The sequence below is a fragment of the Hemiscyllium ocellatum genome, chromosome 28 (assembly GCF_020745735.1).
Source record: "Hemiscyllium ocellatum isolate sHemOce1 chromosome 28, sHemOce1.pat.X.cur, whole genome shotgun sequence".
NCBI lineage: Eukaryota > Metazoa > Chordata > Chondrichthyes > Orectolobiformes > Hemiscylliidae > Hemiscyllium > Hemiscyllium ocellatum.
Window position 1 is genome coordinate 12038693 of NC_083428.1, and position 137950 is coordinate 12176642.

At 40.9% G+C, this 137950-nt stretch overlaps 3 protein-coding genes, 2 non-coding genes and 1 pseudogene across 8 annotated transcripts; 3 read left to right on the forward strand and 3 right to left on the reverse strand.

Annotated features, from left to right (window-relative positions):
* Nucleotides 1-583: 583 nt before the first annotated feature.
* Nucleotides 584-63847, forward strand: LOC132829114 (PWWP domain-containing DNA repair factor 3A-like). Of its 4 annotated transcripts, none has more exons than XM_060846433.1 (14): nucleotides 584-732; nucleotides 19902-20003; nucleotides 27362-27441; nucleotides 28316-28386; nucleotides 31260-32474; nucleotides 40999-41136; nucleotides 46155-46225; nucleotides 46529-46614; nucleotides 47573-47633; nucleotides 49105-49180; nucleotides 50254-50304; nucleotides 54460-54908; nucleotides 58354-58442; nucleotides 60034-63847. In XM_060846433.1, exons 2-14 carry the CDS (start codon nucleotides 19944-19946, stop codon nucleotides 60116-60118), a joined length of 2532 nt encoding a protein of 843 aa, XP_060702416.1. In that variant the 5' UTR covers nucleotides 584-732; nucleotides 19902-19943; the 3' UTR covers nucleotides 60119-63847. The 4 variants fall into 4 exon arrangements, with proteins under 4 accessions (XP_060702416.1, XP_060702419.1, XP_060702420.1 ...); XM_060846436.1 differs by having other exon boundaries at nucleotides 41023-41136; XM_060846437.1 differs by having other exon boundaries at nucleotides 41026-41136.
* Nucleotides 63848-71543: 7696 nt separating this feature from the next.
* Nucleotides 71544-71616, reverse strand: trnaf-gaa (transfer RNA phenylalanine (anticodon GAA)). The gene has a single exon. It is a non-coding gene; the product is annotated as a tRNA-Phe (tRNA).
* Nucleotides 71617-71828: 212 nt separating this feature from the next.
* Nucleotides 71829-71902, forward strand: trnan-guu (transfer RNA asparagine (anticodon GUU)). Its single transcript has one exon. It is a non-coding gene; the product is annotated as a tRNA-Asn (tRNA).
* A 135-nt stretch (nucleotides 71903-72037) lies between these two features.
* On the forward strand, nucleotides 72038-87396 carry ndufs7 (NADH:ubiquinone oxidoreductase core subunit S7). Its single transcript, XM_060846556.1, has 8 exons — nucleotides 72038-72100; nucleotides 75030-75066; nucleotides 77416-77484; nucleotides 78883-79000; nucleotides 79344-79523; nucleotides 83014-83060; nucleotides 83149-83237; nucleotides 87171-87396. The coding sequence occupies exons 1-8, from the start codon at nucleotides 72085-72087 to the stop codon at nucleotides 87266-87268; spliced, it is 654 nt and encodes a 217-aa protein (XP_060702539.1). The 5' UTR covers nucleotides 72038-72084; the 3' UTR covers nucleotides 87269-87396.
* Nucleotides 87397-87884: 488 nt separating this feature from the next.
* On the reverse strand, nucleotides 87885-98891 carry gamt (guanidinoacetate N-methyltransferase). The gene is made up of 6 exons (XM_060846555.1): nucleotides 98603-98891; nucleotides 95164-95309; nucleotides 93550-93613; nucleotides 92807-92874; nucleotides 89053-89163; nucleotides 87885-88664 (listed from the first exon to the last, which is right to left on the reverse strand). Exons 1-6 carry the CDS (start codon nucleotides 98781-98783, stop codon nucleotides 88524-88526), a joined length of 711 nt encoding a protein of 236 aa, XP_060702538.1. The 5' UTR covers nucleotides 98784-98891; the 3' UTR covers nucleotides 87885-88523.
* A 6980-nt stretch (nucleotides 98892-105871) lies between these two features.
* LOC132829206 (guanidinoacetate N-methyltransferase-like) lies at nucleotides 105872-132843 on the reverse strand (annotated as a pseudogene).
* Between the last annotated feature and the right edge of the window lie 5107 nt (nucleotides 132844-137950).

Consider the following 137950-nt stretch of genomic DNA (forward strand, 5'->3'; position numbering starts at 1 on the left):
TGTTAGTAATCTAAGTAATCTAATCTAATCTCTCTCCCTGCGATCTGATGTGCTCCTGACCTACCTGGGAGCAGCACCGTTCTTCCCCCACTCGATCTGAGCAACGCCACAGTCTGTCATCCAAAAATCCCACTGTGTTTTAATTTACTATTTTGAGAAGCAGCATGTGCGTATCGATCCTTGTCACCAAAGAGAAAAGGATCAAAATGGATTGCCAATGGCTCTATCGAAAGCAGAGCTGCAGTCACATGGCACACCGAGGGCCGTTGGCGACTGTTATGTGACGTAATTTAAAACGGGAGGCGGTGGGCGGGGCCAGGCACCCCCAGCTGACCCTTGATCCCGGAAGTGACTCGCACCTCTTCCCTGTCCATTTTCTGCAATCGGAACTTGGTCGTTGCTCCGACGACGACGACGGCGGGGAAACGAAAAGAGAGTTGGTGCAAAAACGCGAGAAAGTACAAGGAGGTGGACTGGGTGGGGAAAGGCAACGGCTCGGAAAGTTGGGCTTTGTTCACGATTTCGTTTGGGGGGGGGTGGGAAGGAGAAATGATTTTGTGCGCGCGCGCCTGTGGGAGGGGGTGGAGAGGGTAAAGAACAAACAAATGGTCGGCTGCCTGTGGTGTTGGGGTGAGCTGCCGAGCTTCTGAAGGGAAGGCGGAGGGGGACGTGACTTTACATTCCTCTCCACACCGTTAGATTCACCCTCCTTCAGTGATCCAGAACAAGTGGGTAAGCTTTTTCCTCATTTTATTGTTGATTGTACGGATATACAATACTGCATATGTGTGTGTGGGGGGGTTTTAAACTATCTCCACCGGAGGTGATTGCTGGTAGCTTTTCACAAAGTCGTTGCCAAGTCACGGGAGTGGGGTCTATTGAGCTACGTTTTCTTTTATTTTCGAGAAAGAACGAAGGATCCGTTTGGATATGTTAGAAGACCTTTAAAGTCTCTTCCACGAGGTTTTGAGAGAACTCCAGTAACTGATTAGGAATGAGCTGATTAGAAGCACCATTGGGTGTTGTAAACTTCTGTTTAGTAGTTGCCGGAAGTTTTTTAAATCAGTTGCTTTTGATTGCTGTTTATTCAGTCCTATTATATGCGTGGGCATGTTTTCCGTAGCAAATGCAAAACCATAGTAATTTCACAACAATTTATCGCTCAAATGAATTAACCTCTAAGCTTGGATTGAATATGCCTGAAATTGTGGAAACTTGCTGATACAAAGGAAGCTGAGCATTTCAGTTGGAAATGTATTATTATTTTAAACAGACTATCAATTTAATAATAAACAGTAATCTGACGGATACCTTAGAAAGTGAAATTTATTAGATATTGCAATTCTGAAAACAAAGCAGGTCCTGGGGCCTCAGCAACAGTCGTAACAGCCGATGCAGATTTGAATCAGTTCTAGGGCTGCTACACAGCTGCTGAAAACCATCGTGCATCCTAGGGATTCTAATGTAGCAACTAAAGGATGTGGATGTTGATCCTTCTGATCAGTCTGACCACATGTTTATTTCAAGACTTGTTGGTCATAAAAGCAGTCTAGTGAGAATATACTTTAAGTTCATATATGTTATTTCATTTGTTATTAGTGAGTTGATCTGCAGATTGAAACTGAAGAATGAACCAAATTAGAGTCGTAGAGATGTACAACATGGAAACAGACCCTTCGGTCCAACCCGTCCATGCTGACCAGATATCCCAACCCAATCTAGTCCCACCTGCCAGCATTGGAGGTGTAGTGGATTGCAAAGAGGGTTACCTCAGATTACAACAGGATCTTGACCAGATGGGCCAGTGGGCTGAGAAGTGGCAGATGGTGTTTAATTCTGATAAATGCAATTGTGGTGCATAAATCTGAATTTAATATTCAGAGTTTACGGATGATAGAATATAATGAATTTTAGAACAAGTTATGAAAAATACAAAGGTAAACGATTTGAGCAGATGATCACAGACATCAAGGGAAGGGTAGCATGAGTGTTTGAGAGAATTTGATAGGGAGAGAGGGCAGGATTGCAGAGGAACAACTGGGACGAAATAGAGTAATGGTGTTATTTGTAGATGAATCTAGAAAATATTGAGGGACAGCCCTGCACTGCATGGAGAAATTTGAAAGCAAGAGAACAGATTCCTGGAATATATCCAACTTAGGTAGCAGAGCTGAAAGCCTTAACAAAAGCACTGGAGCTACCCAAGAACCAGCGGGCCAGCAAATGTGCAAGTAGCAGATAGTCCTTTGACACCGTACATGACTACCTGATAGAATGGGCCCAGCAAGGATGTGTCACTTCATCTGGAGAGCACATACAACATAAGGAACGGATGAGGGTTCTTGACAAAGTAGCAAATAAGCTGCACTAATTAAAATTTAAGGCTCTCCGTCTATGGATGCACACGATGGCCCAGCGGTTAGCACTGCTGCCTCACAGCCCCAGCAACCCACCTTGGGCAACTGTCACTATGGAGTTTTCACCTTCTCCCCATGTCTGCGTGGGTTTCCTCCAGCTGCTCCAGTTTCCTCCCACAGTCCAAAGATGTGCAGGTCAGGCAAATTGACCGTGCTAAATTGCCAGTAGTGTTAGGTGTGTTAGTCAGGGCTAAATATAGGGTATGGGAATGGGTCTGGGTAGGTTATTCTTCAGAGGGTTGGTGTGGACTTGTTGGGCCGAAGGGCCTATTCCATACCGTAGGGAATCTAATCTAATCTAATCTACCTTCAACTGAACTTTTCCCTGAGGCCTTTTACCTGTCCATGAGAACTGTCTTCATTCCTTCATTTCTCTACCCCTCTTACCCATTTCAGCTGTGGTGTGGTCTCTTCAACCTTGGCCATTTATTGGTCTACAAACAAAGGGGTGCTATTATCTAACGTACTGACCTCTACTTTGCGGAAGTTGAGTGCCAGCTTTGGAAACCACCACTATCTCCCCCGTACCATGACCGCATTGCAAAACATCAGGCTATTGTGTCCAAAGCAGTCACTGGTCTCATTTCATGGCTTTGTCCGAGGGCAGTCACGTCTCTCAAGCTTGATTGAATTTATTTTAGGAAAGCAAAAAGATTGAGGGCAGAATGTTAAATGTTGATTACGTAAACTTTTTAAAAAGCCTTTGACAACATTCCACATGGGGAAGGGGAGGTGGGGTGGGGTTCTCAGATGAGCAGAATTTACTTTCAGGGTGTTGCAAACTTGTGGAATTCTCTCCCGAGAGAACAATCAAAATGAAGTCCTTGAATACTTTATAAAGATTATTTGAATAAGTTCTTGATCAACAGGGGAATCAAGGTTGCAGTGGGTATATTGACAAGGAGAGCGAGGTTGTAATCCTGTTAGCCATGATCAAATGGAAAGAAGGACTGAATAGCCTTCTGTTTCCAGTTCGTGAAAGGTGACCCAACACCCCTGTTTTAATTACAATTAGAAATGGATAATAAATGTTACCAGTGATGCCCACATTCTTGCCAAATTAGCAAAAAAATGCAAAAAACAGACACTTTGGGTGGCAATCCATGTGCTATTTATTGGTCCACCTGAGTAGTCCATTGCCAGCTTTCTGCCTCACTATCAACTGCAAAATCTTGAGTTTGGCAATTAATAAATACTTAATGAGGCTTTTACACTTTGATCTTAATTATACATTTATGTTCTGATCTGCAGTGGATCTAGTCCTGCATCTTATGGAACCCCACTTAACACAGTCTTCTATTCCCAAAATAACACCAATCAACTGCTTCCTGCCACAGGGTGTTGGAACCAACTTGCCACTTTTCCTTGGATTTTATGGAATTTTTCTTTTCTGATGAGCCTTCCATAGACTTTGCAGCTTATGAATTTTAGTTAAGCTTGAGGCGCCTTCATTAGCCACCTTTTGATTTGTCTTTTAAACCGGCAATTACTTTAAGTTGGACCTTCCTTTGGTTTGATGCTAAATATGTCTTTTTGGTTAATTAATATCAGACTATCTTCCAATAATTTACCTCCCCCCATCTCTGGGTTTGCCTGCCTAGCCAGGAGCCACTTCATCTATACCTTCTTGACAATCATACAACTTTATGGTCCACGCCAACCAGTGAATATTGGAAAATAATTATCAGAACCTCCTGCAATTTCCTCCCATGTTTTCACGGATACATTTCTTTCTGTCCTGATGATTTTGTTTACTTTCAAGGATGCTAACCCTGTGAAAATTTTCCTTCCTTACTATCTTTATCAGGAAACCTAGTAGTCAGTGAGCGCAGGTTACAGTATTGGCAGTGATGCTTTGGATGAGTCCAAGTTAAGGCGACAGGAAAATGGGTGACTGGCATGGAGACTATTAGAATACTCCTGTCTAGAGGTAACAAATGTTAATAAGTGTTTCAGCCACTGGTAAATGGAAATTGACAACATGAGAGGGATGTAAATAAGCAGTCTTTACAATGGAAATAATTAGGTTGGTAGGTCAGCTCAGTTTCAGTTCGGACATTTAGGTGGTGAGTTGTCTGGTTCAGCCTGAGAGTAGGTTAGGAGAGCTAATGGAGTCGGTGGCTATAGGAGTCTTTTGATAAAGACCATAGACAGTGGAAGAAATTGTAGTCCAACTTGGACTGAATGTCAATTCACAGAAGCAGTAGTGAATCTGAGTGAAATGGTAGAGAGATACAGCTTTGTAATGGTGACTGACAGGTGAGTATTATCTTCTTTTGACACCATTGGAAACTAAAATTAATATTTTAGTTAACCTGCCTCGATATGTTATGACAGGTGCGACTTGAACCTGGACCTAATAGAGCTGAAAATATGTTGCTGGAAAAGCGCAGCAGGTCAGGCAGCATCCAAGGAACAGGAAATTCGACGTTTCGGGCATAAGCCCTTCATCAGGAATGTTCCTGTTCCTTGGATGCTGCCTGGCCTGCTGCGCTTTTCCCGCAACACATTTTCAGCTCTGATCTCCAGCATCTGCAGACCTCACTTTCTCCTGGACCTATTAGTTCAGGGTTAGGGACCCTTGTACTTGACTACCAGGGCCTGTTTGGAAGTAGTGAACAGTGGCAGAATGGAAATGATCAGTAAATGATTGAATGTCCTGTCTTGACATCCAAGATTCAAAGGCAATAGGTAGATGCAGTTGTGGGGTGGTGGTGGGTCAAAGTGGAGGTGGAGCAAATAGGTGGGAAGGAAGATAGATAGATGGCACTGCCATCTTGAACTATCCCACCTGTCCATCTTCCTTCCCACCTTCTGATTCAACCTATCACCATCACTCACCCCCCCCCCCCCCCCCCCCACCTGCATCAACCTATCACCTTCTAAACCGCCTTCTCCCCACTGCCACCCACCCTCCTATTTATCTCTCGGCCCCATTTGATGAAGGGCTTCTGCCCAAAATGTTGACTTTCCTCCTCCTTGGATGCTGCCTGACCTGCTGCGCTTCTCCAGCGCTGCATTTTTCAACTCTGACCTCCAGCATCTGCATTCCTCATTTTCTCATAGTTTGAAGACAGGCTGAAAGAAGAATGTGCGGTCAGTGAGGGTTTAAGGATTGTGAGACCGGTTAGTAAGGTTTGATCTCACGGAACACGGAGAACTAGCTATGTGGATACAGAACTGGCTCAAAGGTAGAAGACAGAAGGTGGTGGTGGAGGGTTGTTTTTCAGACTGGAGGCCTGTTACCAGTGGAGTGCCACAAGGATCGGTGCTGGGTCCTCTACTTTTTGTCATTTATATAAGTGATTTGGATGTGAACATAAGAGGTATACTAAGTAGGTTTGCAGATGACACCAAAATTGGAGGTGTAGCGGACAGCGAAGAAGGTTACCTTGGATTACAACAGGATCTTGATCAGATTGGCTAATGGGCCGAGAAGTGGCAGATGGAGTTTAATTCAGATAAGTGCGAGGTGCTGCATTTTGGGAAAGTAAATCTTAGCAGGACTTATACACTTAATAGTCAGGTCCTAGAGAGTGTTGCTGAACAAAGACACCTTGGAGTGCAGGTTCATAGCTCCTTGAAAGTGGAATCGCAGGTAGATGGGATAGTGAAGAAGACGTTTGGTATGCTTTCCTTTATTGGTCAGAGTATTGAGTACAGGAGTTGGGAGGTCAAGTTGCAGCTGCACAGGACATTGGTTAGACCACTGTTGGAATATTGCGTGCAATCCTGGTCTCCTTCCTATTTGGAGGATGTTCTGAAACGTGAAAGGGTTCAGAAAAGTTTTTTACTGGGATATTGTCAGCGTTGGAGGATTTGAGCTATAGGGAGAGGTTGAACTGGCTGGGGCTGTTTTCCCTGGTGGGTTGGTGGCTGAGGGGTGACCTTAGAGGTTTACAAAATCATGAGGGGCATGGATAGGATAAATAGACAAAGTCTTTTCACTGGGGTCGGGGAGTCCAGAACTAGAGGGCATAGGTTTAGGGTGAGAGGGGAAAGATGTAAAAGGAACCTAAGGGGCAACTTTTTCATGCAGAGGGTGGTACATGGATGGAATGAGCTGCCAGAGGAGTGGTGGAGGCTGGTACAAATGTAACACTTAAGAGGCATCTGGATGAGTATATGAATAGGAAGGGTTTGGAGGGATGTGGGCTGGGTGCTGGCAGGTGGGACTAGATTGTGTTGGGATATCTGGTCGGCATGGATGGGTTCAACCGAAGGGTCTGTTTCCATGCTGTACATCTCTATGACTCTGACTGTAAGTGTAAATAGATTACCTTATTGGTTTTATATTTTAAAATTGATTTCACTTTAAAAGTTACTTTTATTTATCAATCTAAGGACGCTCTTGTGGTGTAATCATGGTGAATCTGTTTATGGACTGGGAGATCTAGCTTCAAGTCCCACCTGCTCGAGCAGGTGGGTAATAACACCTCTGAATAGGTTGATTATAAAAGTTGGTTAAATAAAAAAAGTAAACATTTAACGAAGAAGTATTTAAATTTTAATTATGATTTTTTTTCCTGATGAGAATTCTCCTTCAGAAACTAACTACTAACTAAACTGGGCGGCACGGTGGCACAGTGGTGGGCGGCACGGTGGCACAGTGGTGGGCGGCACGGTGGCACAGTATGGGCGGCACGGTGGCACAGTGGTTAGCACTGCTGCCTCACAGCGCCTGAGACCCGGGTTCAATTCCCGACTCAGGCGACTGGCTGTGTGGAGTTTGCACGTTCTCCCCGTGTCAGCGTGGGTTTTCTCCGGGTGCTCCGGTTTCCTCCCACAGTCCAAAGATGTGCGGGTCAGGTGAATTGGCCATGCTAAATTGCCCATAGTGTTAGGTAAGGGGTAAATGTAGGGGTACGGGTGGGTTTCGCTTCGGCGGGTCGGTGTGGACTTGTTGGGCCGAAGGGCCTGTTTCTACACTGTAAAAAAATCTAAATCTAATCTACAAATTTTATGCTGGATTTAATAGGAAAATATGGTTGTAATTTTCAAGAATGTTGCGAAACTTTGATTGAATTAGATTAGATTACTTAGTGTGGAAACAGGCCCTTCGGCCCAACAAGTCCACACCGACCCACCGAAGCGCTACCCACATACCCCTACATGTACCCCTTAACACTACGGGCAATTTAGCGTGGCCAATTCACCTGACCCGCACACCTTTGGACTGTGGGAGGAAACCAGAGCACCTGGAGGAAACTCAACGCAGACACGGGGAGAACGTGCAAATTCCACACAGTCTGTCGCCTGAGGTGGGAATTGAACCCGGATCTCTGGCGCTGTGAGGCAGCAGTGCTAACCACCGTGCCACCGTGCCGCCCACAAACTGACAATTGTGTGATTGTCAGTTATGTTCACATGAAGATGGTTGATTGGATGATGGAAATGTATCAGGACCCCATGGAACAACATCCCAAAACGAATCCGTACCTTATGGAGTTTAGGCATTTCCACAAAACTCCATTCAGTTTTTTCAAATTTGACAATGGTCAGTGCAGCATGTCCTTGAGACACCATGGGAAAAGGAGATGGTGAATTATATTGGGTTGTTTACTGAGTAGTCGGATGTTCATTTGGCAGAATGCCTCAGTACCAGAATTTTAATGAAACATCGAGATGTAGCTAGATAGGAAGTGTCAAGTCATTTTTCCACAACTGGTGTCACAGTACCATCACCTTGGAGAAAGTGAGGACTACAGATGCTGGAGACCAGAGCTGGAAAATGTGTGGCTGGAAAAGCGCAGCAGGTCAGGCAGCATCCAAGGAGCAGGAGAATCAACGTTTCGGGCATAAGCCCTTCTTCAGGAATGAGGAACGTATGCCAAGCAGCCTAAGATAAAAGGTAGGGAGGATAGACTTGGAGGAGGGGCATTGGGAATGCGATAAGTGGAAGGAGGTTTGGCGCACCGATCTTTAATCTCTTCATAGCCAACTGCTGCCACGACATTAACCGCCTCAACCTGTCCACCCCTCTTACCCACTCCAACCTCTCACCCTCACAAGGTGCAGCCCTCCGCTTCAACCCCAACTTCACTATCAAACCGGCAGACAAGGGAGGCGCGGTGGCAGTTTGGCGCACCGATCTTTACACCGCTGAGACTAAACACCAGCTCGCGGATACCTCCTCCTACTGCCCCCTTGACCATGACCCCACCTCCCACCACCAAACCATCATCTCCCAGACCATCCATAACCTCATCACCTCAGGGGATCTCCCATCCACCGCCTCCAACCTCATAGTCCCACAACCCTGCACTGCCCGTTTCTACCTCCTGTCCAAAATAAACAAACCTGACTGTCTTGGCCGACCCATTGTCTTAGCCTGCTCCTGCCCCACCGAACCCATCTCTGCATACTTTGACACGGTCCTGTCCCCCTTAGTCCAAGAACTCTCCACCTACGTTCGGGACACCATTCACGCCTTCCACCTCCTCCATGATTTTTGCTTCCCCGACCCCCAACGCCTTATCTTCACCATGGACATCCAGTCCCTATATGCCTCCATCCCACATCACGAAGGCCTCCAAGCCCTCCGATTCTTCCTTTCCCGCCGAACCAACCAGTACCCTTCCACTGACACCCTCCTTCGACTGACTGAACTAGTCCTCCCTCTAAACAACTTCTCTTTCCAATCCTCCCACTTCCTCCAAACCAGAGGAGTAGCCATGGGCACCCGCATGTGCCCCAGCTATGTCTGCCTCTTCGTCGGGTATGTGGAACAGTCCATCTTCCGCAGCTACACTGGCACCACCCCCCACCTTTTCCTCCGCTACATCGATGACTGAATCGGTGCTACCTTGTGCTCCTGCGAGGAGGTTGAACAGTTCATCTACTTTACTAGCACCTTCCATCCTGACCTCAAGTTTACCTGGACCATCTTAGACTCCTCTCTCCCCTTCCTAGACCTCTCCATTTCTATCTCAGGCGACCGAATCAACACAGACATTACTGTAAACCGACTGACTCCCACAGCTACCTAGATTACACCTCCTCCCACCCTGCCCCCGTAAAAACGCCATCCCATATTCCCAATTCCTTCGCCTCCACATCTGCTCCCAGGAGGACCAAATCCAATACCGAACAACCCCAGATGGCCTCCTCCTTCAAAGACCGCAATTGCCCCTCAGACGTGGTTGACGATGCTCTCCACTGCATCTCCTCCACTTCCTGCTCCTCCACCCTTGAACGCTGCCCCTCCAAACGCCACCAGGACTGAACCCGACTGGTCCTCACCTACCACCCCACCAACCTCCACATACATCATATCGTCCTTCGTCATTTCCGCCACCTCCAAACAGATCCCACCACCAAGGATATATTTCCCTCCCCTATCATTCCCTCCGCGACTCCCTCGTCAGGTCCACGCCCCCCACCAACCCAACCTCCACTCCCAGCACCTTCCCCTGCAACCGCAAGAAATGCAAAACTTGCACCCACACTCCTCACTTCCCTCCAAGGTCCCAAGGGATCCTTCCATATCCTTCACAAATTCACCTGCACCTCCACACACATCATTTACTGCATCTGCTGCACCCGATGTGGCCTCCTCTACATTGGGGAGACAGGCCGCCTATTTGCGGAACGTTTCAGAGAACACCTCTGGGATACCCGCATCAGCCAACCCAACCGCCCCGTGGCTGAACACTTTAACTCCCCCTCCCACGCTGCCAAGAACATGCAGGTCCTTGGCCTCCTCCATCGCCAGACCATGGCACATGATGCCTGGAGGAAGAGCGCCTCATCTTCTGCCTAGGAACCCTCCAATCACAAGGGATGAATGCACATTTCTCCAGCTTCCTCATTTCCCCTCCCCCCACCTTTTCTCAGTCCCAAACCTTGGACTCAGCACCTCCTTCTTGACCTGCAATCTTCTTCCCAACCTCTCCGCCCCCACCCCTTTCCGGCCTATCACCCTCAGGCTAACCTCCTTCCACCTATCGCATTCCCAACATCTCTCCTCCCTACCTTTTATCTTAGGCTGCTTGGCACACCTTCCTCATTCCTGAAGAAGGGCTTATGCCCTAAACATCGATTCTCCTGCCCCTTGGATGCTGCCTGACTTGCTGCGATTTTCCAGCAACACATTTTTCAGTACCCTCACCTTGTACTAAAGATGCTACTGTGGGGAATAGGTTGTCATTTCAGTTCCCAGTCTTTGCAATTGCAAGAATGCGTGGAATGAGATAGTGGCTTTTGTCGAGGTTCACTTTGAGCAGTTATCATGACCTTGTGCAATACAAACTGTTCTCGGAGATGTATACCAAAACCAGTGTCAATTGTTGCTGTCGACTCTGTGAAGGATATTGTAGTGCATGAAGCTGTCAAGGACCAAAAGTTGCAGTTTGGCACATTCCAAACCCAAGGTCATTGTGCTGTTGGGAAGAGGCACAGAAGCTGGTGCAGTCTAAATGGGCAAAGAGCACACTTTAGGGCCCTCTGACTGTAATACTACACTGGGCAGGAACCATTAAAAATATCCCTTGGGATGTATGTCTCATGAAATATTTAATGTAAATGTAGATCCAGTTTACATGTGAAAGGAACCATAAAGCCCCATAATATTATGTTTAACCTAATTGATCATTTTGTACTGAAGTAATTTGATTTTTATTTCAAAGTCCTTTTACAAATTTTCTGGAAGTTTGTTTTTGTTAAGTAGGAAAGGATTACATCCAAGTGACTTCCTGATTTTTATTATATTATAAAAGTTCAGCATGCTGAAGCTGTATTTTTTTTAAAAGCTTGTATCTTTAAAAATTGTATTCTGATAGTGGTCTTGCAGACCCGGGTTTCTCATGTGTTAAGGTCAACCCTGTGCTTTTCCAAAGTGTAGAAAAATTCTACTTATCAACCATAACAGCCTGTGGAAAAACTCATTTCAATTTTTACAAAAATGCATACACTCCCACTGAGAACAATAATAGTACACTTATGTGATATAATGCCACTGCAGGGAATTTGATTGAATTAAATATGGAAAGCATAAAGCATTCACAGGATGCAGGCATAGCTGGCAAAGTGGATTTCTTGTCCATCCAAAATGCCTTTGAGAAAAGGTTAGTAATTTGCCTTATTAAATGCTCCAATCCTTGTCGAGTATACTCTGATGCTGTTAGGGAATGAGTTCTTGGATTTCGACTCTGTGATAATGAAGCAATAGCAATATATTTCCAAGTCAAGACGTGATATGATAAAGGGAAATTTGGAAGGGCTGGTATTCCCATGCAATTGTTTGACTTTTCAGTCCAGATAGATGAGATCAGTATTTAGAAAGTACTGTTGAAAAAGTGTTGCTACACAAGTGTAGTGTATATCTTGCACCACCTGTGAAAGGAATGACAACTTTAAAACCATGAATGGGTGCCTATCGAAAATGTGTCTTGAATGATAAATTTCATGACTTAGAGTCATAGCGATGTGCAGCATGGAAACAGACCCTTCAGTCCAACTCGTGAATACCGAACAGATATTCCAACCCAAGCTAGTCCCACCTATCAGCACCTGACCCATATCCCTCCAAACCCTTCCTATTCATATGTCTAGTGGTGCTGGAAAAGCACAGCAGGTTAGGCAACATCCGAGGAGCAGGAAAATCAACATTTTGGGCAAAAGCCCTTCATCAGGAATGAAGGCAGCGAGCCTCTGAGGTGGAGACATAAATGGGAGGGGGGTGGGGCTGGGGACAAGGTAGCAAAGATTACAACAGGTGGATGGGGGTGGGAATGAAAGTGATAGGTCAGAGAGGAGGATGGAGCGGATAGGTGGGAAGGAAGATTGGCAGGTAGGACAGGTCATGAGAATGGTGCTGAGCTGGAAGGATGGAACTGGGGTAAAGTGGAGGGAGGGGAAATGAGAAAAATTTCAAGAAGTCCATGTTGTCCTGGGGGTGAAGTTTTCCGTGGCAGAAGATGAGGCGTTCTTCCTGCAGACATTTGGTGGTGAGGAAGTGGCGGTGGAGGCAGTCCAGGACCTGCATGTCCTTGGCAGAGTGGGAGTTGAAATGTTGGGCCACAGGGCGGGTGGGTTGATGTTCTGTGGAAATGCCTCATCTCCATAGGGTACTGATTCCTTTTGGACTCAATCCTGGACTCCCCCACCCCAGGGAAAAGACTTTGTCTATTTATCCTATCCTGCCCTAAAAGGTCACCTCTCAGCCTCCGATGATCCAGAGAAAACAGCCCCTTCAGCTTCTCCCTACAGCTCAAATCCTCCAACCTGGCAACATCCTTGTAAAACATTTCTGAACAGTTTCAAGTTTCACCACAGCCTTCCGGTAGGAAGGAGACCAGAGTTGCGCGCAATATTCCAACATTGGCCAAACCAATGTCCTGTACAGCGCAACGTGACCTCCCAACTCCTGTACTCAATATTTTGACCGATAAAGGAAAGCATACCAAATGCCGCCTTCACTATCCTACCTACCTGTGACTCCACTTTCAAGGAGCTATGAACCTGCACTCCAAGGTCTCTTTGTTCAGCAACACTCCCTAGGATCTTATACACTAAATGTATAAGACCAGCTAAGATTTGCCTTCCCAAAATGCAGCATTTCACATTTTATCTGAATTAAATTCCATCTGCCACTTCTCAGCCCATTGGCTCATCTGATCAAGATCCTGTTGTAATTCTTCGCTGTCGACTACATCTCCAATTTTGGTGTCATCAGCAAACCTACTTACTTATACCTCTTTCGCTCACATCCAAATCATTTATATAAATGACGAAAAGTAGTGGACATAGCACCGAACCTAGTAGCATTCCACTAGTCACAGGCCTCCAGTCTGAAAAACAACCCTCCACCACTACCACCCTCTTCTATCATTGAGCCAGTTCTGTATTGAAATGGCAAGTTGTCCCTGTATTCCATGAGATCTAACCTTGCTCACCAGTCTCCTGTTGGAAATCTTGTCAAACGCCTTACTGAAGTCTATATAGATCACATCTACTGCTCTGCCCTCATCAATCCTCTTTGTTACATCTTCAAAAAACTCAATGGGTTTGTGAGACACGATTTCCCATGCACAAAGCCATGTTGACTATCCCTAATCATTGGGTAAAAAATGAGGTCTGCAGATGCTGGAGATCACAGTTGAAAATGTGTTGCTGGTTAAAGCACAGCAGGTTAGGCAGCATCCAAGGAATAGGAAATTTGACGTTTCGGGCATAAGCCCTTATCCCTAATCATTCCTTGCCTTTCCAAATAAATGTACTACTTGTCCCTCAGGATTCCCTCCAACAACTTGCCCACCACTGACGTCAGGCTCATTGGCCTGTAGTTCCCTGGTTTGTTCTTACCACCTTTCTTGAGCAGTGGCACCATATTGGCCAACCTTCAGTCTTCCGGCACCTCACCTGTAACTATGGATGATACAAATATCTCAGGAAGGGGCCCAGCAATCACTTCCCTAGCTTCCCACAGAGTTCTAGGGTACACCTGATCAGGTCCTGGGGATTTATGCACTTTTGTGCATTTCAAGAAATCCAGCACTTCCTCCTCTGTAATATGGACATTTTTCAAGATGTGTCACAATCTATTTCTCTACATCCTGTATCTTCTGCAGTAAATACTGATTGAACTAACTTGTTTATTACCTCCCTATCTGTGGTTCCATGCAAAGGCCAACTTGCTGATCCTTGAGGGGCCCTATTCTCTCATTAGTTACCCTTTTGTCCTTAATGTATTTGTAAAAACCCTTTGGATTCTCCATAACTCTATTTGCCCAAGACTTGTTTTAGAATTGCACTTGTGCAGGCAAGTAGAATATTTTCCATTTCTTTTCTGGGATTTTTCAGGGCTGTTGGCCTCTCATGTAGCCAGTTATCTCCGCTGTATCTGGATGAACTTAAATTGGCTGAAAACTACATATGTGATGGGTCTCCAAGCTATGGCACAGGTGGAATCATGGAATGATTGCAGCACAGGAGGCGGCTATTCAGTCAGTTATTGTGCTGACTCATCATAACAGCAACTCAACAAATCCGTCTTCCCCACACTTCCTACAGTATGCCATTTTCTATCTTCTTCTAATTAACCAATTCCTTTTGAAATCCATGCTTGACTCTATATCGACCATGGTCTAAAATTTCAGATTTGTTTATGAATAGATCAGATTACCTTTTTTTCATTTGTCTAAGACTGTTCTTGACTGAATATGGCATGAATTTGATCTGATTCGCTGGATGTGGGATCATCGGACTCCGCCTATCACACATTGGTTCTGCTGTTTGTACCTTTCAAATGCTGTGTGCAGATTCCCCCAAATGGCACCCAGTTCTTAGGTATTCCTGCTGTTCCTGGCATGCTCTATAGTATCAAGTATGTGGTACTGGAAAAGCACAGCTGGTCAGGCAGCATTCAAGGAGCAGGAGAATCAACGTTTCGGGCATAAACACTTCATCAGGAATTCCTAATGAAGGACTTATGCCCGCAACATCAATTCTCCTGCTCCTCGATGCTGCCTGACCTGCTGTGCTTTTCCAGCACTGCACTCACTACTCTGATCTCCAGTATCTACAGTCCTCACTTTCTCCTATGCTCTGTAGTATGCATTGAATGTGTTTTTTGCCTCATATGGAGGTGGTAGAACAAGGGTTTTCTTTAAGTGAGTGATTGAGATTGTGCAAATGATAATGCTCAGGCGAGCAGTGTCTGCAGAGAAAGAAATAAAATTGATAGTCTCTTTAGATCTGATGAAGGAGTATTGATTAGAAAAGTCAATCATGTTTCCATTCCTTGTGCTGCCAAGCCTGAGTATTTCCAATATTTTCTGTCCAACATTTGCAATAGTTTGTTTTTGTTTTAGCTTGCATATGGTGATTGCTGTGTCTGTTGATAATACTGCAAGAATCCAGTATAACACATTAACATCCCTGTTTCCACCAGGGCAGAATCTTGAATACTCTTCACAATTGGAAAAGTAATACTGATTTTCTAATTCCTGAACATTTTAGGCTAGTCGAAAGAGTGAGCTATTGGTATGAAGCACATTTTGAATTTGTATGGTTTTGGTAGTTTAAAATTTCATAGCTGATAATTTTACTGTTTTGTGGAGGAAATAAGCAGGTGTTTTGGGCAGGATATAGATTCATTCTACAGCAGCTACAACCTCCAGGTAATTCATACGACCGTGAAATAAATGGCTGTGCTCAAGAAAGTCTAAATTAGGTATTGTGCAGAGCTGTGTAGAAACTGCTTCCATGAAAGGTGCAGGTGTATACATTTGTTTTTGTAAGATTTTGTTGTTGATTTTTCAAATGTGATTTCTCACTTTTGAAGCCCCTGCCACAACACCACCACAACCACTAAACTGGACTTGCAGCTGTGTTAGTTTGATTATTCAGCAAATCAGCAAATGTAAATTTTCTTCCGTTTGAGGTTTCTGTTGAGATTTTTTTCTTTTATGCTTTGCTTTTTTTTCCACAGTGCTTGGAGCTTGAGATGCATACTCATTCAAGCTCAGCACTAGTTTGCTTGTCTGAATCTAGCAGGTAGTCCAACTGAACCTGAACTAATCCCAAAATGATTTCAACATGTACACATCCATCAAAGGCATTTATGGTCAATTTCATTGTCTGATTGAGTGGAATAGAGTCTGGATAACCTGACCGATCTGCCCCTTATTTACTTACACGCAATCAATCAGATGAAATTCTGTTTAATCAGTGCATGGTACTTTATTAATGAGAACTAATTGACTAGACACTTAGTCAACTCAGAGTCCAACATTTTAGACCCACTTTTTTTCTAAAGAGCCAAAATTTCTAAAGAGCATTTTCAGAATGGACTTGTAACTTCTCTGAATATGTGATCTTTTCATATTTCAATAATTTTGGGCTATATAATTGAACATAAGGCCTCTGTGTGCAACCAGCCATTAATCACTCTTGTAGAATTCTACAATAGTTCCTGCTACAACTGTTACTGAAAGATGTACATGCTAGTGGTGGGATCCCTGTGTTCCTTAATGAGATCCTGGATGATAAACATTGATACAATATTTTAGCAGAAATCTATCATCATGTGAGTTTAAAAAAAAACTTTTATTCCCGCAAACCATAAGTTATTTTAATTAGAGTCAAAATGCTGATAATGTAAACTGACAGCAAAAAATGCTAGTTAAGTAATCAAGTTAGTCAATATTTGGAAAAAGTTATTTCAGATTCTGTTTCTGATTCATACACTTCAGTCCAAAATCAATTTCTTCCACTTTGCAGAATTGGAGGATGCCGTCTGGTTAATCTTCCATTATTATGAAGAATTTTGATTAAGTAGATAGGAGGAAACTGTTACAGGATTAGTGACCAAAAGGCACAGGTTTAAGATATCTGTCAAATCCAATTTGCTCTCTGAATTTCTTTGTTACTTTATTCATTTGAAATTGACTATTTGACAGAGAGGAATGGTGAAACCGCTTTAGGAGAATTCTGATATCCTGAAGGAAAAGGCACCTTCCATGCTCTGTGATGCACATCCTTTAGCCTATGGCAGACAACACAAACCATTTGGAACAAAATTACCATTTTAAAAGTGATGCTGTCCTGTTGATGAAATCAATTCACATTCTGCACTCTTGTTCACTGTATTTCGTACAAGTTGCAGTCTTCCCCATGCCAACCCAACCCTAGGATGTTTCAATTCAATAAAATATAATAATGTATCTTAAAATAGTTCCATCAAGGATTCCTGTTTTGAATTCCTTCTTGCAGTGCTCATTGCCCTTGAAGAATGTCTCACTGTTCAAAGAAAACTTTCATCTCTCAATATTGCCATCCTCACTAAATATGGTGAAATTTCCAGCCTTAGCATTGACCTCATTGCTGTTAAGGTATTTACTTTGTTTTCTGGAACAAACTGTATTCATCAGTTTTGTCTGCAAATCTTTGGCGTAAGTATGGCAAAATTGTTACACAAAGATTTCTAATCTATATTCAGCAGTTTGTCTTATCATCCATTGCTATACATAGTTTCAAATGAGTCATTGCAATTTTTAATGTCAGGCTAAAGAATATCTTGAAATACAGTGGCTGGCTCATGATTGGTTTCGAGTGCTTTGATTTCTTGGAGAGTTCATGAACTTTTTCATTATGCTTTATTTTACATAAATTGATTTGAATTCAGTGAAAATTTAAAGATTCCTTTCACTTGTATTCATGAGCACATTGTTGCTACTGTTGAAGTTAACAGATTTGTTATTCTAATTGATTTTTTTTTAATTGTATTTAACGAGCTTTATTCTGTTTGCTTTGAATTTTAGTTTTGCATGACATTTTTAAGCAACCTGTTCAGAGATGTTATTATGTAATTCTGGCGTTAATGGCACTTGATCCAGGTTGTTTGATTTAGTTGTAGGGGGCACTATCACTGCCACAAGAGCCCTTTTAAACCAAAATTTGAATAGAGGAGCATGTTGACAAGTGAAGTTTTGTTTTCATTCCTTCTGCCTGGCTGAAGTAAAACTCTTCCTTTGGAAGTGATAGCCATTCTATAAAGAGTTTTTTAAAACCATTGTATAAAGATTATTTTCTACTAAATTTCACTGTTTACAAATTGGGATTGCTCTGAATATTTTTCATGCACCGAAATCTGTAGTAAAAGCCTGTGTTTCCAATGCTGCAAGTAGTCACAACAGTGAATCGTGCAGTCTTCATGTGTGACAGAGCCTTCTACACATTTTCTGGCAGGACCTCCCAAAATGTAAAATATGGCCAGTGATGGCCACCGTAGAGCTCCGACTGTTCCCTGTTTCTTTTCTGGGCAAGTGCTTCATATATATTACCCACTGATTTGATTTGATTTATTATTGTCACATATACTTTACAAACAGATCGTACTATACAAGTGCATCAGAGTTCCGGAACGGACATTGCGATACAATGTTACAGCTGCTGAGAAGGTGCAGGGAGAGCTCAGAATTAACATTAAAGAGGTTCATTCAAAAGTCTGATAACAGCGGAGAAGAAGCCGTTCTTGAATTTGTTCATATGTGTATACAATCTTTTGCTTGATGGAAGAGAATGAAAGAGCGTATAACCGGGTGGGAGGGGTCTTTGATTATGTTGGTTGTTTTCCCTAGGCAGTGGGAAGTATAGATGAAGTCAATAGATGGAAGGTTGGTTTGCATGATGGACTGGTAAGATAAGATGCTTTCTATGGTGCATCTACAAACATTTGTTGGGGTCATGATAGACATGTCAAATTTCCTTAGCTTTTTGAAGAAGTAAAGGTGTTGCTATGCTTTCTTGACCATAGCGTCAATGTGGGTGGACCCAGTTGGTGATCATTACTCCCAGGAACATGATGCTTTCAACCATCTCCACCTCAGCACCATTTGATACAGACAGCGGTGTGCCCTCCAGTCTGCTTCCTGAAGTCAGTGACCGGCTCCTTTGTTTTGCTGATGTTGATAGGGAGATTGTTGACTTTAGGTGTAACTGTCATGTAACTTGTGCTGTGTATTTTGTCTTGGACACGTGGTTTTTAAAAAAGTTTTTGAAGAAGATTAAACCTCAAGTAGTTGGAGCAATAGAAAACTATTACAAATTGAGTAAGGGTAGAGTGTCCTGGACCCATTAAGGCTCGAGCATTTCAGACCTCAAGTTATTGAGTGGTGGATGCAATTTTTTGGAAAGTGCTTTTCCTTCTGTTGAAGTAGCCAATTCCAAATGTGATATCAATAATAGGGATATTTAAATTAATTTTCAAAATTCCATTTTGTTTGATTATCCTTCCCAAACCCGATTTTCTTCCGTCCTGAAAACCAGATCTAAGCTGCTCCCCCTTTGGCAGCTAACCTGGGCAGCCACTCTCCCTGGCCAGTATTGTTCGCATCTTTCAAAGAAGGTTCATTGGATAGCGCTTTGGGACAGATGCTTTCGCAATTCCCAGCCTTACTGGCCCCTCTCTGGGGAACTAAAATGAACAAGACCCTTTTTTACTTCCAAGTGGATTAGCAGTAGTATTTTCAGTTATTAATTGCACTCCTTGGGTTTACAAAATTGAGGGGCATGGATAGAGTAAATATGCGAAGTCTTTTCCCTAGGGTCGGGAAGTCCAGAAATAGAGGGCATAGGTTTAGGGTGAGATGGGAAAGATGTAAAAGAGATTGAAGGGGCAACATTTTCACACACGGTGGCATGTGTGTGGAATGAGCTGCCAGAGGAAGTGGTGAAGGCTGGTACAATTGCAACATCTAAGAGGCATTTGGATGGGTATATGAATAGAAAGGGTTTGGAGGGATATGGGCCGTGTGCTGGCAGGTGGGACTAGATTGGGTTGGGATATCTGGTCAGCATGGACCAGTTGGACCGAAGGGTCTGTTTCCATGCTGTACATCTCTGTGACTCTATGCCAGTATATACAAATTACAATAATTCTTTGTTATTTATTTGTGCAGCATCAATTTTATTAGATGGCTGTGAACCAACATTTCAAATGCAGAGAAGCATCAAATTGAGTTTTTTCTTTCCCCTGCACAGTATATCAATTTGGAACAAACTGGATATGCTGACTCGAAAGCAATGAGTGATTTGGATCAATTCGTCTTTTGCAAATGGCAAGGTCGGCTGTGGCCTGCAAAAGTAAGTTTACTTTTTTATTTGTATTTTTCTTCCATAATTTTCAATGTTTTGTGAGCTGATGTAATCAGGTTACTAATCTACTTCAATCTATACTTGTGTTCCTTTTCATAGGAAATGTTGATTTCATCTAAGACATATTCTTTCACTCTGTCACTAGCCAAGTTTAAATTAAACTCATTTTGTAAATCAATTTTACCAATTTATACCAACCTATCTTGGCTAATGTTCTCAGCAATCTGTACTTGTACTGAATTGGTTTGGTGCTAACCACCAAATTCCAGTCATTTATTTTGCTAGGCTGTTCAATTCTCTAATGGAAGTCGTCTTCCTCCTTTCATGCAATGTGACCTCACTAATAAGACCAGTATTTATTGCCTATCCCTAATTGCCCTTCAAACGTTTGTGCAAGCCACTATGCTGAACCTATGAAGTCTCTCGTTCACTATGTAAAAACGTTCACTATGCTGTTGTGGAGTGAGTTATTAGACTCTGACCAAACAGCATTGAAGGGATGGTAATATATTTCCAAATATGAATATTGTGCGGAGTAGATGAGAATTTGCAGGTGGTGGTTTTCCCATGCATCTGCTGTCTTTGTCCTTCAAGATGCTAATGGGAGTTTGTAAAACTGGTGGATGGAGTGCCAATCAAGCTGGCTGCTTTCTCCTAAGTGGTGTTGAGTTTTTTGTGATGTTGGCCTACAGTGATCAGGCAAGTGAACGGTATTCCATCGCACATCTGGTTTGTGTTTTGTAGATGGTCGACAGGCTCTGGGGAATTGAGGCGAGTTATTCAGCCAGAATTCCTAAACTTTGACCTGCTTTTATAGCCATAGGATTTATATGGATGGTCGAGCTAAGTTTCTGTTTAGTGGTAACATCCAGAATGTTGTTAGTAATGCTTAGACTATTGACGTCAAGAGGAGATCGTCTCTTTGAAGATGATCTTTACCTGATACTTGCATTGTACAAATATTGCAGCCTAAGCCTGAATGTTGTCCAGGTCTTGCTGCATATGGGTGTGGACTGCTTCAGTATCTGATGAATCACAATATTCTGAACCAGCCCTGCTTCTGACCTTTTATAATAGAAGGAAGATTGCTGATGAAGTAGCTAAATTTGGTTGTCTAAAATACTACCCTGAAAAACTGTTTCCAGCTTCAAGTCCCACCTTCTCCAGAGATGTCATAACATGACTGGACAGGTTTAGTGAAAAATATGTACCCTGAGGCTCCTGCAGTGATGTCGGGGACTAAGATGTTGACCTCCATCTACCACGACCATCTTCCTTTTATGATAGGAATGACTCCAACCAGTGGAGAGTTTTTCCCGAATCCCATCAACTCCTGTTTAGTTAGAGCTCTTTGAGCCACACTCTATCAAATGCTACCTTGATGTCAAGTGCAATCATGCTTAACTCGCCTCTGGATTCACCTCTGTTTAAATACACTTCAATAAATTTAGCATCAATATTAAAGCACCTTGTTTAGATGATTTGAATTGGGTGTCATGGTAGTAATTTCCACAATCTGTAATTACAGCAATTAGAAGGAAAGACTTTGTAGAAATGCAATTTTGAGATTTTAGGGCAAAGCAGCATATATAAAGGAAATTTCATGGCTCAAAGATGTGATGCAATGTGAGTCTTTTCCTTTTGACAACACTTACAATATTTCATGCAACTGCTATTACTTAAACTGTGACTGTGTGCTGTGTCAATGCACTGTATTAACATCTGTTCTTTCAGTCCTCTGATTTATACTTCTGCATAGTTTCTTTCACCTTTTATAGTGTATCTACTACCCATTTGCTTTTTAGCTTAAATAGAATCACGTTGAGATTTTTGTCTTTGGTATACCCCTTTAGTATGCACCTCCCTTGTGTTTTGCTATAAATCAAGTGAAACTATTCTTGGGTATTATTCTTCTAAGGGTATGTTTCATTGAATAAAATGAAATTAAAATTTAATATAATTAGTAAATATTTTTACTGTATGGTTTCCATTTTATTCACAATCTGTCACAGTATTTTGTTCTCAGTGCTCAATTTTGAGCATTTGCTTTACTGAATTCTTATTAGGAAGTCTAGTCCTGGCTGTAAGCTGTGCTGATAAAGGATGCGTGTTGTGCTCTTTTGCAATGAGTATTAGGCTTGGCTGCAGTTGAAAAGCTTACTACTTCATGATGTAAACTTTAATGTGGAGTACATCAATTTAGGTAAAGGAGCCCCTGCTCAAGGCCTCAGCAAATGTTCAGGAGATCAAGCAATGAGTTAAAGGAAGAAAGTAAATATTAATAGAACTTGAATCTAATTTGATGCAGAGTACAGCATTAGAGGCCAGGAACAAGATCCATAAAAAATTTGGAGGATTTGTCGTGAAGAATCCCATAGAAAGAAGAGAAATAAGATCAGGAAGTACTGTAAAAGAGAGAGTGTCAGATTGAAATGGAACTGGTTTCAATGGGACAGCTTTTTGGGAGAAAATAGTAACCATCCTCATAGGTGGAGAGAGAAAGAGTAACCATTTCAGGTCAGTGACTTTTTTTGTTGTGATGAAAACTGATCTGAAGCGCAAAACCTTTTTCTTTCTGTATCCATGCTGCCTGAGTCTTTCCAGCATATTTTGTTTTTATTTCAGATTTCTGGAATCAGCAGTATTTCATTTTTGTGTTACTATCATTAAGTTTAGCATAGTTACAGAAAAGAGCATGGAAAGTCAAAGATGAAGATACTTGAGTGGAAGAGGGCAAATTTCAGTCAGCGGGAAAAGAATCTGACCCAGGTGGCTTGGAAACGAAAATTGACAGGTAAACTGTTAAATAAGCAATAGGAAGCATTCAAAAAGGAAATACTTGATGCACAGACTAGATACATTCCACTTGGGGGGTGAAGTTGATGAGGGGAAGAAGAGAAGAGCATTCAAAACAATGAAACTGAAAAAGAAAATTTGAAAAAATGTCCGGTTCATAATGTAGTTGAGAATCGCAAGTACATGAAGCACAGAACAGAATATGAGGAAATATAGAGTAAATGATGCAACTTCTATATAAGGTGCAAAAACAGGCATCTGGGATTTTATACATGCATTTGAAAATTGCTGGCAAATACATTTCAAAAGGTCTGTGCTATCCTTAGCTTTATAAAGTCAGAGTGCAAGAGCAACTAGTTTTTAAAATAATCATTAGTTAGACTACCACTAGTGTTGTTTCCATTTCAAGGCACTAAATCTTTTTGAAAATATGTTCAAGGCTTTGGAGAATTTTACAGTTCTTCTGAAGAATTATGTTGGAATCAAAGTATTGACTCTGTTTTCTTCTCCACATACACTGCCAGACCTATCAAGCTTATCAGCACCATCTTTTTTTTATTTTCAAGAATGGTAGTGAAATGCAAGATCCCAGTGCAGTGACGAGAGAAGCTATTCTTCTGCAGAAGCTGTTCTTCTGCACAATCCTAACAGCTGAGAAGGCCAAGGAAAGATTTAAAAGAAATGTTTATAATTTAAAAGGGTTTTGATAAAGACAGAGAAACTGTTTTTACAGTGACTGGATTATTGGTAACCATAGGACTCCAATCTGAAAATAATTGGAAGAATGAAAGGGGAGATGAGGATTAATGTTTAAAACAACAAAATGGTGATGGAAATCAATTCAGTAGTAACCATTCAAAACGAATTAAAATGTGTGACACATCGGTTATAGAGAAAGCATTAAAAATCAGATTAAATTAATATTTCTTTCAAAATACAGGTATAAACACTGTTCCTAGTTAACTCTTATGAACGTTATAAAGTTAAAATGGTGTGTATTTGTGTCTTGGTGGCCTTTTGGTTTTAGCAGTGTTTAGCTTTTCAACTGATTGCACTTCGCAGTTTTCCACAGATGTGAGATCTCACTATTCCGCGATCCGTCAATAAACACCAACAATCGGTCAGGTCCCATAAAATTTCACAATTTATTCAATCTCAGCTAGGCACATGTTGCCCAGTAACAGAGGTTAAACACTTCCGTGTTCCTTGGAGAAACTGCGCACATGGCTTAAAACAAAGACAATTTTTATACTAAGAGAGGTACATTCAAACAGTTACCAATCAATTTTAACAAAATTGTTTATTGACAGCAACTTGTTCCTAGGAAATATCATTGGGCTTAGTGTCAAGATTAGAGTGGTGCTGGAAAAGCATAGCAGGTCAGGCAGCATCCGAAGAGCAGGAAAATCAACGTTTCAGGCAAAAGCCCTTCATCAGCCCATTCCTGATGATGGGATTTTGCCCTAAATGTCAATTTCCCTGCTCCTCAGATGCTGCCTGACTTGCTGTGCTTTTCCAGCACCACTCTAATCTTGGTTCTGAACTCCAGCATCTGCAGTCCTCACTTTCGCGTTTCTTGGAACCAACCTTGTTTTCCAAAACTTAAGCCATTTTTATCTCATGAACCAAATTTTTGCATTTGCACTTGAAGGTCAGTTAGAATGGCCAGTAGTGTCTTATCTAGTCTAGTTATTTCTATGCTGTAAAGCAAGCATTGTCTTCTAATCTTTGTTGAGACAGACTGTAGTTAGTTCGGCTTTTAGCATGGTTAAAAGCCATTTTATGCATCTTTAAGCAGAATTGTCATTCTGCAACCTAGAACCCATTTTGTCATATTATTTGCATTAAGCAGTTTTATTGCTGCCTGTGTTAGTAAGATCATGTGTTAAATGGTTGTTCCTGATTACAACTAGTTTCTTCAGCCTGTATTCAGATTTTAGATCCTCAAGGCAACGTCTTTGTAAATCTCTTCTGAACCCTTTCAAGTTTCACAACATCTTTCCGATAGGAAGGAGGCCAGAATTACACACACTTTTTCAAAAGTTGCCTAACCACCATCCTGTACATCCACAATATGACCTCCCAACTCGTATACTCAATACTCTTGACCAATAAAGGAAAGCATACCAAACACCGCCCTCACTACCCTATCTACCTGCAACTCTACTTTCAAGGAGCTATGAACCTACACTCTAAGGTCTCTTTGCTCAGCAACATTTCCTAAGACCATACCATTAAGTGTATAAGTCCTGCTAAGATTTGCTTTCCCACAATGAAACACCTTGCATTTATCTAAATTGAACTCCATCTGCCACTCCTCAGCCTATTGGTCCATCTGATCAAGATCCCATTGTTCTTTGGTGTTTAAACAGCGTAATTGAATTTATTTTGTATTGTGTCCCAGATTAATAGACTGTATTTCAGCTTTTAGTATCTTTCAAAAAAATTACCTGTAATAAATTATGTATTTACATGTATGATTTACATTTTTTTTATTTGTGTTAATGGATTTCGGATCATGATGTCAATAATTGCTTGATAAATCAATTGTTTGGATTCTGTTTAATAAACCAGGCATGATCATTTGTTAATTTGTATGTATTGGAATGATTAAACTTCAGTAAGTAGTCAGGGTGTTCTTAATTATAAATTTACCCTTCAAATTTACTGTATCAGATTTATAAAATTGACTGCTATTACACATGCAGCATAACAAATAGCAACATTTACAATCAGGCTTAATGATTGGGAAGTTTCAAAGTAAAATCTGACAATTTTATAGAACTGACAGTTCTGAGTTTGGTATCTAAATATTCATTATAAATATTCAGTTGTTAAACTTTTACCTTGCTTCCACGTGGTCATGTGCATAATTCAGCGTTCCATAATTACAAGAGTTGCAAAATAGAAAATTAGACTGTCCCCTATTAGCAACTCTTTCAACAGAACCTTTCCAAACTCTTGGCTTCTACCACCTAGAAGAGCGAGTGCGGCAGATGCTCAAGAACTAGTTCCAAACATTCCTGTGTCACAGATTCTGATTTAGGAATATATCATTTTTCTTTCACTGTCCTTCAGTCATAATATTGGAAGTCCTCTCCTGACAGCACTGAAAGTGTTCCTTTACCTCCTGAAATTTGGTTGTACAAGAAGATGGCTCACTACCACTTTCTCAAGGGCAATTAGGAATAGCAATAAATGCTGACATTGCGATCAGTGCCAACATCCAGTGAACAAACTTGCCGATGCTTGCATTTTTTAGAGTAGAATAATTCCTGGAGTTATTTATTGGTAATTTCACTATTACTACATGTAATTGTGATTGTATCAAGTGGAACTTTTAACTCTAGGTCATTCTTTGATTCAATACCATAAGGTACTTGTTTCTGGTTTCTATCTGAATTACATTTCAAAACAAGATCACTTACTGTTTTTTTTTAAATGTAGAACAATTCATTTCTTCCTGTACTCATTATCAGTGTAATTAAAATTATGTACAATGGCATGTCTTCTAATTGGATTTGTTGAAATGTGTAAATTGACCATTTTAGTTTAAAGTCATTCCAGGCTAAATAACCTCGTGGTACATTAAACTGATTTAGCCTTTAATCTGTTAAGCAGGGACATTTTAAGGTTGCTGTTAGTAAGTGTAATATAGAGAGAATTCAATCATTAACAGACTTCAGAGAGTAGTTAACCTTTCCTTACACTACTATTAAAGTTGCAAAGAGCAGTGTGTTTAGAAGTAGTAAGTGATAAAAAGCCTAAGGTTTGAAGGGAGTCCAATAGTTTCAAAGTGAGAAATATCTCCTCTACATGGGCAATATTCTTAGTTGTAATCTCTTCTACCTTTCAGTTATGTCATTGTAAATTCATTTTTCATTACTGAAGCCAAACATTAATATACTTGTTTAAAAATTAGTTCTGTACTAAATTGATTTTAATTTATCTGTCAGTCCATGCTCAAAAGCTAAGTAAAGATTGTCAGGCTTGCTTCATGAGTAGTGTTTAGTCAAATTGGAATCTTTTAACCTATAAAGTTTTGCTGAATTTGAACACGTACTATAGATGAAAGGTCGATTAATATTCCTCCATGTCACCTTGTCTTGCATCACTTGAAAGTTGTGTATTTACATACTGCTTTACATAACCTCAATGTCCCAAAGTGCTTCAAACTGGTGAAGAGAGGCAAGTATAAATTATTCCAGATGTAAGACCATACGATAAATAGATGTAGTTAGCCATTACTTTTGATATAATATCAGTATTAGGTGATTTCACACTACTGCTACCATGAGTGACTGGTCAAATCTGATCCCAAAAAGAGTGCACGGTCATAATTCTGTAATGTATTCTTGTAATGCTTAGCAAATGTTAATTGAATGATGTAAAAACTTCACATTCACAATTACAATTGATTTTAAAACCGTGCAGATTGTACTGTTTCCATTTGGAACTAAAGTAATTATGTAAATGCAGCTTAAATCTTGATTGCGTCATTTTCACTTGGAATAAAATGCATGTTGTAATTTCTTTTTTTTATTGAAAAGATATTGTCGAAATCTCCCAGTAAGGCATCTGAGACCGTTTCCGATTGTTTAGATGTCAAGCTAATATGCTTGGATAAACAGTAAGTATTGAAGCAATGGTGAAACAAATTGAATTTCCACTTGCCACTACAAAGTTTGAAAGGATCTTGACTGACTCAACACTGACGTTTTCTACAAATCCACCAACTCCCAAGCCGCTTTGACTTAACCACCTCCTACCTTGCCTCCTCTAAAAAAGCTATCCCTTATTCCCAATTCCTCTGCCTCCACCGCATCTGCTCCCAAGAGGACCAGTTCCACCACAGAACGGGCCAGGTGGTCTCCTTCCTTATAGACTGCAATTTCCCCTCCCACATGGTGGTTGATGCCCTTCAGCGCATCTCACCCACCTCCTCACTCGAGCCCCACCCCTCCAACTGCAGCAAGGACAGCCTATTCCTGATTAAGGGTTTTTGCCTGAAATGTTGATTTTCTTGCTCCTCGGATGCTGCCTGACCTGCTGTGCTGTTCAACCACACCACACTCTAATCTCCAGCATCTGCAGTCCTCGCTTTCGCCTGTTTGAGTTCTCTTATGTGCTCCATGAAATCTAATTCATATTCTTCTCATAACTAGCATCATTTTCTATCCATATTATTTATTTGTATCCATGCCTCTTAATTCATTTGCAAAAGCTGATGAGAGCAATGTTGTTTGGGTTGACTATGTATCAGGTTTGCTCCAGACGTTTGCATGAAGAAGCAAAGAAAGGACACTAAATTTCCTGGTATTTATTGTTCAAAAATTGTAAGGTGACCATCCTAAGTTTATAAGACAGTCTTGTTCCTCTGTTTGGGGTCCTGGATCGTTGGCAGAACAGGCTTGATTGCCTCCTGTTCTTGGGCTGCTATTGTTCAAAATTGTTGATGTCACAGTTGTGCAACCACACAATATAACATTTGGTTTGTATTTTAGGTTGTGTGTTAAGCACAGAGACACAAGACCATTTGAGCAAAAACAAGCTGAAGACATTAGCTCTGGGTTGGGTGAGTACTTGTCTATGAAACCTACAAATTTCATAACTTTTTTTTTGAAAAAGAATACTGTTTTGAAAAAGATTAATATATGGTTAATTATTGCTCCATACACCTTACTTAGTTCAGTAGTCTTAAATGCAGGAGCTGGTTCTTTACTGATTCCATGGCTGCACTTGAAGTATAACTGACCTTGATTTATTTTCATTATATTTTGGACTTTTCCTAGCTTTTATGTGCTTACTTGTACAAAATACCGAAGCATATTGAATTGTTGTATATTTATTTCAATTTTTTAAAACTTTTTTATACAATGGTTTGGTAGACTTGCTGAATTTGATATATGTTTTTAAGGGAAAAAACTTACTAACACCAAACACGTTAGTTGAAGACTTTTCCCAGCAATATAAAAGTGTAATCATCCTAATTATAGAAGCAAACTTGAAAAGTATTACTTCAAAAAATTTTAACCTGCTGTAGGAATACCAGGCTAATCTTGATGAATGTGTGGGCATTGATTGCCATCACTTTCCAACTGGTGATGAAAATTTACAGTTTGAAAGAGTTTCTGTCCTGAGAGAGTTTCATTGGGCAACACCATTGAACTACAATTGTGATCTTGTTCCGCAGTAGGAATGAACAGGTTCTTGTAGTGCCCAGATGAAAAGATAATTATCTTCAGGTTGGAGGAGCACTTTGATGCATTATAACCCCAAGTCGTCATTCTGATATCTTGCTAAGCTCGAGGTGCCAACAGTTGAAATGGTATGTGTCCTTGAGCCAACTCATTGCTTTTTACCTGAAAATGAGGAATTCATTATCACTCTCTGTGGTTGCTGTCTTGCACAGAAATATGCTCATTACACATTTTCATTTTAACATTGCAATTTGGTTGATGTACATTTAGACCTCTTTACATTGGCAATCAAAATCCTCACCATAAAATAATTGTGCTGCACTTTAATTGCTTCCATTTGTTCTTGCATAATAACACTGGTTGTTTAATGTCAGAAGTCTCGGCTAGCAATGTACTGAATAAATCACTGGATTTATGATTTTTCCTGTGTAGTGGTGATGTATGTTAAATCGCTGCAACTACTTAGCCATGTAAGATTTAGTAAGAAAAAGCTTTAAAAATAGGGGTGATGTAAAAAATGAGGTCTGCAGATGCTGGAGATCACAGCTGCAAATGTGTTGCTGGTCAAAGCACAGCAGGTTAGGCAGCATCTCAGGAATAGAGAATTCGACGTTTCGAGCATAAGCCCTTCATCAGGAAGGGCTTATGCTCGAAACGTCGAATTCTCTATTCCTGAGATGCTGCCTAACCTGCTGTGCTTTGACCAGCAACACATTTGCAAATAGGGGTGATGACCGTGTTCAAAAAGAATTGCTAAACAAAAGCATATTTGCTAATAGAAAGAGTATATTTTTGATAATGAGGCCCTATATATTTTTCTGAAATATTAGTTCAAGATATCCTGTTTTTTTTCCCCAAACATGACTTTATATGCTTGTTAAAAATTATTCCCCCTATTTTGCTCCAGCAACGAGTGGTTGTGAAATTGTTTGTAAGTATGCACACGCATTTGGATTTCACATTTCTGCTAGCACTTTGAGTATAAGCTTTTGTGTTGGGGGTTTGGGATGATGTTTGAGGTACTCTTTGCTCACTTCTTCCCTATCATAAGATATGTGCGCAGAATTAGATCCATTGAATCTGCTCTGCCATTCAATCATGGTTTATATGTTCCTTAATCCCATTTTCCTGCCTCCTCCCTGTAACTCTTGATCCCCTTATGAATCAAGAACTTTGGCCCCACAGTCTTCTGCGACAATGAGTTCCAGAAATTCACCACCCTCTAGCTGAAGAAATTCCTCCTCTTAGTCCTAAAGGATCATCCTTCACTCTGGGCTGTGCCCTTGGGACCTAGTCTGTACAACCAGTGGAAATATCTTTTCTCCACCTCCACTGTATGCAGGCTTCAATCAGATTCCCCATCGTCCTTCCAAGCTCCAAGTACAGACCCAGAGACCTCAACCACCCATCATACAAAAAGCCTTTCATCCCTGGGATCATTCTTGTTATTACCTCCTATGGACTCCTTCCAAGACCAGCGCATCCTTCCTTAGATATGGGGCTCAAAACTGCTCACAATATTCCAAATCTGGTCTGACCAGAGCCTCATCCAGCCTCAGCAGTACACCTCCGCTGTTGTATTCTAACCCTCTTGAAATGAATGCTAGGATTGCATTTATCTTTCTAGCTGCCAACTGAGCCTGCACGTTAACCTTAAGAAAATTTTGAATTAGGACTCCCAAGTCCCTTTGTGCTTCAGATTTCCAAAACCTTTCCCTATTTAGGAAATACCCTGCGCCCCCTATTTTTCCAACCAAAGTGCATGAGCTCACACTTCCCCACAAGGTAATCCACCTGCCACTTCAGTGTCCACTCTCCTACCCTGTTCAAGACCTTGTGCAGCCTCCCTGCTTCCTTCACCTGTCCCTTCACTTTTGTCATCTGCCAACATGGCAACAATGCCCTTGGCTCCTTTGTCCAGATCATGCAAATGTTCGGTTGTATTTATAACATATGTTTTATAATGGGCTGTTTCATGTTCTGATTTGCATACTAATTGACTTATGAACTTGGGAAAGAAATCCGTTCATAGCAGAAGAACTGAATGTATTTTATTTCGGTATGCGTGAATAAGACAGCATTCATAATTTAATGCAGACACCTACTGTAGAGATTCCTAGCAACTGTGATGGGGGAATGTTTGAAATTTCTCTTGGAGTAGATGATAACTTGAGAGCATTATTTACATGTTTCATAATTTTGTTTTCCCTGCTCTAATCTGTATCAATATGGTTTTTCTATTTTAAAGAAGTGCATAAGGAAGACTTTACGCATGAAGAAGCTGTGGAAGAACTGACTTACAGAAAGGCACTTCGAATCGCCCTGAATACTTTAGCCAATCGTGACAGCCATATTGCTCAAATGACTATAAAAGAACCGGTAATGGCAAAGACTCGAGTTTTGACTTCAAAAGAGCTTAAAGAGTATTCCTGTGTTCACAATGCAAATAAAACACAAAATACACCAAAGAAAAATGGATTGTGTTCACTTCAGGGACAAGAAACTGTATGCACTCGACAAAGTAGCAGAAAACTATCTTTTATCAACAAATTACCAGAGGTTGAACAAGAGAAAAGACTGACCAGGTCATGCACATTAACTCCAAATTCAACTAAAATGAAAAACCATGCTGGTAAGGAAAAAAATAGTGGAGTAAGGAGAAGTATGGGAAGGCCAAGAAAAAATCTCTTTAAACACCAGCCAAACACTTCATGTGGCAGTCACACACGGTGTGAGCAACCATTACCAGTGAAACAGGAAGCTACTGATACACACAAATATCGGGGTGAAGACAGGCTGCGAAATGTAGGAAAGTCATCTATACCAATACATGATTCTAAAATTTCTGGAGAGGGGAAAGATCAAAATGGAGAAGTTAAAATTATGACCCTTAGGTCAAGGGTTATATGGAAATCTGCCTGCAAAGAAGTTACCAATTCTTCTGTACAATTCAACTGTAAACCTTCGGTCACTCCAACGTCTGACTCTCGTAGCTATTTAGAATCTACTCCTAAACGTAGGACTAGTGACAACATTGTGTCACATGAATGCTCTCACTTTTTAAGATCTCGTAATGTTCAGTTAGAAGTTAAAAGTAATTTGGGCCAAAATAAATCAGTGGAACAACAGAAAAAGAGAAAAGGAAACAAGTGCCCAGAACCTGTAAAGTGCCTTCATACCAGTACAACCTCTGCTGATTTGGACATTAATGTTAGATCCAGCAACCAGCCAAAAGTAGATGATTTTACAGGAACCAGGAATCCCATGCAGCAAGTAAATGGGCACAAAAGAAGCATTTCAGACAATTCGCAAATGTTTTATCCTACTACCCAACTAAATAAACAAGAGACATTTCCTCCTTCAAAAATTCAGAAAGAGGAGGAACCCTCAAAGATGCATACTTTATCCACTGCAGAGCCTGACACAACGATTCAGTCACCAGCATTTCAAGTTGATGAAATAGGTAAGTTAATCTCTCTGTTAAAGGATAACATCCATTAACTATTGTTGCATTGCAGGCAATAAAATGATTTTTGAATTTTTGTTTTTAGGAAATGTTTAAAGAGTTTCCTTACTTAAATATGAATTACAAATGACAGTTGGTTTTTACTTGGCTGAAATATATTATGTTAGAAATTATGTCTATGAATTAGAAACATGTTAAACTTACCAGTGAAGACACAATTCAAGCCCAAAATATACCCGTTGTCAATAATTAATAGCTTGGAGTAAATGACATGAGGAATTGTATTTGTTCAGCTCAAAGTGCTTGTAACATTGCCAGAAATTGTCAGGCATTACTGTACTGCTAAAGGTCACTTTGAAAAGCTGTAACTTCAGGAAATGAGTTTTTGTTTTGTATTTAAAGTAAAAGTTTAATTTATTTTTACTCACTCCCTAGTTTACAACATGAAGGAACTGTTCTACTTAGTATTTGTATAGCTGCTTTGCAAGAGCAATCCAAAACTGCACTCTTCGGTAGAATATTCCTCTGCTTCATTTGTTGACATTTTAATTTTTAAATATTCATCATTGCTCACAACAAAACATTTTGTGACACTCATAAAGAAATTTCTCCTATCTGTATTTCTCTCGCCTGTGGTCTCTGTGTGCATGTCTCAATGCAATATATATGTTGTACGGGTTATATTGATGACTCCTTATCAGTGATTTCCTTATCTAGTAGACCTGCACTTGCCATTTTAAATTTTAAGTTTTAATTAAACTTTATTAAATGTTGCATTGGTTTTATCTACTCTACTAAAAATGGTTCACTATCTTAAGACTCTCTCTCAAGTTGGTCTGATTCCTGTTGTTTTGATTAAGTTATGATTTGCTGTAACTTTTGTATTTGATGAACATGACTTCAAACATTATTGGCACTGTTTGGCTTAACTGTTGTCATGTATAAAATTTGTAATATCATGGTCTTGTACTCTGTGTGTCCATTCCTGCAACTCCAATATTGTCTGTTCTTAACTAACTTTATCTACTTGCACTTGTATTTCAATTAATTATAGATCCAACATACGTTTATTCTTTTACATCTTTCTTTTGTCTATGTACTCCCATTTCTTGTTTTTACTCCCGAAATATATCACCACTCACCTCTGCATTAATTTGCTCCCAGTGACCTGCCTGATCATCCCAATGTCTTTTTGATCTAATTAGCAATTTTATCTCTTTCAGGGCTAACAATTGAGACAGATAATATGTTGATGTTCAGGATAAGATTGGATTGGTAGTTGATGGGAAGTACTGATAGTACAGTGGGAATGTTATGCACCACTGGGATAACATAGGAGAAATCAGACCATGCGACTCTTTGAGGCATCAAAAAGTTAGATTTTTCTTTTAAATATGCAGAATTCCCCAATTTACCTGTTTTAAGACCCAGGTTGACAGAGCATTGAGTGGGTTCTGTACTTAAATAAGTGCTATTTATTAAAAGTAGACCGACTGTAGTTACAGTTAAACATTATGAACCATTGGCATATAATTCAACTCGTTAAAACTCTTATCCTCTTTTAAACTCCCCCTTGTATGCGCGCGCACACAAACATACACAGGAAAAAAACTAACTTGAGTGTTACGGGAAGAGAGAAAAATTGGGAAAACATATCAGTGTTCCTGGTTACAAGATCTGCTGAGGTGTTTCTCTAACTAATGAATTAAAAGTCTAACTTAATAGCAACTCTGAAGGAAAAAAAATCTGGTTTCTTCAGGTTTAAAATGGCTTTTACTGCAGATAGTAGAGCTCCTAAGCTTATGGAATTCACAGCTCCTCGCTCCGTTATCCTGTTCACAGCCCCAACCTGTTCAATTACCTGAGAATCGATCCCGCAGTTGGTAGGCAGAAAGCTTTGTCATCAATAACTGATCGAGTCCTCAAATCAGCTACTTATTGCTTGTTGAATCTTTATTTGTACACACCTTTCAGTTGCAGCTCATCTGCAGACTGGGTTGAATGGCCTGTTTCTGGATTGTGTTCTTCATGTTGTTACTTTGCAGGTGTAATAGATTCTGTGAGAGAGAATTAAATTTTATTCTGGGCACATCTGAAGGAGAGGCTGTTTAGAGATAATCTTTTGCATCAGAATTCTGTGGTAGGTGATTGTATTCTGTATGTTGGTATAATTGGGCAGCAGCTGAGCCATGCCTTCCTTAATTTCAACTATTTTGGTACTTCATGCAAAGAACGTCAGTGGATGTGGATATTGAACTTGCATTGTTGACACACCATTCTGCATTGCAAACCAGCAGATTTCAAATAATGATGGAAAAGGATAGACCAGATCTAAAAGCTGAAGTTCTAAATTGGAGAGAGGCCAATTTTGACGGTATTAGGCAAAACTTTCAAAAGCTGATTGGGGGCAGATGTTCGCAGGTAAAAGGACGGCTGGAAAATGGGAAGCCTTCGGAAATAACAAGAATCCAGAGAAAGTATCTTCCTGTCAGGGTGAAAGGGAATGCTGGTAGGTATAGGGAATGCTGGATGACTAAAGAAATTGAGGGTTTGGTTAAGAAAAAGAAGTAAGCATATGTAAAATACAGACAGGATAGATCAAGAGAATCCTTAGAATATAAAGGAAGTAGGAGTATACTTAAGAGGGAAATCAAGAGGGCAAAAAGGGGACATGAGATAGAATTAAGGAGAATCCAAAGGGCTTTTACAAATACATTAAGGACAAAAGGGTAACTAGGGAGAGAATAGGGCCCCTCAAAGATCAGCAAGGCGGCTTTTGTGTGGAGCCACAGAAAATGGGGGAGATACTAAATGAGTATTTTGCATCAGTATTTACTGTGGAAAAGGATATGGAAGATATAGACTGTAGGGAAATTGATGGTGACATCTTGCAAAATGTCCAGATTACAGAGGAGAAAGTGCTGGATGTCTTGAAATGGGTCACAGTGGATAAATCCCCAGGACCTGATCACGTGTACCCGAGAACTCTGTGGGAAGCTAGAGAAGTGATTGCTGGGCCTCTTGCTGAGATATTTGTATCATCGATAGTCACAGATGAGGTGCTGGAAGACTGGAGGTTGGCTAACGTGGTGCCACTGTTTAAGAAGGGTGGTAAAGACAAGCCAGGGAACTATAGACCGGTGAGCCTGACCTCGGTGGTGGGCAGGTTGTTGGAGGGAATCCTGAGGGACAGGATGTACGCGTATTTGGAAAGGCAAGGACTGATTCGGGATAGTCAGCATGGCTTTGTGCGTGGGAAATCATGTCTCGAACTTGATTGAGTTTTTTGAAGAAGTAACAAAGAGGATTGATGAGGGCAGAGTAGTAGATGTGATCTATATGGACTTCAGTAAGGCGTTCGACAAGGTTCACCATGGGAAACTGATTAGCAAGGTTAGATTTCATGGAAAACAGGGAGAACTAGCCATTGGGATCCAGAACTGGCTCAAAGGTAGAAGACAGAGGGTGGTGGTGGCGGGTTGTTTTTCAGACTGGAGGCCTGTGGCCTGTGGAGTGCCACAAGGATTGGTGCTGTCTTATTGCGAGCATAAGAGGTACAGTTAGTAAGTTTGCAGATGACACCAAAATTGGAGGTGTAGTAGACAGCGAAGAGTGTTGCTGAACAAAGAGACATTGGAGTGCAGGTTCATAGCTCCTTGAAAGTGGAGTCACAGGTAGATAGGATAGTGAATAAGGATTTGGTATGCTTTCCTTTGTTGGTCACAGTATGAAGTACAGGAGTTGGGAGGTCATGTTGCGGCTGTGCAGGACATTGGTTAGGCCACTGTTGGAATATTGTGTGCAATTCTGGTCTCCTTCCTATTGGAAAGATGTTGTGAAACTTGAAAGGGTTCAGAAAAGATTTACAAGGATGTTGCCAGGATTGGAGGATTTGAGCTGTAGGGAGAGGCTTAACAGGCTGGGGCTGTTTTCCCTGGAGTGTCGGAGGCTGAGGGGCGACCTTATAGAGATTTACAAAATTATGAGGGGCATGGATAGGGTAAATAGGCAAAGTCCTTTCCCTGGGGTGGGGGAGTTCAGAACTAGAGGGCATAGGTTTAGGGTGAGAGGGGAAAGATATAAAAGAGACCTACGGGGCAACTGTTTCACGCAGAGGGTCGTACATGTATGGAATGAGCTGCCAGAGGAAGTGGTGGAGGCTGGTACAATTGCAACATTTCAGAGGCATTTGGATGGGTATATGAATAGGAAGGGTTTGGAGGGATATGGACCGGGTGCTGGCAGGTGGGACTAGATTGGTTTGGGATATCTTTTCAGCATGGACGGTTTGGACCGAAGGGACTCTTTCCATGCCATACACCTCTATGGCTCTAACTAGAATTCATAGGCAAAGGCAGCTTGTGAATGAAAATATGGTGAGTCAGGTGACCTGTTTCTGTACTGAACATGTTGATTTAAATATATTGGAACTTTTATGCCATTGCTTCTAATTTACATGCCATTTTTCCCTATTAACATTAATCCGAAATATTTGTGCTGTAAAAACTAGCTAGACTGGAACTTGCTGGGCTTCAAGTCCGTGTTGGTGCCATGATGCTATTTTCTGACCTCAACCTCGTCGACTCCTATTTTCAGGTCTCCTCTCCCCAGTTTATAGGCTCCATTTTTGCCATTTAACTGGGATTCATGTCAGGCCTCGTGCTGTCCCAAGCTCATTGTCCAGCTTGTAGGTACATCAAAAGTGTTCTGGAGACTGGAAATTTAACTAATCGTTCTCAAAGGCCAGCAAAACAACTTCTGCTTTTGCAATCAGCACCAGGAGAAATTTGTGCAGTTATTTGAAACTGCCCCTTCTGTATAATCATTTTGTAAATTTGAATTAGAAATATGGCAGTGCTGTTCAGAAAGTAATCTTTCATTTTGATATGAAGTTTGTATTATCTGCTTGTTTATTTACCATGCCCTACAAACATAGATCCCATCATCAACCATTTAGAACATAGAACAATACAGCGCAGAACAGGCCCTTCGGACCTCGATGTTGCGCCGACCTGTGAACTATTCTCATCTCGTCCCCCTACGCTATCCCATCATCATCCATGTGCTTTTCCAAGGATTGTTTAAGTCTCCCTAATGTGGCTGAGTTAACTACATTGGCAGGTAGGGTATTCCATGCCCTTACCACTCTGAGTAAAAAAACCTGCCTCTGACATCTGTCTTAAATCTATCACCCCTCACTTTGTAGTTATGCCCCCTCGTACAAGCTGATTTCATCATCCTAGGAAAAAGGACTTTCATTGTCTACCCTATCTAATCCTCTGATCATCTTGTATGTCTCTATCAAATCCCCTCTTAGCTTTCTTCTTTCCACTGAGAACATACGCAAGTGTCTCAGCCTTTCCTCATAAGACCTTCCCTCCAGACCAGGCAACATCCTGGTAAATCTTCTCTGCACCTTTTCCAGTGCTTCTCCATCCTTCCTGAAATATGGCGACCAGAACTGTACACAATATTCCAAGTGTGGCCGCACTATCGTTTTGTATAGTTGCAGCATGATATTGCGGCTCCGGAACTCAATCCTTCTACCAATGAAACCTAACACACCATATGCCGCCTTAACACTATCAACCTAGGTGGCATCTTTCAGGGATCATGTACATGGACTCCAAGATCCCTCTGCACATCCAAACTACCAAGAATTTTTCCATTGACCTAGTACTCTACCTTCCTGTTATACTTCCCAAAGTGCATCACCTCACACTGAGCTGCATTGAACTCCATTTGCCATCTCTCAGCCCAATTCTGCAGTTTATCCAAGTCCCCCTGCAACCTGCTACATTCTTCAAAACTGTGCACTACTCCACCGACTTGAGTGTCATCTGCAATTTACTGATCCATCCACCTATGCCTGCGTCTTTGTCATTTATAAAAATGACAAACAGCAGTGGTCCCAAAACTGATCCTTGTGGCACGCCACTGGTAACCAGACTCCAGGCTGAATATTTTCCATCAACCATCACTCTGTCTTCTTTCAGAAAGCTAGTTTCTAATCCAAACTGCTAAATCACCCTCAATCCCACGCCTATGCATTTTCTCCAACAGCCTACCATGTGGAACCTTATCAAAGGCTTTACTGAAGTCCATGTATACCATGTCAATTGCCCTACCCTCATCTACATGCTTGGTCACCTTCTCAAAACACTCAGGTTTGTGAGGCACGACCTACCCTTGATGAAACCATGTTGACTATCTGGAATCAAATTGTTGCTTGCTGGATGATTATAAATCTTATAATCCTTTCCAAAACCTTTCCTACAACAGAAATAAGGCTCACTGATCCATAATTACCTGGGTTATCTCTATTGCCCTTCTTGAACAAGGGCATAACATTTGCAATCCTCCAGTCCTTTGGTACTGAACCTGTAGACAATGATGACTCAAATATCAAAGCCAAAGGCTCTGCTATCTCCTAGCTTCCCAGAGAATCATCTGATAAATCCCATCAGGCCCAGTGGACTTGTCTACTTTCACTCCTTCTAGAATTGATAACACCTGTTTGTAACTAACCTCGATCTTTTCTAGTTTAATATCTCGTATCACCTTCTTCTCCTCTACAATATGCTCCTTTTCCTGAGTGAAAACTGATGAGAAATGTTCACTTAGCACCTCTCCAATCTCCACAGGGTCCATACTCAACTTCCCACTTTTGTCTTTGGCCCTATACCTACCCTAGTCACCCTTTTATTCCTCACATACCTATAGAAAGCTTTAGGGTTCTCCTTTATTCTACCTGCTGAAGACTGCTCATGTTCTTTCTTTGCTCATCTTTACTCTCTCTTTAAAATTCTTCATAGCTGGTTTGTAACTCTCCATCGCCTCATCTGAACACTCTTCTCATCAACACAAGCTTCCTTCTTCCACTTAACATGAGATGCAAGTTTTGTAGTAAACCACGGTTCCCTTACCTTATCACTTCCTCCCTGCATGACAGGGACATGCCTATCAAGGACACACAATATCTGTTCCTTACACCAGCTCCACATTTCTATTGTCTGCATTTTGCTACCCACTTCTGTGCATCTTAATCACGTTATAATTGTTTTTGCCCCATCGATAACTTTTGACCTGTGGCATGTACCTATCCCTTTCCATCGCTAAACTAAACATAACTGAGTTATGGTCTCTCTCTCTCTCTCGCGCGCACGCTCTCGCTCTCGCGCGCTCTCTCGTTCTCGCGCGCTCTCTCTCGCTCTCTCGTTCTCGCGTGCTCTCTCTCGCTCTCTCGCTCTCCCTCACCGAAGTGCTCATCTCCAACTACATCAAACACCTGGCCTGGTTCATTACCAAACACCAGATCCAGAGTGGCCTCCCCTCTTGTCGGCCCTTCGACATACTGTCAGGAAACCCTCCTGTACACATCCAACATACCAGAGTTATAGCATTTCCAGTCAATGTTGGAGAAGTTAAAGTCCCCCATTATGACCACCCAGTTCCTTTCACTCCTGCCCAAAATGATTTTGTCAATCCTCTCTTCCACCTCCCTGAAACTCCGCAGAGGCCTATAAAAGAAACTCCAAGCAGTGTGACCTCTCCTCTCCTGTTTCGAACTTCAGCCCACACTACTTCAGTAGACAAGTCCTCGTCAAAAGTTCTTTCAGCCATCGTTATACTATCCTTGACTAACAAGTCCACATCCTTCCCCCCCCCCCGCCCCCCACCATTTACCAACTTGCCTCTCCTTAATGAAAGATCTAAACCCTGGAACCTGAACATCTATTCCTCATCCTGTTCAATCCATGCCTCCGAAATGGCCACAACATCGAAGTCCCAGGTACCTATCCATGCTGCAAGCTCACCTACCTTATTTCGGATACTTCTGGCATTGAAGTAGACACACTTCAAACCAGCTTGCTGTCTGCCAGCACATTCCTGTTACCCTGAAATCCTGTTCCCTGTCCTCCCTACTCTCATCCTCCTGTGCACTGCAACTACACCTAAGGTTCCCATCCCCCTGCTGAGCTAGTTTAAACCCACCTGAATAGCATCAGCAAATTTCCCACCCGGGATATTAGTACCCCTCTGGTTCAAGTGAAGACTGTCCTGTTTGTACAGGTCCCACCTTCCCCAGAATGAGCACCAATTATCCAAGTACCTGAAACCCTCCCTCCTGCACCATCCTTGCAGCCACGTGTTCAGCTGATATCTCTCCCTATTCCTGGACTCGCTATCATGTGGCACGGGTAACAAACTAGAGATGATCACTCTTTTTGTTCTAGCCCTCCGCTCTCATTATTTGTCTCAGACTCACTGCCAACTCCAAGTCTACCTTGATGTTGACAGAAAAATAATCCCAACTGGTATACGTATGTCCATGATTAAATATCTGTCCATGAATACTCTGAAGTTTTGCTCAAATGCAGAATGTGCTTTCCAGTAGAACCAGCTAGACCAGTGTAATTGTATTAAAGTTCAAATAAGAGGCCAGGCTTGATGGCCTGAAAGCCTTTTCTTTTGAACCTGTGGTCCATCACTGGTGATGTAAATATCTGTACTTATGCAGGATTACACTCATCCTCTTTGTCAGTAGAGTTCAGTTCAGTAGACTCCCTTTCAACAAGCAAGCGCACAGATAATGGGGAGGAGGATGAAGAGAATGACGATGAAGATGAAAACCTTCCAAGTATACTACTGCACCAAGGTGAGACCCTTAATTTCTAATCTTCTAGTCCACATTTATGATATATAATTTCTCCTCTGATGTCTAGTCATCCTACCTTTTTTCCAAGATCTGTCAGTGTTGCATGCAGAGCTGTTTAAACAGAATTGACCTATGTACAGTTAAAACTGCTGAATCTTAACCCTTTTTATGTGAAATGGTGGTGTCTCTTAATGGATATTGCCAGTCTAAAGCTTTTTAAATGTGATGTTTTATGTCCTTTCCATATGTAGTGAAACAACTCCAAGCAGTGATTATGCAACACAACCTGAGGCTGCCAGCACCGTAGATTCCACCTTCTTTTGCAGCAGCAGCAGCCCTTTACTGAAAGAAGTGATAGAGACTTCACTGTGATATAATGCTCTTCAGTTTGCATTAAACTGAGAGTACAATAGTAGAAGTAAACAATTATGCCTGTTCCAACATTCTACAAAATTACTGCAGATCGCTGTCTTGACTCCTCTCGTGGTATGATTCCATATTCCTGAATACCCTGGTAGCAAAAATCTCAGTTTGAATTTAAAATTATTAATTGATTTATCATCTTTTACAGGAGAAAGTTTCACACTATCACCATCTTTTATAGAAAGAAATACTTAGTAACTTCTGTCCTGGATAGCTTGGTACTGATGGAGTTGTCTCTTTGACTTGACAAAATGTGTTTTTCTTTGTGCCCTATCGATTCATTACCAAAGTTCAAGTCAGATCATCCCCTAATGTTTGTGTCCAGTGGGTGAAAGTTTGGCTTAGTTACTTTAAGAAGTGCGATTTTAGACCAAGACTTGCGACTATGTCCCCTGGACATTGTGCTCTCCTTGTCGCTGTAAATGTATTCCATTGGTCTCTGTTCAGGAGCAAAAGTAGAGAACCAGTGTGTTCCATACTTTGGACATTGTTGACAGCAAAGGAAATTGGGTAATAGATGACAGTGGAGATGTGAAGTTTGTGTACAACTTTGGTGGGTGCAACTGTTGCAGTACTGTTTCTAGATATTCATAGATTAGTAGAATTAAATAACTATTCAATAATATATTGTATCTTCACTGGTCAAGAGTAAATTTGGTTATTGGTGGGTAAAACATATTCTAATCTGTCTTCAGGTTCTTAAAACACGTGTTTTTTTTCTTCAGTGTATAAAGCAGCTATTTTTGCATTCACCATTACAGCTGGCTTCCCTTCTGGATCTTATGCACTCATTAACAATACCAAATAAAACTTGCCAGCTTTTCGAAGATTTGTGATCAAGAAAATTCAGTTTAGAAAAGAATTGATTTCCTGATCACTAGTCTTGAATATATCAACCTATTTACCTTGTAAGCAGTTAAGCAAAACTCACATTAACAGCTAGCAGCACTAAACCAAATAAATGTAGCTTTACAGGACTTTTAAAATGTCATGTGTGTTCTAAGAAATTTATGGGAATGTATTTTTAATAATTTTCTTAGCTGGGTTAGCTCCAACATATTAAGAATACTTCTTCTAGAAAATAAATAAAACAACATTGTACTAATCAAAGCTTCCTGTTTAAAATATGCCAGTACTGATCAGAAATGAGACATTTACACCAGTCTTTTAAGCATTTTTCATTTGTTATAGCACAGAGATAGCAAGCCAGACCAAATCAGACTTGCTAACAGTGGGTTGCAACACAATGAAATTAAAATATTCATTGGCCCTCAATTGCCCAGTTGTTCCTAACAAGACTTTGTGAATAAAAGTTCAGAGTCTAGATTAGAGTGGTGCTGGGAAAGCACAGCAGTTCAGTCAGCATCGAGGAGTAGTAAAATTGACGTTTCGGGTAAAAGCCCTTCATCAGGAAATGAAGGGCTTTTGCTGGAAACATCGATTTGCCTGCTCTTTGGATGTTGCCTGAACTGCTGTGCTTTTCCAGCACCACTCTAATCTAGACTCTGGTTTCCAGCATCTGCCGTCATTGTCTGAACTTTTATTAGGTAAAAACACCCATCTTGTAGCTTAAACATATATTTTCAATTTATTATTAATAATTAACTTAAGTTGAGCAAAGCTAACTGACAAGGTAACAATGTAATCTAATTAATGTTTATGATTTACACCCAATCTTCTTTAATCTTAACTACAGCCTCTCACCACAGACACAAGACAGAAATTGGGGGAAAAAATGAGTTGAAGTTGGCCAGTTAACTTTAGGCGTTTTGAGCAATGGTTGCTAAATGTTCTTACAATCCTTGGAAATTAGTTGCTCACAGACACTAGGGACTGTATATCTTGTTGAATTCTGACATTGATATAAACAACTTCTGCAGGCTGCTGAAGATTTTTGCTTGAGTCTTTCAGACTGGGGTTCTTTTCACAAACTTTTCAATAGTTCGGTAATTGGAGGATAATTAGACAGCAACTAAAACTCCATCCAGCAGCTTTTACAGTCAGACTGTTTTCTGATTAAAACCCAGTATGTACCTTTTCAAACGACAGTTTCTCTTTTTGTTTTAATATTCTTGTTGTTTGATTGGCTGACCTTCCTTTTAACTGATCCTTTTAACATGTTGAACAGCTGCAAGTTCTTGTGCATCATGCATCTCACGTGCTGAAACGTTTGCAGTGTTTTTAAAACCCAATAATCAACTTGCAATTACTTTGCAGCCCAGTTCCCACAAACATATATCAGTTTTTGTTCTTCCCATTTTTTCACAACATACTGCTTCTCAAAGTCTAAAGTTTAACTCTCAACTTCAGCTTGCAATTCCAAACCAAAAATGAGAAAAATACAGAAAAGTGGGCGGTGGCATGGTTGCACAGTGGTTAGCACTGCTGCCACACAGCGCCAGAGACCCGGGTTCAATTCCCGCCTCAGATGACTCTGTGTGGAGTTTGCACATTCTCCCAGTGTCTGCGTGGGTTTCCTCCAGGTGCTCAGGTTTCCTTCTACAATGCAAAAAAATGTGCAGGTTAGGTGAATTGGCCATGCTAACATTGCCCGTAGTGTTAGGTGAAGGGGTAAATGTAGGGGAATGGGTCTGGGTGGGTTGCGCTTCGGCAGGTTGGTGTGGACTTGTTGGGCCAAAGGGCCTGTTTCCACACTAAGTATGGGCGGCACGGCGGCACAGTGGTTAGCACTGCTGCCTCACAGCACCAGAGACCCGGGTTCAATTCCCGCCTCACGCGACTGACCGTGTGGAGTTTGCACATTCTCCCCGTGTCTGCATGGGTTTTCTCCAGGTGCTCTGGTTTCCTCCCACAGTCCAAAGATGTGCAGGTCAGGTGAATTGGCCATGCTAAATTGCTTATCGTGTTAGGTAAGGGGCAAATGTAGGGGTATGGTTGGGTTTAGCTTCGGCGGGTTGGTGTGGACTTGTTGGGCCGAAGGGCCTGTTTCCACACTAAGTAATCTAACCTAATCTACAGAAAAATTATGGTCCCAGTTAGTTGTTTGAATTTTAACGTTTTTTTTCTAAAAACTATGAAGTGGTCTTGGTGATGAAGACCTTTTTCGCAAGCAACTGAGAGTGGAAATGGGTTACATTCTTCTTTCTTTATCCAATCTATTTCAATTTCCGAGCACTTTGGTGAGATATCGATAGTAAACTAGATTTGCTTTTCTAACTGATCAAATGCTTTGTTAACCCTGTAATACAGTGGAAGGATTGCTAATAGATATTAGATTTCTCAAAATGATTAATTCCTTCACCAAAATTTATAATTCAAAAGTATAGTCTTATAATATCAACTAAGTTTTTTTTCATTATTCTGGGTATGGTATTAGTACTGGGATCTGGGTATGTCATCCATCCATGATTACTTTTGACAAACTGGAGATCTGCCTTGTTGAATATGTATACCCACAAAGCTGCTGGGAAATCAGTTCCAGGATCTTGTCCAGTGACAGTTAAGAAATGGTGCAGTTCCAAGTCCAAAGTGTGTGGCTTGGAGGGAAAATTGCAAGAGGTTGTATTCCTGATACTGTGTTTCTCATGACCTTTTCTGTGGCAGAGGTCATGGATTTGAAAGATGCTGCTGAAGAAGTCTTGCAGAGTTGCTGTGATACATCTTGTAGGTGGTATACAGGGCAACCTCGATTATCTGAACAACAAGGACAGAGTATTTTGCTCGGATATTCGAATAACACAGGGACCTTGATTTTTTTTCAGATAATCAATGTTTGGATAATTGAGGTTGTACTGTACACAGTTGCCACTATGCATTGATGGTGGAGGAAGTTGGTAGATGCAGTACCAATCATTCAAGCTGCTTTACCCTATGTCGTGTTGGCCTTTTGAACATTGCAGGAACTACATTCCTAAGAAGAATGAGAGTCTCACTCCTGATTTGTGCCTCATATGTAAAGAGGCTTGAAGTCAGGAGGTGAGTTACTTGCCACAGTTGAGATAGTCTTTATATTCTTTGTCTTTATATTGTCTTACATAATTGCATTATCTTGCACAAGGCTTTAATATTGTTCCAAGAACAAAAGAATAGAATGTGAAGTGCTACAGAAGAATCATTTCTTCTCTTGGTCAAGTTAAACCATTTGGTAAAACAAGTTTGTTTTGACTGTTGTAACCTGAATTTTTTCCAGTCCTGATCTTTATTTTTCTTCTTTCTCCAACTCACCCATGAGGGTGCAATCTTTTTTTTAAAAAAAATAGAAAATTAGTTTTTAACAAGAACTTTATATGTCAGTGCATTTGAATTGCCATTTTCTTGATTATTATTAATAACTTACATAAAATCAGATGAGATCAGTTCAGCTGTGTGGCCCTCCTATCCATTCATCCACTAACAATTTTTTAAGACTCATTTATTGAAGAATGGCCTATTAAAATTATTTTGGCAAAGCATACCAACATTTTGATTCAGAATATTTCCAATCTGCCTTGAGATTTGAAAGAAAAATCAAACCTGAATTAAAAAGCTTTATTTGTTTAAAAAGTTAATTGAAAAGCTGTTGTGAAATGAAAAATTGAATTGTACTGCCAGTTATCAGGAGTAACTAGATTTTGTTATTTGTTTTATTTTTGCAGAGCAATGGTCAGTAACTGAAGGGATGCTAGTTTGGTGTAAATTCCAGAAGTACCCATATTGGCCAGCAGTGGTAAGTGAGAAAGGGGACAGAAGAACAAGTTATATTTACTTAATTTTGTAAATTTGAACTTGTATTTATGTCATGTTTCACGAACTCATCCCAAAATGCTTTACAACCAATTTCAGTACTTGAGGTTGCACTTAAGAAGTCAGTTTGCACATAGCAAGTTCCAATAAATAGCAATGTGATAATGACTGGACAAACATTGTGTAACTTAGGGATACATTTTGGTCAAGAGATAGAACAGTGCAGTTTTGCCAGTGAAGTTTGGATATATCAACATTTATTAGTATGCATCCCTGCTTTCAACAGGTAAGAAGTGTAAAGCCCAGGATCAAAAAGGCCAGCATACTGTTTGTCGATGAAAATATAATAGATGTAGAAAAGAACAAGAAAGGGTAAGTGAGACTCCTTTCAAACAGTTTTTGTTAAATAACTTCATTGTAGTAGGTTTCAATAGCTCAGATATTTCTGTTTAAACAGTGTGCCACACCTTTTTAATGGGATTGAGCATTAAATTCATAACTCAATTTTTGTTTTTATTGATGTACTTTGCATTAATCCTTGCAGTTTTGTATGACTTTGTTGTGACTGTCCAACCTTTTATTTAATATCTACCACACTGCAACCTACTCTTTCCCCAACATTGACTTAGACTTTGACTTTGTGTTGATATGGGGCATCCTATGGTGCCATCCCAAGTAGAGATCATGTGTACACATTGCATTGTCTTTCCCTGCTGGTGCAACACTGAGAAAACTAGACGACTGCTTCGATGTATCTGAATCAAACATAATATATGCTGTGTATACCATTTAAAAAGATTCATTTAGCTACTATTAATTCCAGGTTAAAATCTCTTAGTTATTTCCCATGCCAAAGAGATCTTTTGTGAATTATCATAGAGCATCGGAGGCTGAGGGGTGACCTTATAGAGGTCTATACAATCATAACAGGTATGGATAGGGTAAATAGACCAAGTCTCTTCCCTGGAATGGGAGAGTCCAGAACTAGAGGGCATAGGTTTAGAGTGAGAGAGTGGTACATGTGTGGAATAAGCTGCTAGAGGAAGTGGGGGCTAGTACAATTGCAACATTTGAAAGGCATCTGGATGGGTATATGAATAGGAAGGATTTGGAGGGATATGGGCCGGGTGATGATAGGTGGGACTCGATTAGATTGGGATACCGGGTCGACATGGACGAGTTGACGGAAGGGTCTGTTTCAGTGTTGTACATCGCTATGATTCTAAGTAGCATGCATTTCAGCATATTCCCTTTTAAACCTAACATGGTGATGAATACCCTGTAATGTTTCAATACATTAACCAATCATACTTGTTTTTGAATACTGTAGCTTTACAGTGTCTGTAAGGACCCTGAAACCATTTGATTGTGAAAACCGTCATCAGTTAACAGTAAGTTTACAAATCTGTTTTTTCACAGCCATATAGATTAATTGAAGCAAGGTTTAAAACTGCTGTTTAAAGCTACCCTGATGGATAACTTAATTGCCATGATCGTGATCTCTATGTTGTGATAGCTGGTGGTATAAAGTTAACAGTTACAATATAATCCCTCATTCTTTTTATTTGGGGAATGGTAAGAAGGTATGAATAGAACAAAACATTCTGTTATTTCATAGCTGCATTAGCACACATGCTTTGGCAGAAGAGTAAGCAGAATTGTGTTCAGCAGTACGATCCCTCCAGTATGCTCACTTGAATTCACATGAAATTGGCCAGTGTTCATGAGTTTGTCCCAACATGAGTCAGCAGCTTCTGGGATTCTGGACTTAAGGCATCATATTCCAAATTTACAAACTACAATCATTGAATGAAAGATAATGGTGCAGCCGTCACAAACTTTTTTATGTCTTGGGGTACAATTAGTTTTCACAGATTTGGATCACGTTGAACATGTATAATTTGCATTAATCAGTGAATTTGATGTGGCCATAAATCATCAAGAACAAGTTGGAGTCAGTTTTATTTTCATACAAAGGGACATTAGAATATAAACAGCTACTGAAGAACAGTCAGTTACAGTATTTAATAGAAAATTAAATGGGTCCTGAAGAACAATTCTAAAAATAGAAGAAGGCACTGAGTGAAGCATACATTTTCACCACAGTGTGTCACCACAACATTTTTATAAATTCGCAGCTCTTAGTGACACTATCTTTTAATGCACTGTGACCATTAAGCTGAAAAAATTCTATATTTTTTAATTAATAGTTTCCATCGTGCGGATGTGACTTCAAGCCAATCTTTTTCCAATAAACTTACGAGTTCTGCTCAGATTCTGGTATCTGTAACAACTGCCACCATACCATTTGAGACCATCCGCAACATTCCAAAACAATCAAGTGTTTAAATCAAATAACCCACAACACAATTTTTACAACACGGTCAATTCAAGCAATCTCCTAATTATAACGGATCCTTTCAAGAATGCACAATCTGCAACCATACCTTCAGCAAAATTAATCAGTTCTATCTTGGGCTTTACCTTTATCTGTGTGCCAAGTTTTGTTGACATGCATCCCTGTTGAGATGTATGGTTCTCAGACAAACAGTTTAACAAATTGGTGGATAACATGATTTTTATCTTTGTTGCTAGGCTGAATAGAAAAATATAAGGACGGAAGCAAAAGTATTGTAGACCACTCAGCTGCCTCTTTTTTTCTGTTTAATTTCTATAACCATGTTGAGTAGATATTAAATCTGGGAGTGCTAACAATTTCTCTAACAATGAAATTTCAAAGCACAAGCTCTTAATGTGCTATTATAATCTATTAAACGGACATCTACTCGATTTAGAAATCTGTCAATCTTTGATCTTAATATTTAGAAGATCCTTACAATTGTTCAATCCTTTATTATGCAGGCTGCAGCACGGTATATTTACAAGACTTCTGTTGATTGGTGTGTGGCTCTAATTGATGATTATCGAATCAGAAGAGGCAAGTTCTATCAAGTTAAATCATTTTGAAAAGAGCACAAGGCATTTTAAAACAAACTTTTTCCAATATTGCTGTTGCTTTATTAACTTGCCCCCTGTTATGGACTAGGCCAGACCACCCAAAACATGATTAAGCAGGCAGCCCAGACCATAAATTTGCAATTTGTTTTGGTAAGTATACAGTGAAAATTACCCAGATTAAGTTAGCGAGGTTGACTACCAGGTTTTAAAACAGACAAAAATTTATTTGCAAAATTACATAATGAAACACAAGGAACAGAATAAAGAACCTCTACAGAACTCAGTCTGTCCAAACTAGACTTAATTATGCTGTTCCGAATATACACAACAGTCCCAATAAGCAAACCCTCTTGAAAAGCAGTATAAAAAAATGGAACAGATGCTTACAGATTGAAGTTAGAAGGGCAGAAGGAGAGAGATTCCACACAGATCACTGTTGAACCCCCAACTAGTTCTTGGCTGAACTGTTCAGCTAGAGAGCTGACCACTCCCCTTTCATTCTATAGGTCATTTCTAAAACATGACTGCTTTGGCCTGAAGTCTCATCTGTTTACACATAAACAAAAGGCTCCTCAAAATCCTTTTCATCTCTGTACTAAACCAGTCTGATCGGACCCCGGCCTAGGTTATGACCCCTCTGGAGGAAAAAATCAAGGACACAGTATCCTTGAGAAAAGGAACAGCTTTTAGGAAAAAGGACCAACTGTGTGACTCCCCTTTTCCAAACCTTGCAAACATAACCTGTGCTTGTTTATCATAGTTTTCCACAATATGGAGCACACTTTTAGTCTATATTCTGCAAATATGCAAGTAATCATCTTGAAACTGCTTTTGCACTTGCAAATCATTACAGGAGAAAATGAAAAAATCTTCTACTGTGTCCACAGCAACACGGCACTCCTGTCTGTAACTGATCCCCTCAGGATCAATAAAAAAAACACACATCACTAGAAACATTTTTCGAAGTTCTGTGATAATTTGCTCATTTAAATTACTTGATATATCTGTATAAAATTTGTCTTTTTAACTAACTGTATTGAAATATCTTGACAGGCTGTGGATCCTTCACTGGCTCCTTTGTTGAGTATTGTACAGCTGAACTTAGTAAGTAGTGTTGATTTTAAGATTATCATTTTCTATTTGCTATTATTTTTGAATGCATTGTTTTAGCTGATCGAAATTTGAGTTTAACATTCTACTGCTAAATGAACTGAGTTGAACTGAAGTTCCAGAAAGGAAGGCGTTTTTGTTTTTGCTTGATACTAATAAAGAATTAATGTCCCAAAACAAGCTAAGGTATTTTGTTTTTGGTGTACTTTTGCTTTAAGTATGGAATGTTCAGAGAATTTTCTTTTCCAAGCGAGACACACATAAGATCACCATTCCTGCTCAGGCAGACAAGAAAATATCAGTTATAATCCAAATGTTTCTGCTAAGTTAGCTGCTGTGCGCCAGGTCAGTGATCAGATTCTGCAATTAACTGGAGCATTGTTGAGAAGAAAGGAAAATCTAACTTTTATTTACAACATGTCTTTAGTAGAAAAACATCTCAAGGTGCTTCACAGCATTTAAGAAGATTTGATTCCTGCTTAAAGGTAGAGATATGAGGGCAGATTTGAAAAAAGAAAAGGAGTTTAAGGAACCTCTGAAAGAAGAAAAGGGAGGATTCCGAATAAAGTTCCAGACAGATGAGGACATGGCCACCAATGACTGGGTAAAGAAATAGACAAAGGGCCAGAATCTAGGTGAACACTGCAGAGGGTTGTGGGACTGGAGAAGGTTTCAGGAGCAGTGAGACCATTCTGATGGGATGCATGAGAAGAATTTGAAAACTTGGGAAACAGGATGTGTTAGGTGAATAGGTTTTGGAGTCTGTTAGGATATGGACAGTAGAGTTTTGTATGACTGTAAGTTTGCAAGGGAGTGGAAGTTGAGAAACCAGCCAGGAAAGCATTGAATAATTGCCCCACACCCCACAAAAGACCTGAGTTTTGTTTCTTGGTTGTAGAGTGCCCCCTGATGGAAGTACATCCATCATTTGTATTTGGTACAATTATGTCCTCACTAAATCCACCTTCTAAGACAGGCAAATTTTATAATTAAAGTAAAATATTTTAACATTTTGATCAAGCAATTAAAGTATTTATTTTGAAAATGAGAATGGTAGATTAATACAAAAAGAGCACAAATATTTTTGAGACTGAACATTTCCAAAACTTTGCTGATTGGAGTTCTGCTTTGCAGGACAAATTGTATTTGATTATATAACCTTCCAGCGGATCACTTATGATAAAGTTGAATCCAGTATAATGATGTCTGAGAATCCATCTTAATGTCTGATTTTTTGATCATTGGATATTCAGAAATGTTTTCAACAATCCTTAATCATCTTGCAGTGGTGGTATTTTAATTCATTTAAGTATTAGCCTGGTAAAACCATAACACAGGATGACAAACAGAGTCAGCAAACTGCAATAGACCTAGGTAGTCCAACAATCAGCAAATCAGATCTAAACTCTGTGGTCTTGCTATATAAAATTATAAATGCTGGGTGGACAATTAAACAATTCCCTGGAAAAGAGGCCCCACAAATGACCCTAACTTCAACAAAAAGAGTGTTCACATATCATGCAAAAGATCAGGCTATAGTATTTTCGAAGCAACCTCATCCAGAAGTCCATGTAGCCAATGAGCCACTACTTTCTCCAGAGGTCTCAGCATCATTTGCCAGCCTTCAGCCAAATGATATCAAGAAATAGTTGAAGTCACAAAGGCTGCAGACACTGACAATATTCCAGCAATAGTATTGAAGGTTTTTGCTCCAGACATAGCTACACCTTGAGCCAAGCTATTTCAATACAGCTACAAACAACCCTGGCATCTACATGGCAACATAGACACTTACTCAAGTATGTCCTGTCTGTACAATGCAGGACAAATCCAATTCTGTCAATTGCCACCCTATCTGCCTACATTTTAATGATTTATAAAAGTGACGGAAGGTAGTATCAACAGCGCAATCGAGTGGCATTTTCTTGTTAATAACTTGTTCGCATGCTTGGTTTGGGTTCCTCTCATGCTGAGCCCACTCAATCTGATTTAATTGCAGCTGTGATGCAAACCTTGACCAAAAGCCTCAAATCAACGTGAAGTGAGAGGGACTGCCTTAACATCAAGGTGGCATTCCTGGAGTGTGGCATTAAGGAAATAAACGGAGTTGGCCTCATTGGAATTCAGGAGAATCTCCCCACTGGTTGGAGTCATACCAAACCCACCTCTAAAACAGAGACCCATGTTCACCACCTACTTGCTCCAATAGTATATCCAAAACAGATCACCTTCAATTAGTTCATCAATGAACTTGCATCTTCCGTAAGATCAGAAATTGGAATGTTTATGATGTGTTCAGTACCATCCGTCTCTTTAGGTATTAATATAGCCATGACCAAATACAATAGGACTTAGACAACATACAAGATTGAACTGATGTATGGCATTAATACTATTTGCCACTTAAAGTATGAGGCACTAGCTATCTCCAACAGGAGAGATTTCACCATTGCTCCTGTGCAATTAATGGCTTTAGCAAAGATGAATTCCCCTGATCAACATCCTGGAGGTTACTGTTGACTGGAACTGGATCAGTTTTGAACATACTGTGTTGATCAAGTCAGATTAGGAATTCTCTGGTTCACCTCCAAGTCTGTCACTATCCTAACTTGGAGCTAAATTACTATTCCTTCTCTGTTGTGAATTCTGGAATTCCCTGCCTGATAGCATTCTATATGTACCTGCACAGCAACGACTGAAGTGTTTCAGGAAGCTAGTTTGCCACTTCTTTGGGAGTTAGGGATAGGCAATAACTGCTGGCCTAGTCAGTAACACCCACATCCCATGAATGAGTAAAAGAAAATACAGTACATTTGTTTTTATTCTGGCCTTCACAGATACAAACTGTAACCTCTAAATTTTAAGGGGCTTATGTTTGTTCGAACTGTAGGATTCAGCCAATGATGACACTTGAATCTTTTGCTATCAGCTGCAATTGGAAATATAAGTGTTTAAAATCTGATTGAAGATTTGTAGCTCGGGTATCCGTTGTTGTGGTTCTGCTCGCCGAGCTGGAAGTTTTTGCTGCAAACGTTTCGTTCCCTGGCTAGGGAACATCATCAGTGCTGTTGGAGCCTCGTGTGAAGCGCTGCTTTGATGTTTCTTCCGGTATTTGTATTGGTTTGTTCTTGCCGCTTCCGGGTGTCAGTTTCAGCTGCAGTGATTTGTATGTGGGGTCCAGGTCGATGTGTCTGTTGATGGATGTTCTTGCCGTTTCCGGGTGTCAGTTTCAGCTGTAGTGGTTTGTATATGGTGTCCAGGTCAATGTGTCTATTGATGGAGTTTGGGGATGTATGCCATGCTTCTAGGAATTCTCTGGCTGTTCTCTGTCTGGCTTGTCTGGCTGAGTGTATACACTCAGACAACCAGCAACATGAATTTGACTGGGAAAACACCACTATCATAGGACAAGCCAGACAGAGAACAGCCAGAGAATTCCTAGAAGCATGGCATTCATCCCCAAACTCCATCAACAGACACATTGACCTGGACACCATATACAAACCACTACAGCTGAAACTGACACCCGGAAACAGCAGGAACATCCATCAACAGACACATCGACCTGGACCCCACATACAAATCACTGCAGCTGAAACTGACACCCGGAAGCGGCAAGAACAAACCAATACAAATACCGGAAGAAACATCAAAGCAGTGCTTCACACGAGGCTCCAACAGCACTGATGATGTTCCCTAGCCAGGGAACGAAACGTTTGCAGCAAAAACTTCCAGCTCGGCGAGCAGAACCACAACAAAGGAAATATAAGTACCCCAACCTTGATATGGGTGCCAGCATAGACCCTTTTTCTGTTGGGCTAAGTTTTATTTTATAGCCACTCATTCACTACCTGTTTCTAGACTTCTAAACCGTGAAAAACAGTCCAGTGTGACGTGATATCAGCTGCAAGGTGAATAATAATTGATTCAAAGAATGAAAATATTGTTTTTTGCATATGTTTAAATTAGGGGCTGTAGTCCCAAATAGCATTTTCTACAGTCGTAGCAGTTAGGAGGAGGTTGGAAGATCAGTTTTGAAAGGGAGGATTAAAATGATGATCTTTAATCATCAATGGCAAGGTTAAGAGATTTTAGTGAGACCTTTTTGTTTGTAATTATCCAATTTCAATTCTCTTTGTTCCTGTGCAGGTATCCCAGTGCGAAAAACTTTTGGACAAGATCCCTCATTAATGACCTTTCCATACAGTTCCATTGCAAATCAAGTGGCAGGAGGACATTCTGATTCTGAAGTTGAGACCACACCATCCAAACAACATCCTACCAAAAAACTGCTTCCTGATAGGAAGAAAGCTGCCAGAGACCGAGCTAATGAGAAACTTGTACAATTCATTGTCAAGGCAAAGGGTGCAGAGAAGCACCTTCAGGCTGTAATTAAGGGACAGAAGCCATCCAGGTGGCTAGAGGAGTTTAACACTCTTACCCGCAACTCAAGTGTCATTGATACATACCTTGAAGATGACTGGCAGCTGGACCAAGTAGTTAACTACTTAAAAGCTGTCTGTGAAATGAGTGTGAGCACAAAACACTTAGAAGACTATGAAAGATCAAGGTTTATCCTGGATGTCCTTTTGCCAGAGGTGAGTGGTAATGTAATATGTAGAGGAATAGGCTTCTATTTTCACGTGATGGACAAGTTGCAATATGTAAAATTTAATGTATAGACCAATTACGTTTCCCTGTGCCTGCTAAAGTACAAGTTCACTGGGACTAGAAAATGAAAAGTGAGTTTTGCATCTCAGCAGACTTAACCTAATACAGTTTGGCCCTGCACCTGGTATCAGTGCTTCACCAGAATGGTACCAAGACTTTGAGTTGAAATATGAAGTCAGGTTGCTTAAGCTTGGCTTATATTTCAAAAGTTAGAAGAGGAATCTAATTGTAACTATTACTACAAGAGAATTCCATAGGATAGATGCAGATAAACTATTTATTTTCTTTGAATCCAAAAGAAGTGGGCAAAATTTTAAAATTAGAGTTAAGACATTTTGGTGTCATATCAAAAAAAGCATGTACATATTAAAGTTCTAATGGAAATCTCGGGTACTGTCTCACTAACTTGTCAATTAGTGAGTCTATTAAATTTTGAAGACCGATCAATAGATTTTTGTTTGTCATTGAGGTATGTAGAACAAAGGCAGTTAAATGGAGCTGAGGTGCAGAACACAATGAGCTGATCAAGTGGAGAAAGCAGCTTGAATAGATTGAATCCCTTCTTTTGCTTTTGAGTTGGGGAGGGATGAAAAGTTGTTAGTGCTCCATTCTTTTAATTTTCATTTTAATATTGGCGTTTATCCAGAGAAAGATGCACCAATTAAAAGTGTTTGGTTGAAAACCTTTTTCTGAAAGAAAAAAATCTAATTCCTCAACCTTGGCTGATGCACTTTGCAAGATTTTTGATCCTCGATGTTTTGTAATGTAACATGCCATAGGCAAGTTGAGTTGATGGCTCTTGTGAAATGGAAGTGTTGATAGAAAATCACAGAGATAAAAGGGTCGTACAATTACATATGCATCTTTAATGACCCTAAATGTAGAACAGAAAACAAAAACAGCACAGTGGTTTCATTCAATTTTTATTCCAGTAACTTATTAACAATGTGTGAACTTGCTAACACAGTAGATGTAGAATATGTAGAATTTGCTGATGAAAGCTTGATCATCTCTAATTTCGTTTTCTTAGTACAGAGGAACCTTGATTATCCGAATGAGATGGGAAGGCACTATTTCATTTGGATAATTCATTATTCGGTTAATTGATTTCCTTTGGGCTCAGCTTTTTCTGCTCCCCGTTCAGGAGACTAGGCAAAACCACCCTGTCCCCCTATCAGCCCCCTCCACGCACCAACCCCCCCTACACCTCCAACCCCATCTGCTCCCATCCCACATCCCCAACACTGCCCGCCCCAACCCCATTCACTCCCACCCTGCCCCAACCCCGCTCTGCCGTCCATCCCCACCCACCGTCCACATTCCTGGGTAGAGAGAGAGAGGGCAGGAGGTCAGTCATTTAAAGACGGTGCCTGGACTGTCCAGGACTGTCACTGCAGCATTTCAGTGAGCAGAGTTTGTTTTTAATCATTGTACCTGTAAACAAAAGACATGAACAGGGTTGAAACAGCTCTTTGACATAATATTTTTATTGGGACTTTGAGAATGCCTTTGGATAGTGAGTATAGAATGGTTGACTTTGGCAGCACAGGTTAATGTTATCTACACAAACACATGACTAATGTAGTTCCCCCTCTTTTGAGAACCCCTCCCACCCCAAACTGAAGCTTAAGTATAGAAGCTAAAATACTGCAGATGCTGGAAATTGGAAATAAAATTTTAAAATGTGGAAAACCTTTAGTCCAATAGCATCGGCAGAAGGAAACATCAAGTTAAAATGTCAGCATCTACTTCAGACCAGTTTTGATTAAAGCTAGCAGAATGATTGCAGTATAGAAGAGGCTATTCATACCATTATCTCTGTTGGCTCTCTGAAGGAGCAATTCACCTAGTGTCAATCCCCTAATTTCTCCCAGTAATCCTGCACATTCTTCCTTTTAAAGCTTTAGAAACTTCTCTATACCGAGCAGTTACAAGGCTCCAGTCAGAACTAAGAACATTCAAACTGAATGTCTGCTGCAACCAACAGGGAAATTCTTATTCTGCAACTGAGACCTGTGAAAGCTCAAACAAATCTGAACAAACCAGTGAGCACACCTCTTAAAGGGACATTCATACATACAAGAACTATAATGCATGATAAAACCTTCTTAAAAAAGGATGAACTGCCAGGTATAGCAAATGGCCAACGTGTGGTTACCACTTTTAAAATGTCATTACAATCCATGCAAAACATCAACCCTGAAAGGTCAACACTCTTTCTTTTTCCAAAGATGCTACTAGATATCCTGAGTATTTCCAGCTGTTTCTGTTGCAGATGCTGAAAATCTGAGTAATATTTTGCACCTGCCTTACTGTTTTTAAAAAATTGCCACTGATTCACTTCCAGTTCTTTGCTCACAGGGTGTATGTTTTGCTGACTGGGCAGCACTTCTATTCCGTTCCTAATTGTCCAAAGAGCATTTGAGTCAGTTATATTGCTGTGGATGTGGGATTACATGAGGAGAAAGTGAGGACTGCAGATGCTGGAGATCAGAGTCGAGAGTGTGTTGCTGGAAAAGTACAGCGGGTCAGGCAGCATCCAAGGAGCAGGAGAATCGACAGTTTGGGCATACGCTTTTCATCAGAGTCCTCTTGACTTGTCCATTACCTTTCCCATCACCATCCCCTTGATCTGTCCATCAACTTTCCCATCTGTCTGCTCCATCCTCCTCTCTAACCTTCGCCCCCACCTTCGTCTACCTAGTGCATTTTCAACTACCTCCTTCCCCCACTTATCTCTCAGCTCCCTGGCCCACAAGCTTCATTCCTGATGAAGGGCTTATGCCCAAAACATTGATTTGCCTGCTGCTTGGATGCTGCCTCACCTGCTGTGCTTTTCCAGTATCTCTCACAACTGGGTTTACGTGTAGACCAGAGTAAGGACAACAGATTTCCTTCCCTGAAGGATATCAGTGAAACACATGGGTACCTAGGACAATCAACAGTGGTTACATATTACATTAGGTAATCCTTTTTATTGTAGATTTTATAGAATTCAGATTTCACCCTCTGTCATGGTGGAATATGAATCATGTCCCCAGAATATTGGCCTGGATTCTGGATTGCTAGCCTAGAGACTTTACCACCACACTACCACCGCTAAGAATTTCCATTTGTGTCTCTCGCCTTGTTGATGTTCACTGCTTTCTCCCTGTCTACTTGTGTTTAATCAGATGTTCATAAAAACTTGTGTTCACAGCCATACCTTCATCCTGAGCAAATATCTCCAGCTTTTGCTTACTCCACATGGATTCCAAATGAAAGTCTTCAGTTTATTTATAAATCCTATCATGCTTTTGGTATTGTTGTTGGTTGCCTTCTTGCACTATATTTCATACAGCTAAAGCAACTTTCCTTTCATTTTCAATGTAGGCTATTATTTGTGCAATTGCCGAGGTTGAACAAATGAGCATCAAGAAAGCCGAAGAAAAGTATATGAAGGGCCCACTTCACAGTGAAAGGTGAGAATTGTGTATGTTATCCAAACATACTTTGAATTTTAATACATGAGTTATTGTGAAAAATCTTTAGGGCTACCAACATTGAATTACCATTTAAATGAATAACAGATGGGGATAGCTGATGTTTAAAATAGAACAATGGCATCAAATGCTGAAATTATTCCTGCTGAATTGCAAACCAAGATTTGAATCAAAGACCTTTGACATTGCATTTGTTTAAAAACTATTCAATAAGTTGGCCAGAGAACTAAAATCACTAGATGGAATTTTAACTTCTCTCAGATGCTTGTTTGTACAAAACGAACAGCCAAGGGAGCTATATAATCTCCTAATTGTAATCTAGATATACACATGTAATATGTCTCATCATTTTGCTGCCAATTTCCTCCCTCCTTAATCTTCTCTTTGCTTGATATATCAGCTCGCCTAATTGCCACAAATCAAAAGTAGAGGTGAAGACCTCCTGGTATCATTAGATTATTCTGGGTACCGAAGTTTGAATCCCACCAAGGCAGATAGTGGAATTTGAATTAAGTAAACATCTGGAATTAACAGTTTTTAATGATGACTCTGAAGCCATTGTTAAATTGTCAGAAAAAGTCCATCCAGTTCACTAATGTCCTTTTGAGGAAGGAAACTGCCAACATGTGACTGCAGACTCTCAGCAATGTGATTCTTATTCTGGCAAAGCCAGTAATTCCTGTGCCAGTGAATGATTTTTTTTTAAATGTAGAGTAGCTGAACAATGACTGTCAGTAGGTTTCTGATGACAATTGCGATCATCACTGCAGCAAACTGGCTCAGTTCTTTATCTACCCATGCATACATTGTCAGCTGACTTCATTGATTTAGTATCAAAGGTCACATAATGTGATCATCTGGACCAAAAAATTTTCCTTAACTGCATGGCCGCTGCTTGATTCCTGTAATCTGACGTTGATTCTCATATTTGGGCAAACTAAAAGTCTGTGGTTCAGTCCTTCAGTATTATATAAGGACCCTATCATTATCCATTAAATCACGTATCCCCAAATGGGGTGGTAAGGTGAAATATTGGGGATGTGTCCTCTGAGGCAGCAATGGTCACCCTAGCACCCTAGCACTTTGACAGACTTATAAAGTTGTATCACCTCTTAAACATGCACACACGAACACAGACGCATACAGACCCCTTCATACTAATTGCCATAGCTAAAATAAAATATCACAATACCCTGGATGTTGGCGGAAGAACTTTAAAAATTGGAGTCAAATAAAAATTTCTAAACTTGAACTGTAAGTGGGGTTAGATGTACGGAGAATGTCTATTGCCAATTAGCATGTAGATAGTAGTTGAATTTGTAAGAATTCTCAGAGTTGAGTTGTATAACTTTGGATGAAGTATTCTTGCTTGATAATAGTGGTATTAGCAATACAGGATGATTCAAACTCACGATCTGATTTGTTCCCTTTACTCAATCTATGTTTTCTTTTTACTGTGACAAAAACACCAAATGCCAAGACTGATGGTGATGATGGCATTTGCATGCCAAATATGTTTCAAGTGGAGAATTTCAAATTAAAGTTATCTTATCTTTACAATGTTTTGCAGGGAAGTTGAACATTTTAACAAGGAGATTGAAAAAGAGATGAAACTGAAACAGAAGCTCCTGAAAAAGGAGGAATCCACTAGCTGAAGCTTTCATTCTTGAAATGCATGTGTATATAAGATTGGACGAAACCCATATTTTTTGTGCAAAGTAATATCATTTTTGATAGCAAGAATTTAAATGTTTCTTATAAAGTATTGAAACCAATGGTGTACAATAACCTAGGAGTTCAGAGCATGTAAATAACCCATTTGGTGAAGTCTATTATATGCTTAAGTCTCAGCACATAAAGGTTTGTGCCTTAAGTTTTTTTTAAAAGAGAGAGAAGCCATTCATTTTGCAAGGACTTAAAATTTTGCCAAGCTCAGTTAAATTTGATAGTCTTGTTGTATCCTTTCCTTAAACGTAAAGAATTTGTTTTTGTTGATTTTGGTTTTGAATGGTAACCAACTTTGTGGTGCAAGATCAATATTCCCCTAAGAATGGTTAATGAAGACATTTTCAAATTGCTATTCTGACTACATGCACGGTATAATACAAGAGAGTATGGTATCAGTAAAAATCACACTTGGAGACACTTGCCCAGTTTTGTTGGTCTAAATCTGGACTGGTGAGTTAGCTTTCATATGTTCATGTTAACAGTTGACATGTCATTAAGAGTATCCTAAAACTTAATTAAAAATGAAGCACTGTTGCATTTGAGAAACTTTCAAATCCCCAGTTCTGTCTTCCATATGGTGCTAATTACTAAGTTTGACATAGATTCTCACTAAGGCTGCAAGTTAGACTGAGACTGGTAAACCTAGTAACAATATAGTTATACAGTAACATAACGGTTATGATATTGTCATGTTGGTTGCAAGAAACATGTTCACTCAGCTCTTTCTATGGGCTGCTTACAAATTCCATTGAGCAGGTACTTTAATGAAAATATTTGGACTTTGCCACATCGTGTTAGCTGATCTGGTCCTGCAAGCTTAAAATTCAAGCTGCGCCCAACTTTTTTTTTATCTTGGTAAAGAAATTTTATGGAAATCAAGCTTTCTGGTTTTACAATTCATATCAAAACCTAGACCACTTAAGGAATAACATGTTATGAAAATATCACGAGCTTGCATTCTGAGTTAACCATAAATTGCATTTAATTTGATATGATATTTGGATTTTATATTGGAATGTAATTTAATGCCACTTGAAGGTAATATTTTCAGTGCTTGCGAGATGTATCACCAAATTTCACACTTGCTGAATATTGTTTACCTTCATTTAGTGAGTTTTTGCATGAACATTTTATGGCATGTATGAATTCAGAGTGTTGGCATTCTCCTCCTGCCCCATTCTACGTATTAAAAGACAATTCCACTCTATGGCAGGACCTGTGTAAAGTTCGTTACTGCTTTGAAAAAAACTTTTGATCAGTTTCTTAAGATTTTTATGTTATTGTTTGCATTCCTATAACTCTCTTTTTAATGTAAAATACCAATGGAGATTTTCTACAAATGGCAATCGTAAGGAGAAGACAAATAAATAAACTAGCTAGATTAGGAGATATCTTATTGAGTACCAGGGTTGAAGGTTTAGAAATTGAGTGGACTGCAAGCATTTTAATACCATCTCCCTAAACAGTTTTCAAGATAGGGAGAGGAAAAGACAAGTACGAGTTTAAAGGTGCAGTTCTTGAGATTATATGACCAAGGTGGCTCAAGGCTCTTTAAAATAATCAGTTGTGAAAATACGAAAGGCTTATCTATCCAAATTGGGATACTGACACAAAACCAGAAGTTTGTCGATTGTGATATTACTCACTTGCAGCGATATTTGATTTTATATATTGAGGAACTTGTTATAAGTTTATTACTTCAGTCCTCAATTTTACCTTCAAATTTTTTTTTCGCTATTACAATGATCAGTTATCATTTCAGTGGAGTGGATAATGTGAAAAGAAAATAAAGAATGGAATTAATCTATGACAAACAGAAGAGGAGACTTGAGTGTTAAAGTCATAATAATTATTCTTTAATGGTGAAATGTATTTTCATGGTGTTGTCATGGTGATCAGAAATTGCAAAACAAAAAAATTCCTTTGGGTGTTTCAGGTTATATGGGGAAAGAAAAGAAATTTAAGTTGTCTCTTATATAATGTCACCATTGCAGGACTATGCAAAATGCTTTTGTCAAGACATTGCAAAGTGCTTTACAGCCAATGACTTATTTCCTGATGCCTGGCCTCTATGACTCAATAATCCTTATGACACTCCACTAGTTACATTTCACCAATATGAAAAAGACAAATTGATCCAGACCCTCCCTTTTGTGTTGATCAATCCTTAATCCATGCTCATATGTAACCACCAGTTCTGAGATCCTATCTTGTGCAATTGTGGTACCTTATTGAATGCCTTCTGAAAATCCAAAAACACGGCATCTCCTGGCTCCTCTTTCTCAACTCTGCTTGTTATATGCTCAAAGAACTCTAGCATACTTGTCAAACACAATTGCCTTTTCACAAAACTGTTTGATTGCATCAAACTTTTCTAAACGTCCTATTTATTCTTTAATAAACTGTTACATTTTCCTGACAGCCCATGTTATACTAACTGGACAATAGTTTCCTGCTTTCTGCCTTCCTTCTTGAAGATTTAACAGTTTACAAATCTGCTGGAACCACCAAATATACATTTACAAAAACGTTTGACATCACAACATTAAAAATTGGGTTCTACTCCACCACACCATGCGTGCTCATCAATTCAGCATTAGAGTATATTGTTGCATATCCTCAACTTTTAAAAAAATTTTAATGTGTTCTATATTTCTGAAGCCCATGGGTCTCAATTTAACAGTGCCAACCTGATTTTTCTGGTTGGACTCCTGTTAATTGTTAGTAGGACATGTTGGAGATTCTTAAGTGGAGTGGAACATATAATTGAGATTACATGGCAACAGATATTACTTGCATTCAGTTATGTTGAAATCTCGTTGGATCAAATACAATTATGAAATATGAGCTTCTATGTAAAGGTTTCAACTGATATAGTTCATTTGATATAGCTGTATGAGCAGATTAGTTACTGAAAGCCATCATTAGCCCAGAGTTCCTTCAACATTGATGCATATTGTTTGAAGTCTGCCCTGTTCTTGACTCTGGAACTCTACCCACCTTCAAACCCACACACCTATTGTCAGCATTTTCTGTTCATTCATTGGCCAAAACTTGGATCAATCAAGACAATGATTAAATGATTAGATACTCTATTTTTTTTTCAGTATTTGATTTTCCCAAATGCTAAGCATTAGCAGTGAACCTCCTTGCTAATATTGTTCCATTTCCCATCTAATATTAGTAGGTCCCATAATTACAAGACCATAAAAAGTAGGAACATGAGAAGACCGTTTGGCCCTGCGAGTCTGCTCTACCATTCAGTAGCGTCGTGGCTGATCCGATACCCCTCACATCCACTTTCCTGCCCTTTCCCTATTACCCTTGATTCCCCTACTGATCACAAATTTATCTGTCTCAGTCTTAAACTCTGGCCTCTCAGCTGTCTAAGGAGTTCCAAAGAGAATCAACCCTCAGGAAAGAATTCTTCCTCATCTAAGTTTAATATGACATTTATTTGTGTCATATTTTAAATTAGTTAAACAATTGTATATAGCTACTGGTGGTGTGGAACACTGGAGGTGTGAAAGTGCTCTTTACAAATGAAAACTAACTTGAGTACTTTCCTATATTTCATCTTTTGAATGATTTTAAATTCAATCCTTTGTTTCCATTTAGATGTCTATATGTACATAACAGATTCACGTTAATAATGTTTCACTGCTGTTGGTTTTTGTGATGTGAACATTAAAGGCAGCTTCACTTTTTTCCATTACTTACAAATAGGGTGAGAGTATTATTGCCAAGGCCACTTTTTATTGCCCATCCCTATTTAGCTTTAAGATGACGGTGATTCACCTTCTTGGGCCATTGCAGTACATGTGGTAAAAGTGCACCCTTCATGCTTTTAGGAAGGAACAAATTGCTGTCTGGCTTAACATTTGAAAGAGTTCCAGAGAGCGAGAGAGAGCAGCTGTTGGAGGGACAAAGTGATACTGATGGTATGCCAAGGAAAATAAAAGAGGCCAATAGAGAGTAAAAATGGCATGACAACACCTGGCTGTGAGGCTGGGTAAAGGACAAAGGGTTCTAAAAATATTGAACTCTGTATTGAATGCCAAAAGCTACAAGGTCCCTAAGCAGAAAATGAAATGCTGTTCTAGCTTGGGCTGAGCCTCACTGGAGCACTGCAGAAAACTCAACAGAAGTGTTGGCCAGAGAACACAGTAGTGTGATGAAGTGATGAGCACCTAAAAGGTCAGAGTCATTTTTGCAGATACAACGAAGGTGTTCTGTAAAATGGACACCCAATCTGCTTATTATCATTGCAATGTAAAGCAGACTGCACTGTGAGCAGCAAATGCAGTAGACTAGTTTGAAATGCAGTAAATTGCTGGTTCATCTGAAAGGTGTCTGGAGCCTTCGACAGTGATGAGGGAGAATGTAAACAGGTGGATGTTGTACCTTCTGCAATTGCATGGGGAGTTGCTGTGGGAAGATGTTGGGACTGGAGGAGGACTGGTCCAAGGTGACCCAGAGGGAACAGTACTTGTTCAATGTTAACAAGAGAGGAGAGGGGAAAAGGTTTCTGGTTGTGGCATCCTGCTGAAGGTGTTGGGGATGGCAGCTTATCATCCTAATAGGGATACTGAGAGGCTAGTAGTAGAGAAACTAAAGGATAAACGTAAAAGGAGGATAAGAATGTGGGGTACATTGCTGACTTAGATTAAAACAAGAGTAAGGGAGGACATTTAGTCTGGATGTTGTGGAATCTGGGTGGAGCTGCAGAACATCGAAGGGAAAAAGACATTGGTAGGAGTTGTGTACAGACCACCAAACAGTAGTTGTGATGTTGGGGACTGTATCAAACAGGAAATTAGAAATGTACGCAGTAAGTGTACAACAGTTATTATGAGTGATTTCAACCTACATACTGATTGGACTAACTAAACTAGAATTTAGAAGGATGAGAAGAGATCTTCTAGAATAACAAAATTATGAAAGGGACAGATAAGATCGAGGCTAGGGGACATGGCCTCAAGATTAGGGGAAGTAGATTAAGGACAGAGGAGGAACTGCTTTTCCCAGAGTGGTGAATCTATGGAATTCTCTGCGCAAGGAAGCAATATCATTAAATATATTCAAGACACAGTTGGATGGGTTTTTGCATGGTAGGGGAATAAAGGATTATGGGGATAAGGAGGTGGAAGGAGCTGAGACGATAGATAGATCAGGCATGATCTTTATGAATGGCAGAGCAGGCTTGAAGGGCCAACTGGCCCACTCCTGCTTCCACAACTATGAAACTATGCAACTAGTAGCAATGTGATGGAGGAGGATTTCCCGGAATGCATGAGGGACAGATGAGTCAATTGTACATCCCAGTCTGGCATAATACTGGGAAGGTGGCTGAACCATGGCTAATGAGAAATCAGGAACCATATTAAAGCCAAAGAGGAGACATCTAAATTGGCCAGAAAAAGCAGCAAACCCAAGGACTGGGAGAAATTTAAAATTCAGCACAGGAGCACAAAGGATTTAATTCCATTGGGGAAATAGAATGTGAAAGTAAGCTTGCAAAAAACAAAAAACTGACTACAAAAGCTTCTAGAGATACATGAAGAGAAAAAGACTGGTAAATACAAATGTAGGTCCCTTGCAGTTAGAATCAGGTGAATTCATAATGAGCAACAAAGAGATGGCATAATCAGTTGAACAAATACTTTGATCTGTCTTCACTGTGGGGGACATAAGTAATCTTCAGGAACCCTAAGCTGGAGGACAGAAAGAATTTTTTTGAGGTTTTTTCAGTGTTGGAACTGATTTCCTTTAAATTTTAGGAGCAGTAATTACTGTTTTATAAGCTGTTGAATTGTTTTGGAACTTTAAAATCGAAACAAAGGCACTTTAAAAAGGTTGAAGACAGACAAAGGCCACATGGGAAGTGAATCAAACTGAGAAATATACTTGTACAGCTGATTGTGTCTCCAGTTTGGCTTCAAGTATCTCTGGACATCACAGTTCATCTAAGAAAAATAACAGCGAAATTCACAGCTCACCTTGAAGAAACCCTTGAGCCCATCATGTCTATTCCGCCATTCAATGTGACCTGAGCCTGCTATCAGATAAACCTATCAGATGGAAGGACACATACAGAAAATGCAACCAAATCGAAGATTAAACTCCTTTTCTTTCGGGGTCATGACTGGTATCTGCTGAAACCTAGTGGTGTTCTCGTATGTTACAACCTCGCCACCTGGAGAGAGGTGCTGAAGGGAGGTGTAACAACATTCGAAAAAAAGTTCCCAGTGGAACAAAAAAAAATGAAGCTACAAAACAATGTAAGTGAGATCTGTTTGCTTCAATCAGATGCGGCAAGTAGTAACTGATGCTCCAAATAGCTTGTACTTTTATGATAACAGAATATTATTCTAGGCCTGTTTAGCACTTTCTTTAACTGCCATAATTCTAGCACCTGAGATACAATAAGGCCATCCCATATTCTGTAGTTTTCTTAGATTCTCCCTTTATGAAACCACGCTGGCTGCTTGATGTATGTCCAAATACTCACCTCTTGCATCCTCTATAATAGACACTCAACATTTTCCCAATAACACACATGAAACTGTAGGTAACTATTTTGTTTCCTTCACTTTTTAGCTAAAGGTATTACATTGGCAGTTAATGGAGGTTTCCAAATACAGTATTAAACCCATGGTCAGCCTAATGTCAGTGGTGGGGAATCTTTGAAACACTAGTCCAAGAAACAACCCAAATTTTCCAAGTTCAATTTTAACAAATGAAAACCAGCATGTGTTTATTACAGAAGCATTTTATTAACTGAATTGAGTTATGTGATGAAATAATGAACAGGTAAGGTGTAGTTAATGTTCATATGGATGATCAGAAAGGATGTGACATGATAACGAATCACATAAGCGACCTGAAATAAAACTACTGGGATAATGATTCATCCCCCTTACCAGTACAGGATCAGACTGAAGAATTATTACTGAGCTTGAAATGTTAACTCTGCTTTCTTTCCACAGATGCTGCTAGAGCTGCAGCGTTTTTCCAGCATTTTATATTTTCTTTCAGAATTGGGCTTCTCGGGGAATATTCAGTTGTGAAGTATTTTATTGAGACAAAGTCAAAATAGGCTTATGACTGCAATAAACTTGGACAATTAATTATAGTCTAAGCCAGGTTATATGCTTGCCATATTAGTTATGGATACTGAATGGCACTTGTGTTCAGTCTTCTGGGGTTTTTTTCTTCCTACTCTTCATGTCTTGTCTGCGTATGAACATGACAGACCTTGCTGTGCTCAAGCCCTCTTAGCCATACCACCTCTGTGACCAATCATAAAATCAAATGTACACTTTTACAAGTGTGTTGTGGCATCAAGGCTTATGGGGAAAGGACAGAAAAGTTGACATGAGGAACATCGGATCCTGTTGAATTGTTGAGCAGGTTCGAGGGGCCAAACATCCTATTTCTATTTCTGATGGTATGGTACTTGGTCAATGAGTTAACTTTGCGCACAAACTTAAAAATCACACAACACTTCAAAAAGCATACAATCTGTAGGCAGTCAGTCTGTGTGACATTTTATAAATTCCTCCTTTGGAAATAGAACCAGTCTGGCTCAAGATTGGGATACAGACTCCGACCTCACACTTTTTAATGCATTGTCTGAACTGAGATGTTACCTCTTTGTATATTGATTAAAACCTTAAGTTGTCTCAGGACTGTGACTTGAAAGAAATTCTGGGATATTAATCAATCAAAATCTGCATCCCCCTTCTAAGTGATTAAAGACTTAACAGCAATGTAGGTTTGTTCAATACATCGCATCAATTTTATAACACTTTGATCTTTTATTATAAATTCTGTGTCCTATGATCCTGTCCCACTAGTTACCTGATGAAGGAGCAGTGCTCCAGAAGCTTGTAGTTTCAAATAAACCTGTTGAACTATAACCTGGTGTTGTGAGTTTTAACTTTGTCCACCGTGTCCAACGCCGGCACCTCCACATCATAAACTGTTGGAATTCTTTTCATACAGTAGCCATTCCCTCCAAATTGCAAATTCTTCAGCAAGACATATTCCTTTAACATTCTGGTTTCCTGTTAAGGATAAGAAGTATTATGATACATTTTACTTTTCCTCCCAGCTTTATGGTTTTTCAGTCTAATACTTTTGTCACCAACAATGGCAACTGCTTATTTGGTAGAAAAGTTTGCATTACTCAGATAATTGTGTTTATGCTACTGCAGATACTGGAAACCTGAAATAAACAGGAAGCTGAAGCAATTCAGCAGGTCTGGCAACATCTGAAGAGAGAGCAAAAGCAATAATATTGAGTCCCTTATGACTCACCTTCAGATCTGTACTTATAAAATAATTTCAATCATGACATTATGAATAATAAAACAATTATTAGTGAAATAAGGAAAAGGCTTATTTTTAGTTTATGATCAAAACTAACTTAGGCAACACAGTGGTCAGGCAGAAGGCTGGGGTATTATGTCAAGTATTTTGAAGATTAGCCTTATGACCCACACAACTGTTTTTCAGACTGAATGGAAATAGGTAGTGGATTCTGCTAATGGTTGATATTAGGACCACTTCTTTTTGGAATCATTGATGACTTGTTCACTGTATAATTTTAAAGACTCAGACAAGAATTTATGGATATATGGAGTCAGGTTAAAAATCCACCATAATCTCACTGAATGACAGAACAGGCTTGTATGGCTAAATCTGACACAAAACCCAAACATACCAAATAATACAAAAATGATAGTAACAGATCTTGGGAGGACACGGTTGTTGAAATAGATAGGCACGTAGTAAATGAAATGCAATGCATAGATGTGTGAAGTTATTGACTTTGGTCAGCAAAGCAATCAAAGCTAATTGATACAATTTTAAAGTAAGTGTAAGGATAGAGAAATGTCAGGGTGTGTGAATGCAAGTTATGTAGGTGGCAAAAATGTTGAGATGGTTGATAAAAGTGGAAATAAGATTTGTTTTATAAATATATGATTGGAGCAAAAAAAAAGTTTTGCTAAACATGTAGAAGGCATTGGTTAAATCTGAGTTGTGTCAACAGTTCTGAACATGCTAGTTAGGAAAGATTTCAAAACATTAGAAGATGCAGAGGTGATTTACTTAATTGTGTCAAGCTTAAAGGATTTAAGGGTCACAAGAGACTGGAGAAACTGAAATTAATCTCTTTAAATGGAGAAGGTTAAGGGGAGAATTAGAAGAATAGGATTAAATAAGGAGAAATTATTTGCAGTGACAGGAGGGTGTAGAGGGCATAGATTTAAAGTAATTGGAAAGGAACCCAGAAACTTGTTTGATAGATTGCTGGCTATTAATGACATCACAGGATACAGACATAGGGTGGGAAGATGGTAATGAGGTGGATGATCAGTTGTGACCTAGATTATAGAGCAGGATCAGGAAGTTGAATGGCCTACATTAATCCCTATGTTATAAACTACAAGAGGAAATAATACTTTATGCAGGGTATTATTGATAGCACTGTGTGAAAGTAAGGTCAAAGCAGATTCAATAGTAACTGTGAAAAGGAAATTGGATAATTACTTGAAAAGGAAGAAAATTGTTGGGCTTTGGAGAAATAGATATAGCACTTTGAAAGAGTTGGCTCAGAGCTGAATGATCTTTTGTGCGGTATCATTTTATATTACAGCATAATTTTAATGTAAGGAAAAATGTTTCAAGGCAGAACTGACAAGCAAAAGATGAGAGGTTAGAAAGAGTGCCCAACCTTCAGTGAGGTGTAGGCTATAGAGGGAATTCATGATGCTGAACTAGGTCTTTGGAGCCAATAACAATTATTATAGGATGAATGCTATAGTAGAACTTCATAGAGAGATTAAAGGCAATGGTGCAACATTACATCTTCAAAGCTCTACTGCCATACCTGTTGTGTTTCTCCAGCACACTCTGTTTTCCCTACTCAAGGTTACTGAGGTTCAGGATGAGTCCTTTCTACAAGATTGAGCTTCTGATGTAAGAATGTGAAGTTGCCAATTAAAAGAAGATTGGATTATGACTAAAAGAGAAACTGCTGGAAAGTCTCAGCAGATCTGGCCGTATCTGTAAGGAGAGAAAAGAGCTGTCAAAGCTCTCGATATAGTTCTACTGTAGTATTCATGACTATTTGCCCTCAGATTTATCCAACTGGATATCTCGTAACAAGTGCAAGAAGCCTCCAGGAGAAGGAAAACAGATGTGTTTTAAAAAAAACGTATAAAGTTAAAAATCACACTACACCCGATTATAGTCCAACAGGTTTAATTGGAAGTACACTAACTAAAGTGACCACAATCACCTGATGAAGGAGCGTCGCTCCGAAAGCTAGTGCTTCCAATTAAACCTGTTGGACTATGACCGGGTGTAGTGTGATTTTTAACTTTGTACACCCCAGTCCAACACCGACATCTCCAAAAGACGTATAGTTAGTGCTTATTCAGTAACCTGTATAAGGAAGGGATTTGCATTCAATGCTCCCTGGACAAGATGATTACCAATAACCTGAATTCTCACGTCCTGTTTAATATGGCTGCGTCCAATAGGTTCCTGCTGCAAATGTGTTGCTGGTCAAAGCACAGCAGGCCAGGCAGCATCTCTATTCCTGAGATGCTGCCTGGCCTGCTGTGCTTTGACCAGCAACACATTTGCAGCTGTGATCTCCAGCATCTGCAGACCTCATTTTTTACTCCAATAGGTTCCTGGCTGATTTCAGAGCTTTTGCTTTCACTGAAGAAAAGACTGCTTTTTTCATCAACGCATGTGTGTTATAGCCTTTGAATTTCTTTCAAAGTTTAGCCATCGTTGTAGGTGTAGGAAAAGCAACAGCCAGTTTGTATACAGCAAGGTCTCAGATACATCAGCAAGATAATCATCAAGTAATCTGTTTTTATTAGTGATATTAATTGAGGGATAGATAGTGACCATTGCACCCTCTGGTCTACATAGTTAATTTAATGTGGAGCTCCTGTGGAAGTGATTGAACCAAACAGCAAGTAGTTGTATTTAAGGTGAAGGTAGATAACCATTTATTTAAGACATAAGGCAATATGTAGATACAATGAAGAGGAGTTTGGGACTACCCGGGTTGAATAATTTATTTTCTCCCTTGTCAATCCAGAATGTGTCATAATGTGGTGGTTTCTTAACAAACCTCTGGAAAGCCACACAGTTTTAAGGGCAATTGGGGATGGTCCACAACCCATCAAAAAAGCCTCCCTGATTCCTGCATGTTGACAAAAAAAACACAATCAATAAACATCCACATAGCCAGCATAACAGTTAAATGAAGTGAAGTGAATGTTCAAAGTGTTTGCAGTTTGAAACTGGCGGAAGAAAAGGATCTGCCGAAACCCGGGATCGAACCAGGGACCTTTAGATCTTCAGTCTAACGCTCTCCCAACTGAGCTATTTCGGCACCACACGAATGACTGGTGACTGAGGATCCAAGTGCACGGCGTGGAATGTTAGTCCGATCGATCAGTGGGCGTTCGAAACCCTACAAAACGATCTCTGTTCTTAAATTGCTTTAAAACATTTTTAAAATTCAATCCCGTGTGCAGGGCCCGCCGCCACGGGATCGCTGTCTGTACCTTTATTAGGGCTTCCCGGAGACCTTCGCACCAGCTGGTCTCTGTGGCGCAATCGGTTAGCGCGTTCGGCTGTTAACCGAAAGGTTGGTGGTTCGAGCCCACCCAGGGACGGCCAGTAATTTTATTCCCAATTTTAAAAGAGCGCACGATTTAGAACACGCAAAGATGCCTTCTATTGTCCTGAGGCATTCTTAAAGGACTATTTATTTCATTACCGCTGACCCCCCCGGGCCTTCCTGTTCCGGCGGCGCGCGGAGGGACTCATTTCGGGGGAGCACCAGCTTCCGGTCAAGATGGCGACGCTGGGAGGTGAATGCGTTGTTGTTTAATCGCTTTGTTTTCTGTGTGTGTGTGTTCGCGGCGCAGGTCACAGGCGGGAGAGAGTTAAGGTGATTGTAGTCGGTGTGTTCGGAGTGATCGAGAGTTGTCGGCTGTCCCGTTGCGGCCACAAGGACATAAACCTGTCCGGTGTCCCGGCCCCTGACCTTTCCTCCTTGACAGCGTCGGCCTCTCGGTTTACAGATTGTGCTTCAACTGTTAAACCGCTCAATGTATCGACACTCTGTGTACGTGCATAGACTTTACTTTCTGTGTGAGGCGTGGAGCCTGGTCCAGACCTGGCCTTCCTTTCTATCGCTCTGTTACAATCGTCCAAATCCATTCCAGAAACCCCTGGGATACAGACGGTCAGGCAGCGCCTTTTGGAAACGAGTCTCGGGCCTGGATTTTGAAACGACTTCAGAATGTTTAGACTATTCAGAAAGCAGTGCTCTGACGAGGGATCACCGTACTCGCGACCTTAATTCTGCTTTCTCTCTGCTGCAGGACCTGCTGAGTTTCTCCAGCCACTTTTTTTTTGTCCACCTGTGCATTTAGAGACAAAAGAAAACTGCAGATGCTGGAATCCAAGGTAGACAAGCAGGAAGCTGGAAGAACACAGCAAGCCAAGCAGCATCAGGAGGTGGAGAAGTCAACGTTTCAGGTGTCCTGAAGAAGGGTTACACCCGAAATGTTGACTTCTCCACCACCTGATGCTGCCTGGCTTGCTGCATTCTCCCAGCCTGCTGCTTGTCTTATCTGTGCAGTTGTCTGTCTCAATGTTAATCTCCTAGTTTGTGTTTATAGTATACCATGTACAGTGAACTGAGTGAAGGTAATTGGAGAAAGGTTTTGGGGAAATGTCAGTGGTAGGCTCTTTACTCAGTGGTGGGTGCATGCAATGGAGCTAGATACATTTCACCTGTGCTTTTGTTACATCCATACTTGAGCTGAAAATGTGTTGCTGGTTAAAGCGCAGCAGGTCAGGCAGCATCCAAGGAATAGGAAATTCAACGTTTCGGGCATAAGCCCTTCATCAGGATGAAGGGCTTATGCCCGAAACGTCGAATTTCCTGTTCCTTGGATACTGCCTGACCTGCCGCGCTTTAACCAGCAACACATTTTCCGCTCTGATTAGATTACTTACTTACTGATCTCCAGCATTTGCAGACCTCACTTTTTACTCGAAGATTACATCCATACTTGACTACTTTAAACTCTCCTGACTGTCTCCCATCCTGCCGCACCAAACTTGAATTGTGCCTGTATCATTGTTTGTACCAAATCCCATCACGCATTGTTGTGTTTTGTTGGTTTCTGGTACACAATCATCTCAATGTTTAAGTTTAAAGCTGTCCATGGCCTAGGTCTCTAATCTCTATAAGCTCCTTCAGTCTTACAGCCTCCAATAACACCAATACTAGCCTTTTATGCATCCCTAATTTTCTGCACCCCTTTATTGAAGAATATGCTTCAACTGTCTAGGTCAGCTTCTTGAGGGCATCTGGGATATACAACAAATGCTGGCAAAACCCACATCTTGAACATAAATTGAAATGTATATAAATTCATAGTTTTTCTCAATAAAACTTAAGATGAAGTTGCCCAAGTGTAATGGCCACTTTTTTTTTGGTATGTGGACTAATAAATGGGGAAATTATGCTTTTCCTTAAACTAAGGAAGCTGTGTAAGAAGGTGTTTGCAATTTTAATACACAAGTTAAAGGAACATATTATGGGTTAAATGTTTTTGAGCAGTGAGGGAGGATGCTAGACATGTGTATGGAATCAGGACAGTTTTGCTCAGAGATGGTCTTTTGATTGAGGGCTAGTTATGTGTTTCTGGAGGGCTCTGCAGAATTGTTACTACTTGATTGGCTTCTAGGCAAGTGGCTACAGCATTTTATGTGGACAATACAGGATAAGCTTCCAGCCTGTAAAGAGAAAGCACCTAAACCCCGTCTCTTCTTTCTGTTTAGAGAAGGAACAGAAAATCATATAGTAGCTGTTCCCATTCATTTTCCTGTAAATTGCTGTCTGTGGGCATTTCATTGTTGAAAGGGAAAAGCACCTCTAGAGATGCTGAAAGGTCAAATCCTTATCCAGTGAATGAAAGACTGAGAATTGGTCTGTATGTAACACTGAAGTTTAAATGGAATGCTAAGGGGTATCAAGAGAGGATATCAGAAAAAACTTTTACAACATACAAGTACTTATTTTTATTCAGTGCACCCCACTCTGGAAAGCAAATGGACTTTTCCACTCATGGGGCACTGTTAAATTAGGGGACTTATTATAGAAAAAGAGAACACTCATTTAAAATTGAGATGGGAAGTTGTTTTTATTCTCCCAGATCATACTAAAGATCTGAATTCTCTACCCCTGAATGATGTGAAATGTTTAAAATATCACAAAGTATTTAAAGAGGTAGTAGGTAGATATTTGAAATGTTGGAGGAAGGTGAAAGCTATATTAAGTTGGAATGGAAGCGAAACTGAGAACTGAGCCAGGATTTTGTTGACTGGCAGAGCAAGGTGGAGGGGCTGAATGGCTTACTCCGACTCCTATTTACAGTACAGCTTTGACAAAGGGTCAGTTAGACTCGAAACATCAGCTCTTTTCTCTCATTACAGATGCTGCCAGACCTGCTGAGATTTTCCCCCATGTTCTCTTTCGGTTTCAGATTTCAGCATCCGCAGTAATTTGCTTTTATACAGTATATGTTCATTGGATTACTTCATTGTATCTCTCCTTGCTCAACACTCCAATGTTTGCATAGTTAATAAGGATAATTGGGTTCACTGCCAGCTATTTAAAATTATATGATTAAACTATAAACATTTATGTTTTTAATAAACTTAATGGATTGAAATGTGTTTCATTTTCAAATCATTACTCAGTTTTTATTTTGTCTCTTGCAGTTTTGCGTCTCAGTGGATTCGTATCCGTTGTTTCCAGGTCAGCCTACAAACCTTACATTACTTTGTAAAAGCTGTCTTTGAAGTGAAAGATTATTGAATGCAGCCTCCTGAGATGGGATGGGGTGGAAAATAATGGGAGTAGCGACTTTAAACCTCAGAATGAGAGACATGCTGCAAATAAAAATGAAAAACAGACTGCCTATCTAAGGTTTGTCTTATGAAGAGAGATTGAACAGTCTAGGCTCTGGAATTTAGAAGAATGAGGAGAGATCAAATTGATGTGTTCATAATGATAAAAGGTGTGGATAGACGTGAAGCGGATGCTTCCTCTTTTCGCCATTCTAGGACAAGAGGTTATAGTCTAAAGTCGCAAATTTAGAACAGAGTTGAGGAGAAACTACTTCTCCCAAAGGGTTGTGCATCTGTGGAATTCGCTCCCCCAAAGTGTGGTGGATGCTGGGATAGTGAATAACTTTGAGGAGTTAGTCAGCTTTTTAATGGTGATGAGTTAAAAGGATATGGAGAGAAGGCAAGAAATTGGAGGTGAGGAGCATATCAACCATGATCAAATGGCTGAGCAGACTCGATGGGCTGAATGACCTAATTCTGCTGCTATATCTCATGAACGTATGAGCTAAATTTCTTTTTGATCCAGAGATGACTGATGGAAGTTTTGGAATAAACAGGAAACGCTGGAAATGTATACTCTGTTAGTCAGCATATGGAAGAGGAAAAGCGTTTTACATCCTAGTCCTTACCTTGCTACCCTTCCAACAGTTTTTATTTTACCTTCCTAGTTATCAAGAAATTTTGTTGCTATTTCCTGTTTTAACCATGTCTCACAACATGGTATTGTGCTGTCAATCACGTTCATTTTCTCCATTTACTTTTCCTGTGTCAGGGTAGCAAGATTATAGTTAATTTGGTGAGGATGATCATCAAACAATATTCAGAATGGAGTGCCTGAATAAGGTAGTTAAAGCTATTATAGTATTTGAGAAATAACAAACCTGTGCCTCAGCTATGAAAGTTGAGACAGTTTTATTAGAAAAAAAGAAACCAGAATGTTGATTGTTTCTTTGACTCCATTTTGCTGCCAGACCTGTTAAATAATCCCAGCATTTCTTGTTTTGATTTCCAAAACTAGAAATATTTGAATGAAAATGTTAAAACATTTGAAGATCCAAATTAACAAAAACCCTTAAATCGTTAGCTGCTTGTTAACTTTAGTGCCCAACATTTAAAAGGTTTGACAAGCTTTTAAAATAACTGAAATTCTCTATTTATACATGATCTGTTACTCTCAGCCTCCATTGTTCAAATGCACCTGCTGGCCCTGTTCCTAAAGTGATGACCAAATCATTCTTTTGTACAACAAAATGAAGAATCAAGTGAGGAATCAGAAGTGCATATTTAAGACTTCTTGAGAATGTTTCATGGATGGTTAAACAGCATAAGGATGAAATGGCCCAGTATTAAGAATGCATTTATCAAAAAGAAATCCACTCTATTTATTTATTTATTTATTTATTTATAGACTTTCACATCCTCAGCATGTTCCAAAATCCATCATAACTAATTACTTTTGAAATGCTATCAGTTGTTTTGTGGGTAATTTGTGCAGAGGAAGAGTTCCAAACAGCAGTTAGATAAATGACTGAGTTTCCTCCTCTTGCTCTTATAGGATTCATACATTACTCATTTGTTACAGACTTTGGGAGATTTGTTTTATATGCAAATTATCAGAACAATTCAAGATGCTGTTGTGCATTCTTGGTAGTGTGGCCAGTGTTTCACATCATTCCAATGTGAAGATAGAAGCTATTCTTTAGCTCTTTGCTTGAATACTGGTTGCATGGCTGCAACTTAAACTTTGCTCTATGACAAAGATTCTCATCCCTATTCAATGCTTCCCCAAGACATCAAGATCCACATGAAAATCAAAGCAGAAAACTGTGGGGATTGGGAATCTATAATAAAAACGGCAAAGGCTGTAAGAGCTGAGCAGATTGGATAATATCTGTGGAGCAGTTTAAAAAGTTATGTTGACATTTCAGATTCTGATGAGAGGTTGTCAACCCAATAAATAATCTTGCTTCTCTCCGGTCCACAGATGCTGCCTGATTAGCTAAATATTCCCAGAATTTTGTTTGTTTTAACCAGGTGCTCACTCTTTAGGAATCTTGCTTCCTGTGCGATTCAGAATACCACGCATTGGAGCTTTGGGCTGTGTCATTTAACTGTTTCTTTGTTTTCATGGCTATTATTGTATTTACAAATAATACTTTTGGATGTAATTTTGCAATATTGCAAATTATTACAATGTAAGAAGTATCATTAAAAGCAACACTGTATGCATTTCTTTAATTACTGACTTGTTTTTCAGACCCTGTTCAGTCCTTGCTAGTCATTCACGGTGTCTCCATCAGACCACAGTGACAGAAAAGCCAGAAAGGTAAGACTATTGTCAAGTACATATTGTAGCCTCTGTGCCAGAATGGTTAAATTGTAATGGAAATAGTATTAAGCTGATTGTGTCGCAAAAATGTAAGAGAGCATACGTTTTGTAAAACAGTCCATGTTACTCTCATGCATAATATCAGACACATCTGGACTGCAGCTTTCCCTCTCATATATTATAAAGGCAATTATAAAGGCATAGTTTATAGTTTGTGAAGATCCCCAACTATTTTGAGCAATTAAGTCCATTTGAAACTTTTAAAAGACTGATTTTGGAATAGTCCAAAATCTTGTCTTTAAGCAGTTTCAATCAGCTGTTCACATCTCATTACTCCCCTGTAGTGACAAATAAAAAGTCTTCACTGATATCAGCCGTGATCAGGTCTTTAAAACATTTCAGTTTGCTGGTTATGTCTGATAAAGTGAGTGTGCCCTAGTGATGGGATTCTGGTGCATATTTTCACCGTCAGCATTCTGCAGAGTGCAATGGTGACTAATTGACACATTTGATAAAGGAACAAGGTAATAGTGAGACAAGAATGTGGGGGGAGAAAAGGATTGAAACAGGGGAGGAGATGGGAAGCCTGAAAAGTGTTGTAAAGAGGTGGCAGCTGTGGTCAAAATACAGAGGAACCGTGATTATCCAAAGGAAACAGGCAGGGAGTATTTTGTTTGATTATTCGAATTCCGGAAAATCGAATTCCAGATAACATAGTTTAGCCAAGCATCGGGACCTTGTGAAATTGCTGGATAATCGAATGTCAGACAATCGAGGAACCTCTGTATGTGGCAATAGAAAGGCAAATAAATCTCAGGAATGTAAATCACTCCCTCAGGCTTATCTCAAAAAAAGGAATGTACCCCACATTGCATCATACAGTTACCCTTCCTTATGACAGAACCATCCTCCATTACCAACATCCAAGTGAAAATGGTGGTTGAAATTTAATCAAATTCTACAATTTGTTTTATTAGAAATGGTTAGAAATTTAAAAAGCTGTATTTTATCAACATTTTTGAATATGTAAGCATAGCAGGGATTGAGCAGAAAAGTACTGAAAGTGTGTAACAGTTCATTGTATATTTGAAAGAAGAAAACAATTCCCTTAAGTTTCATTGATAAGTCTAACTTGAAGCATGAGCAGCATTTGTCTTAAACATACGGACTGAACCTTTCTTGAAAGGGAAAGAGCAATCAACTCATCAAGCCCACTCTATAGCTACCTCTGTCACCCACCCAATCATTCTTTCCTTTTCCTTCTAAGAATTAAACAGAGAACTGAATCTGCCCAGTTTTCAATATTATCTCAATGACTTCACAATAAGGGGACATTGTGTTTTTTTGGAGGTTTCATTTAAAATCTAATTGGGACTGGAATTGTTTGTTTTCCAGCTCCACATTAGCCAAACAGGCAAGTAGTGAATTAGCTGCCAAGAAGTTTTCACTTCCCAGCAATAAAGGAGAGTATGTCATCACGAAACTAGATGAGCTGATAAATTGGGCCCGACGGGTAAGTGCTGCATTTGCAAAGAGATAGTGTTAACTTGTGTGCGTGATTATGCAAGTAATTGAACAGATGTATTAAGTATTTAACTAATTGGATTTAGGATGTGGCTTCAAATTACAGCTGCATCTGGCTATTATCTACTAAAGTGTATTTTGGGACTGATAACACATTTAATATATTGCATTACAGCTTTATTTAATATGGTGCAGTTGTAATTACTCCCTTTTAATCGTATTTTGTTTACAGTCTGTGGCACAATGGCATTTTGAAAATAATTGATTAGTACATCTCTGTGACTCGAAGTGAGAAGCATTTGTGTTTGAAAGGTTGTTTTTAATGTTTTCAGAGTTCTTTGTGGCCCATGACCTTTGGCCTTGCCTGCTGTGCCGTTGAAATGATGCACATGGCAGCGCCCAGGTATGACATGGACCGGTTCGGCATCGTTTTCCGTGCTAGCCCTCGGCAGTCAGACGTCATGATCGTGGCTGGTACTCTCACAAACAAAATGGCTCCAGCTCTTCGAAAGGTGACCCAGTGATTTTTGTGGCCATGCTTTCTGCAGGTTTCCTCCTTTCGAACATGCACAATATTAAAATGCTGTAAATGTGAAGCTTAGACAGCCGATTACCTTCTGTAGTGAGAATAGTCGATGTTACTGATCCATCTCCTTCTTCAGAACCGTTCTTCTGTTGAGTGTTACCCAGCAAAGGCTTTTCACTGCTTGGCTGATTGACCTGCTGTGTGCACAGGCCTTCTCTCTTTTTCGGTCCTTTTGAGAGGAGGAAGGAGGTGGCGTAAAAGTAACGTCGATGTCATCCAGAACTTTGGCTATTGTTCTGTGGGCATGGCAGATGTTGAAATTATGTACAAAAATCTAAATAAAATAATCTCGGGACATGGGTTTGAATCCCACTAAAGCAGCTGGTAAAATTTGGATTCAGTAAAAATCTGGAATAAAAAGGTAGCCTCATGAGATCCCCATGAAACCACTATTGATTGTTGTAAAACCCATCTGGTTCACGAGTGACCTGTAAGGAAGGAAATCTCTACAGATCTGACCAACATGTGACTCCAGGCCACACAGGAGTATGATTGACTCTTTGCTGTCATCAGAGCAATTAGGAATGGACAACACATGCTGGCCCAGTCAGCAACATACAGAGCCCATGAAAGAATTAAAAAGAACTGTTCTCTGAAATTAGTTATATTGTAAATCAGTAATGTTTTGTGCTTGAGAAACAGAGGATGTCTGAAAATGGTAACTTTTCTAAAATACTAATCCTAGTATTGGCAATCTTAACACGAAGAACAATTTTTAAAGTTCAGTTTAAAAGAAAATGCCCAAAATGTTCCGCCTTCCTAAAACAGGAGGGATGCATTTCAACTCTGTTACAAAAATGTTTACCAAATAAAGTTAATTAATGACTTGGATGTGAACATAGGAGGTATGGTTAGGAAGTTTGGAGATGACACCAAAATCGGAGTTGTAGTGGACAGCGAAGAAGACTATAATAAGATCTTGATCAGATGAGCCACTGGGCCAAGGAGTAGCAAATGGAGTTTAATTTAGATAAATGTGAGGTGCTGCATTTGGGAAAGGTAAGCGCTGCTCTGATTTACACACTTAATGGAAAAGTCCTGGGGAGTATTGCTGAACAAAGAGACCTTGGCTGTTGCCTGGAGCTTTGGAAACTGAGGAGTGACCTTATAGATGTTTATAAAGTCATGAGGGGCATGGATAAGATAAATAGACAAGATGTTTTCCTTGGGTGGAGGAGTCCAGAACATAGGTTGAGGGTAAGAGGGGAAAAAATTTAAAAGGGACCTAAGGGGCAACTTTTTCATGCAGAGGGTGGTGCGTGTAAGGAATGAGTTACCATGGGAAGTGGTGGAGACTGGTACAATTACAACATTTCGAAGTATCTGGATGGGTATATGAATAGGAACGGTTTAGAGGGATGTGGGCCAAGTGCTGGCAAGTGGGACTAGATTGGGTTGGGATATCTGGTCGACATGGACCAGTGGACCAAAGGGTCCGTTTCTGTGCTGTACACCTCTCTGACTCTAATTGATATTTTCTCACAAGTACAATGTTAATAAAAGTTTAAAAATTAAACAATCCATTTAATTACCATCAAAATGGATTTGTAGCCAAATGTTAGTCATTACTGAGCCACCAAAAACCTATAAAAGAAGTATGTCAGGAATAAAAGAATGACTAGGGTAGGAATAGGTCCAGTCAAGGATAGTAGTGGGAAGTTGTGCGTGGAGACTGAAGAGATTGGGGAGACACTGAATGAATACTTTTCGTCAGTATTCACTCAGGAACAGGACATTGTTGCCGATGTGAATATTGAGTCTCAATTAATTAGAATGGATGGCTTTAAGGTATGTAGGGAAGAGGTGTTGGAAATTCTGGAAAGAATGAAAATAGATAAGTCCCCTGGGCCTACTGGCATTTATCCTCGGATTCTCTGGGAAGCAAGGGAGGAGATTGCAGAGCCGTTGGCCTTGATTTTTATGTCCTCGTCTACATGAATAGTGCCCGATGACTCGAGGATAGCAAATGTGGTTCCCTTGTTCAAGATGGGGAGTAGGGATAACCCTAGTAACTATAGGCCGGTGAGTCTCACTTCTGTTGTGGGCAAAGTCTTAGAGAGAATTGTAAGGGATAGGATTTATGAACATCTGGATAGGAATAATGTGATCAAGGATAGTCAGCATGGTTTTGTGAAGGGCAGGTCATGCCTCACAAACCTTATTGAATTCTTTGAGAAGGTGACTAAGGGGGTGGACGAGGGTAAAGCGGTAGATGTGGTGTATACGGATTTTAGTAAGGCATTTGATAAGGTTCCCCATGGTAGGCTACTGCAAAAAATACGGAGGTATGGCATTGAGGGTGCATTAGAGGTTTGGATTAGGAATTGGCTGGCTGGAAGAAGACAGAGGGTAATAGTTGATTGTAAAGGTTCATCTTGGAGTGCAGTTACTAGCAGTGTTCCGCAAGGATCTGTTTTGGGACCATTGCTGTTGTCATTTTTATAAATGACCTGGAGGAGGGGCTAGAAGGTTGGGTGAGCAAGTTTGCAGATCTTACGAAAGTCGGTGGAGTTGTTGACAGTGAGGAAGGATGTGGCAGGTTACAGCGGGATATAGATAAGTTGCAGAGCTGGGCAGAAAGATGGCAAATGGAGTTCAATGTAGCTAAGTGTGAAGTGATTCACTTTGGTAAGAGTAACAAGAAGATGGAGTACAGGGCTAATGGTCGGATACTAGGTAGTGTGGATGAGCAGAGGGATCTTGGTGTCCGTGTACACAGATCTCTAAAAGTTGCCACCCAGGTAAATAGTGCTGTGAAGAAGGCATATGGTGTACTGGCTTTTATTGGTAGAGGAATTGAGTTCTGGAGTCCTGAGGTCATGTTGCAATTGTATAAGACTCTGGTGCGGCCGCATCTGGAGGATTGTGTGCAGTTTTGGTCGCCATACTATAGGACGGATGTGGAGGCACTGGAACGGGTGCAGAGGAGGTTTACCAGGATGTTGCCTGGTATGGTAGGAAGATCATATGAGGAAAGGCTGAGGCACTTGGGGCTGTTTTCAGTGGAGAAAAGAAGGTTTAGGGGTGACTTGATAGAGGTGTACAAGATGATTAGAGTTTTAGATAGGGTTGACAATGAGAACCTTTTCCACGTATGGAGTCAGCTATTACGAGGGGGCATAGCTTTAAATTAAGGGGAGGTAGGTATAGGACTGATGTTAGGGGTAGATTCTTTACTCAGCGAGTCGTGAGTTCATGGAATGCTCTGCCAGTAGCAGTGGTGGACTCTCCCTCTTTATGGGCATTTAAACAGGCATTGGATAGGCATATGGAGGATAGTGGGCTAGTATAGGTTAGGTGGGCTTGGGTCGGCGCAACATCGAGGGCCAAAGGGCCTGTACTATACTGTATTTTTCTATGTTCTAAGAACTGTTATATGATGGAAAGGTAAATTCAGTTTTACTTATTTTGTGTAGGTTTATGATCAGATGCCTGAACCTCGCTATGTAGTCTCTATGGGCAGGTGAGTATATTGATAAGCTTCATAGCAGACTTTGGCTTTCAACAGTGATCAGAATAGTAAAGTTCTAATAGTGACATTGTTCTTACAGCTGTGCAAATGGTGGTGGTTATTACCATTACTCCTATGCTGTGGTGAGGGGCTGCGACAGAATTGTGCCAGTAGATATTTACGTTCCAGGTGAGTGCAGTGATCAAAGGAAAATTGCCAATTTACCAGTGCAACACATATCGTAGTAAAGCTGATTGTTACTGGACTGGTAATTCCAAGACCTTGACTAATGATTCAGAGTCCTGAATTGAAATCTGACATGGTAGCTGTAGGATGTAAATTCAATGAATTAAATACATCTGTAATTTAAATGAAAGGTACCCCCTGTAATTGTTAGTGACCTCCAAGCCAACAGCTTGTCATCAAATTATAGCTGGTTCACCAGCATCCTTCAGTGAATGAAATCTGTCCTTAACTCAGTCTGATCTACGTGACTCCAAACCCATACAATGTGATTGACTTCTTAACTGCCCTCTGAAACAGCATAGCAAGCTATTCAGTTATATGGAAGAAGTAGGAGAAAGTGAGGACTGCAGATGCTGGAGACCTGCGCTTTTCCAGTCATATGGAAGAAGCAAGCTTACAAGCACCTTGACAGTATTTGGGGTGAGACAACAAATACTGCTTTGCAACTAATACTCACATTCTTGAAATTATCTCTTGTTAAAAATTTATTGTTTAGTTGAATATTTGATAGTGTGTTCCTCTACACTAGTAGGGAAAAGGGAAAATGAAATCACACGTGGACTACTATCCATTATATCTATTCAGTCAAAAGGATAACGAGCAGGAACATACATCTTTTATTCCACCCTCACCAATCCAGGGCCTGATTCACTGGTGAAATAAAGTTAAAAGCATGTGACGAGGAGAAGACTGTAGGGTGGGGTTGATAGGGGAGGATTATTTTTAGTTAAAATTGAAATTAGTGGTGAACTCCCTAAAATCAAGCCCCTCTGTTAGCTCAGTTGACAAAGTAAATAAGGTGAAGCTGAGAGTCTCAGAGATTTGATTCTCTGATCCCAACATGTTAGTTGACTTTGACTGAGGCAACAGGAACACTTGGATCCATGTGAGGAAGATTATGGGTTTACGATTGATCCTGTGAGCCCTGATGGAGAGCACGTGTTTTTGAGCTGACTGAAGATAGGGGAGGTGATGGTATTCTGGTATCATCGCTAGACTATTAATCCAGACAGCCAGATCGTATCTGGGGATCTGGATTCAGATCTTGCAATGGCAGATAATAGAATTTGAATTCAATAAAGGAGAAATCTGGACTTGAAAGCTTAATGATGACCATAAAGGTGTTCCTTCTGGTTCACTAATATCCTTGAGAAAGGAAATCTGCCATCCTGACCTGGTCTGGCCTACATGTAAGTCCAACCTACAGGAATGTGGTTGACTCTTAGCTGCTTTCTGGACAATAAATGTTGGCCTAGCCAGCGATGCCCACATCTTCATGGATAAATAAAACAAAACAAACTTTAGTGTTGCTCACAATGAACAACTTGCCAGTAGTGAATTCCTGAAACAATGTTCCACTGATGTTTTGTCCACATAACTCTGCACCAACTTAACCCAATCACTTTGGTTTGCCACTTCTAGCAAAATTGAGAATTATAATTCAGGGTCCAAGAGAAGGGTTGCATATGGTGCTGGTCATCAGGACCACGTCTTCAGGAGTAGGGCATCCTGGGCACAGGTAGCAATACCCGTCAGCCACCAGTCTGAATCATACCAGTACCTTAGAGAGATGGAGTCTGAGTAGCTGCTGCTCCAATCAAAATTCAGTTTCTCATGGTCCTCCAAATGCAGGCTCCTCCTATCCTACATTTGCTGCTGATAGTCTCACTAGTGAGGGGAAGCTGGGAAAGTCAGTGACTGCAGTGAGTGAGTCACTGGGAACAATGCCAGCCAGACCCAAGCCTCGAAGCCAAATCCAGGGCAATGCTGTTTACTGCCAGAATTGTGCCAGAGAGAGGAAGGAGACTGTGAGGAGGGAATGGGGTTGAAGGGAGAGGTGGTAAAGAAATGCGAGGCTACAAGAGGTGGGGTAAAAAGAGTCTAGGATGGGGGAGGTGCTGGAGGGGGATGCATGGTGGAGAAGGCTGAAAGAGTGGAGTCAGAGGGAAGGAAGCTGCACAGGAATGGAGTGAAAGGCAGACCAGGAAGGAGGACGTTACAGTTGGGGGAGCATTTAGGGAGGTTGGAACAAGGAGACTGCAAGTGGGGCACAAGAAAGAGGAATTTGCGTTAGGTGTAGGACAGAGGCAGCACTCACCTCCCCCCACTAAGTGTAAGGGGAGTATGAGGGAAGGAGGCGGTTGCAATTGGGGGTGGGAAGAGGAGGCTGCGAGGGGGGAGTGAGGCTACGTGGTGGTGAATAGAAGGTACTTACAAAGGATGCAAAACAGTTTTAAACCCATTAACAAAATAATACTCAACTAACTGGGAGCCAGGAAAACTTTAAATCACCTGAGATAATTAATTAATGATAGTGATGAATTCTTCTAATTTTGATACTTAGAGTCCAAGTGCTAGCGGGTTTTGAGGAGTTTTGTAGCTCAGGTCGAGGTTCTGAATGTAGGTTTGCTCGCTTCCAGCTCAGCGAGCAAGCCTACATCCAGTCCAAGTGCTGCAAATGAATGCACATATATAAGATATTGTTACTACATCACCTAATAAATGAGTTAAGGAGAATAAAAATGCAGCAACTGCAAATTAGAAAGTAGCCCTCAAGGAAATCATAAGAGCCCTCAAAAAAAGTATTATGACATCAGACCGGGTTCAAAGAAATGGAGCTAATCACGTACAATGAACAACTAGATTGTGTGCAATTGTCTGACAAAGCTATATCATATCACAACCTGCATTTTGATGGCCTTTATAAATAAAGACATAGTATACTGAAGTGCAGAATTCTTGCTCAGCCTATGTAAATAAAGTCCTCTATAGTTTCCAATTCTCAGCATTAGAGTAATGTGAAATCTACATAGAGACTTAATTTACTATCACAAGCCTAGAAATGAGCAATTACAGAGAATCTGGGGCTGCTGTCCTTAGGCAAGAAGCCTGAGGAGATTAGACTGAATAGTACAAAATTATGAAGGGTTTAAATTGTGAAAAAAAGACATTGTTTCTGGTGGCTGAAAGACGGGTAATCACACTGTCCAGATTTAACCTCATGAGTTGATTGACAAAACAGCCAGGGGCAACTCAAGGAAAAAACGTTTATGCAGTGATTAGGATTGAAATAATCTTGCTCCTCGGTGTGGTGGTGGTGGGTCCAGATTCAAATGAGTCTTCAAAGGAGATTATATAAATACTTGGAGAAAAATTGGGAAAGAACAGCTGGACAGAGAGGTGATAGGACTGACTCTGTTTCTATTGGAAGGAGCTGGCACAGACTCTAGCCCAAATGACCTCCTATGCTGCACTGTCCTATTCTGTAGAACCCAGTGCATCACAAAGGTACTCAAAGTTGTTGAGGGTTAAAAGGGATTGATAAGGGTCTTGGAAACAGGAGAAGTTCCATGACCCACAATTTCTCTCCAATCTTCTTGGAGACACCACTGAAGTGATATCTGCTTCAGCTTCACATCAGACTCCACACTAAGAATCCAATGTCACAGCTGCACAAGATTAATGTATATCTTATTTTAAAATTGCTACATTATTGTTGCTTGTGTCTATCATGACTTGGACCATGCACACAGGAGCTGATCCACTTCCAATCAAATTTGTGGAAGGTCTCTGATTTGTTCTCTTGTATTGATTTAGCCCTGACATTGTACATCAGTAGTTTGCATTTGGAACCAGTCCATGGACAACTGTTCCCTGGACCACAATTAGAGACCACAGTACTGGAGGGCTTCTGTTTCCTGTAGAGAATGGAGGAAACAAGGTGGAGAAAGTCTACCTGAACCTTAAGAGTCTTGTATTGCATCTTGTGTTATGTCTCCATTCAGTTGAATTCATGCAAAAGAGTTGCTACTCCTTTTGATATGATTACTTCAAAGTGTTATTTTGGATATCTAATAGCTTTTCCTTTTACATTAGGCTGCCCCCCTACAGCAGAAGCACTTCTATATGGAATTCTGCAACTGCAGAAGAAAATAAAGAGGGAAAGAAGGTTAAGCATTTGGTATCGGAAATAAATGGATGTATAATTGCAACCAGTATTTATAATGTGTGGGCCATAATGGGATTCTTTGGTGGAGGAATGAATTTTTTTGTTGTGATATATATAAATGTGTCCTATAAACTTTCATTTAAAAAGTTGAAACATTTGCTTTGGCGTTTCTTTGCTTTCAATATTGTTTTTCAGCAGTTTAGCATTTTGAGATAATATCTGTTTTGTGCAGTATGCCATTTTCCTTAGCTCTGCTGCTGATGATCCCCACCCCATTTTTCAGATGATTCCCTGACTCTAGCGGATAGGCATTGGTAAAAATTGGAAAGCTCTCCCATAACTTCTATGAATTACATCTGGCATAATAATAAATCATAGATTTGTTTTTTTTAAATACAGAATTAGCAAGTACTCCATTTCTCCTTTTTGATTGACAAGAGTAACATTGAGGAAAGCAAAGGTTTGTCATCAGTTGGCTTTAGGAATAATGGAGAAATGGGGGTGGGAATCTTAAGGAAATGTTAAATTTAAAATCTAAATACAGGAAAACAAAGTGAAGAGACAAATCTGACTTGTGACCGAATCTTTCTTCCATCACATGCAAGCTTCCTTGGAGGCGTACAATGTTTATGGCAACGTGGTCAGCATTGGATTTTTATTTGAATTTCCACAGATACTGCAACCAAGCATCATAATTATAAGAATAGTAAAACTTTCTCAAATGTACTAAAGGTATTTTTCCACTTTCAAATCCATAACTCACCAGTTTTTGGTATATATCAGTTTACGGTTGGATTATAATTTAGAATATTACAAGGTGCTCTGAAGATATGAGACTAATGTCAGGTGTCTCCTTCACACCATTTTTGAGTTGTCACCAAGTACAGTAGATCACTACCATTGAATTATTTTTATGTATTCCAGGTACTTCTCTACCAAAATCTGGTAAAATAAACTGGTAGAAAATAAGACACTTAGGGTGAGTTTGTGTATGAAAGGCAGTTGTGAGTAAGTCCTTTATAAAATTGTGACAAGTATTGTGCAAATACAATTTCCAAAAGTGTAGAAATACACTCTGACTTTCCAAAAAATGTCACCAATAATTGAACCACATTGCTTTCAATAGTAATGCATAGACATCACCAGATCAATTGTGTACAACACTTTTCATCGTGTCACAAAGAATCTGGGATACATTGATCCATTGAATCTAATGAAAGGCATCCTTTATGTTAAGACTATAATGGTTCTTTGTGACAATATTAGTAAAAGTTAGCCAGTTAGTGTTTAGTTATCTTGGGTGTGATCATCTTATGAAAAGAGTAATATCGGCAATCGCTGGGGGGAATAAGGTCCATCACACTGGTCTGAATATTCTCCTTCTTGAAGCCGGACTCCACCAAATGAGGCACTTGAGTTTCCTGGACAGGTAAAAGGTATATGTTAATATGGCAAATGGTAAACTGATCACACAGCATTACATGTTCCAAAAATTCAAAATGTTATCCTTATTATAAAACAAGATAATAGTCCAAAATACAGAAGCCTTTTTTTAAAATAAATGTTTCTGTGTGAGGGGCAACCAGGCAGACAAACAATTTGAGAACTGCTGTTACCCCCAGCTGAGGAATAGCAGCTCAGATGTAAATTAAATCACCTGTACTCTGCCAGCTCATTACAGGAGCTCCAAGCTGGATATAAAATGCAAGCTGTTTTGAATGTCCAGTTAGTTTTGGCAGCTTCTGAATGAATCAAATAGATCACACCTACATTTCATGGTAGCTTCAGTAAGGTGTGTTTTATTCCTACCTGGAACATTTTTTCAATGTCATTATACTTTCCCTTCAGCAGCTCTCCCCAGGAGGTGAGGTTGCAGTATGTAAGAATGCCACCAGGTTTCAGCAGACGACAGGCGTGACCCTGAAAGAAAAGTTTAAACTTTTGGTTTCGCTGCATTTTCTGCCCGTGTCCTTCCAAGGTTAATCTGATAAATTAACCAAACTGTGTCAACACCAATTACAATATCAACCCTGAAATTGGGCCAGGTGATAATTGGATCCAAGCAGAGAACAAGGAGGAGGTGAGAAGAAATGGAGAGTAAGTAATTGGAGCAGGGAGTCGATGGTTGGGATAGGAAGAACAATAGAATGATTACAACCTGCCGAGCATGTCTGTGGAACCTGCTTGGAGGCTCTGGGGAAGAGTGTGGTGGGCCTATAACTGATCAGTATCAGCCAGGATGCTGCAATAGGTGACGGATGAGTTTCTTGCTCTGTAGAGAAGAAGGTACACACAAACACTTTGTGGGGATGTCATATGGTCAGAAAAGCTGTTAAGGGTTACAGATCAAATTTTCAGGGGGTTGTCAGTTAACAAGATTAATTTTGTCACCCAGAAGGAGAAATAATAGTAAAACTTGAGAATTTTGCAAACTGGTCTGACTTGTACACCTGAAAATAGAGCTCCAATACAATAATTTCTTTCCAGGTTTTTGCTGGATTTTCCCCTCAGAGCCTAGAGTTGCTCTGGAAATAGGAGAATCATGTCATCAGACTTTCTTTTTAAACAAATGACCCAGTTACATTTCACTAAAACTGGGGCAATGGTTTAAATATCAAAATAGAAATGTGATTGTATGTGCACAAATGTGCTGATGAAAGATGAGAAAAGCAATCCACTGTTGGTCAAAACCTGTTATATTTCAAATGTTGCCCAGTCTTGATTAAAAAGTCATTAAAATGAAGGTTTTGTTTCTTTCTCCAAAAATGTTGCTGGATACTTTCAGCACTGAGTTTTTGCACCAGATTTCCAGCATCCACAGTACTTTGCTTCTTGTGGAAGGGTGTGAAATGTACGTGATAGATGCACAACTCATCAAACAAAGGAGCAGAAGTCAGCCTGCTCTGACATTCAACAGAACCGTGGCTGATCTGCTAATCAGCAACTCCACTTGACTGCCTTATTTCTGTAAATTTTGGTTCTCTTTTTTAAAAAAAATGCTGTTGCATTTATTTGCAACACAAGCAACTTGAAACTGGTTTCTTTGACAAGAAACGCAAGCAATTTAGTTGGAATATGTAACTTGATCTGATCTGCTGTAGAACAATTGTAGGTTTCTGAAATGTGTATGTCCATCCAACATCAGACAGGTGACAGAGTTTAGAACTTGTTGTAATTCCACCATTGCCTGAGTGGGTATAGATGCAATGACTATTAATAGCAGGATGTAGTTTGCTGTACTTTGTGAAGGTGATATTTTCCTGCTTTAACAATTATCATTGTGCTTGGACAATACTATAAAAGAATTTACATTCAAACCCTGAAAGAACTGAAACCAACATGGTCATTCTAAAAGATGAGAGATGTAACAAACGATCTGGGTCTTTTTCAATATATAATTTCAGTTACATCACACTGTAACTTTTGCTATAAATTCTGTATCTTAAATCTTACTCTACACAATCACCTGATGAAGAAGCAGCACTCCAAAAGCTAGTGCTTCCAAATAAACCTGTTGGACTATAATCTGGTGTTGTGTGATTATTAACTTTGTACACTCCAGTTCAACACCAGTGTCTCCAACTCATAGCTTGATTCAGCCATGCATGAAGGTGGCCATTAGGATAAGGGTAATGTTGGGTATGTTCCTAACCCACACCCCTGATGTACAGCTTTGTACATGGTGTCCGTATGGACATGGTCCATCTTAGACCTCCAGATGAAGCAGAAGGTCGGTCAGGTGACTGCTTTGGTGCAGGCTCGGGGAATAGGCCAGACCTGCATTATGTGCAACAACACCAAGAGTACCTTACACTTGATCAGGTTTTTACCTGCAATGGAGAGGGAGCAATGCTCCTATCTGCCCAGCTTTTGCCTTGCTTTGGCAGTACAGTCCAGCCAGGTTTTGGTGTATGCACACCCACCAAAGCTTATTCCCAACCCCTTCAATATCTCTTTCATTAGTTTAACCCACCTGCAGAACTCAGCAAGTAGCTCCCACTGGGAAAAGGTGTTTTCTAATCAACGTGTACAGAGATGTTATTATGCACCTCAGTATCTGATGGGTCTTGAATAAGTGTCTCTTAGCTCAGAGGTTTAGGGACACCACTGCACCATAATGCCTCCCACCAGCAGGATGCTTTGTAATGCCAAGTGTACCTAAATCTGATCATATATGCACATGATCTTCAGGTTCACCCATACAGACTGCGTGAAGACAAGTTTGATGTACCTTATAAACATTCACTACAAAACATGTAATCCTTGTTCAAATTATTTGTATGTAGCCTTAGATTAAATGGAGAAACTAGCTGATGATAGTAACTGAACCTTTGTGCTCTGGCTGTAAGTAGAATTAACAGCACTGCCTTGTGCATTTTCAGCTGACACACTTCTGAAAATCAAATTTTCTCATTCACTGAGGAGCTAATTCTCCAGGGGCACTATAACATACAGCCAAATTTTAAAGGAGACATACACTTAAACTAAAATAATATTTTTTTGAGACAGATAATATGGTGCCTACTGGTCACAAAAGCCCTCAATGTATTACTTTATACACTTTTGGACCAAGTGAAACTGATCTGATTAAATTAAGAAGTGATAGACCCTTAAAGATGTATGGTAAAACAATCAAAACTTTTAAAAGGAACAATCAAAACTTTTCTGTAGTTTTGAGTGAAGATAATGCACACCAGTGTCTCCAGCGGTCACGAAGCACAGAAAGCCTGAGGTATACCCATACTCCAGGGTCACCTGGGCAGAGATATGACCATCAAAGAACAACAGGCAAATTGGTCTGACCCAAAATTAGCCAGTTTATAGCGGTTTGCATCATTCTTCTTACTTGTCGCCACCTGTCCCCTACCCCAACCCAAATCCCTCACATTGTTCCCCCTCTAGCCCTTGCACCCCAAGTCCCAGGTTTCTGTCACCTCCAAATCTCAAGCCGCGGGTTTCAGAAGTTATGTGACACAAATGCAATGTGCATACATGGTGGAGGCATGTGGATAGTCTTTAGCTCCAGCTCTTATGTGGGAAAGCATTTGTAGATGAATTGCTGATTTATCTTGAAATGAAACACTCCAGAAAAATTAGAGTTCATCCATTTAACTTTAAATTAATGTTTAACAATATGATAAGTCTCAATCAGTACCCAGTAATCACTTTGACACTAAAAATTACTGTCATAGATGTAGCATTTAATTCCACAAGATTTTAATCGTCTTTATAGATTTATTATTTTAAAAAAATGTCTTTTCTCTTTACATAATTTGCTATATACGATATGAGATTGAGTTAAATATTCTAAGTTACACATTCTGGTAGGTGCCTCAGTAAGAATTCTTTAGTCTAGTTTGTTAATGAGATATACAGTTGGTTGCCCTATTAACATAGGTCCAAGATTCCCCATATAGTGTAGTGCACTGTTTCAGGTTTCTGATCACTGCAAGTTCCATTGCAAAAGCCCAGTGAGAGACTGTGAGCAAGACTAACTGTAATGAATGACGAGTACTAATCATATACTGATGACTGCAAATTCTGGGCCATCCTCTTCACTTACCTTTATAAAAGAAAACTGATGTGTATGCCAGGTTTCCTCAGACAATGGGTAGGTATCATAAAGAATTCCTGAAAAACAAATGAACAAAGTAAGAATTTGTGTTTTGTTCCACAGCCAGAAATTAAATGAGACAATGACAACTTGCAATGATACCGAAACATTTAATGTGGTAAAATGTTGCAAGGCATTTCATAAGGATGTAAACAGACAAAATAACTTGAACCCAAGACAAAGAGGGTAACATCATGTCAAAGTCTAATCAAAGAAGTAGGTTTCAAGAGCAGCCTGAAGGAGGAGAGAGATTTGGAGGGGTTCAGGATTGGATACCAGAGAATAGAACTCAAACAGCTGAACACATAGCTACTGGACAATGCAAACAATGAATTCAGAGACATATTCATCCAGAAGTGGAGGAAGGAAGAGGTCTAGTCAGAGGCTTATCACACTGAAGAAACTTGGTTGGCATGGATGAGTTGGACAGAAGGGTCTGTTTCTATGTTATATGACCCTATGACAAATTTTATTTGATAATACTCCAGTGAAGTCCCATGCCACAACAAAGACGTCACATGAATGCAGGTTGTTATTATGAATGCACTATTAAAAATTATGACCAATAGTTTAAACGGATCCCTGGATTCAGAATCTTATTTATCAATACACATTTTAAAAAATGCATGTTTATATTGCCAACGGTTTAGTAATAAAGTACTTCAGAGAAAAAATACTACCGTCAAACTTACCGTCAAAATGCGAATCTGGTAATGTTGAAACTATATCCTCCCAGAGGCCCTTGAGGGGAATAATCTGCATTGAGAAATGTGAAAGGCTGATTTCAATAATGTGTAATTACACTTCCATAATTATTTGTACATTAGCAGAAACGATCTTACTAGGGTGCTGTTATAGAGAGAAACACCATTGTAAACTTGATAAGCTAAAAGGCTTGCGCCTGTGCTGTAACAATCTCTAGGCTATTACCTCTTCTATACAAAAGAATGAAAGTCTAGCATTTGTTTATTCTACCAATTCTTTAAAATATCTCAAGCCACTTCCCACAAATTTTGTTAATTTCAAATGCAATGGCTGTTGTCATAATGGCAACGACCTCATTCATTTTCCATACAAATGCAAAATATGCAGAATTCTAGACTGCATCTTCAAGAACACTACTTACTAAACAGAAAAATAAATCAAAGGACTGCAGGTGCTGAAGATCTGAAACAAAAATAGAAATCGCTGGAGAAACTTGGCAGGTCTGACCGCGTTATGGAACAAAAGCAGAGTTAATGTTTCAAGTTCTACAGTTCTGAAAAAGTGTCACTGGACTTGAAACATTAACTGTGCTTTCTCTTCACAGATGCTGCCAGACCTGCTGAGTTTCTCCAGCAATTTCTCTTTTTATGTACTGAACATTACAAGCTACTTCAAAACTGATGAATCTATCTGCAAATACTATGGTTCTTGCATTAACAGTCTTTGAAAAATTGCTTTAATATATTTTACAGTATGAATTTAGCAATGTGTTCAACAATCTCCATGCAACTTATTCATGCTGTACTCAGTTATGTTTTTTTTTCTCTCTATTCATTCCTTCCCAATGAGTTTTGCTCCTGCCAGATCATGGGGCCAAAGAACAAGAGTTAAGGTTTGAGTAGTGTGAGATGCATGATAATTTGTTAGTTCCTCCTAGACATGAATCAGCTCACCAAATCATGGTCTTCAATCAGGGATTAGCATGTTTGCCTACAATATGTGTTTCCCCACCTAGTACCTGGAAGGACAAGGGGAGCAAGCATATGAGAAACGACCAGAATCTAATCACACACCATGATAATGTGGAAATATATCAATGTTCCTTCACAGCTACTAGGTCAAAACATTGGAAATCTCAACTTCACAATGCTGTGGGATCCCTTTCACCACATAGACTGCAATGGTTCAAGAATGTGCAAAATAGATTGTCAATTGATGTCTGTTGTCCCCACATTATATGGAAATGGTATGCAAATACATGTTTATCTTTTGATGAGGCAACTGGATCACACAAATTTCTATCTAATTGGGTTTTATAGCAGTGGATAAAGTGAAGACTGCAGATGTTGGAGATCAGGGTCGAAAAGTGTGGCGCTGGAAAAACGCAGTAGGTCAGGCAACATCCAAGGAGCAGGAGAGTCGTTTCGGGCATAAGCCCATCATCAAGAATATAGCAGTCCCAGCTGAAATGAGTTTGGTTGAGCAGTTTCACTTCACCCGTCTTTCATATAAATGGAAATTTGCGTAAAATCAGTAAATTAAAACAAAAAAAATTGTGAAGCAGCTGCAAAACTATCCAATGTTTATTTATACACACTTACCTTGTGGGGTTGCTCTTTAGCCCATTCCTGTAGTCTTTTAAACACACCATCATTACATTCAATGATCCAGTGCTCTTCAATGTTTAAAGACTCTATCTTGGTGGCTGCAATTGCCATTCCAAATCCAATTTCCAGAACACGTCCTCCTAAGCCAAGAGTAAGAAACTGGTCTTATTGCTATTTTTTCCCTGTCATTAGTCGCACCATAGCATGCTACTTCCAGCCAATGCCTTTAAGACCACCATTGCACATAATGACAGTGCTACCAGAATCTATTGTACAACCAGAAAACAGGGTGGGAGTTAACAGTTGTTGGGCTAAGGACTCTGTAACTCTACTGTGAACTGATATGCTAGCTGCCACATGGTTTGTACTACTCCACTAGCTAACTGCACTGGCCTAATGTTCTCATATGACTATCTCTAGGTCACAGCCCCTCTTTACGTCCAAATTCCAAGGTGGGATATTTAAGGATACAGAAAAGTGTTGCTATACTGGAAAACCCAAGGCATTGGCCATTACCAGACAAATGAGAGAAAATCAGTAGAGAAGGAATATCATTCTAACTAAATTTATTTTGCACTTCCACTGATCCTCAAAAACAAATTTTAGGGACAATAGACAAGCATAGAGGCTTGCAGCACAGAGTCAACCTATATAGAGTCTGCTCCAATCAAAAACAACTACCTGACTATTCTAATTCCATTTTTCAGCAAATCCAACTCCATTTCCAGCAAAAAATGTACAATGAAAAGCTTATGAAACACAAATCACATAAAACAAAGCATTGGACAAACCATATTTGAATAATATATATAAGATATATCTTAACGTTTTTAATGTGAAATGCAGGAGTAAATGCCAGGTTATGGAACCATTTAGCTGCAGCTGTCACTAACTTCACTTCAAATTCTGAATGAATGACAACATTGCACAAGTGTGCACACATTAGGAATGTGGCAAGACAATTCTAATAAATAATGTTACACAAAGAAAATACAAAATTGTATCTAATCTAATTTTATTGATTTGTTAAAAACATGAAACTGAATTTGATTTTCATCAACGTATCTGAAATTGGTCTCCCACATTTATAATGGCACTACTGTCTAAGGCAGCTTCACACACTAACTGAGGAAGGAAAATATGTTACAGAATAATGTATTCAGAAAAAAATGCACCTTGTCTAATTATTGAAGGAATTAGGGAGATCTATAAAATTCTAACAGGACCAGACAGAGTAAATGCAGGAAGAATGTTCCTGATGACCAAGGAGTCTAGAACCAGGGGTCACAGACTAAGAATACTGGTTAGGCCATTTAGGGCTAAGATGAAGACAGCTGCAAATGTGTTGCTGGTCAAAGCACAGCAGGTTAGGCAGCATCTCAGGAATAGAGAATCAGAGAAAAGCTACAAATAATATTAGGTGGTTCAGTTGTGTTCTCTGGGGACATGTCATGGCATTGTTTGTAACAAAGGATAATCTTTACATTGGTAAGTAGGAGCACTCACAGCACATGAAGGCTTGGATGTTTGATAAAATTTAGTTGCAAATTTTCTTTACAATTAGATCGACAAAATGAAAAATTGGCCCGAAAGTAAGTGTACACTGAACTATAGACAGCCTCAGAATCTTCAAAGTGTCACAAGTCTTGAAACATTAACTGTTCTTTCAGCACAGAGTTTCTCTAGCAATTTCCAGTATACTCCTCAAACACCTGAAGGAGTAGTGCTCCAAAAGCTTGTGCTTCCAAATATACTTGTCGGAATAGGAATGGGGAAGTCCATTTGGCCCTTTGAACCTGCTCCACCATTCAATATGATCATAGCTGATCATCCAACTCTGTACCTTCTACAGGCTTTCTCCCCATATCCTTTGATCCTTTAGTGCTAAGAAACTATATGTATCTCCTTTTTGAAAACATTCAATATTTTGGCCTCAATCAATTTAGAGAATTTCTGTGGCAAAGAATTCCACAGCCTCACCACTCTCTGGGTGAAGACATAAAGATGAAGAGAAATGTCTTCACCCAGAGAGTGGTGAGGCTGTGGAATTCTTTGCCACAGAAATTCTCTAAATTGATTGAGGCCAAAATATTGAATGTTTTCAAAAAGGAGATACATATAGTTTCTTAGCACTAAAGGATCAAAGGATATGGGGAGAAAGCCTGTAGAAGGTACAGAGTTGGATGATCAGCTATGATCATATTGAATGGTGGAGCAGGTTCAAAGGGCCAAATGGACTTCCCCATTCCTATTCCGACAAGTATATTTGGAAGCACAAGCTTTTGGAGCACTACTCCTTCAGGTGTTTGAGGAGTATACTGGAAATTGCTAGAGAAACTCTGTGCTGAAAGAACAGTTAATGTTTCAAGACTTGTGACACTTTGAAGATTCTGAGGCTGTCTATAGTTCAGTGTACACTTACTTTCGGGCCAATTTTTCATTTTGTCGATCTAATTGTAAAGAAAATTTGCAACTAAATTTTATCAAACATCCAAGCCTTCATGTGCTGTGAGTGCTCCTACTTACCAATGTAAAGATTATCCTTTGTTACAAACAATGCCATGACATGTCCCCAGAGAACACAACTGAACCACCTAATATTATTTGTAGCTTTTCTCTGATTCTCAACAAAATGCTTTAAGTCAGCACCAAAGGCAATTGCACCAGAGAAGAACATTGTGCAAAAAAAGGGCTACGGGGAGAATGCGGGTAAATGGAGTTGAAATGCCCATCAGCCATGATTGAATGGCGGAGTGGACTCGATGGGCCGAATGGCCTTACTTCCACTCCTAGGTTTTATGGTGCCTTAACACCATTCTACCTTGCACTGACTGCAAAAAGTTCACACGTATGGTATCTATTATTTGAATGCACAATACATAATCACAGTGGGAAGATAACTATTCAGTAAACTCAGGTAAAATCAAATTTCCCTTTTGAATGCAGTTGGCATTCCCTCATAGTCACTGAGATTAAAAACTGGGTCATAGAAAGTTTTGTAAAATTTCCTAAGAATGTGTCCAAATGATTTTATCCCAAGACGGGAGTAACTGTGCAATTCACAACAAACCACATTTTAAAATCCACGTCGATATAGTCTGATCTGTCTTTCAATCTTGAATCTCACTCCCTAATTTGTACATATTTTAAAACATGAAACCTTCGCCTGCACAAAGTCACAGAGCGACGGAACCACCCCCGATCTAAAATTAATTCTGAACGTTGGAGTGTTCGGTAGCGGTCATGTGTAGGTTAGATGCTGCACTTAAAAATTAAGAAGGGAAAATAATGTTCAATAAACGTGGATTCTCTTATGCGACAGAGGTGACCCAGTTTATAGAATAGAATCCATGTGAGCAGGATTTTAAATGTAGGGGGAAGGGGATGTCTCACGGCGATGGTTACTTGACTGAGAGGAGAGAGTGGACAGTACCTTTTGAAGCCGCAACAGTGGCCAGTGAATGCATATATGGGGTCTCCCAGCGCTCCATCACCGGTTTGCCCAGGATCTGCAATTGGGTGTCGCTGTCATTGTAGTCGGCGCTTGCTAACCTCCAGTCCGGTTTGCAGTCCTCACCCTGCGAGAAAATGGCATCCTTGCTTTCCAAACTCATTCTGTTTCCGATCAGGGCGCAGAAAGGGGCGATGTCCACTCGACAGGTTTATAAGACCTGCGATTTATGCTGACCTTGCAGCTTTAGCCCCCTCCCTTCAACGTAACGCTGGTATGTTAACGTTATCATAAATAAACATGCAGCAGCTGGGGCCTAACAGTTGTTACTGAGCTTTACAAATTCTGACAGCAGAGGGAGAGGGGCACAAGTGACTTCATAAAATTCTTCGGGGTGGGCTGACAAAACATTGGGAGCATTACTCCCCCACTTTTTGAAGACGTTAATTCTTTACTGAGTCAATTGAATGGGATGGGGACATCACTAACATTTAGTAACCATCCCTGATTGCTCTCGAACTGATTTGCTGTCTGGGTAATTTCACAATCTCCCACATTGCTGTAGGGTGGTAGGGTGGCTCAGTGGGTAGCACTGCTGTATTACAGTGCCAGGGAACTGGGTTTGATTCCAGCCTCGGGTGACTGTTTGCATATTCTCTGTGTCTGCATGGATTCCCTCCAGTCCTAAGATGTGCAGGTTAGGTAGATTTGTCATTGCTAAGTTGCCCATAGTGTCCTCAGGGGTAGGTCTGGGTGGGATGCTCTTTGGAGGGTCAGTGTGGACTTGACGGGCTGAATGGCTTGCTTCCAATCTGCAAGGATTTTATGAAATGTTGGCTAGACCAGGTAATCATGGCATTCTAATGATAATGGCTACTATTAGATTGGTGTTTAATTCCACCGTTTTCAAATAAAAAGGATTGACTTTATATTTTACCATCTGCATTGATGGGGTTTGAACCATAGCTTAGAACAATAGCCTAGGAACCAGGAAGTACTCATGCAATGCCATTATTGATACACTACCACTTCCCCCAACATAGCTTGTCTAATTTCTGTGGGACAGGCAGCAGCACCCTCCCTGGTTGACTGCAAACTGACCACTCCATCAAAATATTCCATTTTTTAAAATTGCCATCAGAAAGGAGAGAGGCTGAGTTGACTGTTTCACTGCCGTGGAAATACTCACATGTGAATAATTCACATTTCTGTTTGGAAGGGTTGGGAGAAGATCGTGTGGAGATCTCAGTGGTTGCTTGGCCACCCTCAAGAAATCTTATTCCTTTCAAATAAGAAGTTAACAATGTTGCTTTACAATTGCTTCCTTGGATGCTGCCTAACCTGCTGTGCTTTAACCAGCAACACATTTTCAACAAATGTTGCTTTGCATGCAATGTCCACCTTGGCTGTCTATTTAACTGTCTGCCTTTCCGCAGAATAGCCTATTGTGTCCTGTACACTGCAAAATGTCAAAGATGTAAAATGTGGAAGAAACCAGCTGGTGACTGACAGATTCATCAGACATCCTACTTGTGGTCAGCGACTTTATTTACAGTAAAATTCTACAACAGCCAGAAACTCAATGGTTTAAGCTACTTCCATGGTTTTCCTTAACCCAACGGGTCTAAACATATGTTGCTGTTGTGTCCTCTATGGATTCTGTCTAGCATGAGATCTGGACGTTGAGTTTCCGTCCTGATCTCTTGAGGTTGCTCCTTTAGACTAAATGCTGAATCTGCTGCATCTCTGTCTCTGCCTTATAGAACAGTGGGTACTGCCTGACTCTCAGAAGTTCCAATGAATTGTTTCATTTACTAAAACACAGAATACTGGTATTTGTATTTCAGCTGCCCAGCATTCTTCTTCCATTCCTCTCTTAGTCTCGGGAGCATTTGAGTTACATTACACCACGCATATCATCAAGCTTTTCACTGTGCCTTGATACACATGACAATAAATTCAATTCAATTCAATTCAATCAATGCATTCTCATTATACAATGGCTGTTGTACATTGGTCTATGGGTATTGCCACCATTGAGCAGAGAAACAAACCTACATTCATAGAAAAGCAGCATAGCAGTGTGACATCATGTGACAATTAATTGAATTCAGGCTTGCTTCAAATTAAATTTTCCTACAGAAAAATACACATTAACTCCAGGATTAATACTGTACAGTATGTGTGGAGACTTTTTATTACTCTTCATGAGATGTGCATGTCACTGGCTGGGTCAGCATTCATTGCCCATCCCCAGTTGCCCTTGAGAAGGTGGTGGTAAGGTGCAGTCCATATGCTGTAGATTGACTCACGCTGCCCTTAGAGAGGGAACTGCAGGATTTTGACCAAGCAACAGTGAGGTAACAGCAATATATTTCCAAGTTGGGATGGTGAATGACTTGGAGAGGAACTTGCAAGTATATCCATGTATCTGCTGCTATTGTCCCTCTAAATGGAGAGGCTGTGGGTTTGAAACTGTCTAACGAGTCATGGTGGATTTTTACAGTGCATCTACAGTGCATTTGTGGGCGGCACGGTGGCACAGTGGTTAGCACTGCTGTCTCACAGTGCCTGAGACCCGGGTTCAATTCCCGAATCAGGCTACTGACTGTGGAGTTTGCACGTTCTCCCCGTGTCTGCGTGGGTTTCCTCCGGGTGCTCCGGTTTCCTCCCACAGTACAAAGATGTGCAGGTCAGGTGAATTCAGGTGAATTGGCCATGCTAAATTGCCCGTAGTGTTAGGTAAGGAGTAAATGTAGGGGTATGGGTGGGTTGCGCTACGGCGGGTCGGTGTGGACTTGTTGGCCCGAAGGGCCTGTTTCCACACTGTAAGTAATCTAATCTAATCTAATCTAGTAGATGGTACATGCTTCTGCTACTAAGTGATGGCATTGGAGAGAGTGAATGTTTGCAGATGTGGTGCCAATCAAGCGGGCTGCTTTGTCCTTGAATGGTGTCAAGTTTCTTGAATGTTGTTGGAACTGCACTCATCTAGACAAGTGGGGACTATTCCATCACACTCCCAACTTGTTCCTTGTAGATAGTGGACAGGCTTTGGGGAGTAAGGAGGTGTGTTACTTGCCACAATATTCCTGGCTTCTGAACACCTCTTGTGGCCATTGCATTTATTTGACTTGCCCAGTTCAATTTTTCATCAGTGATAACCCCAGGATGTTGATAGTGGGGGATTGATGATTATAAGGCCATTGAATGTCAAGGGCCAATGGTTAGATTCTCTCTTCGAATGTTACTTGTCACTTGTCAGCCCAAGCTTGGGTATTGTCTGCTGCATGTGTACATGGACTGCTTCAGTTTGAGAAGTCACAAATGGTGCTAAACATTATGCAGTCATTGGTGAACATCCTCATGACTTTACGATGGAGAGAAGGTCATTTATGAAGCAGCTGAAGACGATTGGGCCTAGGTCATGACCCTGAGGAACTTCTGCAGAGATGTGAGAGAGCTGAGATGACTAAGAAGCACAGCCATCTTCCTATATATCTCCAACCAGTGGAGTGTTTGCACCCTGATACTCATTGATTCCAGTTTTGCTCGGGCTCCTTGATGCCATACTCAGTCGAATGCAATCTTGATGTCAAGGGCTATCACTTTCACCTCATCTCTGGAGTTCTGCTCTTTTGTCCATGTTTGAATCAAGGCTCTACTGAGGTCAGGAGTTGTGTGGCTCTAGCAGAACCTAATCTAGGTGTCACTGAGCAGGTTATTATGAGCCAGTGCTCCTTGATAGCACTGTTGATGGCACCTTCCATTATTTTACTGATGATAAAGATTAGATAGATGGGACGTAATTGGCCAGGTTGAATTTGTTCTGCTTCTTATATACAGTAGATCTCTGAATAATTTCTCAATTGTTGGGTAAATGTCACTGTTCTATCTGTAGTGAAACAGCTTGGTCAGCAGTAGGTTCTGGAGCACATGACTTCAGTACTATTGCATGAGTATTGTCAGGACCCATAGCCTTTGCAGTATCCAGTGCTTTCAGCTTGAAGGGGATTTGTAGGGGGATTTCACAAGACTGGTTTATCCAACTCAGTTCATGTTCTCTGGCCTTGGAGGTGAGTAAAGTTAAGTGAAACTTAATTCCTTGCAATTCCAAGTTGTAGTTGTGTGATGTCATTTGGACAGTGAAAGAAACAACAGGTTCTGACCAGGAGTAATTGTGTGTGTTATAGTTGTGTTGTGAGTGGTCTGTTGGTGTGCAGGTGGATTGTTTTTAATGGTAACATTCTATCATCTGTATGAGAAACACTCTGTTCTAAAGCAGTCAAGATGGCAGAAGCTGTTGGGAATTTGCTATAGCTTTGTTCATATGTACAAAGTTATGGTTCAGGTACTCCCAATAATGAAAGGTATGCCACTTGGGTCAACATGGCTTTGTGCACGGGAAATCATGTTTCACAAACTTGATTGAGTTTTTTGAAGAAGTAACAAAGAGGATTGGTGAGGGCAGAGCGGTAGATATGATCTATCTGGACTTCTGTAAGGCGTTCGAGAAGGCTCCCCATGGGAGATCTGTTAGCAAGATTAGATCTCACGGAATGCAGGGAGAACTAGCCATTTGAATACAGGACTGGCTCAAAGGTAGAAGACAGAGGGTGGTGGTGGAGGGTTGTTTTTCAGACTGGAGGCCTGTGACCAGTGGAGTGCCACAAGGATCGGTGCTAAGTTCACTACTTTGTGTCATTTAAATAAATGATTTGGATGCGAGCATAAAGAGGTACAGTTAGTAAGTTTGCAGATGACACCAAAATTGGAGGTGTAGTGGACAGCGAAGAAGGTTACATCGGATTACAACGGAATCTTGATCAGATGAGCCAATGGGCTGAGGAGTGGCAGTGGAGTTTAATTTAGATAAATGTGAGCCGTTGCATTTTGGGAAAGCAAATCTTAGCAGGACTTATACACTTAATGGTAAGGTCCTAGGGGGTGTTGCTGAACAAATAAACGTTGGAGTGCCGGTTTATAGCTCCTTGAAAGTAGAGTCACAGGTATATGATAGTGAAGAAGGCGTATGTTATGCTTTCCTTTATTGGTCAGAGTATTCAGTACAGGAATTGGGAGGTCTTGTTGTGGCTGTACAGGACATTGGTTAGACCACTGTTGGAATATTGCATGCAATTCTGGACTCCTTCCTATCAGAAAGATGTTGTGAAACTTGAAAGAGTTCAGGAATGATTTACTGGGATGTTGCCATGATTTGAGCTATAGGGAGAGGTTGAACAGACTGAGGCTGTTTTCCCTGGAGCGTCAGAGGCCTTATAGAGGTCTACAAAACAATGAGGGGCATGAATAGGATAAATAGGCGAATTCTTTTCCCTGGGGTGGGGGAGTCCAGAACTAGAAGCCAAAGGTTTAGGGTGAGAGAGGAAAGATATAAAAGAGACTTAAGGGGCAACTTCTTCATGCAGAGGGTGGTACGCATATGGAATAAGCTGCCAGAGGAAGTGATGGAGGCTGGTACAATTGCAACATTTAAAAATTATCTGAATGGGTATATGAATAGAGATATCGGCTGGGTGTTGCAGGTGGGACTAGATTGAGTCGGGATATCTGGTCTGCTTGGTCGAGTTGGACCGAAGGGTTTGTTTCCGTGTTGTACATCTCTATGACTCTAAAGGAAATCCAGCTCATTGCTTTCAAATCTTTCCATCCACAACCTTGTCTCTCACTATCTCTGTCATCTCCTTTAGCTTGCAACCCTCTGAGATATGAATGTTCATCTAATCCTGGCTCTCTTATTTTGTTTAATAATGTCCCTGTGCAGCAACTTGAGATAGTTTATAATGTTAAAGGTGCTAAATAGATGCACATTTTTGTTGTTGAATCAAGGCATAGTGGAGAGCGTGGGAAATATTAGGACCAGTTTAGATTATGAAAGTACCACAACAGACTTATGATTCAATTTTTTTCACACTCTCAAAATACACAATGTTCATAACATCCTTACCCAATTAATAAATCATTTTTATTAATTTTCCAGTGGATATCAGGAAACCAAATGTCTCCTGAATTGTGAGTACAACATTTTTAGATTAATTCTGACAAATTACATTGCTACTTGTAAATCTATAAAATGGTAGTTTTGAGTACACATCAGTGTAATGTGAAGAATTAGAGAGATGGTTGTCTGCTGATAAAGTCACTGTCCTTGTAACATAGAGATCTGAGTTAATGCTCAGGAGATAAGGGTTCAAACCATCATTACTTGTGGAATTTAAATTAAATTGATATATCTAGAATTGAAAGCCACTGTCATTAATAGTAACAATGAAGCCATCCTAGCTAGTTGTAATGATGCCCTTCAGGGAATGAAATCTGCCACCTTCGCCTGGTCTGACTTACACATAAATCCAGACCCACAACAATAAAGGTAACTCTCAACTCCACCTTCTGCAGTGTCGAAGTGTGGTGCTGGAAAAGCACAGCAGGTCAGGCAGCATCTGAGGAGCAGGAGAATCAACGTTTCAGACATCAGCCCTTCATCATTTTTAATGAAGGGCTTACGTGCAAAACGTTGTCTCTCCTGCTCCTCAGATGCAGCCTGACCTGCTGTGCTTTTCCAGCGCCACATTTTTGACTCTGACTCTCCAGTATCTGCCATTCTCACGTCTGTGCTCTCTCTCTCTCTCTCTCTCTCTCTCTCTCTCTCTCTTCCCCCCCCCCTCCCCCCCCCCACCTTCTGCAGTGCCTGAACAAGCCACTCAGGGTTGGGAATATATGCTAATTTTGCCAGTGATGCCCACATCTCATCAACTAAATGTTTAAAAATACCAGATACCCAAAAAGTATGAGATATCTTTCAGGAGACAGCCTGCTATTACCTTGTCACCAAATGTATATCAGGGCTGAGAGTGTGGTGCTGGAAAAGCACAGCAGGTCAGGCAGCATCCGAGGAGCAGGAGAATCGACATTTCAGGCATAAGTCCTTCATCAGAAATGTATATAACTCCATCATGCATCTCTTGTAATATTTCAGAGCATTTCTGCACCAACTTCAATGAAAAATTGTTAGATATTTGATGAAAATGAGTTCAGGAGTGATAGACAATTATGGTAAGGCACATTTTAATATTGTTACAAGTACCATACAAATGCTGACTGGCTTGTTGCCTTCAGTAGTAATGCATGCATGTCACGATTGAAGCAATTTTTTTTATCATAACAAAGAAAACTCCATTGAATCTGATAAAAGGCAGCCCTTTATTATTCATTTAAAGACAATAGTGCTGGTTAGTGTTTCATTATTGTCGGTGTGATAATCTTTGGAAAAGCGTAGAATCGGCAGGTTTTGGGAGAAATGAGATTCATAACACAGGTCTGAATGCTCTCCATCTTAAAACCAGCCTCCACTAACTGAGGCACTTGAATTTCCTGGATGGGTTAAAAATGAAAATGCTTCAGAATATGTGAAACAATCACACAATCTTGTATCTCCTGGAAATTCAAGCTGTTATCCTTATTTATACACAATAAAGAAGTTTTGACACGCAAATCCCTGGATATTTTAGGTGCTCATCAAGATGAGGGCCAAGGAAACAAAACATTTTGCATCTCAAGCTCTGACTGTTACCATTAGGTAAAGTCTTGACTATAAGTTAAATCTCCCTCTGTGAGTTTGCCAATTTGATGTTAATTGATATTACCACCTCTGCAATAGGTGGGACATGAACCTGGGCTGCGAGTTAGAGTCACTACTATTGCACTACAAGACCCTAGAGAGGGAAGGCATGTGGGCACATCCTGTGCAGACATACATTGCTGAGCAGGCGGGACTTGTATCCAGGCCTTCTATCCCACAGGTAGGGACACTACCACTGCATCATTGGAGTACTTAGGTTTTAGGGGTACCGTTGTCACTGGAAATTGGATCCATGCTGCCTAAATCATCTAGAAAAAAAAGGCATAAATAGCTTCCCATTCTTTGAAATAGTTTTATGTGGCCTAGATTTCTTTTCGTGCTCTCAAATACAATTCTTACTGTCAAAGAGGTTTTGAATTATTTGAAGTATGCCCTCTGAGTGCCACTGTCATCACTGAATCAAATGTTTGTGACTTGCAGCCTCACTGCAGGATTTGAACACACCATCAACCCCAACACTTGGGAGTGCTGCTTTGTTAAAAATGCTGTGTTTTCAGTGACCCAAGGTTGTCTTCACCAAGACATCATCCTCCCATTAGCAAAACACATTAACAGGCCATTCCTTAGTGATTGTTAAACTTTGCCGTGCGCAATTAGTCTGTCATCTTTGATCATGGAACAACAATGTAATCTATTAGCGATTAAGCAATTCATGGGGTGATCACTCCTGAGGATCTGAAAGACACCTTGCAATTGTATGTCCTTCAAATTCTTTCTCCCATAATTTTTTGTTTATTTTAATTCCAAAGGAACTATTATTTTAACAAACACAATTGAATTTTGGAAGCAGAAACTAAATCTAATGGCTGTTCAATGATTTTCAATCAACACACAACAATAAGATTACAATATTTTTAGTAAAAAATGAGGTCTGCAGATGCTGGAGATCACAGCTGCAAATGTGTTGCTGGTCAAAGCACAGCAGGTTAGGCAGCATCTCAGGAATAGAGAATTCGACGTTTCGAGCATAAGCCCTTCATCAGGAATGGCTTATGCTCGAAACGTCGAATTCTCTATTCCTGAGATGCTGCCTAACCTGCTGTGCTTTGACCAGCAACACATTTGCAGCAGTTACAATATTTTTAGGACCACTGAGAGGTATTTGGAGCAATCTGTGCACGCTGGCAGCTTACAAATGGATCTTTCCTATATTGCATTGTGGTTTCAGATAATGGATGTTTGTTCTATTCCTACCTGGAACAATTTTTCAATGTCATTATACTTTCCCTTCAATAGCTCACCCCAGGAGGCGAGGTTGCAGTATGTAAGCACGCCACCTGGTTTCAGCAAATGACAGGCATGACCCTGAAACAAAGGAAGTTTGATGGTTGCAGGTTTATTTGTCTGCATTTTCTCTTAGTGTCCTTGCCAGATGTACCTACACATTCAAATAACCAAACCCCAGCTTTGCACCAAGAAAATCAACATTAATATTAAGATTGGGCATGGAGCTGAGCATCTGAATTATTTGTGTATACCCTGTGAGTGCAACTCTCATCACTGAATCAGAAGTTTGTGACTTGCAGCCTCACTACAGGATTTGAATGCACTGTTAACGGTGCTGACAACACATGCGAGAAGTGCACCCAACTCCAGCTCCTCAAAAACCGAGTTAGGGAGCTGGAATTGGATGAATTGTGGATCGTCCGGGAGGCTGAGGGGGAAATTGAGAGGATATGCAGGGAGGTGGTCACTCCTCAGACACAGGATAAGGACAGCTGGGTTACTTTCACTAAAGTCACCGCAGCAAGGATCCCCTGTGGCCATTTCCCTCAGCAATAAGTTTTGGATACTGCTGGTGGGGATGGCCTACCTGGGAAAAGCCATAGTTTTCAGGTCTCTGGCAATGAGCCTGGCACTGTGGCTCAGAAGGGAAGGGGGCAAAATAGAAAAGGGCTAGTGGTAGGGGACTGAATAGTTAGATGGATGGGCAGGAGATTTTATGGTCAGGAACGGGACTCCCAGAAGGTATGTTGCCTCCCTGGTGCCAGGGTCCAGGGTGTCGCAAATCGGGTTGACAGGATTCTGAAGGGGAAGGGTGGGCAGCTAGAAATTGAGGTCATATTGGCACCAATGATATAGCCAGGAAAGGGATTGAGGATCTGAAAGGTGACCACAGACAGCTAGGTTAGAAGCTGAAGAGCAGGACGAGTAGAGTAGTGATCTCAGGTTTGCTACCAGTGCCACGAAATAGTGAGGTGAGGAACAGTCAGTGAGTGCAGCTTAACATGTGGCTGCGAAGCTGGTGCAGGATGAAGGGCTTCAGATACTTAGACCATTGGGATGCCTTCTGGGGAAGGTGGGACCTATACATGGAGGATGGGTTGCACCTAAACTGGAGGGGCACAAATGCCCTGGTGGGAGATTTCCTCTTGTGGTTCGGGAGGGTTTGGCAGCGGGGTGGGAACCAGAGCTACATATTTGAGAGGGGGGGTAGTTGTAGATGGTACAGTGATAGGATGTAGTGAACCTATTGGGAAGGTTTTTCACGCAATGAAACAAATGGATCAGTTAAAGTGTGTCTGCTTTAATGCAAAGAGTGTCAGAAATAAGAGTGATTAACTTGGAGCATGGATCAGTACCTGGGACTATGATGTTGTGGCCATAACGGAGATGTGGGTTTCACAGGGGCAGGAATGGTTGCTAAATGTTCCAGGGTTTAGAATGTTTAAAAAGAACAGGGAGGGTGGAAAAAGAGGAGGGGGTGTAGCATTGCTAATCAGAGAGTGCATCACAGCTACAGAAATGAAGGTTGTCAAGAAAGGTTTGTCTACTGAGTCAGTATGGGTGGAAGGTAGGAACAGCAAGGGAGCAGCCACCTCATTGGGGGTTTTCTACAAACCCCCTAATAGCAGTAGGGAGAGTGGAGAACTCATAGGCTGGCAGATTTTGGAAAAATGCAGATGTAGCAGGGCTGTTATTATGGATAACTTCAACTTTTCCAATATTGACTGGAACCTCTTTAATGCAGATGGTTTGGATGGAGCTGGTTTTGTCAGGTGTGTTCAGGAGGGTTTCCTTACTCAGTATGTAGACAAGCCAACGAAGGGAGAGGCCATTTTGGATTTAGTACTTGGCAATGAGCCAGGACAGGTGTCAGATCTCACGGTGACTTTGGTGAAAGTGACCACAACTGCCTCACATTTACCATAGTCATGGAGAGGGAAAGGATCAGTTACCAAAGGAAGATATTTAATTGGGGAAAAGGAAATTATGACGCTTTCAGACAGGAGTTGGATAGAGTCAATAGCCAGAGACTTTTCCCCAGGGCAGGATTGACTGGCACAAGGGGTCATAGTTTTAAGATATTAGGAGGAAGGGATAGAGGAGACGTCAGAGGTAGGTTCTTTATGCAAAAAGTTGTGAATGCATGGAATGCATTGCCAATGGTGATGGTGGAAGCAGAGCCATTAGGGACATTTAAGTGACTGCTGGACATGCACATGGATAGCAGTAAATAGAGGGGTGCGTAGGTTAGGTTATTTTATTTTAGATTGGGAATAATCCTCGGCACAACATTGTGGGCCGAAGGGCCTGATCTATACTGTACTTTTATAAGTTCTATGTTCTATCAATCCCAACACTTGGGAGTGCTGCTTTGTTAAAAATGCTGTGTTTTCAGTGAGCCAAGGTTGTCTTGGCCAACACATTGTTCACCCATCAGCAAAACACATTAACAGGCCATTGGGCATCTGAATCCAGATTGAGGGACTGAAGAGGGAACAGAAAGAAGGAGCGGCAGAGTAGGTAATAGGGGCTGGAGAGGAATGAAGAGGGTGAGAACTAGAAGTCTAGAGACAGATAGGAACATTCTGTGGGAGTCTGCTCAGAAGTTATTGGCAGATTGCATCAGACCAATCACTGTTCAATAGCAGGAGGGCACATTGCAATAAGGGAAAGCAGGTTTCCCTCCTCTCTGTCGAGGGGATGTTTAAGAACATGGGGAATGAAGAAGGTGCTGTTGGTTGGTAGGGAATCTGGGAAAATGCCTAGAAAAGTGACTAAGGAGAGAATGAGACATCCATCAAACTATGGAGCTCCTGGCAATGATAAAGTTGTGCACCAGAAGAATAAGAAGGGATTTGATTGAAATGTATAAAATGGTTACAGGGCTGGACGTAGACACAGGGAGGAGGTTTTCCAGGGGAGTCTGGAACTGGGGGTCACAATCTCAGGACAGACCATTTGGGACTGGGATGAGGAAACATTTCTCCACTCAACGGATGGTCATTCTGTGAATTCTCCACCACAGAAGGTTATGGAGATCAAGTCACTGAGCGTATTCAAGAAAGAGTTAGGTATTTTTGGATATTAAAGACACCAAGGGATATGGTGAGAAAAGGGATATGGCATTGAGGTAGGGGATCAGCGGTGATCATATTGAGTGGTGGAGCAGGCTGTAAGCACTGAATAGCTTGTACCTGCCCTGAGTTTTTAAGTTTAAATTTTTCTGTCAACAAGATAAATTAGTGCAGTGAAAGCAAGTTGCTGGATTAACTTGGGGAACGAGGCCGTCAGGTTTTCAAGCCTATTGTAGAGTCATATTTAACTGAAACGGGGACAATTGCTGAACAAACAAATTAATTTGATGAAGCAGAAACACAAATCTCTATTTACAACATTTCCAAATTCACTATTGACCCCAAATCCCTCACACCTCCCACTAACTCCAGCTCTTCAACTGCCTTATCCTATATAGATTCAATAAATGAGGCCATACATCACCCAAAAAGCAAAAATACCACTCACAGATAAATGTAAAGAAAACCCATAAATAACAGCTCCAGGCCCCAATACAGAAAAGGTCTAAAATTTCCTTCCTTTATTTCCTGCTCATTTACTCTTTGCCCCCACAGGTTGGTCAGAGATGGTTCCCACCCCTAATCAGCATCTAGTGACTCCAGTTCAAAATAACGTATGGACTTTGCTCCGATTCCTCCTGGGGACAGTAACTTGCCAATGTTAAATACCAATTCATGAATGAGGAATAGCCACCAGAATAATGAGTTCAAAGAATAACATGCAGCTAAGATGGAAGGGTTCAAGAGGAAAGGTAAAGATAAATTGGAATAATTCAGAAAATTGAGAGCCAATCTTAAACCTAGAACCTAGCTTTTCAGAAAAAGAAGAACTTTCCTCAAAAAAATGATAGTGAAAATCTTGAACCTTCTCCCTCGAAAGATTGTATGGTGCTAAGTCAATTAGAACTTTTAAGTCTTAAGATTATTTTTTATTAGGTGAGGATATTAATGATCAAGGTCAGGCAAATGGAGTTGAAGTACAATTATATTTAAATAACAGAAAATAGCTTAGAGGCAAAATAGTCTGTATTTGCATAGCCCAGTGTGAATCAGCGTCTTCATGCGTGGAGAAAAACCATAGACCAATAAGGCTGAGTGTTACAAACTGGCAGTATTGTAATATATTGATAAAATTAATGACTGTATTAATAATACAGCAAACTTAATCACAATAGCAAAACTGGAATCAATGGGAATGGGGAGAAAATCTCCACTGATTGGAGCCATACCTGACACATAAGAAGATGGTTATGGTTATTGGAAGTCAGTCATCTCAGCTCCATGACATCTCTACTGGAGTTCCTCAGGATTGTGTCCCAGGCTCAACAATCTTCAGCTGCTTCCTCAATGACCTTCCCTCTATCACAAGGTCAGAAGTGAGGATATTTCCCAATTATTGGACAATGTTCAGCACCTTTTGCAAATATTAAAGCAGCTCATGTATAAATGCAACACGTTCTGGACAATATCCAGGCTTGGAGTGACAAGTGGCAAGTAAAGTTTAGACAAATACCAGGTAATGACCATTTCTGACAAGAGACAATCTAACACCACCCCTTGACATTCAATGTTGTTACCATCATTGAATCCCCCCATTACCAATATCCTGGGAATTACCATTGACCAGAAAGTTAACTGGACTCAACATGTAAATACAATGGTCACAAGAACAGGTCAGAGGCTAGGAATACTGCAGCAAGTAACTCACCTCCTGACTCCCAAAGCCTATCCACCATCTACAAGGCATAGGTCAGGAGTGTGATGGAATGCTCCTCACTTGCCTGGATGGGTGCACCTCCAACAACAGTCAAGAAGCTTGACACCATCCAGGACAAAGCAGCCTGCTTTATTGGAATCACATCTACAAACATTCATTCTCTCCAATACTGACACATTAGGAGCAGTACTTACTGTCTACATGTTGCACTGCAAAAGTTCACCAAACATTCTGAGATATCACCTTGCAAACCCATGACCACCTCCATCTAGAAGGTCAAGGGGAGCAAATATATGGGAACACTACCATCTGAAAGCTGTCCTCTGAGCCATTTACCATCCTGACTTGGAAATATATCACCGTACCTTCACTGTCGCTCAGTCAAAATACTTGAATTCCATCCCTAAATGCATTGTGGGTCAACCTACTGCATGTGGACAACCGTGTTTCAAGAAGGCAGCTCACCACCACCTTCACAAAGGCAACCAACAACCCCAGGGCATCAATGTGGACTTTACCAGTTTCCTCATTTCCCCTTCCCCCACCTCACCCAGTTCCAAACTTCCAGCTTAGCACTCATGACCTGTCATACCTGCCTATCTTCTTTTCCACCTTTCCACTCCACCCTCCCCCCGACCTATCACCTTCATCCCCTCCCCCACTCACCTATTGTACTCTATGCTACTTTCTCCCCACCCCCATCCTCCTCTCACTCATCTCTCCACCTTTCAGGCTCTCTGCCTGTATTCCTGATGAAGGGCTTTTGTCCAAAACATCGATTTTACTGCTCCTTAGATGCTATGTGAACTGCTGTGCTTTTTCAGCACCACTCTAATGTGGACTCTGATTTCCACCATCTGCAGTCATTGTTTTTACCTACCGAAAATAAATACTGGTCAGCTATTGATGTACTCGTCCCACAAAGAAATAAAAATAATGCAAATATACATTTGAGAAAAAAAGTTAAAAGGTTAAAAATCTGCAGCTTTGACAGTGTACTTTAAAATATTTTGAAGTGTGTCATCAGAGATCGAGTGAATCCTCAGCAGAGTATAAAGGTAGTAGGAGTATAGTTAAGAGGGAAATCAGGAGGGCAAAAAGGGGACATGAGATAACTTTGGCAAATAAGGTTAAGGAGAATCCAAAGGAATTTTATAAATACATTAGGCACAAAAGGATAATGAGGGAGAGAATAGGGCCCCTCAAAGATCAGTAAGGCAGCCTATGTGTAGAAAGATGGGGGAGATACTATAAGGGTATTTTGCATCAGTGTTTACTGTAGAGAAGGACTGGAGGATACAGAATATGAGGAAATAAATGGTGACATCTTGAAAAATATTATAGAGAAAGAGGTGCTAGATGTCTTGAAACTTATAAAGGTGGATAAATCCCCAGGACCTGATCAAGTGTATCCTACAGCTCTGTGGGAAGCTAGGGAAGTAATTGCTGGGCCCCTTGTGGAGATATTTGGATCATCGATTGTCACAGGTGAGGTGCCAGAAGACTGGAGGTTGGCTAATGTAATGCCATTATTTAAGGAAGATGGTAAGGAAAAGCCAGTGAACGATAGACTGGTGAGCCTGACATCAATGGTATCCAAGTTGTTGGAGGAAATCCTGAGGTGAAAATGTGCTGCTGAAAAAGCGCAGCAGGTCAGGCAGCATCCAGGAAACAGGAGATTCGACGTTTCGGGCATAAGCCCTTCTTCAGGAATGAGGAAAGTGTGCCGAGCAGGCTAAGATAAAAGGTAGGGAGGAGGGACTTGGGGGAGGGGCGATGGAGATGTGATAGGTGGAAGGAGGTCAAGGTGAAGGTGATAGGCCGGAGTGGGGTGGGGGTGGCGAGGTCAGGAAGAAGATTGCAGGTTAGGAAGGCGGTGCTGAGTTCGAGGGATTTGATTGAGACAAGGTGGGGGGAGGGGAAATGAGGAAACTGGAGAAATCTGAGTTCATCCCTTGTGGTTGGAGGGTTCCTAGGCGGAAGATGAGGCGCTGTTCCTCCAACCGTTGTGTTGTTATTGTCTGGTGATGGAGGAGTCCAAGGACCTGCATGTCCTTGGTGGAGTGAGAGGAGGAGTTAAAGTGTTGAGCCACGGGGTGGTTGGGTTGGTTGATCCGGGTGTCCCAGAGGTGTTCTCTGAAACGTTCCGCAAGTAGGGGCCTGTCTCCCCAATATAGAGGAGGCCACATCGGGTGCAGCAGATGCAATAGATGATGTGTGTGGAGGTGCAGGTGAATTTGTGGCAGATATGGAAGGATCCCTTGGGGCCTTGGAGAGAAGTAAGGGAGGAGGTGTGGGCGCAAGTTTTGCATTTCTTGCGGCTGCAGGGGAAGGTGCCGGGAGTGGAGGTTGGGTTGGTGGGGGTGTGGACCTGACGAGGGAGTCACGGAGGGAGTGGTCTTTTCGGAACGCGTTGGGGGGGAGGGAAATATATCCCTGGTGGTGGGGTCCGTTTGGAGGTGGCGGAAATGATGGCGGATGATGCGCTGTATATGGAGGTTGGTGGGGTGGTAGGTGAGAACCAGTGAGGTTCTGTCCTGGTGGCGGTTGGAGGGGCAGGGCTCAAGAGCAGAGGAGCGGGAAGTGGAGGAGATGTGGTGGAGGGCATCGCCGATCACATCTGGGGGGAGTCTGCGGTCCTTGAAGAAGAAGGACATCTGGGCTGTACGGTTTTGGAACTGGTCCTCCTGGGAGCAGATGCGGCGGAGACGAAGGAATTGGGAATATGGGATGGCGTTTTTACAGGGGGCAGGGTGGGAGGAGGTGTAGTCTAGGTAGCTATGGGAGTCAGTCAGTTTATAGTAGATGTCCGTGTTGATTCGGTCGCCCGAGATAGAAATGGAAAGGTCTAGGAAGGGGAGGGAGGAGTCTGAGACAGTCCAGGTGAATTTGAGGTCGAGGTGGAAGGTGTTGGTAAAGTGGATGAACTGTTCAACCTCCTCGTGGGAGCACGAGGCAGCGCCGATACAGTCATCGATGTAGTGGAGGAAAAGGTGGGGTGTGGTGCCAGTGTTGTTGCGGAAGATGGACTGTTCCACATATCCTACGAAGAGGCAGGCATAGCTGGGCCCATGCGGGCACCCATAGCAATTCCTTTGGTTTGGAGGAAGTGGGAGGATTGGAAAGAGAAGTTGTTCAGGGTGAGGACCAGTTCAGTCAGTCGAAGGAGGGTGTCAGTGGAAGGGTACTGGTTAGTACGGCGGGAAAGGAAGAAGCGGAGGGCTTTGTGTCCTTCGTGATGGGGGATGGAGGTGTACAGGGACTGGATGTCCATGGTGAAGATAAGGCGTTGGGGACCGGGGAAGCGAAAATCATGGAGGAGGTGGAGGGCATGGGTGGTGTCCTGAACGTAGCTGGGGGGGGTTCTTGGACTAAGGGGGACAGGACAGTGTTGAGGTATGCGGAGATGAATTCGGTGGGGCAGGAGCAGGCTGAAGCAATGGGTCGGCCGGAGCAGTCAGGTTTGTGGATTTTGGGCAGGAGGTAGAAACGGGCAGTGTGGGGTTGTGGGAAATCCTGAGGGTCAGGATTTATATGTATTTGGAAAGACTAGGACTGATTGGGGATAGTCAACGTGGCTTTGTGCATGAGAAATCATGTCTCACAAATTTGACTGAGTTTTTGAAGAAGTAATGAAGAGGAATGATAAGGGCTGAGCGGTGGACATGATCCATATGGCGTTCAACAAGGTTCCCCATGGGAGACTGGTTAGCAAGGCTAGATTTCTTGGAGACATAGCCATTTGGATACAGAATTGGCTCAAAGGTAGAAGACAGAGGGTGGTGGTGGAGGTTTGCTTTTCAGACTGGAAGCCTGTGACCAGTGGTGTGCCACAAGAATTGGTGCTGGGTCCACTGCTTTTCATCATTTATGTAAATGATTTGGATGTGACCATAGGATGTACAGTTAGTAAGTTTGCAGATGACACTAAAATTGGAGGTGTAGTGGACAGCGAAGAAAGGTTAGCTCAGATTACAATGGGATCTTGATCAGATGGGCCAATGGGCCGAGGATTGGCAGATGGATTTTAATTGAGATAAATGTGAGGTGCTGCTTTTTGGAAAGGCAGATCAGGGCAGGACTTATACACTTAATGATAAGGTGAAGGGGAGTATTGCTGAAAAAAGAAACCTTGAGTACAGATTCATTGTTCCTTGAAAGTGGAGTCTCAGGTTGATAGGATAGCGAAGAAGGTGTTTAGTATGCTTTCCTTTATTGGTCAGAGCATTGAATATAGGAGTTGAGAGAACATGTTGCCACTATTCTAGGACATCTGGAATATTGTGTGCAATTCTGATCTCCCTCCTATTGTAAGAATGTTGTGAAACTTGAAAGGGTTCAGAAAAGATTTACAAGGATGTTGCCAGGGTTGGAGGGTTTAAGCTATAGGAAGAGGATGAATAGACTGGTTTATAAAATCATGAGGTGCGTGGATAGGGTAAATAGACTAGGTCTTTTCCCTGGGTTTGGGAAATCCAGAACTGGAGGGCATAGGCTGAGGGTGAGAGGGGAAAGATTTAAAAGGGACATAAGGGGCAACTTTTTCAAGCCAGAGAAAGTGATGGTGGCTGGTGCAATTACACCCAAATGGGTACATGAATAGGAAGGGTATGGAGGGATATCAGCCATGTGCTGGAAAATGGGGCTAAATTAATTAATGGATGAGCTGGGTCTCTATGACTCGATGTGGTTTGTGTCATCTGAATCAATCCAAGGGATTATATTTGATCAGTCAGTCATGTTACACTTATAAAGCTTGCTATCAGTGCTTGCCATTACTAAGGAGTAGGAGAAAATGAGGATTGCTGGAGATCAGAGCTGAAAAATGTGTTGCTGGAAAAGTGCAGCAGGTCAGGCAGCATCCAATGAGCAGGAGAATTGATGTTTCGGGTATAAGTCCTTCTTCAGAAATGAAGAAACATCGATTCTCCTGTCCCTTGGATGTTGCCTGACCTGCTGCGCTTTTCCAGCAACACATTACTAAGGAGTAAAGTGGAAAGCAACTTCAATTGTCCACCCTTGTGCAGTTAAACAAGTCAATTTGGAAGTTTCTGTTTGAGATGTGCTAGTCCTCCAGAAACTTTGCTATAACATTATCTTGCTAAGATATGACTGGACATTCAGATACCCATGACATGGATACTTACAAGTGAGAGATGGTATGGAAGTTACTCTGGCATTTATGTAGTTAACATTGTACTGTATGCCCGGGATCATATTGCAGGGCTCCAGTAACAGATAATGGTAGTGCATTGTGATAGGTTAGCTGAATCACTGGTAAATGAGCTAATGCTGAAGGTCTACCACCTGATGAAGGAGTGACGCTGTGAAACCTGTTGGACTATAACCTGGTGTCGTGTGATTTTTAACTTTGTACACCCCAGTCCAACACCGGCATCTCCAAATCAATGCTGAAGACGATGGTGTTGTAATGTGATAGGTTATGTGTGATGGAGGGAACCAATGTGACAGACAGTGATTAGTTTAGAAAGATAAATCAAGCCAGCATGATTGGTTATGCTAATATTATCTGACAGCGCAGGAAGAACAACTGTGTAAGTTGCAGGAGAACAAAGAGCCTGCAGGGAGCCAGGGAAGACATTCACAGGGGAAAGCTCTCACAGCTTTGATTTTGCAAGACTACAGTTTAATTTCGTGAAGGACTTTCTGTGTCTCCTGGTAATTTCTTTTATAGAATATGGACTAATTCTTCCACAACAATGGCAGGCATCAACACAGACAATTGGGAGACAGTCATCATTAGTCAGGACCTCTGAAAGCTGACAGCTCAGAGGGACATTGGAAAAGATGAATAAAAATGCAAAGTTCAATTTCCCAAGTAGAGGACTCAGAGTAAAAGCAATTAAGGGAACCCTAACTTTCTCAACCCACTGCCTTTACCTCAATTATATACATCACCTGAACAGGGACTTGAACCCTGGACCCTCTGATTAAAAGGTAAATGCTCTACTGACTGAACTATCCAGACCTATTGTATATTTAAATCAATTATATGGTGGAGAGTCTGCTAAGCCAGAGCAATGCACCTGAACCACACTAAGCACAACCACCTGATGAAGGAGTGACGCTCCAAAAGCTTGTGTGCTTCCAATTAAACCTGTTGGACTATACCCTGGTGTTGTGTGATTTTTAACTTTGTCCACCCCAGTTCAACACCAGCATCTCCAAATCATCACTGAACCCTTAACAGAGTTGACCACAAACCTCAATCATCTCAAAAGAGGGAAGGCTGACTCTGTCATCTTGCCATGTGGTCATACGTTCAAATTCGGGTAGGGATGTGTTAGATTCACACTGAGCTCACTAAAAAATGTTAGGGTTTGTTCATTCAAATATAAATGAATGTTTAACTTCATAATAAGTCTCAACCAGCAACAAAAAAATCTCTTGGATTCTGAAAATGAACTTTTGCAAAGGAGTGGAGTTCCATTGTTTTCAGACTTTCTTTCTGGACAAAAGATACTTACACTTTTGCCCTGTGTTCTAATCACATCTTTGTTTCCTTCTGTTTGTTTTACTTTCAGTACATGATTTAGCACTGATTTGGAGATGCCGGTGTTGGACTGGGGTGTACAAAGTTAAAAATCACACAACACCAGGTTATAGTCCAACTGGTTTAATTGGAAGCACACTAGTTTTCGGAGCGTCGCTCCTTCATCAGGTGATTTAGCACTGAGCTGTAACTTACACTTGCTGGAACAGATTAGGTCTAAGGGTAAAAGGAGGAGGTGTGGGCGCAAGTTTTACATTTCCTGCGGTTGCAGCGCAAGTTTTACATTTCCTGCAGTTGCAGCGCAAGTTTTACATTTCCATTTACAAAGGATTGGACTCCTCCACCGGCAAAACATAACAACACGACGGTTGGAGGAAGAGCGCCTCATCTTCCACCTGGGAACCCTCCAACCACAAGGGATCAACTCAGATTTCTCCAGTTTCCTCATTTCCCCTCCCCCCACCTTGTCTCAGTCGCAACCCTCGAACTCAGCACCGCCCTCCTAACCTGCAATCTTCTTCCTAACCTCTCCGCCCCCACCCCACTCCGGCCTATCACCCTCACTTTGACCTCCTTCCACCTATCACATCTCCATCGCCCCTCCCCCAAGTCCCTCCTCCCTACCTTTTATCTTAGCCTGCCTGGCACCCTCTCCTCATTCCTGATGAAGGGCTTATGCCCGAAACGTCGAATTTCCTATTCCTTGGATGCTGCCTGACCTGTTGTGCTTTAACCAGCAACACATTTTCAACAGATTAGGTCTAACCTCAATAAGAGTTGCTAACCTGATGACGTACACACAGTTGATTGTTCAGATCCCAAATCCTGTGTAGAGCACAGTGTGCTGCCTCAGATTCCTAATCATTGCAAATTCCACGGCAAAAGCCCACAGATAGCCTGTGAATAAGTGAAAGTGATGTCCGTTCATCATTGTCAAATTCTGAGCTGCTCCTTGCATTTACATTTATAAAAGCAAACTGATGCGTATTGCCAGGTTCCTTCTGACAATGGGTAAGTATCGTAGAGAATTCCTAAAAAATAAATTGAAAAGGGAAAAAAACAATTTGCTTTCACAGCCAAAGATAAAATTTGATGACACAACAACTTGCATTTATGTAGCACCATTAGTTAGTAAAATGGCCCAAATCACTCCAAAGGAGTGTAATTAGACGAAAAAAGCTAGCTGAAATCAAGCCAAGGAGGAGACATTAGGTTAAAGATCCATCAGAAACAGGTTTTAAAAAGCATTGTAAAGAAGGAGAGTGGGTCAGACCCATTTAAGAGGGAAATTCAGAACTTAAGAACCTAAATGGCTTAAATACAGAAATTGATGATAGGTACAACAGGAACATGATCAGATGGGCCAATGGGCAAAAAGGTGGCAGATGGAGTTTAATTCAGATAAATGCGAGGTGCTGCATTTTAGGAAAGTAAATCTTAGCAGGACTTATACACTTAATGGTAAGGTCCTAGGGAGTGTTGCTGAACTAAGAGACCTTGGAGTGCAGGTTCATAGCTCCTTGAAAGTGGAGTCGCAAATAGATAGGATAGTGAAGGAAGCATTTGGTATGCTTTTCTTTATTGGTCAGAGTATTGAGTACAGGAGTTGGGAGGTCATGTTGCAGCTGTACAGGATATTGGTTAGGCCACTTTTGGAATATTGTGTGCAATTCTGGTCTCTTTCCTATCAGAAAGATGTTGTGAAGTTTGAAAGGATTCAGAAAAGACTTACAAAGATATTGCCAGGGTTGGAGGATTTGAGCTCTATGGAGAGGCTGAACAGGCTGAGGCTGTTTTCCCTGGAGCTTCGGAGGCTGAGGTGGTGACCTTATAGAGGTTTACAAAATTATGAGGGGAATGGAGAGGATATATAGACAAAGTCTTTTCCCTGGGGTTGGGAAGTCCCGAATTAGAGGCATAGGCTTAGGGTGAGAGGGGAAAGATATAAAAGAGACCTAAGGGGCAACTTTTTCACAGAGGGTGGTATGTGTATGGAATGAGCTGCCAGAGGAAGTGGTGGAGGCTGGTACAATTGCAACATTTAAGAGGCAGTTGGATAGGTATATGAATAGGAAGGGTTTGGAGGGATATGAGCCGGGTGTTGGCAAGTGGAACTTGATTAGTTTGGGATATCTGGTTGGCATGGGCGAGTTGGACCAAAGGTTCTGTTTCCTTGCTGTATATCTCTATCACTCTGTGATTCTATATGATGCCAATATTAGCTGCTGTTAGAAAACGTGTCCTATGTTGCAGAATGGTCGCACTGAATTACTCCCTCCCTTCACTGCTACAGCATTTAGGTCATAGAATGACCTATTGGCAGAATAGAAGACAGATACACGATTCATATTGGTTTAAGGAAGATGAAGATTACAGGAGTTAAAGCATTGCCCCAAATGACAACTATAAATCTTAGTCTGAGCTGCAAATCAGCCAAGATTCACCTTTAATGGTTCTAATAAGAGATTAGAGACCACTCATGCAGAGATATTTTTTAGATGTGACTGTCAGGGAAATTCCTGTTGGAAAAGGAATTGTCTCTCTGACTCTTTCATAATAACTTGAAGTTATTCTTAGTTACATTCAAGCATAAAATGTTCGCCTTGCAATTTGAAGCTGAGAGATGACTTACACCAAATGTTAAATGCAGACTGGGATTTTGTCTGGCATATAATTATTTTCTATTTTAAATAAGGTGTGCAGCTTTCTCTCTCCATCCTCCCCAGAATGCCTCCAATTATTTTTTTCTTTTTGAAGCACAAACTCTTGTCAATTTGCAGGAATTCAGTCATCCTTTTGGTCAATGAGTAAATAAAAAAATATGTTTTCATCACTGAAACCCACACACATTGATTTTCCAACAGAGATCACAAGCTAATGATCAGAAGCTGCAAATCCTGGTTCAATTTTCTCATCGAGGAGAAAGAGAGGACTGCATATGCTGGAGATCAGAGTTGAAAATGTGTTGCTGGAAAAGCACAGCAGGTCAGGCAGCATCCAAGGAACAGGAAATTCAACATTTTCGGCATAAGCCCTTCATCAGGAATGAGGAAAGTGTGTCCAGCAGGCTAAGATAAAAGGTAGGGAGGAGGGACTTGGGGGAGGGGCGATGGAGATGTGATAGGTGGATGGAAGTCAAGGTGAGGGTGATAGGCCGGAGTGGGTGGGGGCGGAGAGGTCAGGAAGAAGATTGCAGGTTAGGAAGGCGGTGCTGAGTTCGAGGGATTCGACTGAGACAAGGTGGGGGGAGGGGAAATGAGGAAACTGGAGAAATCTGAGTTGATCCCTTGTGGTTGGATGGTTCCCAGGCAGAAGATGAGGCGCTCTTCCTCCAACCGTTGTTTTGTTATGGTCTGGCGATGGACCATAACAATATGGACCATAGATAGGTGGCGGCCTCCACACACATCATCTATTGCATCCGCTGCACCCGATGTGGCCTCCTCTATATTGGGGAGACAGGCCGCCTACTTGCGGAATGTTTCAGAGAACACCTCTGGGACACCCGGACCAACCAACCCAACCACCCCGTGGCTCAACACTTTAACTCCCCCTCCCACTCCACCGAGGACATGCAGGTCCTTGGACTCCTCCACCGGCAGAACATAACAACACCACGGTTGGAGGAAGAGCGCCTCATCCTCTGCCTGGGAACCCTCCAACCACAAGGGATCAACTCAGATTTTTCCAGTTTCCTCATTTCCCCTCCCCCCACCTTGTCTCAGTCGAATCCCTCGAACTCAGCACCGCCTTCCTAACCTGCAATCTTCTTCCTGACCTCTCCGCCCCCACCCCACTCCGGCCTACACTCTCACCTTGACCTCCTTCCACCTATCACATCTCCATCGCCCCTCCCCCAAGTCCCTCATCTCTACCTTTTATCTTAGCCTGCTGGGCATACTTTCCTCATTCCTGAAGAAGGGCTTATGCCCGAAAAGTCGAATTTCCTGTTCCTTGGATGCTGCCTGACCTGCTGTGCTTTTACAGCAACACATTTTCAGCTCAATTTTCTCATCTCCAGCCAAGTAGCACTAAGACCAGTTCTATCATTGAAAACTGAGATTAACAACCTGGCACCGACTAGAGGAAAATGTTATACCTTGTAAATTAGTCTCGACCAGTTATGCACAAGGTATATTCCATGAGGCTACTGCTTAATAACTAAGGTAATGCTGAGAAGAAGAAATGTTTTGTTGAAAGTTTCCATCAAACTCTCATCAGGGCATTTTGTGTAAAAAAGCCATAGTTCAAAAATCTTGCAGTTTGTATCAAATTGCATGATGCTTTGGCAGTTCACAAGAATTCTGCATGGTGGGGGAATCTAAAACCAGAGGGCATAGATTTAAGGTGAAAGATACAAAAGGGTCCAGGGCATTTTCATACAGAGGGTGGTGATTGTCTAAAACAGTTACTAGAGGTAGTGGTAGAAGCGAGTACAATTTTGTCATTTAAGAACCATTTGGACAAGTACATGGATGGGATGGTTTTGGAGTGATATGGACCAAACACAGGCAAATAGGACTAGTTTAATTGTGAAAAATGGATGTTGAACAAGTTGGACTGAAGGGCCTGTTTCCATACTGTAAACCTCTCTGATTCCATGGCTCTGTGACTCTAAGCAGGGGACAAACTGTACCCAATTTCCCTTGCTTGCAAATTCACAACAGTGTGCAGCTGATTGTGGAATTTGACAACATTTGTTGGATAATCCTGAATGAGCAAGCAATTAAGCTGATAATTAATAAAGTGTCATCAGTCAGGTTCACAGTATGGTGTATTTGCTTGTACTGAAAGCTACCTATGTTAATGCACTATGACCTGTACTTTGCAAACAGAAAGAATATGGACATGCATTGCTCTCGTTTCACCAACATTCATTGGTTCATTTCTCAGGGCAGATGATAGATATACATTGGTTAATTCATAGAGTCATAGCGTCATAGATGTACAGCATGGAAACAGACCCTTCGTTCCAACCTGTCCATGCCAACCAGATATCCCTACCCAATCTAGTCCCACCTGCCAGCACACAGCCTATATCCCTCCAAACCCTTCCTATTCATATACCCATCCAAATGCCTCTTAGCTGTTGCAATTGTACCAGCCTCCACCACATCCTCTGGCAGCTCATTCCATACACGTACCATCCTCTGCATTAAAAAGTTGCCCCTTAGGTCTCTTATATATCTTTCCCCTCTCACGCTAAACCTATGTCCTCTAGTTCCAGACTCCTCAGGGAAAAAACTAATCAGAATCAACCTGTGTGGCTTAAAATTAAATAAAATACCCGTCTGTTATCTGTCAATCAACATTAATAGGTGCATTTTTCACAGAAACATCATTATTAATCAGAGTCCACTGGTCAACCAATCAGCAATCTCCTGTTATGCTGGATAACTTTTGGTTTTCCCTTGAGTTTCTATTCTTGTGAAATGTCATGATGAGTGCAAGACAAAAAAATTGAAAAATAAAACGCTTTTTCTGCACTATACATTCTGTATTCCTAGGTGACTATTTAAACTAATAATTAAATGAAAATGTTTTTATCATCAATTTAAAGTTCTCATCCAAATGTTCAAACCTTTCATGGCATTGGCTTTTCCCAGCTTTGTCAATTCTTCCATACGGACAATACTCAGATCTCTTTGTTGCTCTAATTCTGGCTTCATATTTCTATGACTTCCATTGGTAGAGTCATAGAGTCATAGAAATGTACCGCATGGAAACAGACCCTTCGGTCCAACCCGTCCATGTCGACCAGATATCCCAACGCAATCTAGTCCCACCTTAAGCCTATGCCCTTTAGTTCTGGACTCCCCCACCCCAGGGAAAATACTTTGTCTATTTATCCTATCCATGTCCCTCATGATTTTATAAACCTCAATAAGGTCACCCCCCCAGGCTCCTATGCTCCAGGGAAAACAGCTCCAGTTTATTCAACCTCTCCCTGTAGCTCAAATCCTCCAACCCTGGCAACATCGTTGTAAAACTTTTCTGAACCCTTTCAAGTTTCACAACATCCTTCCGATAGGAAGGGGACCAGAATTGCACACAATATTCCAAAAATGGCCTAACCAATGTCCTGTAGCACTGCAAAAAGACTTCCCAATTCCTGTACTCAATACTCTGACCAATAAAGGAAAGCATATCAAATGCCTTCTTCACTATCCTATCTACCTACGAATCCACTTTCAAGTAGCTATGAACCTGCACTCCAAGGTCTCTTTGTTCAGCAACAGTCCCTAGGACCTGACCATTAAGTGTATAAGTCCTGCTAAGATTTGCTTTCCTAAAATGCAGCACCTCACGTATATCTAAATTAAGCTCCAGCTGCCACTCCTCAGCCCATTGGCCCATCTGATCAAGATCCTGTTGTAATCTGATGTAACCTTCTTCGCTGTCCACTACACCTCCAATTTTAGTGTCATCTGCAAATTTACTAACTGTACCTCTTATACGCACATCCAAATCAAGTGAACAGCATTTTCTGTAAAAAGATCAACCTGTCAACACAGTTCAAATCAGTATATAAAAGTTCAGAATGTTTCCTAATCAATGATTCATTTATCAGGTATGCGTAAAATCTTTAACCTTTAATCTTTAAATCTTTAATTTGTTAATCTAACCCATATGAGCTTGAGCATGACCTGTGTAGTTTACTGTTACAGTATTATTTACAATACAAGGGTATGAAGTGTATACAGAAAGACTAGTGGGCAAACAGCCACACGAATTAACCAGTCCTGCCAGTGTTGCAGAGCAACTAACTTATCAAGAGTTTGCCACTTAGTGGTGCTATGAAGGAAATTACCAATGACAGACTGGATTTGAAACTGAGTGTAAAATATACGCAAATGGACGGCTGAGCTGGAAAAAATTAGCTTGTGGAATTCTCTTCCTTAGAAAGTACTGAAAGCTGGCTTACTGAATTTATTCAAGGCTGATTTAGATTTTTGATAAACAGGGGTGTTGGGGCTATAGGGGTGAATGGGCAGTAAAGAAGAATTGAGACCACAACCAAATCATCCATGATATCACTGATTAGTACAGCAGGCTTGAATGGCTGAATGCCCTGATCCTGCCCCTATTCATTTGTTTCAGTGTGTTCCTAATGACGGCAATTCTAAGCCTATTCAGTTGAAACTAGTATGCTAACTAAATCGTTAACGCACCTAAACCAGGCTCTGTAATACAAACTAGCTTCCCATAAATTGGCTTACTCAACACAGATAGAGGAATGACTCTGAGAATTATCCTATTAGCACTGTTTAAACTCACTGAGCCATTGGAGGAGGTGGAGGTTTTTAACACCAGACAGCTACTCCTGGAAAGACATTCCTTAGGAATTTTGAACATAATCATTCTCCGACAATTCCATTTCACCAAATGTATAAATAATTTATCAGTCGAACCATCTGATGCAAGTAGATGTTATAAACAAAGTAGTCCAGGGTTGTCTAAATTATACAATTTGTATAAATAAACTAATGGTTGATAATGTAATGATATTCTGATCACCAAATTTAATCAGGCTTATTATTAAATATTAACAAAATATTGCAGGACGTCAAGATGCAAAAACATTCATACCATTTTGTTTTCCATTTTAATTCCTTAAATTTTCCTTTCAGCCTTCTCACATCTTTATGCTCCCACAGTTCTGGTCTCTCCCTCTTTCCTGGTTTATAGTCCTCTATTGTTGGTGGAGAGGTCAGCTCCTTCAATCCATAACTCTAAAATCTCATGATCTCTCCACTCTTCTTTAAGATCTTCCTTGAAACAAACCTCCCTGGCCAAAACTTTGATCCTCCACTTTTTATAGTTCATTATTTAGCTCAGCGACAAGTGTTCTTTGATAACACACCAGTGAAATGCTTTGCTACAGTAATGGCTTTACATACATGTAACATATTGCTATTACTACTGAAAATTAGACCTAGTGATTTAAATGGATTCCTGTCTTCAGAAACTACTTCTAAATTGCATTCGTAAAGAACACTTTAAAAATTTCAGAGATAAAAGACTGATGGCAAACTTACCATCAAAATGTGAGTCTGGTAATGTTGAGACTACATCCTCCCAGAGCCCCTTGAGAAGAGCAATCTGTGTTGGAAAGCATAAATTACAGATAGATTGTAACTTTCTTTTCCTAATTATTTGGGCACCAGCAAGAAATTGGGATTTAACTAGCAGGCCCTTTGGAAAAGAATCACTGCCAGAAACATGAAGACCCAAATGGTTTATTTCTGTGCTGTACCATGCTATTATCCTATTACATTTGCCATATAAAGGAGACTTTTATTTAAATGCAGTAATACAATCTGGCATATCTCAATGCACTTCCCACATCCTGTGTTAGTCTGAAATGCAAGGACGCATTGATCTTGTTGCATGCAGCAAAGGCTCACAACTCTTTATCTCTGATGTTTTGAAGAGAACAATCCTAGTTTCTCAAAGTAAAAGCAGAAATAGCTGGAAAAAACTCAACAGATCTGACAGCATCTATGGAGAGAAAGCAGAATGACCTTATCAGGTCCAGTAACCATTCTTTGGAACTGATTGTAGCTGGGAAAAGGTTATATGTAAATATATTCGAAAGTAGAGTTAGGGGGAGGGGGAAGGAGTAAATGATAGATGGATTTGGAGCCCAGAGACAGAGCAAAATATTTGGGCAGACAAAGGAACTGGTAAAGATCAACCTGGTGGAATGAGTAGCTGCTAATAGAGACCATTAGTGGCTAACAATGGGTTGTTTGCGGTAACAGTCCATGTGATGACAGGGTCTGGTGTGTGAAGGTTGGGGTAAGGACATGGAGAAGATGTTCAGGCTGTAAAATTTTAATACTTTAGGATGATGCACTTTCATCAGGTCAATGAGGGTCTGTGAATTTTTACTCGTACAGTTTATTCTTCAGCTACTGATGACCAACTAATTCTGGCAGGAAAATTAAAGTATTTACAAAGGAGATGTGATCCTTGATAGCGTTTTATAAAATCATAGGGGGCATGGACAGGGTGAATAGCCAAGGCCTTTTTCCCAGTGTAGAAGAGTCCAAAACTAGAGGGCATAGGTTTAAGGCGAGAGGGGAAAGGTTTAAAAAGGACCTGAGGGATAATTTATTCATGCAGAAGGTGTATGGAATGAGCTGCTAGAGGAAGTGGTGGAGGCTGGTACAATTGTAATATTTAAAAGGCATCTGGATGGGTATATGAATAGGAAGGGTTTAGAGGAATATGGGAAATGCTGGCAAATGGAACTAGATCAGTTTAGGATATCTGGTTGGCCGAAGACCAACGGATCTAGTTCTGTGCTGTATAACTTTATGACTCCATAACCCTATAACTAGCAATTAGATGAAGAAATTCTGTTGCAATGTTTTTTAGAGAAGGACTATGATTCCATGAGAATTTTTGCTTTCTTTAGTCCAGTGGAATCTTTAGCATTAAGTTAAGCCAACAGAGCAAATAATGATAAATAGATTGATAGATGGATGAAGGGAAACCAGTAGATGTAATATATTTGGAATTCTAACAGACATAAGGCTATTTTATTAAGGTAAGGGCCCATGATGTTGGCAATAGTATATTAACATGGAAAGAGGATTTGCTAAGGAACAGCAGTGAGAAAGTTTGATAAAGGAAGCATTTCCTGGAACAAATGGATTGCCACAACAATCAGTGCCGGGGCTACAGATATATTAAAATATTTATTAAAGATTTGGAAGACAGAAGTGAACCTACTATAGCCAACTTTGTTTTAACTTGCATCTTAAATGAACAGTCACTTTCGATAAACTAACAAAAATTATATACCTGAATACGTGAAGTTTACTGTATTACTATGATCTTTGAGTAGTCAGCTAACAGTGCGAGTGAGAAGGCTCTCTACCAGTAAGTTTTAATTAAGGCAAAATTGCATTATTATTTAAAACATTTGTGTTGTATACAAAGTATAACAATGATGTGTATGCCTCCTGCATTACAATTCTATTACTTAATGTTTGTTTTTACATTGATTATGTGAACCTCTTGATCAACCAGAATATTTGATCAATTGGCACACTCCTGGTCCCCTAAGAGCCAGTTAATTAAAAAGTTTGCTTTAAAACCAAGTTTGTGGATGTCAATAGGTGAGAAGGCAAGGAGTGAGGGTGACAAAAAGTGTACAGAGGGATACAATTAAATGAGGTGGCAAAAATTAGGGCAGTGGGCAAGTAAATGATATGGGAAAATGTGACATTACACCCTTTGGCAGGAAAGTTAGAAGAACTGAATTTGTTTAAATTGGGAAAGATTGAAGCAATCTATAACACATTGGAGGTCCTGGAATCACAAAAGCTAGCCAAGGTCAGTTGGTAAGAGAGAAGGCATGTTATCTTGGCCTTTATTTCAAAGGGAATGAAGTTTAAAAATAGGGGATCTTGCTGAAACTGTATGAGGCACTGGTCAGACCACAGGTGAAATACTGTGAACAGTTTTGGCGTTCTAATTCAAGGAAAGATATGCAGGCAATGGCAGCTGCTCAGAGATGGTTCACTGGGTTAATCCTGGGTATGGAGAAATTTTCTTTTGAGGAGAGTTTGAGTAGATTAGGCCTGTAATCATTGGAGTATAGCAGAATGAGAGGCGACTATTGAAACTTATAAGATTCTAAGTAGATTGTGGAAAGGTTATTTCCCCTTGTGGAAGAGTGTTGGATCAGAGGACATAATCTCAGTGTAAGGAGTTGTCCATTTAAGACAGAGAGGAGGAATTTTGTTGTCTCTGAAGGTCATCAATCTGTGGAATTCCTTACCCCAGAGGCCTTTTGAGGCTAGACCATTAAGTATGTTCAAGGCTGGGAAAGATACATTTTTGATCAGTAAGGGAATCAAGGGTATGGGACTAAGGTGGAAAGTGGAGTTGAGAACTATGAGATCAGCCACATGACCTTATTAAATGAGGAAGTAGATCCGAGAGGCTTGACTGGCCTACTTCTGCCCTCATATCTTATGGTCTAATGGTCTAACAGGTGGTCATGACCGGAGTTTAATGTCACATCGAATCAGGGGTGTGCCAGTCAGGTTCTGTAGCCTGCTGTACCGCTCATCCAATGGATTACAACCTTGTTGGGTGCAGCTCGGAAACATTATTTATTGAACAGCAGAGGTTACTTTGAAAATGATCAGTTACACCCGAAAAACAAATTAATAACTGCATTGGTGACCTTAATAAGATGCTACTTTGTAAATTGTTTGAGCTCTCTGCTGCACAGTTCTACAACTTCCACCAAAATTGTCCATGTTGTAAATGATTGGTTTTATTTTGCTGTTCATCTTTATTTCCACTGAAATTTATTCCAGGCAGAAGGTGGAACTAGTCCAGAGCAATTAGCCAGAGAAAATAGCAAGATGAATGGTGCATGGTTTTTGCTTCACTGAGATAAAATGCCTCAGTAGACTGTAGCATTTGATTGGTTTTTGCTATGTTTGTCTACATAATAAAAACCACAATCATTCTTAAATGTTTTCACATCCAACACCTGAGCAACAGTTACAGTAGATACACATGGGCATCAATTTATTCAAGCCACACAACATTCCCCATCATAATTGTGTCAAAATTAAATTTCTTTTTGTTGATGTGGTTGGATTGTCCCATTTTATTCCAACATTGTACCTTCACCTTTGTGATAAAATTTTGAATTTATTAATGTGATAATAAGCCCAAATAAGATCAGAATGGTTACATTCACTACATTCCTACTGTTTTCATGCAAAAAGTCAGTAACATTTTTAAAGCAATGCCTTTATTATAACAACTGCAAAACTCAGGTTGAAGTTTGCTTGCTGAGCTGATGGGTTTGTTTTCAGACATTTCATCACCATGCTATGTAACATCATCAGTGAGTCTCCGGTGAAGCACTGGTGTTCTGTCCCACTTGCTATTTATGTATCTTGACTTGTTGTGGTGGGTGTATGAATACCAGTGAGAGTTGGTCATGTCTTTTGGTGGCTAGTTGGTGCTCATGTATCCCAGTGCTCATGTATCCTGATGGCTAGTTTCCTGCCCGTACTTCCAATGTAATATTTGTTGCGGTCCTTGCAGGGTATTTTATATATGACATTTGTTCTGCTGACTGTGGGTAGGGGGTCCTTTAGTGCAAGGTTTGTAGCTCAGGTTGAGGTTTAGGGTGTAGGTTTGCTCGCTGAGCTGTAGGTTTGATATCCAGACGTTTCATTACCTGGCTAGGTAATATCATCAGTGGTGACCTCCAAGTGAAGCGAAGCTGTTGTCTCCTGCTTTCTATTTATATCTTTGTCCTGAATGGGGTTCCTGGGGTTTGTGGTGATGTCATTTCCTGTTCATTTTCTGAGGGATTGATAGATGGTATCCAGATCTATGTGTTTGTTTATGGCGTTGTGGTTGGAGTGCCAGGCCTCTATGAGTTCTCTGGCATGTCTTTGCTTAGCCTGTCCCAGGATAGATGTGTTGTCCCAGTCGAAATGGTGTTTTTATTCCTCTGTGTGTAGGGCTATGAGGGAGAGAGGTTCGTGTCTTTTTGTGGCTAGCTGGTGTTCGTGTATCCTGGTGGCTAACTTTCTTCCTGTTTGTCCTATGTAGTGTTTGTGGCAGTCCTTGCACGGAATTTTGTAGACAACGTTGGTTTTTGTCCATGGGTTGTACTGGGACAACACATCTATCCTGGGACAGGCTAAGCAAAGACATGCCAGAGAATTCCTAGAGGCCTAACACTCCAACCACAACGCCATAAACAAACACATAGATCTAGATATCATCTATCAACCCTTCAGAAAATGAACAGGAAATGACATCACCACCAGGAACCCCATCCAGGAGAAAGATATAAATAGAAAGCAGGAGACAACAGCTTCGTTTCACTTGGAGGTCGCCACTGATGATGTTACCTAGCCAGGTAATAAAACGTCTGGATATCAAACCTACAGCTCAGCGAGCAAACCTACACCTTAAAGCTGTTTCAGTGTTGTGGCAGAACTGTGGGTCACCATGATGCCTAGGGGCCAGAGTAGTCTGGTCATCATCTCTGAACTGTCTTTGATGTATGGTAGGGTGGTGAGAGTGTCTGGGCATGTTGTGTCTTTCTGTTTAGTTCTGTTGTGCATGAATCGATGGACTGCATTTATCAGGTAACCATTGTTCCTGTATATGTTGTATAACCAGGATACATGAATACCAACTAGTCACCAAAAGACATGACGAACTATCACTGGTATTCATACACACAGACAACAAGGGACACCAGTTCGACTGGGACAATACATCCACACTGGGACAGCTAAACAAAGACACACACGGGAATTCCTATAGGTCTGGCATTCAAACTGGAACTCTATTAACAAACATATAGATTTGGACCCCATTTACCAACTTCCCAGAAATGATATCACCCACCAAAACAAACCAAGACACATAAATAGCAAGCGGGACAGAACACCAACGCCTCACAGGAGGCATCCTGATGTTACCTAGCATGGTGAAGAAATGTCTGAGAACGAAACCACCAACTCAGTGAACAAACTTACAATCTGATCCACAACCTGAGCTACAAATCTTGTCCAAAATCTCAACTGCAAAACACTGTAATGTGTAGGCACAGGGCACTCACCTTGTGGGGTTGATCTTTTAAACACCCCTTCATTACATTCAATGATCCAGTGTTCTTCAATATTTAAAGACACGATGTTGGTGGCTGAAATTGCCACTCCAAATCCAATTTCCAGAACACGTCCTCCTAAGGAAAGGGAAATCATTCTTGCTACTGTCCAACTACCTCCATCTGAATGGCTTTTAAAAAGATTGAATTTGCTTAAAAGAGAGAGTGGACTGACCTTTTGAAGCTGCAACAGTAGCCAGGGAATGCGTATATGGGGTCTCCCAGTGCTCCATCATCGGTTTTCCCAGGATCCTCAAATGGGTGTCACTGTCATGGTACTCAGCTCTTGCTAACCTCCAGTCCCGTTTGCAGTCCTCACCCTGTGAGAAAATGGCATCCTTGCTTTCCAAACTCATTCTGTTTACAATCAAGATGAAGAAAGGGGCTGATGGCAGCTGGAAGCTGGTTTTTAAGAACTCCGATTATTGCTGGCAATGCAGCTTCCATCTGTCCCTCCCCCCTCAATGTAAAGCTTATATATTAACCCTACCATTAATAAGCATGAATCAATTAGGGCCTAACAGTTGTTCCTGAACTTTACACGTCCTGGCAGCAAAGGGAGAGGTCCACAAGTGACACCAATATGCTGTTTAAATCGTACCCCTATCTTTATGACGACATCAATTAAGGCAATTTTTTCCCAAAAGTGTACTTTATTTATAAAAAGTTATAAAATGATTTTTCACAACAAATTTGACATTACTGAAAGTGTGATACAATTCCAAGTTCTTTCCACACAGCAGTAACACTCTGGGGTGCCTCAAAACAATCACAATTGCTTGTTATATTTACAACATCCATTCCTTGATAAAGTAATTGCCTGAAACACTGTTTCCAGGTGCTCTGAATGCTATGATAGGAGGGCCTTATGCTGAGAATCATCCCCAAGCTTTAGTGCAACTCTCAGCATTTATCCTGGACCTTGGAATTTCCAAGTCTGCAACATTCCGTTACAATCAACTCTTTGGGCAGACCAAGAAGATGATAAACATTCCTGAAGAAGAGAAAATGCTGGAAAATCTCAGCAGGGTTTACAGCATCTGTAAGGAGAGAAAAGAGCTGACATTTCAAGTCTAACTGACCTTTTGTCAAAGCTAAAAAAAGGGGGGAAATAGGGAGGTATTTATACTAGGCTGAGAGAAGGTGAGTCATGGCTCCAGAAGCAAAGGTAGAAACAGTCTCTGTTTCTCTCACTCCCCACTCTCTCATCACCTTTTTCCTCTCCTCTTTCCCCTTTGGTACCCTTCTCCCCTGTTTTCCATTTTGCCTCTGCTTCATCCCTGCCGCTTCCCCCCCCCCCAAATCCCCCACATATTTTGTCACATAGTACTGGCTTCAGCCTTGGTCATTCACAAACAGCATGCCGTTTGACCTGCTCTGCTTTTCCAGCTTCATATCTATTGGCTCTGGCTTCCAGCATCTGTCTCCTGAATTTGACGGTTTGTCTGTGAACAATCTGACAGAATCCTCCATCTTCCTTTCCCTCAAGATCTCAAGATATCGCATGTGGACCACTGCTCAGCTAAACGGTCATTCTTTCCATACAAGTGGGACCAGCTGGCCAGGTTATTGTGAAGGGCATAACAGTTGAACTTGTCCCAATTCATATTTATGCTCATGTACTTTCCAGCAGGAATCACTGGATAGCATTCGGGAGTTTAAAAATTTGGGTGATTAAGGCTAACTATAGTTATCCTGCCACTTGCTGTCATGCTCAAATAAGTAACTAAACATAGACTGTAATGGATAGTCTGAAGCAGAACTTATATATATTTACTGTGTTGCATTCATAAAATTCCCCATGTCACTTCGCAGGAGCACTATTATACAAAACCAAAACACAGACATAGGATGTGATTTGAATGAACAATCAACAATGGTTACACGACACCAGATCTTTTTAATTGAATTAAAATTTCACCATCTGCTATGTCCCTAGAACATCAGTCTGTGGTTCTGGATTGCTGCTTCTTCATCAGGTAGCTGTGGAGCAGGATCATAAAACACAGAATTTATAGCAAAAGATTACAGTGACATGTAACTGAAAACAATATATTGAACAATTGCCCAGATACTGTAAATTGTTCAATATATTGTTTCAGTTGCTTGACACTGTAATCTTTTGCTATAAATTCTGTGTCTTACGATCCTGCTCCACAGCTACCTGATGAAGGAGCAGCATTCCGAAAGCTAGTACTTCCAAATAAACCTTTTGGACTATAACCTGGTGTTGTGTGATTTTTAACTTAGTCGTCGAATATGATGAGGAACAAGGGAATAATTGATGTACAGCATTGAATCCAGAAGGGTAGGGGTTCCTGTCTCTGGGATCACATACTGCCTGGGACACCTTTGCCAACATGTATCTGATAACAACTCCTGACAGTGGAAAACAAGTGATGTAAGTTGTTCAGAAGATTAAAACCAAAGCACTTGTTCATGGGATTTCTGTAATTGGATAATAAGAACATGAGTGTAAGCCCATGGTGGGTTTAGTGAAATTTAGGCACTTATTACACAACTTTTATCAAAGCTTGTAATCTACTGCCCAGATACTATAAAGTATCAAGTCTTGTTTGTCTTAGATAGAATTGATATCCTGCATCACAGCCTGAGTAAGCACCTTCAAGAAGAGAGGAAAGGTCATTTGGAAAAGAAAACAACGAATGAAGTTTACAGAAATTATTCAGTAAACAGCTGAGTCACACAAATCAGTAAAGTACTACAAGAAAAGTTAAATCAGAAGAGTGGGTTGGTGAGGAACATCCATCAGCTATGGAACCAAATGCCAGGAAAGAGTCAGCAGTAGAAGTGGGGAGGAAAGTGCAAAAATGCTGCCAAACCTTTACACAACATAACCACACAGAAATAAAGTTAAATTAGTCAAACAAAATACTTCTAACAATTGGCAGCTGCATAGTCAGGTTGATTGACGACAACTGACTCACAGTGAATGAATCAATAGATTTTCCTATGAATGCAGTTGTCAAATGTGACATTCTGGATTGTCACTTGATGGATGTGTGAGCTGAAATGCATTTGAGAAGTTAGCTCGAAGACAATAAATCGCGAAGCTAGTTGGTCACATGCAATTAGAGAACAGAAGTTAGGGTGAGGTTTTTTTTGCCTTGTCTCAAAATGTGGCACACCAAAATTTACTTCTTCCCAGTTCCAATTATTTTGCGTTTTTTTGGTTCAAAGTGCAATCTCTTTGTGTGCATCTCAGTTTGAAAGGACAGCTCTCTCTCTATTCATTCTAATAGCTCGTGAGTTACGTTGCTGCTTTTGTTTAAGAAAATCACAGCTTTAAAATGTACCCAGACTCTAGAATTCAAAAACATTTCAAGAATCAACATTATATAACTTCAATAAAACTCGGTGTAACATCAGTGTCAGTGTGACAGTGCAGTACGGTGGCTCAGCGGTCAGCACTACTGCCTCTCAGCACCAGGACCCAGGTTTGATTCCAGCCTCGGGCAACTGTCTGTGTGGAGTTTGCACATTCTCCCTTTGTCTGCATGGGTTTCCTCTGGGTGCTCTGGTTTCCTCCCAAAGACCAAAGATGAGCAGGTCAGGTGAATTGGCAATCCTCACAATGCACAGCCGTCCAATCCCTCTGCTCCAATCTCAACCTCACCATCAAGCCAGCGGATAAAGGGGGTGCAGTGGTAGTCTGGCACACTGACCTCTACACCGCTGAAGCCAAACGTCAATTCAAGGACACCTCTTCCTACTGCCCCCTCGACCATGACCCTACCCCCATCACCAAACCATCATCTCTCAGACCATACAGAACCTCACCACCTCAGGAGATCTCCCACCCACAGCTTCCAACCTCATAGTCCGGGAACCCTGCACTGCCCGTTCTACCTCCTTCCCAAGATTCACAAGCCTGAACACCTGACTGACCCATTGTCTCAGCATGCTCCTGCCCCACTGAACTCATCTCTACCTACCTCGAAACTATCCTATCCCCCCTAGTCCAGGAACTCTCCACATATGTTCGAGACACCACCCACGCCCTCCACCTCCTCCAAGACTTTCGTTTCCCCGGCCCCCAATGCCTCATCTTCACCATGGATACCCAATCCCTCTACACCTCCATCCGCCGTGTCCAGGGCCTCCAAGCCCTCTCTTTTTTCCTCTCCAGATGTCCCCAACAGTACCCTGCCACCGACACTCTTACTCGTTTGGCCGAACTGATCCTCACCCTTAACAATTTCTCCTTTGAATCCTCCCACTTCCTCCAGACCAAAGGGGTAGCCATGGGCACACGAATAGGCCCCAGCTATGTCTGTCTCTTTGTTGGCTACATAGAACAGTTGACCTTCCGTAATTACACCGGCACCACTCCCCACCTCTTCCTCCGCTACATTGTTGACTGCATTGGTGCCACCTCGTGCTCCCGCGAGGAGGTTAGCAATTCATCAACTTCACCAACACATTCCACCCTGACCTTAAATTTACCTGGACCATCTCTGACACCTCCCTCCCCTTCCTGGACCTTTCCATCTCCATTAATGACGACTGACTTGACACTGGCATTTTTTACAAACCCACCGATTCTCACAGCTACCTGGATTACACCTCTTCCCACCCTACCTCTTGCAAAAATGCTCTCCCGTTTTCCCAATTCCTCCATCTCTGCCATATCTGTTCCCTGGAGGACCAGTTCCACCACAGAACACACCAGACGGCCTCCTTCTTTAGAGACCGCAATTTCCTTCCCACGTGGTTAAAGACGCCCTCCAACACATCTCGTCCACATCCCGCACCTCCGCCCTCAAACCCCACCCCTCCAACCGTAACAAGGACAGAACGCCCCTGGTGCTCACCTTCCACCCTACAAATCTTCGCATAAACCAAATCATCCGCTGACATTTCCGCCACCACCAGGGATATATTTCCCTCCTAACCCCTTTCCACCTTCCACAAAGACCGTTCCCTCCATGACTACTTGGTCAGGTCCACACCCCCCTACAACTCACCCTCCCATCCTGGCACTTTCCCCTGCCACCGCAGGAACTGTAAAACCTTGCCCACACCTCCTCCCTCACCTCTATCCAAGGCCCTAAAGGAGCCTTCCACATCCAAAGTTTTATCTGCACATCCACTAGTATCATTCATTGTATCCATTGCTCCCGATGCGGTCTCCTCTACATTGGGGAGACTGGGCGCCTCATAGCAGAGCGCTTTAGGGAACATCTCCGGAACACCCATACCAATCAACCACACCGCCCCGTGGCCCAAAATTTCAACTCCCCCTCCCACTCTGCTGAGGACATGGAGGTCCTGGGCCTCCTTCACCGCCTCTCCCTCACCACCAGATGCCTGGAGGAAGAACACCTCATCTTCCGCCTCGGAACACTTCAACCCCAGGGCATCAATGTGGACTTCAACAGTTTCCACATTTCCCCTTCCCCCACCTCACCCTAGTTCCAAACTTCCAACTCAGCACTGTCC

Bases quoted from the DNA above. Each gene is read 5' to 3' on its own strand.
- ndufs7 (XM_060846556.1), top strand. The intron at 75,067-77,415 runs GTCAGCCTACAA...CTTGTTTTTCAG, and splicing joins TTCGTATCCGTTGTTTCCAG to ACCCTGTTCAGTCCTTGCTA. The intron at 79,524-83,013 runs GTGACCCAGTGA...TATTTTGTGTAG, and splicing joins TGGCTCCAGCTCTTCGAAAG to GTTTATGATCAGATGCCTGA.
- LOC132829114 (XM_060846433.1), top strand. From the start codon at position 19,944: ATGAGTGATTTGGATCAATTCGTCTTTTGCAAATGGCAAGGTCGGCTG. The intron at 20,004-27,361 runs GTAAGTTTACTT...TTTATTGAAAAG, and splicing joins GTCGGCTGTGGCCTGCAAAA to ATATTGTCGAAATCTCCCAG. The intron at 58,443-60,033 runs GTGAGAATTGTG...AATGTTTTGCAG, and splicing joins GGCCCACTTCACAGTGAAAG to GGAAGTTGAACATTTTAACA.
- gamt (XM_060846555.1), bottom strand. From the start codon at position 98,783: ATGAGTTTGGAAAGCAAGGATGCCATTTTCTCGCAGGGTGAGGACTGC. The intron at 95,310-98,602 runs GTACTGTCCACT...CTCTTGGCTTAG, and splicing joins CACTGTTGCGGCTTCAAAAG to GAGGACGTGTTCTGGAAATT. The intron at 93,614-95,163 runs GTAAGTGTGTAT...TTCTCAATGCAG, and splicing joins CTAAAGAGCAACCCCACAAG to ATTATTCCCCTCAAGGGCCT.